At 52.6% G+C, this 134,293-nt stretch overlaps 4 protein-coding genes, 1 long non-coding RNA gene and 1 pseudogene across 33 annotated transcripts; 5 read left to right on the top strand and 1 right to left on the bottom strand.

Annotated features, from left to right (window-relative positions):
• The first annotated feature begins 13,277 nt into the window (after positions 1-13,277).
• PLEKHM2 (pleckstrin homology and RUN domain containing M2) lies at positions 13,278-66,168 on the top strand. Of its 4 annotated transcripts, none has more exons than XM_063659342.1 (20): positions 13,278-13,289; positions 47,648-47,754; positions 48,118-48,227; positions 49,314-49,413; positions 49,959-50,046; positions 51,155-51,341; positions 52,732-52,791; positions 56,694-56,922; positions 58,386-59,204; positions 59,465-59,534; positions 59,653-59,743; positions 60,055-60,119; positions 60,488-60,576; positions 61,184-61,316; positions 61,922-62,112; positions 62,582-62,647; positions 63,279-63,438; positions 63,766-63,945; positions 64,028-64,144; positions 65,198-66,168. In XM_063659342.1, the coding sequence occupies exons 6-20, from the start codon at positions 51,185-51,187 to the stop codon at positions 65,333-65,335; spliced, it is 2,565 nt and encodes an 854-aa protein (XP_063515412.1). In that variant the 5' UTR covers positions 13,278-13,289; positions 47,648-47,754; positions 48,118-48,227; positions 49,314-49,413; positions 49,959-50,046; positions 51,155-51,184; the 3' UTR covers positions 65,336-66,168. The 4 variants fall into 4 exon arrangements, 3 of the variants coding, with proteins under 3 accessions (XP_063515412.1, XP_054293185.1, XP_054293196.1); XM_054437210.2 differs by lacking the exon at positions 13,278-13,289 and adding an exon at positions 15,747-16,043; XM_054437221.2 differs by lacking the exons at positions 13,278-13,289; positions 52,732-52,791 and adding an exon at positions 15,747-16,043.
• A 147-nt stretch (positions 66,169-66,315) lies between these two features.
• Positions 66,316-72,811, top strand: SLC25A34 (solute carrier family 25 member 34). 2 transcript variants are annotated; one of them, XR_008492118.2, is made up of 6 exons: positions 66,316-68,324; positions 69,393-69,458; positions 69,557-69,709; positions 70,056-70,190; positions 70,457-70,547; positions 70,657-70,793. XR_008492118.2 is itself a non-coding variant. In XM_063659349.1 (5 exons), the coding sequence occupies exons 1-5, from the start codon at positions 67,947-67,949 to the stop codon at positions 70,837-70,839; spliced, it is 915 nt and encodes a 304-aa protein (XP_063515419.1). In that variant the 5' UTR covers positions 66,316-67,946; the 3' UTR covers positions 70,840-72,811. The 2 variants fall into 2 exon arrangements, 1 of the variants encoding a protein (XP_063515419.1); XM_063659349.1 differs by lacking the exon at positions 70,457-70,547 and having other exon boundaries at positions 70,657-72,811.
• A 799-nt stretch (positions 72,812-73,610) lies between these two features.
• TMEM82 (transmembrane protein 82) lies at positions 73,611-79,492 on the top strand. Its single transcript, XM_054503322.2, has 6 exons — positions 73,611-74,079; positions 74,267-74,339; positions 74,452-74,626; positions 75,597-76,017; positions 78,375-78,562; positions 79,055-79,492. The coding sequence occupies exons 1-6, from the start codon at positions 73,992-73,994 to the stop codon at positions 79,139-79,141; spliced, it is 1,032 nt and encodes a 343-aa protein (XP_054359297.1). The 5' UTR covers positions 73,611-73,991; the 3' UTR covers positions 79,142-79,492.
• Positions 79,493-87,563: 8,071 nt separating this feature from the next.
• Positions 87,564-90,200, bottom strand: LOC134738910 (uncharacterized). Its single transcript, XR_010125189.1, has 3 exons — positions 90,069-90,200; positions 89,530-89,677; positions 87,564-88,074 (listed from the first exon to the last, which is right to left on the bottom strand). It is a non-coding gene; the product is annotated as an uncharacterized LOC134738910 (long non-coding RNA).
• Positions 89,029-118,139, top strand: FBLIM1 (filamin binding LIM protein 1). 25 transcript variants are annotated; one of them, XM_063659304.1, is made up of 10 exons: positions 89,029-89,412; positions 89,543-89,698; positions 95,896-96,085; positions 96,364-96,633; positions 98,825-99,018; positions 99,978-100,080; positions 101,840-102,009; positions 106,047-106,225; positions 109,509-109,626; positions 116,051-118,139. In XM_063659304.1, exons 4-10 carry the CDS (start codon positions 96,384-96,386, stop codon positions 116,162-116,164), a joined length of 1,128 nt encoding a protein of 375 aa, XP_063515374.1. In that variant the 5' UTR covers positions 89,029-89,412; positions 89,543-89,698; positions 95,896-96,085; positions 96,364-96,383; the 3' UTR covers positions 116,165-118,139. The 25 variants fall into 25 exon arrangements, 8 of the variants coding, with proteins under 8 accessions (XP_063515374.1, XP_063515370.1, XP_063515367.1 ...); XM_063659300.1 differs by having other exon boundaries at positions 89,304-89,412; positions 95,896-95,947; XM_063659297.1 differs by having other exon boundaries at positions 89,343-89,412; positions 95,893-95,947.
• LOC129007806 (large ribosomal subunit protein uL11-like) lies at positions 117,292-124,765 on the top strand (annotated as a pseudogene).
• Positions 124,766-134,293: the final 9,528 nt, after the last annotated feature.

The raw sequence follows: 134,293 nt of genomic DNA, 5'->3' as shown, positions 1-134,293 counted from the left end.
TTGCTTGAACCCGGGAGTCAGAGGTTGCAGTGAGCCGAGATGGTGCCACTGCACTCCAGCCTGGTGACAGAGTGAGACTCCATCTCAAAAAACAAAAAAAAAAATCATGCTGAACAGACATTGTGAAAGAGTTTATTAAAAATTCTGATTGCCTGGTTTGGAAGGAACTCCCTTGTCCATTGTCCATAGCCCCACCTGAGTAGGCACTGAGTCTGTTCTTGGGAGTTGGCGTGGCCTTCTTAGCTAGCTTACTGCTTGGTGCAAGTCTAGGGACTCGAGGGTTGTCTAAAGCCTTGCAAAAGAGTCAGTGGCTTTTAAAACCTGAGTGTGGTTAATTTGGGAAAACAATTTACTTGGTAGACTTCTGATTATTCACTTGCAGCCGTTTCTGCATGCCAGTAACCACACTAGCAATTCTTGGCTCTACACAGTTCTGAAGTCTGATTAATTTTGCTTCTCACTTCTAGTTCATTCTCAGTGACACCTGCCTTGACTTCATCTGAAGTATATTTGAATGGGAAGATCCCAATAGATGATTTTTGCTGCAGGGCTGAGTCTTACTGGGCCTTGGTATTCAAAGCCTGTTTCAAACTTAGCTCTTATCTGGGATCTAGAAGGAAATTTTTCTTTTTTTTTTTTTTTTTTTTTTTTCGAGACCGAGTCTCACTCTGTCGTCCAGGCTGGAGTGCGGTGGCGCAATCTCGGCTCACTGCAAGCTCTGCCTCCTGGGTTCACGCCATTCTCCTGCCTCAGCCTCCTGAGTAGCTGGGACTACAGGCGCCTGCCACAACACCCGGCTAATTTTTTGTATTTTTAGTAGAGACGGGGTTTCACCGTGTTAGCCAGGATGGTCTCGATCTCCTGACCTCGTGATCCGCCCGCCTCGGCCTCCCAAAGTGCTGGGATTACAGGGGTGAGCCACTGCACCCGGCCAGGAAATTCATTTTTTACAACCGTCAAGGCCCCAGGTATTTTGACTCACTCTTCATTTTTGCTTATAACCAGTCAATTCTTTCCTACATTTAAGGTTGTTTTGTCTAGTAGAGACGGGGGTTTCACCATGTTGGCCAGGCTGGTCTCAAACTCCTGACCTCAAGTGATCCTCCCGCCTCGGCCTCCCAAAGTGCTAGGATTATAAGCATGAGTCACTGCACCCAGCCAGGTCTTTATTGTAATGCTTGTAACAGCACACTGACGTGAGTTTTCAACTCTTCTCTTAGGCTAGAGATTCAGGCTATGTAGTTAATACAGCCAACCATCCAAGTTGCCACAGGAGGCAGTTTTTCCAGATGTTTTGCCCTCCGAATAACATAGGTCTCCACTTTTCCAGCCTCCCAGATCAGTTTCCTTCTTGACCACCAAACCAGTGTTATAATAGATTTTTGTGATAAGCATCCCATTTCAGTACCAATATCTGTACTGGTTAAGGTTGTCTAACTACTGCAACAAACCATCCCCAAATGTCTGTAGCTTAACACCATAAAACTTTTTTTCTCCTTCACTAACATTCCAATGCGGGTTCAAGTCAGTCAGGTGGGAATGGGGTAGGAGGGCTCTTCTCCAAGTTCATTGAGGAACCGGGCTTCCAGCAGCTCTGTCATGTTCATGCAGCTCTCGGGGTTGCTCTGGCCTTCAGCATTCCATCGGAATAGGATGGAAATGAGGAGAGACAAGCTTGAGGGGTTTTTATGGGCCACACCTGCAAATGGTATATATCACTTCTCACACAAAATCAGCAAAAAGTCTCCTGGCCACACCTAGTTGAAGGAGAAGCAGAAATGCAGACTAGCTGATGTTCGATAAGAAGAGATCAGCTGACTCTGTTTTTACCTAAGAGAGAAAGAATATCAACTTTCTAACGTTGGGCCAGGGAGTAGAGTCTTCTCAACTCTCAGTTATATACTCACATATTGAAACCCATATTTCTTTTTTTTTTTTTAGATGGAGTCGCTCTGTCGCCCAGGCTGGAGTGCAGTGGCGCAATCTCCGCTCACTGCAACCTCTGCCTCCCCTCCCAGGTTCAAGCGAATCTCCTGCCTCTGCCTCCCGAGTAGCTGGGATTACAGGTGCCCACCACCACGCCCGGCTAATTTTTGTATTTTTAGTAGAGACAAAGGGTTTCACGATGTTGGTCGGGCTGGTCTCGAACTCCTGACCTTGTGGTCCACCCAGCTTAGCCTCTCAAAGTGCTGGGATTACAGACACGAGCCACCGCGCTCATGCAGAGACCCATAATTCTGAACTGTTTTGAGGTGGTTTCCTTATTGTTGAGTTTCAAGACAACTTTCCTATCCTAAAGCTTTCTTTTCTTTTCTTTTCTTTTTTTTTTTTTTTTGAGACGGAGTCTTGCTCTGTCACCCAGGCTGGAGTGCAGTGATGCGATCTTGGCTCACTGCAACCTCGGTCTCCCGGGTCCAAGCGATTCTCCTGCCTCAGCCTCCCAAGCAGCTGGGACTACAGGCACACGCCACCACACCCAGCTAATTTGTGTATTTTTAGTAGAGACAAGGTTTCACCACATTGACCAGGCTAGTCTCGAACTCCCGACCTCATGATCCACCCGCCTCAGCCTCCCAAAGTGCTGGTATTACAGGCATGAGCTACCGCACCCAGCCTATCCTAAAGCTTTCTAAATGATGTGTCTGTGCTTAAAGTGATTAAAAATTAACCATTTTCAGACTTAGGGTATCAACCAGTGTAGAGTCATTACTTTCTGTATAGATTTGTGCCATGGGGCCTTTATTTGAGAGGATTTCTATGTACACAGACAAGGTAGTTTAAACAGGGAGTAGCTTAGACAAATCTCACCTTGTTCTGCTACTCTTCTCACCTGTCTAAAAAGAATTATGAGAACAAAGGCTATTACTAGTTGGAGGTAAGAAATAATTATTCTGTCATTCAGATCTCAATCTTTTGATATTCAGTTCCATTTGAAATGAGATGTCTAGTACTTCACAGAGCTCTTATTTACAGTCCAATTATAGTAGGAACTGTGAGACATTAGTTATTAGTGGAAAGAATTAGTGGTCCTTGGCACAGAGAAAGGGGAATTCGCTGCATCTTTATTTTTAAAAAGACTAAAAGTATCAAGGGAGTAAATGTATTCGGGGTTTTATGGCAGAAGTCTGTATCTACAGCTTGGGGGAGGAAAAATCTAAGAAAAAAGAAGTGGGGCCGGGCACAGTTGCTCACACCTGTAATCTCAGCACTTTGGGAGGCCGAGGCAGGAGGATCTGATCACTTCAGCCCAGGGGTTCAAGGCTGCAGTGAGCTATGATGGTGTCACTGCACTCCAGCCTGGGTGACAGAGAGATACCGTCTCTCACCTCACAAAAACAGAAAAAAAGGCCGGGCATGGTGGCTCACGCCTGTAATCCCAGAACTGTGGGAGGCCGAGGCGGGCAGATCACCTGAGGTCAGGAGTTCAAGAACAGCCTGGCTAACATGGTGAAACCTTGTCTCTACTAAAAATACAAAAATTGGCTGGACACGGTGGCTTATGTCTGTAATCCTAGCACTTTGAAAGGTCGAGTTGGGTGGATCACGAGGTCAGGAGCTTGAGACCAACCTGGCCAACATGGTGAAACCCCGTCTCTACTGAAAATACAAAAATTAGCCAGGCAGTGTGGCAGGCGCCTGTAATCCCAGCTACGGGGGAGGCTAAGGCAGGAGAATCACTGAACCCGGGAGGTGGAGGTTGTGGAGGTTGCAGTGAGCTAAGACTGCGCCATTGCACTCTAGCCTGGGTGACAGAGTGAGACTCTGTCTCAAAAAAAAAAAATTCTCCAAATAAATGCTTCAGGATTTTTTTTCTTTTTTCTTTTTTCTTTTTTAGACAGAGCCTTGCCTTGTCGCTGTAGTGCAGTGGTGCAATCTTGGCTCACTGCAACCTGCACATCCCAGGTTCAAGAGATTCTCATGCTTCAGCCTCCCGAGTAGCTGGGACTACAGGTGCGCACCACCATGCCTGGCTAATTTTCTTTTTTTTTTCGAGACCGAGTTTTGCTCTTGTTGCCCAGGCTGAAGTGCAATGGCGTGATCTCGACTCACTGCCACCTCCTCCTCCCGGGTTCAGGCGATTCTCCTGCCTCAGCCTCCTGAGTAACTGGGATTACAGGCGTCCACCCCACCCAGCTCATTTTTTGTATTTTTAGTAGAGACAGAGTTTTACCATGTTGGTCAGGCTGGTCTCAAACTCCTGAACTCAGATGATCCACCTGCCCTGGCCTCCGAAAGTGCTGGGATTACAGGCATGAGCTACCATGCCTGGCCTAATTTTTTGTGTTTTTAGTAGAGGCGGCATTTTGCCATGTTGCCCAGGCTGGTTTCAAACTCCTGCTTCAGGATCTTGATCCCACTTGTTTAAAATTTCCCTTGAAAGCTCTGCTCTTGTCTGCAGCTGACCTGGGCTCAACTGTTTTGCCACCAGCAAGTGGACCGTTTGCTCAGCTTTAATTTTTTAATCAGAATTCTGTAAGCTGAACCAATTGGGATGTGTGTGGTGTTGGCTGTTGTTTCTGCTGCTAACCGTCAGTCCTCTTCAGTTGGGGCACAAAAAAGATGAATTTTTTCTCACAGATTGCTGTGAATGGTCTGCTGCTGCAGGCTTCTCCTTCCACATTGTGTTGTCTGTTATTTTGGTTGGTTGTTTTGAGACAGCCTCACTCTGTCACCCAGGCTGGAGTGCAGCGGTGCAGTCACCGCTCACTGAAGCCTCGACCTCCTAAGCTCAAGTAATCCTCCCACTTCAGCCTCCCCAGTAGCTACAACTAGAGGTATGCACCACCACACCCGGATAATTTTTTTTTGAGATGGAGTTTTGCTCTTGTTGCCCAGGCTGGAGTACAATGGCGTGATCTCGGCTCACTGCAACCTCCACCTCCTGGGTTCAAGTGATTCTCCTGCCTCAGCCTTCTGAGTAGCTGGAATTACAGGCATGTGCCACCACACCTGGCTAATTTTGTATTTTTAGTAGAGACGGGGTTTCTCCATGTTGATCAGGCTGGTCTCGAACTCCTGACCTCAGGTGATCCACCTTCCCCAGCCTCCCAAAGTGCTGGAATTACAGGCGTGAGCCACTGCACCCAGCCCTGGCTAATTTATTTTTAATTTTTCCTTGGGACAGGGTCTCATTATGTTGCCCAGGCTGCTCAAACAATCCTCCTGCCTCAGCCTCCCAAAGTGCTGGGATTAGAGGTGTGAGCCACCATGCCCGGCCTAGTCTCTTCTTAAAATGAATTATCCATTTGTAAACTGCTGATTTCTTTGGGGCATTGACCCCATACACTTTTTGTAAAGCATCAGTGATTTCACCATTCTTCCACCCAAGCTTCACCAGACGTTTGATGTTTGTTCTTGCTTCAGCTTTAGCAGAATTCACGTTGCTCCTATAGGGGCTATTTTCTTTTTATTCTTTTTTCTTTTCTTTTTTTTTTTTTTTTGAGATGGAGTGCAGTGGCGCGATCTCGGCTCACTACAACCTCCACTTCCTGGGTTCAAGCAATTCTCCTGCTTCAGCCTCCTGAGTAGCTGGGACTACAGGCGTGTGCCCCCACGCCCACTAATTTTTTGTATTTTTAGTAGAGACAGGGTTTCACCATGTTAACCAGGATGGTTTCGACCTCCTGACCTTGTGATCTGCCCTCCTCGGCTTCCCAAAGTGCTGGGATTACAGGCATGAGCCACCACACCCGGCCAGGGGCTTTTTTCAAATTGATGTCTTACCCTTAGTTCCTCAATCTGGATTGTGTTTGAACATGTTATGACAAGTTAGTATTTTGGTGCAAAAGAACATTAAAAGCCATGCATATAGTTTTTATATAATATACTTTCCCACAAACTTTTTGAAGTTCTTCCATACATTTAAAAGTAAAAATACAAGGGAACAGAATAAATGTTCAAGAAAAGAACATCATTCTAAATCTCTCAAAATATGTAGCAAGCAGAACATATTGTCATCTTATATAAAAACGCCAAATTGTCACGAGACACTGCTTCCTTGTTTAGAGCTGTTAGTGTTCTAATGGGATTAACCAACTACCAAGCCTTATCTGTGGAACCAGTGTAGCTTGGTTCCTTCTAGAACATTACCAAAAGCCAACATTTTCCCTGTTTGACCCCAGATATGTGAAAGTGAAGTGCCCTGAGCCGGAAATATTTCATCACCCCCAACCTGCTCCGCTCACAGTCTTCCCCTGAGAAGTAAATGGCTGCTTCATCCTTCCAGTTGCTTGCTTTAAAACCTTGACACTGGCTGGGCGTGGAGGCTCACCCCTGTAATCCCAGCGCTTTAGGAGGCCGAGGCAGGTGGGTCACCTGTGGTCAGGAGTTTGAGATCAGCCTGGCTAACATGGTGAAACCCTGTTTCTACTAAAAATACAAAAAATTAGCCAGGCGTGGTGGTGGGCACCTGTAATCCCAGGTACTCAGGAGGCTGAGGCAGGAGAATCGCTTGAACCCGGGAGGCGGAGGTTGCGGTGAACCAAGATCACGCCATTGCACTCCAGCTTGGGCAAAAAGAGCTAAACTCCATCTCAAAATAAATAAATAAATAATAAAACTTCGACCCCTCTCTTCACACCCTACCTATATCCAACCATTCCAGAATCCTATCAACTGTACTTCAAAATATATTCGATATCTGATCATTTTTGGAACCCTGGTCCCAGGCACCATTTCTTCTGCCTGAATTATTGCAACAGGTCTCCCTGCTCCTGCCCTTGTCTACCTGACTACCTACCTACCCCCCTACTCTGCCTGTCTGCCTCCCTACCTGCCTGTCTGCCTATCTACCTACCTACCTATCTGCCTGCCTACCTACCTACCTACCTACAGACCTATCTGACTACCTACCTATATGCCTACCTATATACCGACCTACCTGCCTACATACCTATCTGCCTTCCTGCCTACCTGCCTGCCTGCCTACCTACTTACCTACCTACCTACCTTCCTACCTACCTGCCTTCCTGCCTACCTACCTGTCTTGTCCACTCTTAGCACAACAGCAGCATAATTGTGTTGAATCAGATCAGGCCTCTCCTCCAAACCCTTCAGTGGGTTCCTATCTCACTCAAAGTAAAAGCTGATGTCCTTATAATGTCTCCGAGGCCCCTGTGGCTCTCTCTCCTTCACTTCCTGCTTGCCTACCTACCTGCCTGCCTGCCTGCCTACCTACCTACCAGTCTACCTACTTACCTTCCTCCATACCTACATGCCTACCTATCTACATATATATCTACCTGCCTGCCTGCCTACCTACCTACCTGCCTACCTACATGCCTATCTACATACCTACCTGTGTACATACCTATCTGTCTGCCTGCCTGCCTACCTATCCACCTACCTGTCTATCTGCCTGCCTGCCTGCCTACCTATCCACCTACCTGTCTGCCTGCCTGCCTGTCTTCCTACCTGTCTATCTGCCTGCCTACCTATCCACCTACCTGTCTATCTGCCTGCCTGCCTGTCTACCTATCCACCTACCTGTCTATCTGCCTTCCTGCCTGTCTTCCTACCTGCCTATCTGCCTGTCTGCCTACCTACCTACATACCTATCTGCCTACCTACCTACCTGCCTACCTACCCACTTGCCTTCCTGCCTACCTACCTGCCTTGTCCACTCTTAGCACAACAGCCGGTATAATTGTGTTGAATCAGATCAGGCCTCTCCTCCAAACTCTTCAGTGGGTTCCTATCTCACTCAAAGTAAAAGCTGAAGTCCTTATAACGCCTCCAAGGCCCCAGTGGCTCTCTCTCCCTCACTTCCTGCTTTCCCACCCTTCAGCTCTGAGCCACCCTGGCCTCATTGGCCTTGAGTACCCCATGCCTGCTCCCATGTCAGGGCCTTGGCATTTGCTATTTCCTTAGCCTGGAATGCTGTTTCCCCAGAGACCTTCCTGGCTTTCTCTCTCACTTCTTTCAAGTCTTTACTCAAATAAAATATTTGGTAAACATAAATATAAATAAATTTGGTAAATATAAATTTGGTAAATATAAATATAAATTAGACCTTTATACAAGGTCTCGCTCTGTCACCCAGGCTGAAGTACTGTGCGATCACGGCTCCCTGCAGCCTCAAACTCCTGGACTCAAGCGATCCTCCCACCTCAGCCTCCTGAGGAGCTGGAACTACATGTCCACACCTCCCAGAGTGTGGGGATTACAGGTGTAATTGATAAATATTTGATAACTTACTTAGGTAAAATAGAGAAGACCTCGCCAAAGTTATACTAGGTGACAGTATAACACCTTAGTGATATCACCTTAGTGAGGCCTACTTTATTTAAAATTGTAGCTGCCCCTCCCCACCCCACATCACTTCCCTTCTACATTTTTCTCCTTTGCATTGACCACTACCTAACATACTCTGTGTTTCACTTACGTATATTGTTTGTTTTCTTTCTCTGCTATTAGAATGTAAGCTCCATGAGGGTAGGGATTGATGTCTGTCCTCAATGCCATACCCTCAGTGTCTAGAATTGTGCCTAGTGCAGAGGAGCCACTTGACAGAGCAGGAGCACCGTCGTCTTGGACAAACACCACCATTTTAAGTTCCAGCTCCCTTTCAAACCTCATGCATCTTAAGGAAATCACTTCTCTTCTAAAGACAAGCAGCCAGAAAGAGCAGTCAGTAAACACAGATAAGACAGCTCAGGCACAGAAGGAGGGAGAAAGTCTCGGGTAACCACCCAACTTCACACTCATACAATGAGCCCCAGTAAAACAGTGGGCCCCAAAGCACATTCCTTTCCCTCTAGGTGCACTAAGATAAGGAAGCTAAAAGCAGACTCAGGGGGTGGGGGGATGCCTCAGCTGCAGGAAGATGTATGGGAACAGACACACAACTCTCCCTCCCAGGTAAGCAAGACAAAGAGACACAGAAACATTCCAAGCCTGTGATAAGCTCTCCCGCCCTGAACTCTTAAATATTCATAGTCTATAAGAGAAAAGGCTCCTGACCTAAGTTGGCCAGAAGCCCCTCTCAGGTTTATACTCCAAAATAAGCCCATGTTTGACTGTTAAGCCACTTTTCATGTTTCTTTCTTCAACTCTTACACCACTCAGATATGTTTTGAAAGAACAAATCCAGGAACACCATTTTGCTGCCTCAGTTTCCTGATTTCAAAGGCCCTGAGAGGCTGCCATAAGTGGGGTGAGATAGCTAGTGGCAGAAGTGTGCCTGAAACCGAGACAGGTCAGTGAGGCCAGCTGGGAGATTCTAGCCCCAGTGACCGCTGATGCTGAGTTTAATGTAGATTTAAGGCAGATTACATTCAGGGGGGTTAGTATGCTTGCAGACTTCTATGTGAGGTAGGTTTTTTTTTTTTTTTAGATAGCATCTCACTCTATTGCCCAGGTTGGAGGGCTAGAGTACAGTGGCACAATCATAGCTCACGGTAACCTTGAAACTCCTCGGCTCAAGCCATCCTCTCACAGCAGCCTCCTGAGTAGCTAGGACTAGAGGTGCATACCGGCACACCCAGCTAATTTTTAAAAATTTCTTAGAGACAGGATCTTGCTTTGTTGGCCCAGGGTGGACTTGAACTCCTGACCTCAAGCAATGTTCCTGCCTCAGCCTCCCAAAGTACTGGGATTATAAGTGTGAGCCACTGCACCTGGCCCCAGTGAAGTAGTACTTTTTATTATACCCACATATAAGACTAATTTGGGACATTGGCAAACAGTATCTCCCTGCTAATAGTTGTACAGACTTTGATCATAGTACCTCTAGTACCTCACCCATTATCTTCCTAGGATGGAAAGGCTCAAATCAGGTGTATTAGGCCATTCTTTCATTGCTATAAAGAAATACCTGAGACTGGGTAATTTATTTTTATTTTTTTGAGATGGAGTCTTGCTCTGTCACCCAGGGTGGAGTGCAGTGGTGTGATCTTGGCTCACTGCAACCTCCACCTCCCGGGTTCAAGCGATTCTCCTGCCCCAGCCTCCCAAGTAGCTGGGACTACAGGCATGTACCACCACGCCTGTCTAATTTTTGTATTTTTAGTAGATACAGGGTTTTACCATGTTGGCCATGCTGGTCTCGAATGCCTGACCTCAAGTGGTCCACCCCGCCTTGACCTCCCAAAGTGCTGGGATTACAGGTGTGAGCCACCGTGCTCAGTGAGACTGTGTAATTTATAAGGAAAAGAGGTTTAATTGGCTCATGATTCTGCAGGCTGCACAAGCATGGGCCAACATTGCTCAGCTTCTGGGGAGGCCTCAGGGAGCTTTTACTCATGGCAGAAGGTGAAGCAGGAGCAGGCATATCACATGACAAAAGCAAGAGCAAGAGAGAGAGAGTGGTGGGGAGGTGCCACACACTTTTACATGACTACATCTTGCAAGAATTCACTCACTGTTTCGAGGACAGCACCAAGAGGATGGTGCTCAACCATTCCTGAGAACTCCACCCCCATGATCCAGTCACCTCCCATCAGGCCCCACCTCCAACACTGAGGATTCCTTTTATTTATTTATTTATTTATTTATTTATTTTGAGACAGGTCTCGCTCTGCACCCAGGCTGGAATGCAGTGGCGTGATCTCAGCTCACTGCAACCTCTGCCTCCTGGGTTCAAGCGATTCTCCTGCCTCAGCCTCCGGTGTAGCTGGGATTAAGGCACGTGCACCACCACACCCGGCTAATTTTTGTATTGTTAGTAGAGATGGGGTTTCACCATGTTGGCCAGGCTGGTCTCGAACTCCTGACCTCAAGTGATCTGCTTGCCTTGGCCTCCCAAAGTGCTGGGATTATAGGAATGAGCCACCGTGCCTGGCCTAAGGATTACATTTTGACATGAGATTTGAAACAAATATCCAAACTGTATCATCAGGTGTAAAGAGAAGCAACCTTACATTTGTCCTTAGTTCTCTCTTTTTTATTTTTTGTCACCCAGGCTGGGGTCTTGAACTCCTGACCTCAGGCAATCCACCCACCTCGGCATCCCAAAGTGCTGGGATTACAAGCGTGAGCCACTGCACCCAGTCTCTTTTGTCCTTTAACTTCCATGGCCAGCTAAAAACTTTATCTGCATTTTAATTAAGTTAAAAATTAATCAGAAAAAAAGAAATTAATCAGAAAAAAAGAAACTGTAGCATAGCCCTTTCTATGCTACAGCTCAAGGCAGCTGTTCTAGGTTGATGGACAGCTCTCTTCCATGCAGTGATTCAGGGAACTAGGGTGTCTATATTTTATACGTCTGACATCCCCTTAGCTTCATCCCACTGGTAGAAGAAGAAACAGCATGGAAGAGGAAATTTGCGTAGAATCCCAGCCTAGGAATGGATCACATTTCTGTTCATGTTCTATTTGAGAGGATTTGATCATATAGCTGTGCCTGTTGCAAAGGAGGCTGGGAAATGTAGTGTAGCACTCTGCCTGGCTACAACCCTATTACTGTGTAAAGAGAGAAGATTTTGTTTTTTTCTTGTTTGGCTTTTGTTTTGAGACAGGGTCTTGCACTGTTGCCTAGGTTGGAGTGCAGTGGTGCAAACATGGCTCACTGCAGCCTCAACCTCCCATGTAGCTGGGATCACAGGAACACATCACCATGCCTGGCTAATTTTTGGATTTTTTGTAGAGATGGGGGTCTCACTTTGTTGCCCAGGCTGGTCTTGAACTCCTGGGCTCGAGTGATCGTCCCACCTTGGGCTCCCAAAGTGCTGGGATTACAGGCGTGAGCCATCACACGCAGCCAAAGAGAGCAGATTTGGGTGAATAGCTAGAGGCCCTCGGATGCGAACAGACCAGCATGCTTGAGAAACTAAGGTTGGTGGGGCTGGCACACACCAGCGGAGAGCTGGAGATGAGTCAGGGAGGCAGGCTGGATCAGATCAGCCTTGGAAGCCAGAGAAAAGAGTATGGACTGTATTCTAAATGCTATGACAGTAGGCGGAGGCCGCAGTCAGCTGAGAACACGCCACTGCACTCTAGCCTGGGTGACAGAGCGAGACTCTGTCTCAAAAAACAACAGGCTGGGCGCGGTGGCTCACACCTGTAATCCCAGCACTTTAGGAGGCCGAGGCAGGTGGATCATGAGGTCAAGAGCTCAAGACCAGCCTGGCCAAGATGGTGAAACCTCATCTCTACTAAAAATACAAAAATTAGCCAGGTGCAGTGGCAGGAACCTGTAATCCCAGCTACTTGGGAGACTGAGGCAGGAGAATCGCTTGAACCCGGAGGGGGGCGGAGGTTGCAGTGAGCCGAGATCGAGCCACTGCACTCCAGCCTGGGCGACAGAGTAAAACTCCATCTCAAACAACAACAACAACAACAACAAATAAGAATAGAATTATTTTCCCTGGGTCACTGATTTGGAAATTAAGGCAAAGTGACTTGCCTGAGGCCCTAGCATGAGTCAGTTGAGGCTTTTGATTCTTGTTGCTTTTTGACTCAGAGTCCCATGCACTTCTCATGTGATCAGAAAAGTCTTGTGCAATAAATGAATGAGCTTCAATTTCCAGCTTAAGTGACTCCCAATAACAAGATAAATAAGTATCTTGTGTTTTTCAGAGTCGCCCTTGTTTTTTTTTTTTTTTGGTTTGCTTTTTGGGGTTTTTTAAGAGATGAAGTCTCGCTCTGTCACCCAGGCTGGAGTGCAGCCACATGAGCTCAAGAGATCCTCCCTCTTCAGCCTCCGAAGCAGCTGAGGCTATAGAGGCGCACCACCATGCCCGGCTCACCCTGTGTTTGACACGCAGAATGGATTCCATATTTGAACTCTGGACAAGGAGCAATTAGCTGCACATCAATGCACATTTGGCCTCTCCCTCTTTCCTGCAAGAAGTCTTGTTAGATAACAATGTCTGTTTACCAGCTCACATACCTATGCAAACCTCAGGAATTTGGTAGACAGTGAGACCTTACATTCCTCTGAATGTTATAAAATGCTGAATGTGACCATCTCCCAATACATGCAGATGAAAACAATATGGCAGAAATGCCACCACCTTCTTACGTCACAGACCAAGTGGACACTCCAGGCATACAGCCAAGGAATAAAAATACCCACTGAGTGTACCATGTGCCCAAGCCATGATCAGCCATTCCTAGGGAGGAGGTGCCCAGCAGAACACAGTACTCAGCAGAAGATGGCCTGCTATTCAACAGCAGAAAAGAATCCCAAAGCTTGTTGGGTCAACTTTGGGGGACTGCATTTTCATGAACCAGAGCTGCATCCAGCAGGGTGGGGCCTGTACGCACCCTAGCTAGGATGGAGTGGGAAGGAAGTGCGCAATTGGACTAGTCATTCACTCCAGCTGACTCTGACTCCACAAACACCTTTGGTAAGTAGGAGGCTATTTCTACTCATAGATACCTGGCTATTTATTTCCTCATTCCAAGTAATGTGTCCTCTGTCCTCAACCTTTTCTCTACCTATCCAGTGACTGGAGTCTCAACCCTCATCTGTTCTTATTCTGCTCTCTGAAGATGAGAGGTAGATAACAACTCCAAAGAGGCTGTTATCTCTTACTTTCCTGAACTCAGTACAAATAAGAAAACGCCCTGGGCTGGACATGATGGCTCGTGCCCGTAATCCCAGTCCTTTGGGAGGCTGAGGTAAGAGGATGGCCTGAGCTCAGGAGTTCAAGACCAGCCTGGGTAACAGAGCGAGGCCCTGTCTCTACAAAAAATAAAATTCGCTGGGCATGGTAGCACACACCTGTAGTCTCAGCTACTGGGGAGGCTGACGTGGGAGGATCCCCGAGGGAGTTCAAGCTACAGTGAGCTACGATCACACCCACCACTGCACTCCAGCCTGGGTGACAGAGTGAGACCCTGTCTTTAAAAAATAATTTAAGGCCAAGGCGGGCAGATCACCTGAGGTCAGGAGTTCAAGACCAGCCTAGCCAACATGGCAAGCCCCGTCTCTACTAAAAATACAAAAAATTAGCCGGGCGTGGTGGCGGGCGCCTGTAATCTCAGCTACTGGGGAGGCTGAGACAGGAGAATCACTTGAACCTGGGAGGAGGAAGTTGCAGTGAGCCGAAATTGTGCCACCACACTCCGGCCTGGGCGAGAGCGAGACTCTGCCTCAAAAAAAAAAAAAAATTAGCTGGGCGTGGTGGCACGTGTGCCTGTAGTCCCAGCTACTTGGGAGGCTGAGGCAGGAGAATCGCTTAAAGCTGGGAAGCGGAGGTTGCAGTGAGCAGAGATCGCACCACTGCATTCCAGCCTGGGGAACAGAGCAAGGCTCTATCTCAAAAAAAAAAAAGTACCACTATTTTGGGTCTCTCCTTGGGAAACTAAGGGGCTGGGGAGCGACCTTTGGAGGCTTGTGGGGTCCCTCTGAGATAAGCAATTAATCAGTATTTCAGATGCTAAGGGGACTTCAGGGATGGGGTAGCCTGAGCAGAGAAGAGGGAAGACCAGGGAGCCAGAGTTGAGAATTGGGGTGTCTGAGAATAAAAAGGAGGGACTAATCGATGTGTCAGGATATATTTATTTGGGAACTTGAGGGAAGAGAGCCAGGTAGGAGACTGAGACCTCTAAGTGCAGGGGCTTTAGGAGATGGTGGATTTGAGGAGGGTGTGTGGGAACAGAGTTGTTATGGTGGGTTTCAGGGGCCGAGGGAGTTGAGGCCCTCGGGATACATGGGGCTGAAGAAGAAGGATAAGGATAAGGAGTGGGAACGGGGCGTTGGGGCTGAAGGTGAGGAGGGTGTGTTTTGGGGGTGGGGAGGAGCACCAGGGACCTCAAATGTAGGACTGGGCCTTGAGGGTGAGGCACTGAGGAGGGGAGAGGCTGGGGAGGGCCAGGGGGCCAGCGAGAGTCTAGGGCTGGGGGCTGGAGTCTAGGCTGACCCGGTGGGGGTGCTGGGTCCTCCAGGCTGCCAAAGCCAGGGGGCCTGGGTCTGTGCATTGAGGGGATGGCTGGGCTAAGGAAGGGGAGGAAGATAAGTGGGGCTTGCGGGCTGAGAGGGTCTTGGGGTCCCTGGCCAGAGTTAGTGGGGTGCACTGGGGTCTCCGAGGAGGGGTCTGTGGACTAAAGAGGGCCGGCGAGAGGGGGCCCAGGGTCTGTGGGTGTCTCGAGTCTCTGAGGAGGGCCGGGGTCTCAGGGTCTGTGGGGGTCTCTGGCCTGTGGGGTCGGAGTCTCCAGAGTCCTTGGGGCCTGTGGGAGTCTCTGGGGTTTTGAGGGGGGATCCTGTGGGCTGAGGAAGGCTGTGGGGAGGGTCTCGGGGTCTCTGGGGAGGGCCAGTGCCTCGGGGTCTTTGGGGGTCTCTGAGGAGGGCTGGGGGCCCAGGGTCTGTGGGGGTCCCCAGCAGGTGGGGTTGGGGTCTCCGGAGTCCCTGGAGTCTGAGGGTGTCTCTGAGGTCCCAGAGGGGAGTCTATGGCCTGAGGAGGGCTGAGGGGGAGGGTCTCCAGGGTCTCTGAGGAGGGCCGGTGTCCCGGGCAGGCGGGGTCGAGGTCTCCGGAGTCCCTGGGGTCTGAGGGTGTCTCTGGGGTCCCTGAAGGAATCTGTGGGCTGAGGAGGGCTTGGGGAGGGTCTGTGAGGAGCCCCAAGGTCCCCGGCAGGCGGGGTCGAGGTCTCTGGAGTCCCTGGGGTCTGAGGGTGTCTCTGGGGTCCCAGGGAGAGTCTGTGGCTTGAGGAGGGCTGGGGGCGGGTCTCGGGGTCTCTGGGGAGGGCCGCGGCCAAGTGTCTCTGCGGGTCTCCGGGTCCCTGGGTCCCCGGAGTCCCCAGGCGCAGGCGGGCCCTGGCGCCGCCCCGCCTGACATCAGTTCCTGCCGCCGCCGCCGCCGCGGCGCACAGCCCGCGGCCTCCTTCCCCGCCGGCCGCGCTCCGGAGCCGCCGGCCCGCGGTGGAGCGAGGGCCCGGGCGAGGCGAGGGCCGGGCGGCGGGCGCCGGGCCCCGCGGCCGGCACGACGGAGCCCCCGTACGGCCGGCGGCAGCGGTTGGCGGCGGCCCCCGGCCCCCGGCGCGGGAAGCGGCGGCGGGGCGGCGGCGGCGGCGGCGGCGGGGGCGGCGACGGTGGCAGCGCCATGGAGCCGGGGGAGGTGAAGGACCGGATCCTGGAGAACATCTCGCTGTCGGTGAAGAAGGTGAGCGCGGCCTCCCTCCCGGCCGGGACCCCTTCCTCGCCGCGCCCCCCACGCCCTCCGGCGGCGCTCGCCCAGGCCGGCGACCCTCCTGCCGCCGGGACTCGGGCCCCCCGCCCTTCCCCTCCGCGACCCGGGGGGCGACGAGCCCCGGGCCGGTAGACGGGAAGCGGCGCGGCTCACGTGAGCGCCGCGGCCTCGGAGCTATTTTTAAAGAACAAAGTTGAGGTCAGCATCCTCGGAGCTTCCCCAAACCTGGCCCGGGGCCCTGCCCTTCCGGAGAGGGGTCAGCGACCCTCCGGTCCCCCACTGGGGCAGCGGCGACCCCGGGAGCTCCTGAAGGAGCCCCATGCAGCCTCCTGCGGAATCCGCTGCATCCCCGGGTCCCCCCGCCAGGCTGGCGTCGCCCAGGGTCTGGCAGTCAGGGTGGAGGCCAGTGATAAGCAACTTCACTTTCCCAGGGCCTGGGTCCCGGCGACATTGCCTCCGCTCCTGGGAACTCCCCTGAATAATCTTGCTCAAGGATGGTAGCTTTGAAGAGGTTCACTAGGGGCTTTGATTATAAGAACCTGAAGTACATGGGGATTGCATTTTGGATGCTGATCCGGGGAACCGGGTGACACCACAGACACCTTGCTGTGGGGCTTGCCGCAGTAAACATCACTGTCCCAATTCCAGGTAGAAATGAGTACATACCTGTCAAGGGCATGTATTTGTGATGAAGTTGGCATATCCGCAAAAGGGTCCCGTGCTAGAAGGTAGAATCCATATTCTGACATTTTTGGGCTGGATGTAAAAATAAAATAATAATAATAATTTTAAAAGAATCCATATTCACTGAAAACCTAAATGGCCAAATCAGAATGGATTTCTCTCTCCCTCTCTGTGTGTGTGTGTGTTTGTGTAATTTGAATTCCTGGCTCACCAAATAGTCTCAGAAACTGAAAAAAAAAAAAGAAAGAAAAAAGAGAAAGAAAATGGCTTGGGTGAGGGACTCAGCAGCTTATTTTACTTGAAGAAGCAAAATGAACAGAATTAATTAGATCAACCATCATATTTAAATAATTGTCTGTTTTCCCACTTAGATTCCTCAAAAGCAACACAGGCAAGCTATTTTACCTTTCATAAAGATAAATGTGACTTAAAAAGAAAATAGATTCTCGAATTGCCCTTGCTGAAAACGTTCCTCTAAAAGCACAACTAAAATAACATTGCAGAGATCCAACAAGAGTTTTACGTAGTTTTACTGAGCTTTCCTAATGTAACCGGGTATGGTTTTTGCTTACTCAAGGAGGGCAGGATGAGCAAATACTTTGTTGAGAAGTAGTATATCTTTCCTAATGCAAGAGAAAGGAACACAGGTGACCTTTCTAATCTAATCAGGGCTGATTGTGGCTTCAGGTAGGCCCGGCATTTGTCTTTGGATTTCAAACAAATGAATGGAGAAGTCCGTGATGGAGAGGCGGTAGACATGGGGCACCCTGTCACATGTATAAGCATGAGTCTTTTGAAGGCAGAGATTCACTCTGTAAATCAGGCTGTCACTTATGAGAGTTAGGTGTGTTTGTTAAGATGCATATAATTGTAGGTGTTTGGACAATGACACTTTATTGAGCTGGAACGCACCCCAGAAAATGTCACACACTAGAAACTGCAAACCCATTCCTGGGTGTATCACAACCAAAGCCATGGCCAGCATCATCGTTAGGAGCATGGATTCTGGAGTCCAGCTGCCTGATTGAATCCCCACCCTGCCAAATTAATAACCCTGTAACCTTGGTCAGGCTTGTTAACCTCTCCATGCCCCAGTTTCTTCATCTGTAAAGCAGGGATAAAATTAGGGTTGTTGTGAAGTGTTTTGTTGTTGTTTGTTTTTGAGACAGAGTCTTGCTCTGTTGACTGGGCTGGAGGGCAGTGGCGTGATCTCGGCTCACTGCAACCTCCACCTCCCAGGTTCAAGCAATTTTCCTGCCTCGGTCTCCCGAGTAGCTGGGATTACAGGTGTGCGCCACCACACCCGGCTAATTTTTGGGGTTTTTTTTGTTTGTTTGTTTGTTTGTTTTGAGATGGAGTCTCGATCTGTCGCCCAGGCTAGAATGCAGTAGCCCGATCCCGGCTCACTGCAAGCTCCGCCTCATGGGTTCACACCATTCTCCTGCCTCAGCCTCCTGAGTGGCTGGGACTACAGGCGCCCGCCACCACGCCCATCTAATTTTTTGTATTTTTAGTAGAGACGGGGTTTCACCATGTTAACCAGGATGGTCTCAATCTCCTGACCTCGTGATCCGCCCGCTTCGGCCTCCCAAAGTGCTGGGATTATAGGCGTGAGCCACCGCGCCCGGCGTCTAATTTTTGTATTTTTAGTGGAGATGGGGTTTCACCATGTTGGCCAGGCTGGTCTTGAACTCCTGACCTCAGGTGATCTGCCTGCCTCGGCCTCCCAAAGTGCTGGGATTACAGGCGTAGTGAAGTTTTAATAAACATATGTAGAGTGTTTAGCAATGGATCCTGACCCAGTCTTAACTGGTAGATTTTTTCTTTGTGGAAGAGCCCATTCCTCAATTTTACAAGGCTTGAAGATGGCTCAAGTGCCTCACCACCTAAAGGTCATTCTACAACACCATTTGTTCTTGGTAGCCACTTCCTCTGTGCGTTTGTTTGAGAAAACTGCGATATGATTCTTGCATCATAAATTACATTTGGTTTTCTGAATCAGAGTGTCTGCTTTACTAGGAACCTGTTAGTTTGGCTACAGCAGTAGACATTGAGGACAGCAGTCTTGGGGTCAGATTTGTCCTTGAATGCCAGTCTCACCTAAATGTGTTATATAACACCTTGAGAGTTGCTTTGCCTTTTTTCTTGCATCCTACCACCAGTAAATGGTCTTACTGGTCATTTTATAAGGATTTTACATGAAGAAAATGAGATGCGTATTTCTGCAAGGAAAGATCCATTGTGTATTTCTATATTTGCAGAGTATTTTAGAACTTTTTATGAAAATGAAGCATGCCTACAGAAAAGTGCACAGGTCCTGAGCGCCTGTAATCCCAGCACTTTGGGAGGCCAAGGCAGGCAGATCACTTGAGGTCAGGAGTTCAAGACCAGCCTGGCCAACATGGTGAAACCCCATCTCCACTAAAAATACAAAAATTAGACGCCGGGTGCAGTGGCTCACGCCTGTAATCCCAGCACTTTGGGAGGCCGAAGCGGGCGGATCACGAGGTCAGGAGATTGAGACCATCCTGGTTAACATGGTGAAACCCCGTCTCTACTAGAAATACGAAAAATTAGCTGGGCGTGGTGACGGGCGCCTGTAGCCCCAGCTACTCGGGAGGCTGAGGCAGGAGAATGGTGCGACCCGTGAGGTAGAGCTTGCAGTGAGCCGAGATCGGGCCACTGCATTCCATTAAGTGGACAGCTTAATGAGTTCTCACAAGTGAAAACACCCGCGTATCCAGCACCCTGACCAAGAAACAGAACATGACCATTATCCCAGAAGGCCCCTCTTTCCCCCTCCCAGAAACTACACCCTCAAAGCAACCACTATCCCCAAGGAGTATTGTTGAGTTCAGCTATTTTCATACTTAGATTTTGTGATGGTGAATACCCATTATAACACTAGACAGGTGAAATAGCTGTTAATCCATCTTAATCCAAGGCAACCTGTGGTCTGATATGGACACATCATAATTCCTGAGGGTTAGAGAGAACTGGAGAGTTTAATAATTAACATGATTAAATGAAAATGGTAACAATAGGCCAGGCATGGTGGCTCACGCCTGTAATCCCAGCACCTTGGGAGGCCAAGGTGGATGGATAACTTGAGGCCAGAAGTTCGAGACCAGCCTGGCCAACATGGTGTTGGCCCATCTCTACCAAAAATACAGAAATTAGCCAGGTGTGATGGCACGTGCCTGTAGTCCCAGCTACTTGGGAGGCTGAGGCAGGGAAGCGCTTGAACCTGGGAGGTGGAGGTTGCAGTGAACTGAGATCGCGCCACTGCACTCCAGCGTGGGTGACAGAGGGAGACTCTGTCTCAAAAAAAAAAAAGGAAATGATAACAATAGAAAGCAAATTCAATTAATATTCAATTCTAGAAACAGAGCTAGTAGCAGAAACATCTCAGATGCTGCCAATAAAGCCTGTGGTTGCCGATTTGTTAATAGTTAAAGAGAAATGTCCAAGTCAACGACAGCTTTGGCATTTTTGAATCAGCATGTGGTTCTACTAAATAACATCATCTCCAGGGGAGGGAAGGCAGGCAGTGATTTTCCCAAGTTCTGTTTTTGAGGAGCAGGTGTGTCTGCTGCATATGCCTGCAGAATGAGCAAAGACTATATGCCATAAGAAGCAACCTCCTGGCCAGGCACGGTGGCTCATGCCTGTAATCCCAGCACTTTGGGAGGCCGAGGTGGGCAGATCATCTGAGGTCAGGAGTTCGAGACCAGCTTGACCAACATGGAAAAACCCCATCTCTATTAAAAATACAAAATTAGCTAGGCATGGTGGCGCATACCTGTAATCCCAGCTACTTGGGAGGCTGAGGCAGGAGAATCACTTAAACCCGGGAGGCGGAGGTTGCGGTGAGCTGAGATCACGCCATTGCACTCCAGCCTGGGCAACAAGAGCGAAAACCCATCTCAAAAAAAAAAAAAAAGAAAAGAAAAGAAAAAAAGAAATACTGGTAGAGTTCAGAGAAAGAGAAGAAGCAGGCATTCAAGACAGAAGAAACAGCCTAGGCATCCCCAAGGAAGTGGGGCCCTCCAGATGGTCTTCCGAGGACAGGCATGACCTGTCTTAAGACAAGTCATGCAAGATGCGGCTGGAAAGTGCTTTCTGTGGAAGCCATGTAGCCTAGCGGACACAAACGCAGGCTTCAGAGGTATGCAGACTTGGGCCTGGGTTTGTAACTGACCATCTCGATCCTGGCAGACGACTGGACCACTGTTCGCATCAGCAGTGAGAACCTACTACTAATGTTATAATGATAATTCAATTCTATGAGAGAACACACTTACAGCACTTAGCACAATACCTTGCTTAGAGTCAGGCCTAAATAAAAGCCACCATTACTACTTGCAAACGTCTCCGTGGACTCTGCAGATCACCCTTGTGCAGTCTTCAGTGAGTGTTGTTTTTCTTTCTTTTTTTTTTTTGAGACGGAATTTTGCTCTTGTTGCCCAGGCTGGAGTGCAGTAGCACGATCTTAGCTGACTGCAACCTCCGCCTCCCAAGTTCAAGTGATTCTCGAGCCCCAGCCTCCCGAGTAGCTGGGATTACAGGCATGAGCCACTATGCCTGGCTAATTTTGCATTTTTAGTAGAGACGGGGTTTCGCCATGTTGGCCAGGCTGGTCTCAAACTCCCTACCTCAGATGATCCGCCTGCCTCAGCCTCCCAAAGTGCTGGGATTACAGGCGTGAGCCACCATGCCCAGCCGAGGTTTTTTTTTTTTTTTTTTTTGAGACAGTCTTGCTCTGTCACCCAGACTGGAGTGCAGCGGCGTGATATTAGGCTCACTGCAACCCCCTCCTGCCAGGTTCAAGCAATTCTTGTGCCTCAACCTCCCAAGTAGCTGGGATTACAGGCATAGACCACCACGCCCTGCTAATTTTTGTATTTTTAGTAGAGACAGGGTTTCACCATGTTGGCCAGGTTGGTCTCGAACTCCTGGTTTCCAGTGATACACCCACCTTGGCCTCCCAAACTACAGTCGTGAGCCACTGCCTCTGGCTTCAGTGAGAGTCTTATACTACACTGCTCTGTTTCTTCAAGCTCTAACTTTTTCTTAAAAGGCCACATGGTAAATATTTTCAGGCCATATAGTCTTTGTTGAAACTGCTCAAAAGCAACCAAATGTGTATGAGTGTGGCTTTGTTCTAATAAAACTTTATTTAGAAAACTTTATTTACCAAAATAGGTAGCAGGCTGGATTTAGCCCACAGGCAGTAGTTCACATATGATGCATGTGTTCATATGAAAAAGTCCTTGCCAAGGTAGGCCAGGGATTACTTCCAGAGAAGTTGGCGCAACCAGTCCTGTAGTTAACCAAATCTCTATTGTAGCTGTGTTTTTGCACATTATATTAGGCTTGTGGAGTGAACATGGACACTTGTAAATCCCATCATGTGTCCCTGTATTCAGTTATTCAAAACTATTTAGCGAGCACCTTCCCTAGAACCTCACCATCATAGGCCCTAGGAAGGTTCTTATGAACAGGCAGATGAGTATCTGCCCTCATGGAGCTGACATTCTAGAAGAAAAAGAAGGTGATAAATTCGTAGACAAATACAGAGATGATTTCAGATCATGGTAAGCATTATGAAGTCATTAAAGCAATGTGATAAAGAATTGGCAGGGAGGTTTGCTTTGAGACCATCAGGGAAGATTCCCTAAGGCAATGACATTGCATCCTGCAAGGGACACCGAGTAGGATAAGAGAATGAAAAATGATTCTTTTTGTGTGTGTGTTTGTTTGAGACAGGGTTTCACTCTGGCCCAGGCTGGAGTACAGTGGCACCATCATGGCTCACTGTAGCCTTCGACTCCTGGGATCAAGCGATTCTCTCGCCTCAGCCACCTGAGTAGCTGGGACTACAGATGTATGCCACCACGTCCAGCAGTTTTTAATTTTTTAGTGTGGAGACAGGGTCTCACTATGTTGCCCAGGCTGGTCTCGAACTCCTGAGCTCAGGTGATCCTCCCACCTCGGCCTGCGTAAGTGCTAGGATTATAGGCATGAGCCACTGCACTTGGCCATAAAATTATTCTAAGAAAATAAGTAGTTGTTTTTAAGAACACACAAATAGCTCAGAAGTATATAAAATGAAAAGTAATTGCCCCTGTTCTCCTACCCTTTAAAGGGGATAAATGAATTGTAATAGGGTAACCATCGCTCAGTTCCTGGGTCCTGACAACCTTCTCTCGCCTCAGTCTCCCACCCACTTCGGTTTGGGCAGACAGTGCCCCACCGGCATCGGCTCTGAGTGAAGTTCTATTTCTGGCCAGGCACACTGCCTTGAGCAGGAGTCTCCCAGTCCCCATTCAGGATCGGGATTTACTGGCGCTGGTGAACGAGCCACAGCTGTTGTTCAGCCCAGCCTGTCTGTGCGGTTGAAAAGGCTGCCTTGTGTGGTGAACTTTTTCTCATTTTTCTACTCCCGAGATAGGTTAGATCTGCAAGTACAAAAAAATTAGCTGGGGGCGGGGAGGCGAGGCGGTGGGTATAGTGGCTCACAACTATAATCCCAGCACTTTGGGGGGCTGAGGTGGGAGGATCACTTGAGTCCAGGAATTCAAGACCAGCCTATGCAACATAATGAGACCCTGTGTCTACAAAAATAAAAATAAAAAATTAGGTGGACATGGTGGCACATGCCTATAGTCCCATCTACTCAGGAGACTGAGGCAGGAGGGTCACTTGAGCCCAGAAGTTCGAGGCTGCAGTGAGCCAGGATCATGCCATTACACTCCAGCCTGGGTGACAGAGTGAGACCCTGTCTCGGGGGGAAAAAAAAAATAGCTGGGGTAGCTCATTCCTGGAGAGGGACTGGTAGGTAGATAGATGTAAAAATTGTATTGACTATTTGGTTTACATCAATAGTTTTGTTTCTCTGTGGCTTTACAGAAAAACTCGTAAGAGTTTTAAATGTTCTCAAAATCCCTAAGGACCTGAGTCACCAGGACAAAGATTTACATAAAATAGTATCTACACACACATGTTACAAACTGAAGTGTTAAGGGTCAGTGTGCCTTCTCCCTGCTCCTCTTCCTCCGCTTCCTAAATTCTCAGTAGCTATTTCCCTTCTTCTTTCCTCTCTCCCAGAGTAGAGGCTGTCTGGTGAGGGCGGGGAGGGACCTGAAGGTCCCTAACCCAGAAACCATGTTGTGCACAGAGGGATCCTGACCCCGTGAGTAACTCCACCCAGGCTCAGAAGTAGATACTAGTGGAGAAGTGATAACCGCTTTTTCTGAGCCCTGCCCATTCACTTTTTTCGTTTTTTGGTTTTTTTGTAGAGACCGGGTCTCCCTGTGTTGCTAAGGCTGGTCTTGAACTCCTGGCCTCAAGCCTTCCTCTCACCCTAGCCTCCCAAAGTGTGGGGGTTACAGGTGCAAGCCACTGTGTCCATGCCCCATTCACTTTTTCTTTTTTTAATGGAGTTTTGCTCTTGTTACTCAGGCTGGAGCACGGTTGGCACGATCTCGGCTCACTGCAACCTCCTTCTCCCTGGTTCAAGTGATTCTCCTGCCTCAGCCTCCCAAGTAGCTGGGATTATAGGCATGCACCACCATGCCCAGATAATTTTGTATTTTTAGTAGAGATGGGGTTTCACCATGTTGGTCAGGCTGGTCTTGAACTCCTGACCTCAAGTGATTCACTTGCCTCGGCCTCCCAAAGTGCTGGGATTACAGGCGTGAGCCACTGCACCTAGCCACACTTTTTTTTTGGAGACAACGTCTCTCTCCATTGCCCAGGCTGGAGGGCAGTGGCGCGATCTTGGCTCACTGCCACCTCCACCTCCTGGGTTCAAGCGATTCTCCTGCCTCAGCCTCCTGTGTAGCTGGGATTACAGGTGCCCACCACCACACCTGGCTAATTTTTGTATTTTTAGTAGAGATGGGGTTTCACCATGTTGGCCAGGCTGGTCTTGAACTCCTGGCCTCAAGTGATCCCCCTGCCTTGGCCTCCCAAAGTGCTGGGATTACAGGCATGAGCCACCTCACCCGGACCCATGCCCGTTCGCTTTTAAGATGTGGTTCTCCTTTTACGAAGTGCTTCTCTGACATCAGGTTTCTGTTGGAAACCTCGTGACACTGTGTGGTCCTTTCCGTCCCATCACAGAACAGCCTGGGCTTGCTCTCTACATAGCTTGGCTGTGGCTTAGGCCTATCCAGATTGAAAGGCCCTGTGTGATGATTTGAGGCCAGGCAGAAACTCACTGGGGTTTAACAGAAACAGGTCGTCATCTGGCAGCAACAGGCTGTTCAGACGGGGCTGACTGTCTGTGGTCACTCTGCCATCATGACTAACAGTCCGGAGCTTCAGATGGAGCAGTGGCCTCCCTCAGAACTCATCCAGCTGGAGCCCAGTGTGAAAAGAAATTCCAAGCAAAACTAAAATTCTGCTGCCAGCTGACGCAAATGTTAGGTCTGGAAACGTTGAATAAGAGGCAGAGTGGTCCACACAAGCCTTAATGTGGAAAGGCAAGAGCTGGTGTTCAGTTCATGACAGTTGTGGGGAGAAGAACGTTGGCATTTGCAGGGATTGTGGGGCTCCTGGCTGGGTCATTCCTATCTCAGGAGTCTCCAGTGCCCATCTCAGGCATCAGGATTCACCACAATGGCAGGAGTGCTGCTGGAGCTGGCAGTGCCCTTCTGTCCAAGGGAAGCAATAGAGCTTTTCTCATGACAGAAAGCTCTCCGGGTTGCCACCTCTGCTGATAAAACAGGTTTCTTGGCCAGGTGTGGTGGCTCATGCCTGTAATCCCAGCACTTTGGGAGACCCAGGCGGGCCGATCACAAGGTCAGGAGTTTGAGACCAGCCTGGCCAACGTGGTGAAACCCCGTCTCTACTAAAAATACAAAAATTAACTGGGCATGGTGGCGTATGCATGTAATCCCATCTCAGGAGGCTGAGGCAGGAGAATCTCTTGAACCCAGGAGGTGGAGGTTGCAGTGAGCCAAGATTGCGCTACTGCACTCTAGCCTGAGCGACAGAGTGAGACTTCATCTCAAAAAAAACACAAAAAACAAACAAACAAACAGGTTTCTTCTCAGCCTGGGATCTGGGAACTGCCATGCAACAGAGAATAAACAACTCTGGGCCCCGAGCTCTCCTCCTTGAGAGTCTAAACCAGGCAGCAGGGCCGGTTGGTTTGGGTGAAGTCTCCTTTCCAGCCCTGTCCTCCTTGGTGTTGCTCATTCAAGGTGTAAATGTCCTAGAACTTCCATTTGAGGCAGGTGAATAAGGATGATTTCTGGGAGAGTCCTTTCTGTGGGAGATTAAAGTTTAGGCCATTGATCTATCAGTGATTGAAACCATCCAGCGTCCTGAGAGCTTCTCCTGACCTCTTGCCAGTGAAGCAGGTGGCCCTCTAAACAGATATTCTCCTCCATGCTGTGTATTTTGTTTTGTTTTTTGTTTTTTTGAGACAGAGTCTCACTCTGTTGCCCAGGCTAGAGGGCAGTGGCGTGATCTCTGCTCACTGCAACCTTCACCTCCCGGGGTCAAGTGATTCTCCTGCCTCAGCCTCCCAAGTAGCTGGGATTACAGGCAGGCACCACCACGTTGGGCTAGTTTTTGTATTTTTAGTAGAGATGGGGTTTCATCATATTGGCCAGGCTGGTCTTGAACTCCTGACCTCAAGTGATCCACCTGCCTTGGCTTCCCAAAGTCCTGGGCTTACAGGCATGAGCCACTGCACCTGGCCTCGTGCTGTGTACTTGTAATTTATCTTTTCCTCCTTTGCCTGTAAGTGTCTACAAACATTGCACAAATACATAAGGAAGAAGGTATTAGTTTCTTATAATTCCCTTCCTCCCCAGATAACTGTATTTAACAGTTGGAACTAACAGATTCTGAAAAACCCAATATTATGCGAGTACAAGGAAGGAACTGATGCATGCTTGAAATACACAAAAATCTCCAAACTTAATTTTTGAGGGTAATCAACCTTCATTGTTGACACTTTTGCTCCGAGTTGTGTTTGGTATTCACAGATTGCTGGGGCAGGAGAGTCCTGGACATGTCGAGAGGAAGGGGAGAAAGAAAACCACCTGAATCCTTAATGTTTAGTTTATTCGGCACCTGTTACATGCCAGGCCCTGCAGTTGGCATGTTTACGTGTGTTTCCTGGGTCAGTGGCCCATGATGTCGGGGCACTTTGGGTTTTTTGGGGTTTTTTTGGACAGAGTTTTGCTCTGTCACCAGGCTGGAGTGCAGTGGTGCCATCTCAGCTCTGTGCAGCCTCTGCCTCCCAGGTTCAAACAATTCTCCTGCCTCAGCCTCCCAAGTAGCTGGGATTACAGATGCCCATCACCACGCCTGGCTAATTTTTGTATTTTTGGTAGTGATGGGGTTTCACCATGTTGGCCAGGCTGGTCTCCAACTCAGGTGATCTGCCCGCCTTGGCCTCCCAAAGTGCTGGGATTACAGGTGTGAGCCACCGCACCCGGCCTTGGGGTTTGTTTTTTGAGACAGGGTCTCGCTCTGTCACCCAGGGTGGAGTGCAGTGGTGTGATCTCAGCTCACTGCAGCCTCGACCTCCTGGGATCAAGTAATCCTCCTACCTCAGCCCTCCTGAATAGCTGGTACTACAGGTGTGCACCACCACGTCCAACTAATTTTTTCTATTTTTTTTTTTTTTTTTGTAGAGATGGAGTTTTGCCATGTTGCCTAGGCTGCTCTGAAACTCCTGGGCTCGAGCTATTCTCCACCTTGGCTTCCCAAAGTGCTGGGATTACAGGCATGAGCCACCACACCCACCCAATGCCTGTTTAACACATGAGGGAATGGAGTTTAGAGAAGTAAACCGCCAGAGGTTATTAAGCTCACAAGGAGCAGGGCTGGGATTCGAACCATTTTCTGGCTCTTGCTCTTTCCATTTCTCTGACCCTTTTCCTTCTCCATGGTGTTGGTCTTGAAGTAACAGACAACACGTCCCCAGGGGTCAGTCTGGGGGCCAGTCCTCCATAAAGCCATCTAACAAATATTTGTTTTTATTGTTTTGTTTTGAGACGGAGTTTTGCTCTTCTTGCCCAGGCTTAGAGTACAGTGGCGCAATCTTGGCTCACTGCAACCTCCGCCTCCTGGGTTCAAGCAATTCTCCTGTCTCAGCCTCCCGAGTAGCTGGGATTATAGGTGCCCGCCACCACGCCCGGCTAATTTTTGTATTTTTAGTAGAGACGGGGTTTCATCATATTGGTCAGGCTGGTCTTGAACTCCTGACCTCAGGTGATCCACCCACCCCGGCCTCCCAAAGTGTTGGGATTACAGGCGTGAGCCACCGCACCTGGGCACAAATATTTGTTGAGTGAGTATTATGTGCTGAGCACTCTTCTAGTCATAGGAATCAACAGTGAGCAAATCCTACCAAGCTCCTTCCCCCGTAGGGCAGATATTCTGGAAGAGGAGACAGACATCAAACAAATTGCAGTGGGATAGGTGTACACCCCAAGTCCTCCCTAATGTCCTTTACTATCCACTATGGATTTGTAATCCAGGAAGCTCCATCATGCTTTCTAGCCTTGTATTTACGTTTTCAGCCTGTAGAATATCTGACTGTATTGCACGGGCCTTGGAATGGCAGCAGGGGTCCCCGCAGGATCCCCCAGCCTAACATTGTGATTTAGACAGTGACAGGGTGAGCATTTCTCTCGGCCATACTTGGGTTGTCTGGGTGGGGGAGGCACTCATGAGGTGGTGTTGTAGGCACAGGAGAGGAAAAGGGAAGTAAAAGATGAACATGCCAGCTGAAGCTTCTGTGCTTTGAAAGCCTGGTTAAAACGAGGCTTTGAAAAACTCCCTTTTCCTCCGCCAGTGCCACACACAACACTGAGCGTGCAGAGCTCAGAAAACCGAGCTCAGGGTCTCTGCCAGCTCCTGCTTCCGTCCCAGCAGTAGAAGAATGGAGTAGAATCGTGTGCACTCTGTTTTTCAGGCCATTGACTGGCTTCTAGGTCTCTGGTGTTCACTGAGGGGCCCCTTGGCAGAACCTCTTAGCAGTTTTCTCCCCACCTTAAGAGGAGTCCTCGGTCCCTCCATAAGAAGTCAATCCCTGTGCTGAGTTCTGAGCCAGAGGAATCATAGTACCTTGAGGCTTGCACACTCCCCTTCCAGGAAGAGGAAGCATTTAGCTGCTTTTGGAAACCATGTTCTGTCGATTATGCTAGAGATCTGTGCCCAAGTAGGCTAGCCACTTTCAGCTGTCATTTTTCCTACACCACAAAGAAAGCACAGAAAAATGAAATCCACAGAAAAATGAAATGCACAGATAATTCAAGTACCTGCTTTTTTCCAGCTTTCCCCCTGCATGTCTTTCTTTTTATTGAGACAGGGTCTCACTCTGTCACCCAGACTGGGATGCAGTAGTGCAATCGCAGCTACCGCAGCCTCTGCCTACCAAGTAGCTGGGACTACAGGTGTATGCCACCATGCCCAGCTAATTTTTTTTTTTTTTGTACATTTAGTAGAGACAGGGTCTCGCCATGTTGCCCAGGCTGGTCACCCCCTGCATATCTTTCAATAGAGCTGCCAGTAAAGCAGAGAGCCTACCAACTCTCCAGCAGAAGGACTAATGAGCAGTAATTTCGGAGGTGGGCAAAGAAACTTGTGCAATTGGCTGCTGTATTTAGTGGCAAATGAATGGTTAAGAAGCATTGATTTCACCAAACTTGCTTAAAGATCGATGCAGTCCCATGGTGGATAAACCCTTTATGACAGCTCTACACATTGGGGGACTTTACCAGACCCAGGATGCCACCCAGTCTGGGCACACGCCCTTCCTGGCTAGGGGCATTGACTGCCCTTCTAAGACATCGCTGAAGGACAGCATTTTTCTTTTTAATATTATTTTTATTTTTTATTTTTAGAGACAGGGTCTTGCTCTGTCACCTAGGCTGCAGTACACAACCATAACTCCCTGCAGCCTCAAGCTCCTGGGCTAAAGCAATCCTCCCGCCTCATCATCCCAAGTAGTTGAGACTATAGGTGCGTGCCACCAGGCCTGGCTAATTTTTTAGTATTTTGTAGGGACAGGGGTCTTGCTATGTTGCCCTGGCTGGTCTTGAACTCCTGGGCTCAAGCGAACTTCTTGCCTTGGGCTCCCAAAGTGCTGGGATTATAGGTGTGAGCCACCACTCCCGGCCAACAGCATTTTTCTTTTTCTTTCTTTCTTCTTTCTTTCTTTTTCTCTCTTTCTTTCTTTCTTTTTTTTTTTTTTTTTTTTTGACATAGTCTTGCTCTGATGTCCAGGCTGGAGTGCAATGGTGCAATCTTGGCTCACTGTAACCTCTGCCTCCTGGGTTCAAGCGATTCTCCTGTCTCAGCCTCCCAAGTAGCTGGGATTACAGGTGTGCACCACCACACCTGGCTAATTTTTTGTAGATTTAGTAGAGACGGGGTTTCACCATGTTAGCCAGGCTGGTCTCAAACTCCTAACCTCAGGTGATCCACCCACCTCAGCCTCTCAGAGTGCTGGGATTATAGGTGTGAGCCGCTGTGCCTGGCCAACATTTTTTTTTTTTTTAAACATTTTTCATATAGAGCAACTAGCCTCATTGTTTTTGAATTGCAAGATCTCTGATTGGTTCTTATGCAGGGGTGATTTCTGGGCTTTCTTGCTCTATAATTCACTATAATTTGATTGCCATTGAGAATGAAATATTTTCCAGGCTATGGTGCAATGGAACCTCAGGTGAAGGATTTTAAAATTAGGAGAGTAGGCTTGACACAGTGGCTCATGCCTGTAATCCCAGGATTTTAGGAGGCCAAGGCAGGAGGATCACTTGAGCCTAGGAGTTTGAGACCAGCCTGGGCAATATAGTGAGACCCCATCTCTATTATTTTATTGTTATTATTATTTTATACTTTAATTTCTAGGGTACATGTGCACAATGTGCAGGTTTGTTACGTAGGTGTACATGTGCCATGTTGGTTTGCTGCACCCATTAACTCGTCATTTACATTAGGTATTTCTCCTAATGCTATCCCTCCCCTCCCCCCACCCCACGACGGGCCCCGGTGTGTGATGTTCCCCGCCCTGTGTCCAAGTGTTCTCATTGTTCAGTTCCCACCTATGAATGAGAACATGCAGTGTTTGGTTTTCTGTCCTTGTGATAGTTTGCTCAGAATGATGGCTTCCAGCTTCATCCATGTCCCTGCAAAGGACATGAACTCATCCTTTTTTGTGGCTGCATACTATTCCATGGTGTATATATGCCACATTTTCTTAATCCAGTCTATCATTGATGGACATTTGGGTTGGTTCCAAGTCTTTGCTATTGTGAATAATGCCACAATAAACATCCGTGTGCATGTGTCTTTACCACATCTCTATTATTAAAATAAATAAATAGGAGAGTGGGCCGGGTATGGTGATGAGGTGGGAGGATCGCTTGAGCCCAGGAGTTCAAGACCGGCCTGGGCAATATAGTGAGACCCCATCTCTATTATTATATTACAAAAATATATTAATCTAGGAGAGTAGGCTGGGCGTGGTGGTGTGCGCCTATAGTCCCAGCTACATGGAAGGCTGAGGTGGAAGGATTGCTTGAGCCCAAGAGTTCGAGACTGTAGTGCACTATGATTGTGCCTGTGATGAGCCACTGCACTCCAGCTTGGGCAACACAGTGAGCCCCCATCTCAAAAAAAAAAACAACAAAAATAAAATTAGCAGTGTACATCAGAAGCATTGCGGTTCCCTGGGGCTGGTGAAGTGGCAGACACCCAGCAGCTGAAGCCTCTGTTGACATCTCATGTTGTCTAGGAGGGAAGCAACTGGGACATTCCTGACGTGGTCCCCTAAATCCTGCAGAGCCCTGTCGCTGAAGCCCTGGGGATGGCCCATGGTCCCTGCTGCTCTGCCCTCCTCAGTTTTTTGTTTTTTTTTAAATTTTATTTTTAGAGACAGGGTCTCACTCTGTCAACCAGGCTGGGATGAGCACTTCTGGGTGGTGACAGCTGATGTCCCGACTGCTTTATCTCCAGGTGGGATGAAGCAGAAGGAGCTCCAGAAGTAGCTACCCCTGTGCGTGAGCACACCTGGCCAAGACTCTGCAGTACAGTGGTAGGACGATGGCCAAAGCTAGGGTGTGCAGGAAGTGCCCCTGTCTCCCTGGGCTCTGGTCTCCCTGCCTATAAAGTGAGGGTTGTGGCTAAGTGATTATTTTTCTGATTTTCATTACATTCAGTAGTCAGTTTCATTCACTGATAACTTCTCCCTCTCCTTAACTCCAACTCCCTTCACACACCCTTCTGCACAGGGCAGGACATTCTTACTGAATGGGAGGCCCCAGGAAACTCTGCTTCCTAACCAAATGGTTTCTAAGGGCTCTTCTGCTCTTTGATAATTAAATTCCTCAGCCCTGGCCAGCACCCAGCCTTGTCTTAGATCGCAGGGGAGAGTCTCTACAGAAGTGCTGCTGGCAGTGGTGATTTATTCCTTGGATCACATGAAAATGGGGTTTACTAGCCGGGCGTGGTGGCTCACGCCTGTAATCCCAGCACTTTGGGAGGCCGAGGCAGGTGGGTCATGAGGTCAGGAGTTCAGGACCATCCTGGCCAAGATGGTGAAAACCTGTCTCTACTAAAAATACAAAACAATTAGCCATGCTGGTGGCGGGCGCCTGTAATCCTAGCTACTCAGGAGGCTGAGGCAGGAGAATCACTCGAACCCAGGAGGCGGAGGTTGCAGTGAGCTGAGATCATGCCATTGCAATCCAGCCTGGGCAACAAGAGCGAAACTCTGTCTCAAAAAAAAAAAAAAAAAAAAAGTCGGGGGGGATATGTTATTAACTGGGCGTGGTGGCTCACGCCTGTAATCCCAGCACTTGGGGAGGCCGAGGTAGGTGGATCATCTGAGGTCAGGAGTTCGAGACCAGCCTGACCAATATGGTGAAACCCCATCTCTACTAAAAATACAAAAAATTAGCCGGGCATGGTGGCGGGTGCCTGTAATCCCAACTACTCGGGAAGCTAAGGCAGGAGAATTGGCTGAACCTGGGAGGCGGAGGTTGCAGTGAGCCAAGATCTTGCCATTGCATTCCAGCCTGGGCAACAAGAGCACAACTCCATCTCGAAAAAAGAAAAAAGAAAAAAAAAAGGTATTATTAGTCTTAGGAAGCTTGGCTAAGACTTAAAATACCCCAGCTGGCCGGGCACGGTGGCTCACGCCTGTAATGCCAGCACTTTGGGAGGCCGAGACGGGTGGATCACGAGGTCAGGAGATCGTGACCATCCTGGCTAACACAGTGAAACCCCGTCTCTACTAAAAATACAAAAAAATTAGCTGGACGTGGTGGCGGGCGCCTGTAGTCCCAGCTGCTCAGGAGGCTGAGGCAGGAGAATGGCGTGAACCCGGGAGGCAGAGCTTGCAGTGAGCCGAGATCGCGCCATTGCACTCCAGCCTGGGCGACAGAGCGAGACTCCGTCTCAAAAAAAAAAAAAGACCCCAGCCTGCCTGCCTCACTTGTTTGTTTATTTTCTGCTCCCTGTGTCTTTCTGAGGGGATGGGTGGTGAGCACTGGCCCTTCCCTTACATTCAGAAGAGGCTGTGCCTGAAGCTGGAGCAAACTGCTGCTGATGCAAGCTCAGGGGGGGGCGGTTGTTATGGTGGCCTCCCTGAAGGGACATTCAGTAGTTGCAACCACATGGCCCTTCTGCAGCTGTCACTGATACGGACGGGTCCCCCAAAGGTAAATGACAGCAGGTAGCTTGAGCTCCACCTTTCCTCTGGGGATCTGCCTTGTAAGGGAGGAATGTCTGTGAGACCAGAGGGGCAGTTCGCCCAACCAGTGACCATGCTGTGAGTAGAATTCCCAGACGCAAGGTGGGCAGTGGCATGTCACTTTCCATGGGACACGTCCTCACCCACCTTGTACCTACAGCATCGCCATGTGAGGGGCAGCCTCCAGGACTCAGTGGGCCAAGAGGGCCCCTGCAGTGCAGTCTGGCTTGGAGGTTGAGATGAGCTTATTTAGCTATGGCCATCGTGGATGTAATCCTTAAAAGAGGTGATTGGAGGTGAGGTGGGTGGTAATCCACCATTCTTCAGGTGGGTTTTTTTTTTTTTTTTTTTTTTGAGATGTAGCCTTGCTCTGTCGCCCAGGCTGGAGTGCAGTGGCACAATCTCAGCTCACTGTAACCTCCGCCTCCCAGGTTCAAGCAATTCTTTTGCCTCAGCCTCCCAAGTAGCTGGGATTACAGGCATGTGCACCACCATGCCCAGCTAATTTTTGTATTTTTAGTAGAGATGGGGTTTCATCATATTGGTCATGCTGGTCTCGAACCCCTGACCTCAAGTGATCGCTCCGCCTTGGCCTCCCAAAGTGCTGGGATTACAGGCATAAGCCACCGTGCCCAGCCTTTTTTTTTTTTTTTTTTTTTTTTTTGAGGCAGGGTCTCACTCTATTGCCCAGGCTGGAGTACAGACGTGTGATCATGGCACATTGCAGCCTCCAGCTCCTGGGCTCAAGCGATCCTCCTGCCTTAGCCTTCCGAGTAGCTGGGACTACAGGCATGCACCACCATGCCCAGCTAACTTTAAAAAAAAAAAAAAAGTTGTTAGAGACAGGGTCTTGCTATATTGCCCAGCTGGTCTCAAACTCCTGGCTTCAAGCAATACTCCCGCTGACTCAGCCTCCCAAAGTGCTGGAATTACAGACATGAGCCACAGCGCCCAGCCCTCAGGTGGGGTCTGTTCTGCTTTTGGATTTCCACCTCCTAGACCTGTCCTGCTGAGGCTCTTCCAAACACTGTTGTGTAAATAACGTTTGGTCTCCATGGAGCCCACAGGGAGGCTGCTGTTACCTGGCGGCCTTCTCCCTGGGCATCACAGGAGAGTCGTACCCACCAGGCCGGGCCGGGCAAGGTTTCTTAGGTATCCTTAGGTCTGTCTGCAGTGGCTGAGCAGGGGTGGGGCAGGCGCAGTGGTGGAGCCCCACGGTGGCCAGGCAATTAAACAGGCACGCTTACAGCCATCTGTCCAGCCTCTCCTGATGTTGTTGGAGCAGGGGTTTTTATCCTGCTCTGTAAATAGGGAAGTGTGACCCCCTGCTCCCCTAGTATAGCCTGCGAGTTGACAGCAGAGTTAGAATCCAGATCGCCCCTCTTTTGGGCTGGGCAGGGTTGCAGCCTCTTTTTGACCTCGTCTGACGAGGAAGAAAGGAAGGATGTCACTTGGAACTGTCTTATGTTCATTTGGCTGTTTATCATCTTTCACAGCCACCTTTGAGTTAATTATTAGAGACCAATCTGGAAGGATTTCTTCGTATCAACCATAGTACTAGAAATTGTTTTGTGGGTGTATGAAGATCAGAGAGAGACGGGACAGAGAAGGCTGGGCTGTGGCAGCTCAGAGCAGAGAGTGGGGCTCACCCTGATTAAAATTCTCTGAGTCAGGCATTTCTTGGCTTGTTGGAGTGTACCACCCACACTTCCCCGAAGCAGTCTTGTGACGCCCAGCCTTCCCAGAGCGCCTGGGAGCCCCGTGCTCCTGGCTTTGGGAGAGTCTGGGATGAGCTGAGCCAGCTCTTCCCGGCCCTGGTGCCTGAGCACAACCGAAAAATCAGCAGCAGGGACAGGAGAGCAGCTGAGCAGGTCTAGAGTGTGGTCTGGGAACATACCTTTGAGACAGAGGCCTCAGAGTCCGTGGACCTTAGGGAACCACCGTGTTAAAAAAATTACCTTAAATCTGAATCTCTGTCTTCATTCTCAGCCGACCTTGCTTACTTTTGAATTTTCTTCTGATGACAACTTTTTCATCCCCCCAGCCCGGAGCATGCTGGCCCACCTGCTTGTGGACTCTCCTTTGTGGCCAGAGGGGTCCCATCCTGTCTTTCCTGGGCAAGGACATTATTTCTTTACTCTACTCTGGTTTTCCTGCCCGACTCCCTCCGTCCCTCCCTCCCTTCCTTCCTTCCTTCCTCTTCATCTCTCTTCTTCCACTTCCCTCACCCCCTCTTCTGACCCAAAATAGGCAGAATGGCATACCGAAGCCGCATGTTCAGCTCTTATCATCACCGGACAGTCTATACCACCAGCCCTCTATTATTTTGAAACAGATTTCCAGACATCCATAAATATTTCAGTACGTATTGTTAAAAAATGAGGATTCTTTTCTCACATGACCCAATATTACAAAAAATTCACAATAACTTTTCCTCAATATCATCAAATATTTGCTGTTTCGAGTTCCAGCTGCCTCATCACTGTCATGTTTAAATGCCTCATTTGCTGATGCGGGATCCACGCAAGCTCCTGCCCTCTGTGATGAGCGCCCATCAGGCTGCTGCCCCTGCCCCTGCCCCTGTGCCCATGTGCTTTCCTCAGGGTCCCAGCACCTCCCTTTTAGGCCCCTGCTGCCATGACCCTGGCGACTGACCACACCTGCCCTTGGGAAACTTTCCTCACTTGGCTTCTGGAGCACACACTGCCCACGTTTTCTGCCCACCTCACTGGCTGTGCCTTCGTGGTCTAAGACAGTGATCCTAGCCCGGGCCAGGCATCAGGATTACCTGGAGTGTTGCAGTGCTGCTTCCTGTGCCCTGACTCCAGAGTTTCTGATGTCATTGGTCTGGAAAGGGGCCTGGGCATTGTTGGGCTGCGTGGGTGAGGACCCCTGGTCTAACGTAGCCCTGGCGGCTCAGTACTCAGACGTTCCTCCTGCTGCACACTCACGGCTTTCAGTGGCTGGCGGCGCCCACCTCCCCCTGAACTTCAGATCCATTTCCACAGCTGTGTCCTTGATGTCTCCACGTAGATATCTTTTTTTTTTTTTTTTTTTTTTCCTGAGATGGGGTCTCACTCTATCACCTAGTTGGAGTGCGGTGGTGCAATCTTGGCTCACTGCAACCTCTAACTCCCAGACTCAAGCGATTCTCCTACTTCAGCCTCCCAAGTAGCTGGGACTACAGGTGTATTGTGCCATCATGTCCAACTAATTTTTTGTATTTTTGCTGGAGGTAGGGTTTTGCCATGTTGCCCAGGCTGGTCTCGAACTCCTGAGCTCAGGCGATCCACCCACCTCGCCTCCCAAAGCGCTGGGATTACAGGCGTGAGCCACTGTGCCCGGCCTCCACATAGATGTCGGATAGGTGTTCTGAACTTATGCCAGAGCTGAACTCCACCGATCCAGAAACGGCTGCTGTTCACCTGCTCAGACCATACCTCAGAACTGTTGCTGGCTCCTCCCTTTCCCTCATGCCCCACATTTAATCCATTGCTAAATCCCTGCGGCTCTGCCTTCAGACCCTGCATCTGACCCCTTCTCCTGTCCTCTACACTGTAGCCAGCTCCCAGCCCCCATTTTCCCATTGTCGGGGCTGCTAGCCTCCTAACCAACCTCTGCCTCCACCCTGGCCTTTCACAGTCTGTCTACTCACCATACAGAAACTATGGCAAGGCCGGATATGGTGGCTCACGCCTGTAATACCAGCACTTTGGGAGGCCGAGGTGGGTGGATTGCTTGACCCAGGAGTTCAAGACCAATCTGGGCAACATGATGAGACCCCATCTCTACAAAAAATAGAAAAACTAGCCTGCTGTGGTGTCGCATGCCTGCAGTCCCAGCTACTCGGGAGGCTGAAGTGGGAGGATCGATTGAGGCAGAGGCTGCAGTGAGCCAAGATCGCGCCATTGCACTCCAGCCTGGGTGACAGAGCAAGACCTTGTCTCAAAAAACAAGCAAGAAGCTTCGTAATAGTGACATCGGGTTATGTACTTCCCCGTTCTCAACCTGCCAACAGCTTCCCATCAAACTGGTAATGAAACACAAAGCCCCTTGCACGGCCTGTGTGGCTGTGCATGATCCGGCCCTCAGCTGCATTCTTGACCTCATCTCATGCTGCTCACCCCCTCACTCCCTGAGCGCCAGCCACACCAGGCTCCTCACTGTTGCCCCTGCTGTTCCTCTAACCGGAATCCTTTCCCCCCGGATGCCACAATAGCCATTTCCTCAGGGAGATCTTCTTGGCTCCTTATTTGTTTGTTTCTTTGTTTGTTTGTTTTTATTATTATTTTTTGAGTTGGAGTTTTGCTCTTGTTACCCAGGCTGGAGTGCAGTGGCATGATCTCGGCTCACTGCAACCTCTGCCTCCCAGGTTCAAGCGATTCTCCTGCCTCAGCCTCCTGAGTAGCTGGGCAGGTATGCGCCACCGTGCCCGGCTAATTTTTTGTATTTTAAATAGAGACAGGGTTTCACCACGTTGGTCAGGCTGGTCTCGAACTCTTAACCTCAGGTGATCCACCTGCCTCAGCCTCCCAAAGTGCTGGCATTACAGGCGTGAGCCACTGTGCCCGGCTTCTGTATTTATTTTTTTCCCTCCGGGGGCTCCGTATTTATAACAGATTTCCACACCCTGCTTCATTTTTTTTATAGCACTTACTACTCCCTGATGCTATATTATATATTTGCACTAATTTATCTCTGCCACCGTGTCTGATATGTACATAGCAGGTGCTCAGTAACTGTGTGTTGAAATATGTGACCCTTCACGGCTTGAGTCTCCCCTTCTGGCCACTGCTGAACTGAGCTTTGAGCAAGAGGCAGCTCCTCAGCCGAGCCTATCACAAGTGTGCATTCCTTGCCACCTCTGCTCCAGGCTCCAGACCGAGGGCCAGCATGCTTCTTCTGTAAAGAGCCAGGTGCTAAATAGTTCAGGCTGTACAGGCCATGTGGTCTCTGAGAGAGACTCCGTCTCAAAAAAAAAAAAAAAAAAAAAAGAGTGCTTAAAGTGTAGGCTTTGGGCTGGGTGCCATGGCTCATACCTGTAATCCCTAGAATTTGAGAGGCTGAGGCAGGAGGATCACTTGAGCGCAGGAGTTTAAGACCAGCCTAGACAACATAGCCTAGACAACATAGCAAAACTCCATCTCTACAAAAAAATACCACACACACACAAAAAAAAATTAGCCAGGTGTGGTGGTACATACCTGTAGTCTCAGCTATTTGGGAGGCTGAGCTGGGAGGATCACCTGAGCCTGGTAGGTTGAGGCTGCAGTGAGCTGTGATTGCACTACTGCACTCCAGCCTGTGCAACAAAGTGAGACCTGTTTCTAAAAACACTGCTCCACTTGCCATCATAGCACAAAAGCAGCCACAGGTGACACGTGAGCTGATGGGAGTGGCTGTGTTCCAATAAAACTTTACACACAAAACTTGGAGGTGGTCCCCTAGCCACCCTGCCCTAGACTCCCACGAATTCTGAGATTTTCTGCCTTTCCCCAAAATCCACATGAACAGAAAGGAAACACTCAGAACCACTTGGCAGTCTGATCAGCAGGATGAACTTCTTCCCAGAAGTGGGGAAAGCCCCTCCTGGAGCAGCTGCAGCTTTTTTTTAAAACTGAACAAGACACATCCTCACTCGGGAGATGCCAGTGTGGGGCCAAAGGACGGAGAGCATACCAGCAAGAGCTGTTGGTAGAGAAGCCACCCTGGCCACTCTCCTTGGTCTGTCTTCCAAGAAGCAGAAGTGGAGAAGACTCTGAGCTCATGTGTACCATGGGCTTTTAGTTCTCATAGTTTATATTTATATTTACATTTTTTTGAGATGGAGTCTCGCTCTTGTCATCTAGGCTGGAGTGCAGTGATGCAATCTCAGGTCACTGTGACCTCCACCCCCTAGGTTCAAGTGATTCTCCTGCCTCAGCCTCCCGAGTAGCTGAGATTACAGGCACCCACCACTATTCCCAGCTAATTTTTGTATTTTTAGTAGAGATGGGGTTTCACTGTGTTGGCCTGGCTGGTCTTGAACTCCTGACCTCAAGTGATCTGCCTGCCTCGCCCTCCTAAAGTGCTGGGATTACCAGCATGAGTCACTGCACCTGGCCAGTTCTCATGATTTAAAAGAGCGGGAACTGCATTTTTCTTTTTCTTTTTTTTTTAATGGAGTCTCGCTCTGTCGCCAGGCTGGAGTGCAGTGGCACATTCTCAGCTCACTGCAACCTCCACCTCCCAGGTTCAAGCAATTCTTCTGCCTCAGCCTCCCGAGTAGCTGGGACTACAGGTGCACACCACCACGCCCAGCTAATTTTTGTATTTTTAGTAGAGATGGGGTTTCACCATGTTGGCCAGAATGGTCTCGATCTCTTGACCTCGTGATCCACCTGCCTCGGCCTCCCAAAGTGCTGGGATTACAGGCGTGAGCCATCACGCCTGGCCCGGAACGGCATTTTTCTTTCTTGGGTTCCCCTAAAACGTATTAGGAGGGGATTTAAATAGAGTCTAACTTTACAAAAAATTTTTTAAAATAGAGATGGGGTCTTGCTATATTGCCCAGGCTGGTCTCAAACTCCTGGCCTCTAATGATCCTCCTTCATTGGCCTCCCAAAGAGCTGGAATTATACTCGTGAGCCACCATGCCTGGCTAGAGTCTAACATTTTACATACATTATTCATTCAGGGACCTCCAACCCAGGTTTGATGAAAAGACCTGGGTTTAAAATCTGTCTCTGCCCCTTACTAGCTCTGTGACCTACTTACGGGGTTGCGGTGGTGATTACATTACGTTTGAAAAGTGTGTCATCGTCATCATAGCTGCTAACATTTGTTAAGTGTTTATGATGTATCATGTACTTGATAAACACAGTGTAAGCATTATGAACCCTCATGGCAACCTATAGGGAGGGTCCTATTACTAAGCCCATTTTACAGACAAGAAAAACGAGTTTCGAGAGGTTAGGTAACTTGCCCAAGGTCATACAGTGAATGAGTAGCAGAGTCAGCATTCAAACCAAGTTGTCCGACTCCAGAATCCACACTCTTAACAGCTCTGCCACTGTCCTGATGCACAGAGTGTGCACTCAATAAATTACAGCCCTAATTGTAGTGGGTTATTAGCTCTACCAGCAGGTATTGAGTGCAACCAAAGAGTAATTTGGCATAAAAGATGAGGATTGTGCTTCCAGGCTGGGTTATATTTGTTATACTCACCCCATTAATTCTGTTCTGGGGTCCTTATTTCTTCGATGTTTGCTTTCCTTCCACTTCTGTTCTTTCAGAGCCTTCTGATCTTACTGGAGCGGGAGGGAGGTGGTTACCAGCTGTGGCCTCATTACAGCTAAGAGAGTGCCACTGCTGTTTGTTTACCTTTATGTGCTTTGCTGCCCAGCTCCCAAAGTCTTTAAATAGCCACATGTGGCTAGTGACTACTGTATTGGACAGCTCAGGTCTAAATAGTCGTTTTATAACCCATTTTGCAGATGAGAAAAAATGAGGGTTAGAGAGTTAAGTGATCTGCCAAAGGTGCCCACCTCTGTAGTCGCAGAGCAACACTTTGGACCCGGGTTTCCTGCCTACAGAGCCTTCTTTCTCCACCACCGTGGCATATACACTCTTTGTACTGTACTTTTTGCAGAAATTGTTTCAAGGCACAGATTGCTTCCTAACTCATAATACCATGTGTAGATATGCAAGCCACCTTGAAGTAAATGGGCAGGACATACCTAAAGAAAGCTATAAAAATTACCAAAGGATGTAAAAGAAGACCTGAATAAATGGGGAAAAGACTCCATGTTCCTGGATAGGAAGACTCAATATTGCAATATTATTTCCTCCTCCAAATGATCTCTGGATTCAGTATAATTCTAGTACAAGCCGGGCGCGGTGGCTCATGCCTGTAATCCTAGCACTTTGGAGGCCGAGATGGGCAGATCACGAGGTTAGGAGATCGAGACCATCCTGGCTAACACAGTGAAACCCCATCTCCACTTAAAAAAATACAAAAAATTAGCCGGGCATGGTGGCGGGCTCCTGTAGTCCCAGCTACTCAGGAGGCTGAGGCAGGAGAATGGCGTGAACCCAGGAGGCGGAGCTTGCAGTGAGCTGAGATCGCGCCACTGCACTCCAGCCTGGGCGACAGAGCGAGACTCCATCTCAGAAACAAAAAAAAAAAAAAAAAAAAAAAAATATTCTAGTACAAATCCAGAAGAAAATTGTAGTGAAATTTGATTAAAATAATGTACTAGAACAGCCAAAACAGTTTTGTTGTTGTTGTTGTTGTTGTTTGAAACGGAGTCTCACTGGGCTGCCCAGGTTGGAGTGCAGTGGCATGATCTCGGCTCACTGCAACCTCCACCTCCCAAGTTCAAGCAATTCTCCTGCCTCAGCCTCCCGAGTAGCTGGGATTACAGGCATAGGCCACCATGCCTGGCTAATTTTTGTATTTTTTTTTAGTACAGACAGAGTTTTACCATGTTGGCCAGGCTGGTCTCGAACTCCTGACCTCAGGTGATCCGCCTGCTTTGGCCTCCCAAAGTGCTGGGATTACAGGTGTAAGCCACTGCACCCAGCTACCAAAACAGTTTTGAAAAAGAATGTTGAGGGGGCTGGGGTGGACTTGTTCTGCCCATACCAAAATGCTGAATAAAGTGAAAATTTTAAATGGAGGACCAGCACAGGAATATATAATAGGCCAACAACAAGTAGTTTTAAAAGGGGCATATTACATCACAAATCAGCCAGGCATAGTGGCATGCATTTGTAGTTCCAGCTACCCAGCAGGCTGAGGTGAGAGGATTAGGAAGAGCTGGACCATTAATTAACATTAATAAATACGAGGGCTGGGTGCTGTGGCTCACGCCTGTAATCCCAACACTTTGGGAGGCCAAGGCAAGCAGATCACCTAAGGTCTGGAGTTTGAGACCAGCCTGGCCAACACGGTAAAACTGGATCCTTACCTCATGCCATATATAAAGCTGGATCCTTACCTCATGCCATATATAAAGATCTAAACATAAGGGAAGCTGGCCGGGCATGATGGCTCACCCCTGTAATCCTAGCATTTTGGGAGGCCAAGGCAGGAGGATCCCTTGAGCCCAGGAGTTCGAGACCAGCCTGGGCAACATAGGGAGACCCTGTCTCTATCAAAATAAAAATAAAATAAATAAAAACATAAGGGGACCAAAAACCAGCAGTGAAAAAACAAAAAAGATCTAAACATAAAAACCAAAACCAAATTGTCCTAAAACTAAAAGAAAAAAGGCACTTTTGTGGCCAACCATGGTGGCTCATGCCTGTAATCCCCACACTTTGGGAGGCTGAGGTGGGCAGATCTCTTGAGCTCAGGAGTTTGAGACCAGTCTGGCCAACACGGCAAAGCCCCATCTCTACTAAAAAATACAAAAATTAGCCAGGCGTGGTCGAAGGTGCCTGTGATCCAAGCTACTTGGGAGGCTGAGGCAGGAGAATCACCTGAACCTGGGAGGCGCAGGTTACAGTGAGCCGAGATTGTGCCAGTGCACTCCAGCCTGGGCAACAGAGCGAGGCTCCATCTCAAAAAAAAAAAAAAAAAAGAAAGAAAGAAAGAAAAAAGGCACTTTTGTAATCTTATACTGGGAAAAATGGGAAACTATAAAGGAAAAGACTGGCAGATATGACTGCATCAAAATTAAAAATTTCTCAATAGGGCAACAAAATGACAAGCAAAGTTTAAAGGTCAATTGATAATGGGGGGAAAATAATACATAACAACACATTAGGTTAAATCCTTAAAGAGCTGCAACATGGCTGGGCGCGGTGGCTCACGCCTGTAATCCCAGCACTTTGGGAGGCTGAGGCGGGTGGGTCATCTGAGGTTGGGAGTTCAAGGACCAGCCTGACCAACATGGAGAAACCCCGTCTCTACTAAAAATACAAAATGAGCTGGGCGTGGAGGCACATGCCTGTAAATCCCAGCTACTCGGGAGGCTGAGGCAGGAGAATCGCTTGAACCCCGGAGGTGCAGGTTGCAGTGAGCGGAGATCATGCCACTGCACTCCAGCCTGGGCAACAAGAGCAAGACTGTCTCCAAAAAAAAAAGAGCTGCAACAAATAACAACAAAAACACAAGCAGCCAGTGGAAGATTGGGCAAAGGCTGTGAATACTTAGTTCCTAGAAGAAGAGAAACACGTGGCTAATAAGGATGTTCCACTGTGCTTTTAATCAGAGAAGTACAATTTAAAACAGGTACTATTTTTCACCAAATGGACTGGAAAAAATTAGACTAATTATATCCAGTGTTGGCCAGCATGGTGGGAGTGTAAATCAGTCAGACATTCTAGACGGGCAGGTGGCAGGACCCAGGCAGATTGGGAATGTGTTTGTCCCTTGGCTCAGCAGTTCCCCTTGCAAGCACTCGCCACACAGAAGCATCCACACAGGACCGCTCGATGGTCACTGCAATATTATGTGCGATGTCCAGGAACTGGATATGATATCCATATTTAACAGTGGTTGAAGTATGGTACATCATAATTACATGGAAATATACACAGATATACCTTAAAGGCAAAGCAAGTTTCAGAACGAATATAGCACGATCTTATTTTCCTTTTTTTTTTTTTTTCTGAGACAAGTTCTTGCTCCAGGCTGGAGTGCAATGGTGCCATTACAGCTCACTGTAACCTTGAACTCCTGGGCTCAAGGGATACCTCCCCCTGACCCCTGACCCAGCCTCCCAAGTAGGTGAGACTATAGGTGCATGCCACCATGCCCAGCTAATTTATTTTTATTTTTATTTTTCACCCCGGCTGGAGTGCAGTGGTGCAATCTCGGCTCACTGCAACCTCCACCTCCTGGGGTCAAGCGATTCTCCTGCCTCAGCCTCCCAAGTAGCTGGGATTACAGGAATGTGCCACCACACCCAGCTAATTTTTGTATTTTTAGTAGAGACGGGTTTCACCATGTTAGCCAGGCTGGTCTCAAACTCCTGACCTCAACTGATTTGCCCGCCTTGGCCTCCCAAAGTGCTGGGATTATAGGTGTGAGCCACCACGCCTGGCTAATTTTTAATTTTTTGTTTGTTTGTTTTTGTAGACACAGCGTTTTGCTATGTTGCTGAGGCTAGTCTCAAATTCCTGGCCTCAAATGATCCTCCTGCCTCCGGCCTCCCAAAGTGTTGAGATTACAGGCATGAGCCACCACTCCTGGCATTCCTTTTTTTCTTGTTTCTTTCTTTCTTTTTTTTTTTTTTTTTCTTTTTTTCTTAGGTTTGTATATACAGGAAAAGAGTTGGGGGGATACGTGCACACCAAGCTGTTGACAATAGTAAATGGGAGCAAGGGGGCCTTTATTCTTTATACACACCTCTGTGTTGCTTCCATTTTTACAATGAGCAAATGTTTTCAGAATAATTTTTCTTTAAAGGTATCTTAGCTGAGAAAGGAGTCTGAGTTCCAGCCCTGGGTCCGTCACTTAACTAAAAACCATATTGAGGGACTTAACCTCGTCTCTGTAAATATACACATATACACATTCTTTTCCATGTGGGAATTATAATTCAAGAGAATGAATAATATTCTGGTTTTTTGTTTTTTGTTTTTGAGAAGGAGTCTTGCTCTGTTGCCCAGGCTGGAGTGCAGTGGTACGATCTCGGCTCACTGCAAGCTCTGCCTCCCGGGTTCATGCCATTCTCCTGCCTCAGTCTCCCGAATAGCTGGGACTACAGGCGCCCACCACCACGCCCAGCTAATTTTTTGCATTTTGTTTAGTAGAGATGGGGTTTCACCATGTTAGCCAGGATGGTCTCGATCTCCTGACCGTGTGATCCACCTGCCTCGGCCTCCCAAAGTGGTGGGATTACAGGCGTGAGCCACCGCGGCCCAGCCCTGTTTTTTTGTTTTGTTTTGTTTTGTTTTTGAGACAGAGTCTCACTCTGCTGCCCAGGCTGGAGTGCAGTGGCACAATCTCAGCTCACTGCAACCTCTGCTCCCTGGGTTCAAGCAATTCTCCTTCCTCAGCCTCCTGAGTAGCTGAGATTACAGGTGCCTGCCACCACACCCAGCTAATTTTTGTATTTTAGTAGAGAATGAGGTTTCACCATCTTGGCCAGGCTGGTCTTGAACTCCTGACCTCGTGATCCACCCGCCTTGGCTTCCCAAAGTGCTGGGATTACAGGTGTGAGCCACCACACCCGGCCCTGTTTTGGTTTTTTAATGAGAACATTGCACTAGATCTCTAAGGATGCTTCCAGCTGTAACATCTGTCTATAGGCTCTCCGATCTCAGATTTACTCAGATTTTGAAATTGAAAAAAAAAAAAAAAAAAAAAGCTCTACCCCAGTGTGGTCGTACTTAATACTGAAGTGTGCAATAATGTTTCCAGCTGTTGCTGAGAGGGATTGTGCAGTTTTTGCAGGCTTATGGCTCTTTCTTTCAGCTCTAGAAATCTTTCCTTCTGGTGCTCTGATTTGCCTGCCTCTGGGAGGAAGGGAAGGGAAGACCCTGCAGGACTGAGGTTTGTCCTGGCTGACAGGCCTGCCAGGCTTGTTCCCGGCTGCAGGGAAGAGAGGCTGTTTTTGTTGTGGGAGCTGAACTGTTGGCCTCTCTCTAGGAGCACATGCTTGTTGGTGTGGTTGATGTATCTTGCCTGCCGTGGCCGTCTCTACCACTGCTTCCAGAAAACACTTGAGAATACGTTTGTCCCAAGAGCTTAAACCTGAGATCAGGATCAGGCATCTGTGCTCTTTTCTTGTGTTCCACTCCCTTCTGGCCATTGGAAAGGCAGTAGCAGAACAGGATATGGCTAACATGAACTTGGAGAGACTTTTCTCCTAGAGCTGTGCTTGAAAGGGGCCCTCTCTCTATAACTGCGGTTACAGTGAACTCAGTCCAATATCTGGGCTTTCTTGTCCTTAAGTAGGCTGATGGAGCTGCCCTTGCCCTCCCCAGCCTGGTGGGGTTTGCACAGTGCTGCAGTTCATCTCACCTACTGTCCAAATCTCCTTTTATCAGCCCAGTCCAGGAACAGTGCTGTCCTTCTTGGTGTAGGGCTTAACATGAGCCTTGCATGCACCTAGATCCATATCCAGCATTGCAGGCAATTCTAGTGTTCCATGTCAAGAAGGCTGGTGGGGCAGGTGCCCCAGTCCATCGGCCCTTAGTGTATGCAGAGGGTAGCTCCAAGTGGGGCCACTGTGATATGAAGGAGGATTGTTTGAATTCAGGAGATTGAGGCTGCAGCGAGCTGTGATCACACCACTGCACTCCAGCCTGCATGACAGAGTGAGACCCTGTCTCAAAACAAACAGGCCGGGCACAGTGGCTCACGCCTGTAATCCCAGCACTTTGGGAGGCCAAAGTGGGTGGATCACCTGAGGTCAGGAACTTGAGACCAGCCTGGCCAACATGGCGAAACCTCGTCTCTATTAAAGATAAAAAATTAGCTGGGCATGGTGGTGGGCACCTGTAATCCCAGCTACTTGGGAGGCTGAGGCAGGAGAATCACTTGAACCCAGGAGGCGGAGGCTGCAGTGAGCTGAGATCATGCCACTGCACGCCAGCCTGGGCAACAGAACAAGACTTTGTCTCAATAAAACAAACAAGCAACAACCAAAAAGAAAAGAAAAAAGATACTTTTCTAATATATGACTGGGAAAAATGGGAAACTATAAAGGAAAAGATGGACAGATTTGACTGCCTAAAAATTAAAAATTTCTCAATAGGGCAAAAAAATAACATAAGCAAAGTTTAAAGGTCTGTTGACAATGGGAGGAAAATACGTCTAGTGCTCTCTGTATCAATGCCCCAACTCTGGGTTTGTGTGGCATTGATCTAGACAGCACTATACATAGTGCCCCTGAAGTTGTGCCGTGCTGTGGCCCTGGCCTGAAGCTTGCCACCACTTGAGACCTATGCATGGACTGTGGATCTCTCCAGCCTCAAGTTGTCACTGTGCGGACTGCTGACTGGGTGCCTCTTGGGGACTGGGCTGTAAAGATACAGCTGCTGCCTGCTGGAACCTCCAGTGCCAGAGCAGCAGCTGGGACAGGGGTGGTTTGAGGTAGACGTCTCTGTTGGTCATTGTGGATACACCATTTGACTGATTTTTTTTAGCTACCTTCTTGATTCCAGAACTTTTGTAGCCCTCCTCTTAATCTATTTCTGATTTGGAGGGTTTTTTTTTTTCTTTCAGTTGCAGAGCTATTTTGCGGCATGTGAGGATGAGACCCCTGCCATCCGGAACCATGACAAGGTCCTACAGCGTCTGTGTGAGCACCTGGACCACGCCCTGCTGTACGGGTAAGGTGGAGGAAGTTTCCAAAGACGACAGAGCACAACCCAGGCCATGAGTAGCCTCCACAGAGAAACCCTTAGCTTCTCTGCCTTTTCTTTCTTCTCTCCCCTTGGCAGAAAGGGATTTGTGCCACTCAAGTGGGCCACAGTCTCTCTGTAGTTACCCCAGTAAATCATCTCTGGGCAGACATAAATGATGGAGGGAGGATTCGCCACAAATGACATGATGGTGTGAAGGTGTGCTGGGTGCCTGGGAGACCTGCTAGGGATCCATCACTTCCTGCCTTGCGCTCACTGCTGGACCAGCCGACTGCAGCTTCCCAGGGTGGCCCCATGCAGGTCACAGCAGCTCCTGTCCTGTTTTCTCAGACTGCAAGACCTCTCCTCTGGCTACTGGGTGCTCGTGGTGCATTTCACTCGGAGAGAGGCCATCAAGCAGATCGAGGTGCTGCAGCACGTGGCCACCAACCTGGGGCGCAGTGAGTAGTCACAAGGAGACGCTGGGGAAGGGACCAGCTCCACCTTCTCTGTGGGTAGCTTGGGGCTGTGTCCCAGGTTTACCCTCAGGGTCAGCCCTGGGAGGCGAATTACCTGGTGGTATCCAGTAGCAGTGGGGAGTTAAAATGCCAGCACCAGGCCAGGCATGGTGGCTCACACCTGTAATCCCAGCGTTTTGGGAGACTGAGGAGGGAGGATGGCTTGAGTTTAGGCCAGGAGTTTAGACCAGCCTGGGCAACACAGTGAGACCCCATCTCTACAAAAATTTAAATATTAGGTGGATGTCTTGGTACATACCTATAGTCCCAGCTACTCAGGGGCTGAGGTGGGAGGATGGCTCGAGCCCAGGAGTTTGAGGCTGCAGTGAAGCATGACCACAGCATTGCACTCCAGCCTGGAAGAAAGAGTGAGACCCCATCTCTAAAGATTTAGGAAAATGGCCGGGATTACAGTGGCTCATGCCTGTAATCCCAACACTTTGGGAGGGTAAGGCAGGAGGATCCCTTGAGCCCAGGAATTTAAGGCTATAGTGAGCTATGATCACACCACTGTACTCCAGCCTGGGGTGACAGAGTCTCTGTCGCAAAAAATAAAATAATAGTAATAAAAAATAAATTTATAAAATGCCAGCCCCCTCCATGAGGCCTCTTTTCTCCCTGCATATGATGGTTTTTTGGCGCAGCAGTGATGGGGGGAAGGAGGGCGAGCTGCCAGCGAGAGCTGGACTCCTATGGAATCCCAGCCTGAGCACGTGCTATGGAGTCTGGTTTCTCTCCCTGAGCTGGGATCTCTGTTAGCCTACAGGATCAGTGCAGGGTCCTGGCGTTTCTTGACCTATCTGAAGTGTGCAGTCTGCCCTCTTTATCAGAATTTCCTGGCCAGCTACATGCTGAGGTCTGACTAGGAAAATAAAGCACTCAGGGGTTATGGTACCCCACCAAGTGCAAAGGCCGCTGAAGCGCCTGGTCCCCTTACCTGCTCTTTCTTTCCTTTCTGCCCTTGCTTGGCAAATAAAAGCCAGCACTCTGACAGGCCTTCCTGCCGGTTACTCCTGTCTTTGTTTGCAGGCCGTGCCTGGCTGTACTTGGCCCTCAACGAGAACTCCTTGGAGAGCTACCTGCGGTTGTTCCAGGAGAACCTGGGTCTGCTGCATAAGTACTACGTCAAGTGAGTGTCTGGGACGGTCTGTCTCCCCTAGCCTCAGAGCTCCCCGTCAGCTACCTCCCAAAGGCTCTTGTCATGCAGACAGCACAGTGTGCCACATCAGTGATGCCAGAGAGCCATTAGAACCTTGCCGGTAGCTGGGTGGCCTTCACTGGGAGCACCGGTGTCCCATCTGGGCTCCTGGGTACAGTCTGGGTCTCTGCTGCTCCCTGGTCCTCCTCCCAGGCTTCAGACCTGACCAGTGCCCAAGCTTTGGCTCAGCCTTTGCTAGGGTTGCTGCAGGAACAGAGTGTGTACAGCAGCTGCTGAGAGCCTGACAAGCCTTGTGCTCGTCCATCTCTGAAGACACTGGCAGGACAGTGCAGTGTGGCTGCTAACCCAGTAGGAGATCGCTGAGAGGGTGGTGGGCAACAGCTATATCAAGCTGGGTGCTGTCCAAGGTGGGGGACATCACGTGTCAAATTACAACACAGCTGGCATGTTGGTAAGGTTAGGCCAGGCTGGTAAACAGACCCAGAGGCACCATCGTGGCTTCTTGTGTCTTGCAGGAATGCCCTGGTCTGCAGCCACGATCACCTGACGCTCTTCCTGACCTTGGTGTCCGGGCTAGAGTTCATTCGTTTCGAGCTGGATCTGGTGAGACACCAGGGCTCTCGCTGCTTGTGGGAAGCAGAGGAGGGGGCGGGCTGCGGGCAGGGTGGGCGGTGGCTTCATTTTCAGGTCTTGTTGAGGGAGCTTGTTGAGTATGACTGGGCTTGAGCAAAGCTTGTTTTTTCGGGCGAGGGAAAGGTTTCAGGGTCCGTTGAATTGAGTGAGAAGAGAAGTGATGGCAAGAATTCCTGGTTCAGGTGACTTTTTCCTATCTCCCTAGCCAACTTGGAGAAAAGCCACATTGCCTGGAGTATCTTAGCTAAGATAGCCCAGAAGAACTGGCCTTCATGTTTAGGATGTGAAGAGTTAGAAGGACAAGGCAGATTCAGCCTGGTGCTTCTGGGGTTCTGAAAAGTGTCATCAGTTCCATGACAAGCCTTCAGTCACCCTCTTCAAGTTCTCAAGCTTCTCTCCCCATCACACCCTGTACAAACGGGATGCTGGCCCACATGGAGCCAAAGAGGCTCCCAGGCATCTCTTGGACTGGGCTCAAAATGGATGCAGCTGCCCTGTCCTAATCAAATGACCTTCCTTGGGCCAGGTGCAGTGGCTCACACCTGTAATCCCAGCACTTTGGGAGGCTGAGGTGGGTGGATCACCTGAGGTCAGGAGTTCAAGACCAGCCTGGCCAACATGGCGAAACCTCGTCTCTACTAAAAAAAATACAAAAGTTAGCGGGGTGTGGTGGTGGGTGCCTATAATCCCAGCTACTTGGGAGGCTGAGGCAGGAGAATCGCTTGAACCAGGGAGGTGAAAGTTGCAGTGAGCCGAGATCACGTCATTGCACTCCAGCCAGGGCAACAGAGTGAGACTCTGTCTCAAAAAAAAAAAAAAGAGAGAGAGATAGCGGGGGCATCAAAGGGTGTAGCTTGAGTTCTGACAGCTCTGTCTTCCATCAGCCTGAAGTCCACAGTTTTAAAAGCCAATACTATTCACATTGTTCTTCTTAGCAGCTTTTCTTTGAATTTACTACTTTAAGCCATTGATTTCCCAAAGAGGCACATCTGTGTCTCCCAGGCCTGGATCTTGCTGTCTGCAGAAGGCCGCTACACGAGGCCTCCCACCAAACGGGCCTCCTCTACTCTCTCCTCAGGATGCCCCTTACCTAGACCTGGCCCCCTACATGCCCGACTACTACAAACCTCAGTACCTGCTGGACTTTGAAGACCGCCTTCCCAGCTCGGTCCACGGCTCAGACAGTCTGTCCCTCAACTCCTTCAACTCCGTCACCTCCACCAACCTGGAGTGGGATGACAGTGCGATTGCCCCATCTAGTGAGGGTGAGTGGCCCTAAGGCAGAAAGGCTAAGCCCCTGTTGTGAAACAGACTTGAGCTGCTTAAGCCTGGCTGGGTGATGTCTTTCTTGGCTAGTTTTGGTCTGGTGGCTGAAATTTGCAATTAAACAGCGCTGTCCATTTCCCAGATCTTCATCTCCTCAGAGTCCCTGTGGTGGCTAAAAAGTGGATTCTGGGCACAAAAAGCTGAAATTATATATATATATATTTTTTAAGGTTAGACCCTTTTCCAGAAGGTTCTAGTCACATGCCTGTGGCAGTTTTCTAAGCAAGGAAGGTTTAGCAGTGGGACCTGGAAACCTTGTCACAGGGTTGAGTGTTGCCTGTTCTGGGGAGCTTGTCTGACCCCACATTCTTTGCAGAAAGAGGTTAAGCAACCCCTAGAAGAAGAGAGAACCAGGCAGATCTGAAGCGCAGGGAAACCTTGCCACTGTGTCCTGTGTGTCCGTCCGATTTCTCTGAGTTCCTCCTGCGCTCACTGATGTGTTTGGGATGGTCGCACCCTTTGCATCAGGGACCGAGGAAGAAGCTGCAGGTCATTTTGTTGTCTTGACCCAGTGATTTACTGGAACAGCCTGGTTTCTTTCAAACCTTAGGCCCTGGTGTTCATGGATAAAACTGGCCATTTTCCCCTCTTTATCTCCTGTGGGAGACCAGAGCCTTTCATTTACTTCACCCCACCACCTCACCTCCAGGGAAGGGGATCCCAGCCCCAGTTCAGCCCTTGGGCACCCTAGAATTGCCTCAGCATTGAGACCTTGACCTTCCCCTTTCTTATTTCTGCTGTACCACGGGTTGTATGTCCCAGGAAGGGAGGTCCCTCTCAAACTTGCTGTTAGCAAGACCTGCATTGCTGACCGTGCAAGCTGAAGAAGGCGGCTCAGTCTCCTTAGGTTGGGCCCATGGGCTACCTTAGAGGAGTCGGAGGGGTGGGCCTTGCCGGAAGAGCCAGAGCAAGGACGGATCCATGGATGGAGGTGTCCCCTCAGCAATTTGGAGATTGTGCAACTGCAGCCGCCAGGGCAGCGTCTCCTTGCCCTGCTAGGGTACGGAGGGAAGGCATGCAAGAGGTAGAAAACAGAGCTAGGCACAGGCAGCCAGGCTTCTCTCTGCCAGAACCAGCTTCTGGGTGTGGAAAGGGGTCGCCCTGACAGGTCTTTCCAGCTGGTTGGAGGCTCCTGGGCCAGCGCCTGAGCTGAGAGGCCGTCAGGGCCCTAGTAAGTTTCCCCAAGGTTGTTGGATACAATGTAGAAAGTTGAAGTTTTCCTCTCCTATTTCCTCCCCATGTCTCCCACCCCATTTCCCCTCCCCTCCCTCCAGTCGTCCTTCCACTGCCTGTGTTTCTAATCTTCAGTTTTGTCCCTCGTTTTTGTAGATTATGATTTTGGAGATGTGTTTCCAGCAGTGCCGTCTGTACCCAGCACAGACTGGGAAGGTGGGCCAGAGTCCGCTGTTACCCTCTTTTCCTGTTTTGCAATGTTTCCATGCCAAGCTTGCTGCATGTATCAAATCAGCCCCTTATTATTTATAATAATGTCCATAATCATAATAAAGCCAAGTTTGGTGTTCTAATAGATGGAATTCTGCAGTGGGAAAACTCAACCTCTAGCCATAGGCAAATCCCTTCTCCCAGTGCAGGGCTCCTGCCTTTGCGCAGTGGCCTTTCGGAGTCACTAAGTGGCTGCATTTCGGGGGATACAGGATCGCTCTTCCTGATTCCAGTGCCAGCTGATGCTCTCGGGGTGTGTAGGGCCTGACCCAGTGAACCAAGACTTGTTCTGGAAAACCATGCCTTTAAACATGCGGGTTGTAAGCTCCTGCGGGTCAGATGAGCATCAAGGAGAAAGAGCTTGATTCTTTCAGTCTGTTCCTAATGGCTTCCTCTTGGGTGTTTTGGAGTGGTTGAGGTCCAAGTCAGGGAACTGCCCAGGTACAGCTGAAACTTCCTACAGACAGAATCTCTTTGAAGCTTTAAAGCAGATTAAAAGGAACTCTGCCAGCCCTCCCACCCTGTCTGCTGGGCAGTAGCAGTGCCTGGGCATTTTTCTGCCTGAAATTCCACTTCATAAATTCACAAAGCTATTCCCAGGTTGCCACGATTACTCAAAGCAAAGGCTATGTTGCCAATAAGGTGAATGTTTCCCCCTTAAATCTGAGGCCATAGCAGATCCCTGTTATTTTACTTTATGTTATTTTACTTTTTGAGACAGAGTCTCGCTCTGTTGCTCAGGCTGGAGTGCAGTGGTGTGATAATGGCTTACTGTAACCTCCACCTCCCGGGTTCAAGCGATTCTTCTGCTCAGCCTCCCAAGTAGCTGGGATTACAGGTGTGTGCCACCACGCCCGGCTAATTTTTGTATTTTTAGTAGAGACGGGGTTTTGCCATGTTGGCCAGGCTGGTCTCGAACTCCTGACCTCAGGTGATCCACCCCACCTCATCCTCTCAAAGTGTGGGATTACAGGCATGAACCACTGCACCTGGTCCAAATCCCTGTTATTAAAGAGCCTCCTACCCTCTGGGCCACTTCCAGCCTGGAACAGGGGAGGTGAGGGAACCTGGCCTCTGAACAGGGGAGGTGAGAACTGCCACACCCTGAGGATGAGGGGCACGTGGCTCTCCCCGCATTATTAGAGACGTGATCGCTGAGTAATGGGTGACAGGTGATCCGTTCCCAAATAATGTGAGTATGAAATACCTTAACTCTGTGGGAAATAACATGTGGCACTGGGAAAAATAAACTATGACACTTGGCCAAGAGCAGCATTGAAGGGTCCCCTGTTTGAGTTAAATTAGCTTGGATTCCAGAATTCCATCATAACGTCATGTACCCTCTCAGCCTCTTTTCTTGCAGCACACATGCTGGGTATTGTTTTTTTTTCCCTCCAATTCTAACAACTAACCTCCCTCCTGACATGCCTGTTGCAGTCACTTGACAAGCAGGGCCTGACCTTCCTCTACAGCCTTTCAGAGCTCCCTGCGGCCTGAGAACTAACAGCCCAGTTGCACTGCTTGCCTCAGGGCAGGGTGAGATTTCTGGAGTTCCTGGAGCAGGATTCCTGAGCTCACTCTGGCAGCTCACCCGGGGAGGCTCTGTCTTCTTGGACCTGGAGGAGGGCAGGACTTGGGGCAGCTCCAAACTCTGAGCCTGGGGTGGCCTTCCCCTGGTCTTCGGCTTATTTACAGAACTGGTGGGCATCCGGGCCTTGACACCACATCTCATGATCTGCCCACTCACCTCTCAGGGCTCCTCTTGGCTGCAGCTGCGTGTGCTGAGGAGAATCACAGGGGCCGGAGCAAGAACACATGGGCTTGGCAGGAGCCTGCTTTGGGACCGAGAGACACGGTTTTCTGTATCTTAGAACTCAGGCTCTGGGATCCCAGGAAATCTGGAAAAAGTCCCCGATGTTGCTGGTCTTTTCTGGCAGAGCTACTCATTGCCTTTAGCCTCCTCTTTTGTCCTTATATTAAAAGACAGCAGACTTTAAAAAAAAAAAAAAAAAAAGGGGCCAGGCTCACACCTGTAATCCCAGCACTTTGAGAGGCTGAGGCTGGAGGATCGCCTGAGCCCAGGACTTTGAGCCTGGGCAACACAGGGGGACCCCGTCTCTACTAAAAATATAAAAATTAGCCAGGCATGGTGGTGCACGCCTATAGTCCCAGCTACTCTGTGGGCTGAGGCAGGGCAGGAGGATTGCTTGAACCCAGGAGGTCAAGGCTATAGTGAGCTGTGATTGCGCCACTGCACTCCAGTCTGAGCGACAGAGCGAGACCCTGTCTCAAAAAAAAAAAAAAAAAAAGGACGGTGTGCTGCATCAGCAGACAGCTGCCCTGTGGCTTCCAAGAGGCACTAAGTTGACAGCTGGTTGGGCCCCCAGTGGGGCTGTGGGGTGCATGTTTGCCTCTTTTCTTCCGGGCAGACAGTGGCCAGCAAGATGAGCACTGGCCGGCAAATAGAGCATGACCAGCCATGGCTCTTGCCATTGACCCTCACCCAGGCGGTTTCACCAGCTGGGCCTCAGCTCTCTGCTTGGGTGGCTCCCATCTGCCACTGGCCATATGGGCTGTGTGCTTCACCTGCGCATGCTCCCTCTCCTGCCCTGTTCCAGTAACCAGGGGCAGATGGCTGGGTGGGGCGGGATGTCTAAGCCAGCTCCCCTCTCGGGGGCCGTGTCAGGGTATGACTCAGAAAGGACCAATCAGTGAGCTGATGCTTGAATGAAATGGAGTTCTTGGCCAGGCGCGGTGGCTAACTCCTGTAATCCCAACACTTTGGGAGGCCGAGGCGGGCAGATCACGAGGTCAGGAGATCGAGACCATCCTGGCCAACATGGTGAAACCCCAGCTCTACTAAAAATACAAAAATTAGCTGGGATGGTGGCGCATGCCTGTAATCCTAGCTACTTGGGAGGCTAAGGCAGGAGAATCACTTGAACCCGGGAGTCGGAGGTTGCAGTGAACCGGGCTCGCGCCACTGCACTCTAGTTTGGCGACAGAGAGAGACTCCGTCTCAAAAAAAAAAAATGGAGTTCTCAGCACCACCCTTGCAGGGGCGCCTGGTCCTGCCCCCGAGGAGTATGTAGGGTCAGGGGTGCTGGGGAGAAGCAGCCTGGGGGGTGGCCTCTCGGACCCCTGTCTTTGCCCCTTTGCACCTTGTTCTCATTGCCCTGCTCTGTCATCTTGTCTCTACTGTGTGCTCTGGGCATCTCCCTCTGCCCCGTGGTTCCCACCCCTTGGGCTCCCATCCTGTCCTCCCAGCCTCTGCCCCCACTCTGCACCTCTCACTTTCTCTGCTGTCTTCCTCCATTCTTCTCCCTTTGTGTTCCTTTTACCTCTGCAAGGGACCCTTCAGAGGACTTTGGGCACCTCTCAGCCCTACAAGTGGGGTATGGGGCTAACGGGGCTGCTGGGTACCCCTGTAGCGTCCTGGCAGGAAGGCTCTGAGGGTAACCTAAGAGGCATGCAGCCTGGCTCCTCTCTAGGGCTCCCAGCCACCCATGGAGGCCTCGAAGTCACCATCCCTATGGGACTTAAGCCTGGAGCTTGAGCCTGGAGGCTGCTTCACCGCGGGGGCCCTTAACACAAACTCAGCCAAATTGTTGTGCGCTCTGGAGGGCCCCCAGGGGTGGTGGAGATGGTGTTCCCTCCAAGTTGCTCCTAAAGTACAAAATCCCATGTCCTGTTAGGTTGTGGCTTCTACTCGAAATAGGGCCACCCCGGTCAGGTTTCCCTGGGAGGAACTGGTCAGTCTGCCTGCCTCCTGGGCTAACGCATGCTCTGGGGGTTGGGGACCCCAGGGGGTGCCTGACAGGGTGTCTCCTGCTTCCTTGTCCTCCCAGATGGAGACCTCACAGACACAGTCAGCGGTCCCCGCTCCACAGCCTCCGACCTGACCAGCAGCAAGGCCTCCACCAGGAGCCCCACCCAGCGCCAGAACCCCTTCAACGAGGAGCCGGCAGAGACTGTGTCCTCCTCTGACACCACCCCCGTGCACACCACCTGTCAGGAGAAGGAGGAGGCCCAGGACCTGGACCCGCCAGATGCCTACACGGAGCTCGAGGTCATCAGGTCAGCAGGGAGGGGCCCAGAAAGGAGCTGAGGTCCTGGGGTCCAACCTGTCCACTCCCAGCATCAGCTGTTCATCCAGGGCAGACCGGGACACCCCCTGAGGGCAGTTGCATGCCTGCCTGGAAACCCTTCCCACCTCTAGGAGGTTCTTTGAGCAAGAGGAAGTGGAGGCCTGTCCTAGTCAGCTTGGCTGCTGGAACAAAGCACCGCAGACGGGGAGCTTCCACAACAGACATCCTTTCTCACAGCTCTGGAGCCATAGTCCGAGGTCAGGGTGCCGGTGTGGCCAGACTCTGATGAGGGATTCACAGATGTCCCTCTTCTCGCTGTGTCGTGGCGGGGAGCAGAGAGAGCTCTCTAGGGTCCCTTTTATGAGGGCGCTGATCTCATTCCTGAGGATCCCACCCTCAGGACCTCATCACCTCCCACCCCCTGATACCATCACATCGGGAGTTAGGATTTCAACACAGGAATTTGGAGGGGACACACACATTCACTCCATTGTAGGGCTCAAGCCCTTGGAAGCAGGTGGCACAGGCAGCAACCGTGGCTGGTCTGGGGCCATGTCCAGGCTGCCAGGGCATTTGCTGGGTCTGCCTAAGATCAGAAAGCACCTTCAGGCTGGACTTCTTCCCAAGGGAGTTCTTGGAAGTTAAGATACAATTTCTGAGATTCATTGAAAGAAAAGTATCTTTGTTATACGGGCAGGACATGGAAAGGAAGGATGTGGTGGGTGGCCAGCAGGGACTGTCAACCAGAGCCTCCCCGGCTCCCTGACCTCCCCGACCCCCTCTTGAAACTTCACACTGACTAAGAGGAAAAGCCCTGTGTGCGTGTCAGACTGCCCAGGCTTGCTGGCCTGAGGCGGGGGATTGCTCCCCAGTGACTGGAGCCAGGAGGCCATCCCATGGGCTGGTTCCAGTCCACAGCAGCTTCATGCTCAGACCTGAGGTCCCTTAGCGAAGCCCGCTCCAGCCAACCTGGAACCAGAGTGGGACCCGAAGCATGAGCCCAGAAAGCGCTGAGTACTTTCTGGGTGATTCCTCCATGACGATAGCTAAGGGAAATGAGGTCAGCTCAGGATCCACATCCGAAGGGGGGCTGAGTGGAGGGGGCATTGCCTGACCAGCCATGGCCTGTTTTTCTTTCCTAGAGTGCAGCTAGCTCAGCTGTTCCATTAGGAGGAATTCAGAAGACTCACTCTGGGGTTTCTCTGGCTGCAGCCATCTGTGCCCAGCCCATGCTACCCCCACCCTGTGTCTGCCAGCAAAGGGGATACCTCGGGGCCCGAGCCACTGTTGTCCTCTGACCTAGTGCCTCCACCCAGCACTGCCTAGGACCACTGATGTGCTAGCTGTGCCCTCAGAGGTTACATGGCCAGCACTGCCACCGTGACCCAGCCTGGTTTTCCTCAGCACTGGACTACTCAGGTATTAACTCTCTCCCCATCATTACTGTCTCAGGGTCACCAAGAAGAAGAAAATTGGCAAGAAGAAAAAGAGCAGATCAGATGAGGAGGCAAGTCCACTCCACCCCGCCTGCAGCCAGAAGAAATGTGCCAAGCAGGGGGACGGTGACAGCCGCAACGATAGCCCAAGCCTTGGGCGGGACTCGCCAGACACTACACTTGCCTCCCCCCAGGAGGAGGGAGAGGGGCCAAGCAGCACCACGGAGAGCAGCGAGCGCTCCGAGCCGGGCCTGCTGATCCCCGAGATGAAGGACACCTCCATGGAGCGCTTGGGGCAGCCCCTGAGCAAGGTTATCGACCAGCTCAATGGGCAGCTGGACCCCAGCACCTGGTGCTCCCGTGCTGAGCCCCCATACCAGTCCTTTCGGACCGGCTCTCCCGGGGATGCCCCGGAGAGGCCGCCGCTTTGCGACTTTAGTGAGGGGCTTTCAGCCCCAATGGACTTCTACCGCTTTACCGTCGAGAGTCCAAGCACTGTTACATCAGGTGGCGGCCACCATGACCCTGCAGGGCTTGGCCAACCGCTGCATGTTCCTAGTAGCCCTGAGGCTGCTGGCCAAGAAGAAGAGGGAGGAGGAGGAGAGGGACAGACGCCTGGGCCCCTAGAGGATACCACGAGGGAGGCTCAGGAGCTGGAGGCCCACCTGTCCCTGGTCAGGGAGGGGCCTGTGTCTGAGCCAGAGCCTGGGACCCAGGAGGTTCTCTGCCAGCTCAAGCGAGACCAACCCAGCCCGTGTCTGAGTAGCGCTGAGGATTCTGGGGTGGATGAGGGACAGGGGAGCCCTTCGGAGATGGTCCATTCCTCGGAGTTCAGGTAACAAGACTGCGGCTGGCATGGGACTCTCCCAGCCCTTGAAGCTGGGGACACTGCGCCTCTGACCTCCAGATAAATTAAGCACTAGGAAGACCCAGCCTGAGTGAAAAGGGGTGTGGGCCTCCCTCCCTAACTTTGGCTCCTAGTGGGAGGCGGAGGCACTACCCCCTGGCTCTGGGGGGGGGTGTGGCCTCTCTCACCCCTGCCCGCCTGACACCTCGCCCTCCTGACACCTCGCCCTCCTGACTTGGCCCTTACAGAGTAGACAACAATCACCTGCTCCTGCTAATGATCCACGTGTTCAGAGAAAACGAAGAGCAGCTGTTCAAAGTAAGTCCTAGGAACTCAGGAGTGAGCAAGAGACGGCAAGGGTGAGGCGGGATGGGCCACCGCCCCCGCTGGAGCAGCAGGAGCCACCTGCCTGACCCTTGTCTGCTTCGGCCCCCAGATGATCCGGATGAGCACTGGGCACATGGAGGGCAACCTGCAGCTGCTGTACGTGCTGCTCACAGACTGCTATGTCTACCTGCTCCGGAAAGGTGCCCGCCGCCCCCGGGCAGACAGCGGGTTGTGGACGAGGCTGACTCTCAGCCACTTTTCCCCAGTCCCCTTGCCCTCTGAGTGCCTCCCGGCTGCCTGGCATGCAGTGATGGAAAGGCACCCCAAGGAAGGTGTTGCCAGCAGCCCTGAGACGTGAGCCTGGGGCTCCCTCTGTGAGCACTCCACGCCATTCTCCTATTGCAGGGCAAGGAGAGGCCCCCTAAGAGAGGGGGCTATGTCTAAGAAAATGGGGCAGGGGGAGGGAATAGAGGCCTGTGGGGATAATAGGCCTTGGGGTCTCCTCTCTCAGGGGCCACAGAGAAGCCATACCTGGTGGAAGAGGCCGTTTCTTACAATGAACTTGACTATGTGTCGGTGAGTCCAGGCTCCGCAGTTGCGCGCCTGCTGTAGGTACAGGGCTTCTCAAGCCACTTACCCATAGAACTGCAGGGCGAGGCATGGCCCCTTACTCACCTCCCGGGGTTGGGCACCAACTTAACTCTCAGAGAGGCTTCTGTACACAATGCTAGGGGTAAGAACCAAGCTTGAGGTCGCCTCTTCCCGTGCTAGACTTCTGACTGTCCCTCCCTCACTCATGCCAGCCCCTGGCCTCTGGGGCTTTACTTGGTGGCGGCCCAGGGTGTGCTTCTTCCTCCCCAGCAAGCACTCAGCCTGGCCACGCTGCCTCCTCCACCAGGCAGCAGCTAAGCCCCAAGTGCATGTCAGGGTGTGGTTTCTGGCAGGTTGGCCTTGACCAGCAGACGGTGAAGCTGGTGTGCACCAACCGCAGGAAGCAGTTTCTGCTGGACACGGCTGATGTGGCGCTGGCTGAGTGAGTGGCAACCCCGCCCCTCTGGAAGGATTGGAGAGTCCGCAGCTGCCCATAGGTGTGGGTGGCCTGGGGGTTGGGGGTGGGAGTGGGAAGTGGGAGATCCAGGAGGGGAAACCAGATGCATTCCCTCTGGAACCTGCATCTGCTCAGAGAGGCAGGCAAGTAGACGACAATCATAGGACTCATGTGGTCAGCCCAGGTGACCTCAGCCCCTGGCGACTCTTGGGGGTGCTGGCATGAGTTGTCGGACAGGAAGGCAGGCAGAGAGCCATGCTGCTGGGCCAGGCGTGCCCTTGAACGTTTGCATCCTTGTCGTGGCTCAAGGTCCCACTCATTCAAGTCGTGCCCACCCTCTTTGTCTGTCTTCCCTCACTGTCAAAATCCAAGGCCCCTTGGCCATTGAGAACAATCAGGCCTGTTCCAGTTGTCATTTTGATGACCTTGGACCTGCGTCATTGCCGCACCTGCCGCCCTGGTCACTGGGTCTAGCCAGATCCCTCCCCCAAGTTTCTGTGACCCCTCCAGGCCAGGAGCGCTCAAGACTAAGCCCTGTCCAGTTGAGGCCCTGTTCCTAGGCCTCTAACCACAAACCTCACTCCCTGTGCAGGTTCTTTTTGGCTTCTTTGAAGTCAGCCATGATCAAAGGCTGTCGAGAACCTCCCTACCCCAGCATCCTGACAGATGCCACCATGGAGAAGCTGGCACTGGCCAAATTTGTGGCCCAAGAATCGAAGTGTGAGGTAAGAACCTGGGGAGGAAGCTGAGTGCAGCCCCTGAGATAGCAGAGCAGCAGCCGCCTTGGCGTGAGCGTTAAGGGATGCACATAGATGTCTTTGCCATTTCACAATTGCCTACCTGGCTGGGCGGGGAGGGGCGGGGCAGGGCGGGGCGGGGCTTTCCCACCCTGGAAGGGAGGAAGGTCATGTCCACCTTCCTCCTTGGGGTGTGTCCTAAGGTTAAAACACCCTTGCTCGGCAGGTCACAGTGGCTCACGCCTGTAATCCCAGCACTTTGGGAGGCCAAGGCAGGCAGATCACCTGAGGTCAGGAGTTCGATACCAGCCTCGCCAACATGGCGAAACCCCGTCTCTACTGAAAATACAAAAATTAGCCGGGCGTGGTGGTGGGCGCCTGTAATCCCAGCTACTTGGGAGGCTGAGGCAGGAGACTTGCTTGAACCTGGGAGATGGAGGTTGCAGTGACTGGAGATCACACCACTGCACTCCAGCCTGGGCGACAGAGCGAGACTCCATCTCAAAAAGAAAAAAAAAGGCCCAGTCCGGGCTCAGCCACCTGCCTGGCCCAGGCCTTACTTGCTTTGTCCCCCATGCCCATCCCCACATCAGGCATCTGCTGTCACCGTGCGCTTCTACGGCCTTGTGCACTGGGAGGACCCCACAGACGAGTCCCTGGGCCCCACACCCTGCCACTGCTCACCCCCCGAGGGTACCATCACCAAAGAAGGCATGCTGCACTACAAGGCGGGCACCTCCTACCTGGGCAAGGAACACTGGAAGACGTGCTTCGTGGTGCTCAGGTGGGAGCCCTGGCAGCTCTGGGCCTGGGGCTTGGGCCCTGGGGTGGCTGGGCTGTCAGGTCCCCAGTGGGGATCTCTCTGCAGCAGGTCACTAAGGGAGCAGCCTGAGGAGAGGACGCTTCCCTTCCCTACAAGAGCTTGGAGTTGACTTAGGTCAGGCTGTTAGAGCTTCTCTGTAGAGCCAGTCATCTTTGGGGCCCCAGGAATCCCTGAGTGCCTCAGGGGAGGATGCAGGCTTGGTCCCCCGATGAACCTTGAGCTGCGCCCCAGGTCTGCTGAGGTGGCCACGTTCCCTGCTGAGCCCCCAGGCCCTTCTTCACCCTCCCTTCCGTAGATGACAGCCCTCGGCGTCCTTTGCCTCAGGTTCATGGCCACAGCATATGCGTGGGAGGGGAACCCTGGGACCCGGGCTCCGCCTTGCCCCAGTTCCTGGGACAGGCCTCACTTGCCCTGTGTTGTACCCCTGCAGCAATGGGATCCTCTACCAGTACCCAGACCGCACCGATGTCATCCCTCTGCTCTCGGTGAACATGGGGTGAGTGTCCCGGGAGAAGCGGGTGTATCCTGGGGCCCAGAGCTGCCGTCTCCCTGGTTCGAGATGGCTGCCCCTGTTGGCAGTTCAGCCTCACCCTCAGCCCCACCCCATCCAGCGGCCGTGACAGGTGGCCTGGGGCTTCCGCGCTCTGAGGGCTGCAAGGAGCCCACAGGAGGGGAGGAGGGAGGCAGCAAGGAGCTCCTGGCTTAGAACAGATCCAGTCTGATGGAGGAGGCAGGCCCTTCCCCAGAAGCTCCCGGCCTGATGGGAGATGGACGTTCGGGTATTTGGGAGGAACAGCGGGCCTTCACGAGGAAGCATGTGTGAATGAATGCGGCCGATTCTCAGAGGGCCAGAGGGACAGCTGATTCCCAGCCCCGCCTAGCCATGCTTGGGTATCTAGAGGATCTCGGATACCCTGGAGGTGAAAGGCATTACACAGAAAGCTGGTGGGTGGGGCTCCCAGACCTCTCCTGGGAGCTGGAGGGGCCTGGAGAACCCTCTGGTATCCTCCAGCCTCCAGGACGGTGGGGCAGACCCTGTGCCGCACACCCTGCACCAACCCTGGGGGCTGCCGCCCCATGCTGCCCTTGCCTCCTCGCTCCCGTTTCACCCTCCTCCTCTGGCCCAGGGGGGAGCAGTGCGGTGGCTGCCGGAGAGCCAACACCACGGATCGGCCCCACGCCTTCCAGGTCATTCTCTCCGACCGGCCCTGCCTGGAGCTGAGTGCTGAGAGCGAGGCCGAGATGGCAGAGTGGATGCAGCATCTCTGCCAGGCTGTGTCCAAAGGGGTGAGCTTTGCCTGCCCCCACCGCTCACCTGGCTTGCCTGCCCCCACCGCTCACCTGGCTTGCCTGACCCACCCAGACCCCCAGGGTCCCATCCCTAAACCCATAGTCACAGAGCAACCTGAGGGCCAAGATGGACCTCCAGGGGGCAGCCCAGGAATGGACCCTGGAGCTCAGGGGCATCACCCCCATCCCCACCTCTGCTCTCAGTCCCTGGAGGGAGATCCCTGGAGGGAGAGCAGAAGGGCTGGCTGGTCCCCTGGAGTGGGGAGTTCTGGTGCAGACCAGCCCTGGAGGCCCCAGCCTGCCCCTCCCCTGCCCCGCTGCCAGGTCATCCCCCAGGGCGTAGCTCCCAGCCCCTGCATCCCCTGCTGCCTGGTCCTCACGGATGACCGCCTCTTCACGTGCCATGAGGATTGCCAGACCAGCTTCTTCCGCTCTTTGGGCACAGCCAAGCTGGGTGACATCAGTGCCGTCTCCACCGAGCCGGGCAAGGAGTACTGCGTCTTGGTGAGCTGGGGATGGGGGCGGGGCTGCAGGGCCTGCAGAAGGAAAGCTCTGGCTGCTCACCCGGGGGCCTGGCTCTCCCTAGGAGTTCTCCCAGGACAGCCAGCAGCTCCTCCCGCCCTGGGTCATCTACCTGAGCTGCACTTCTGAACTGGACCGATTGCTGTCTGCACTGAACTCTGGGTGGAAAACCATCTATCAGGTACCCAGCTGCCCAGGAAACCCATTAGCCAGGGACCCTGTGGAGTGGGAGCCACTCCCCGGGGAGAGGACCCCCTGCTGCTCCCAGGACCTGGCCCTGCCTCTAGGGACCTGGGCACAGCCATGTACCAGGGCGCTCCTGCCTCAGCCCCGGGGGTGCCTGCTGCTCTTGAAACAAACCCAGGAGAGTCCTCACTGTCCTTGCCGTCTCTTGCTGCGCACAAGCCTGCCAGGCTGGGGAGCCGGAGGCCCTCAAGCCACTCATCATTGCTGCCTCAAGGGCCTGGGAGGGAAGGGGTGGGCCCTGGGAGGTGGGTGTGGGACTCCAGCCCCGGTGGTTCTGCCTCTGGTTTGGACTGGGCCTTGGGTGATTGAGGGTGGCCTGGCAGGAGAGAGCTGTCTGGGGGCAGAGGCCAAGGTGAGCATGTTGGTGCCGGCCCCAGACTGAGCAGACACACCTGACAGGCACAAAAACTTAGAACCAAAGGGACAAAACCCTGACTCCCAGTGAGTCTGAGGCCAAAGCTGAAAACAGAACCCAAGAAGCTTAATTCCTGACCTCAGTTCCAACCAATTGTGGTGGACCTCCAGCTGTGCTCAGATGGGGAGCACAAGATTGGCAGTACCCTCTTCCTTGCCCTCCAGGCTTAGCGCCAGTGTGGGAGCGTGCTCATGAGAGCACGCTCAAGTGGGTTTTGAGCACATGCTACGCTCTAGCCCCGTGGAAGCCTGGACTAGCCAGAGGCAGAGAACAGCTCAGGACAGCCCACCTCCCTGCAGAGCCAAACAGAGTGCAGCGCCTGCCTCTCTGGGCCATCCTGAGAGCTGGGGCCTTCCCAGGAAAGAGGGGGCTCAGGGGGAACCACCCCATCCTCAGCTCAAGCCCCTGGAAGAGTGGGAGAAACTAGCAGCATGGAAGCTGTTCCCAGGGAGAGATGGGAGGGCCTGACAGGGGCTCTGTGGCCAAGGCAGGGGCAGGCCTGGTGCCCACAAGCCCTGAAGACTCCTGTGGCCCTCAGTGGCCCTCATCTGTTCTCTGCACACCCCAACACAGGTGGACCTCCCCCACACGGCGATCCAGGAAGCCTCCAACAAGAAGAAATTCGAGGATGCCTTGAGCCTCATCCACAGCGCCTGGCAGCGGAGCGACAGTCTCTGCCGCGGCCGAGCCTCCCGAGACCCCTGGTGCTGAGGCAGAGCTGGTTGGCGTCCCTGGAGGGCAGGAAAGGAAGGCACGCCAGCCGGCAGGCACACTGTCATGGCTGTTGTCATGCTGTCGGGAGCCTACAGCCCACCCCTGCCCCGGGCGGCAGAACCACCGAGTGTGGCTTAAGACAGGGTTCCTCCACTCCAGGGATCCAGGTCAGGTGCCCGGCACCCCTGGGCATCCTGCCCGACAGGTAGCGAATGGAGGTCGCTGGGGGCAGAGGGTCTGAGCCCTGTGGGCTCTGCGGATGCACGCCCTCCTCCCGGGCCTCTGCCTCAGTCTGCAGAATCTCTGCCGAGTGGCACTGAGAACACCATCCATCTAAGGAAGAATGAAAGAACCAGGAGGGCGGGAGCCTCCTCTTCCTCTCCTGGGTTGGGGGCTGGGGCCCTGAGTGCCCAGCCATCCTCGTTCGTGTTTGAACACTCTCCTGGCCACGTGGGGAAGCGGGAACACGGGGTGTCTGCGCATGCTTCCTCCTCTTAGCTCCATCACTGCGCACATAGCTGCCTGCCTCGCCAGATGCAGGGGGGTAGGCAGCCCTCCCTGGCTGCCAGGAGGCTCTGCATGCCCACAGTCCTGCCCTGTCTCTCCCCTCAACCCGGCAGTGCCTGTAACACAGAGGAGCAAAGGGGGTGGATGGGGGGCTTGGAGAAGGGCGGAGCCCACCAGCCTGGCATCCATGTTGACATCTTCTGACTGTCCCCTGCTTGGCTGGAGCCGGGCCCTTCCCTAGAGCTTCGTCAAGAGCCTCCTGGGGAACGGGTCAGGTGGTTTGGGTTTTGTTTTTTAAAATAAAATAGACACGTTATATTGCCGAGGCTTGTCACTGGCCCTTTTTGAGCAGGGTAGGGGAAGGGAGCTCTCCAAATCCCTTGGGCCCTTTTCTGCAAATCTTCCTCCATCATCTGCCCTGTGTGTCTGCATGACACACGGGACATGCAGAACCAGATCAGCCACAGCTGCCTGGTGGACTCACTGTCTGCAGACCCTCAGGCCCTGGGAGTTTCTCGGGCTGACCTTTGCCCTCTGTCCTGTTCTGTTTGCTGCAGCCACCAGCTCAAGCCCCAGGGCACGTCTGCGCTGCCGCCCACCATCTGCAGCCCACCCCGGGGCAGGGCGCTCCTGCCTCCACAGCCCCGGGGGTGAGTGCCCAAACCCAGGAGAATCCAAGCTGTCCTCACCGCCTCTTGCTGCGTCGTCCCCTCCAGGGCTGGCCAGAGGGTGACAACCCTGCCAGGCCGGGAGCCTGAGGCCCTCAAGCCACTCAGCATTGCTGCCTCAAGGGCCTGGGAGGGAAGGGGTGGGCCCTGGGAGGTGGGTGTGGGACTCCAACCTGGGTGGTTCTGCCTCTAGATTGGACTGGGCCTTGGGTGATTGAGGGTGGCCTGGCAGGAGAGAGCTGTCTAGGGGCAGAGGCCAAGGTGGGCATGTTGGTACCGGCCCCAGCCTGAGCAGACACACCTGACAGCTGGCCCAGGTGGCGTTCTCTTCTCAGCAGGCACAAAGGGCATCCCAGGGCCGCTCTGTCCCACTGGCTGCCTGGCCATTCCTTCAGGGAGCAGCAGAGCCTCCTGCCCAGCCCAGGAGGAGCTCCCCCAGCAGGAGGGCAGGCCTGGCAGCAAGTCCTTACCAGCCAAGGTCACTCCTCAAGTCCTACTCACCCAGGCGCCCTGAACTCCTGGGAGCAGCGAGGGGGGCATAGGAGCCAGAGGCAGTGGGGGTGGGGGCGAGCAGGCGATGCGGGTGCCTTTATTGGGTGCAGCACTGACCTAGGCACACTCTTCTCATTGCCAGTCCTCCACAGAACCTTCTAGAGTGGATGTCAGTATCTCCATTTTATAAATGAGAGAAACTGAAGCTCTGAGAGGAAGTGACTTGCCCAGGGGTCGCACATAAGAGCCACATCTGGGACTCCAATCAGCTCCCCAGGGCTCCAGAGCCCTTCTCTACTTCTGACCCTGCTGAGCTGGGCCTATAGACGGTGGGAGCCAGACTGGAAGACTGAGTCCTGGAAAGGGGGAGTCAGTCACCAGGGACCCATCAGGGGCAGGGTGGGGCAGGGGTGGAGTTGGCCGTGTACCCCATGCCAGGGACCTCCCAGTCACTTGCCCCCTGCCCAGGGCTCTGCCAAAGCTGGACAGGCTAAGCCAGAGGCAAGGCAGGGGTGCCAGCCCTTTGCCCAGGGCCAGAGGGAGGCCAGGAGGAGGTGCCCGGGCTGGTTGGCACCTTCTCCCTATCCACGCTCTCCCTCCAGTCCCAAGTGACCTTTCCCCCAGATCCCAGGGTCCAGGCCCGCCCTCGGCTGGCAGGTGTGGGCACAGAGGCAGCTGGGATTGGTCACAGCTGGCGGAGGCGTGTCCCAGGCTCCGGCAGACCGCTGGAGCAGCTGAGCAGAGCAGGTGGACTGCTGAGATAGACCAGGGACTCCAGGCAGCCACAGGCCTGTCAGACCAGGACCCTTACCCTCTAGACATGGCCTCGGGCCCCTGCAAACCCCAGCCCCGTAGCCCTGCGAGGTTACAGACAGCCTAAACGCCACCACCACAGGGCCTGTGCCCTGACCCGGGCACAGAAGGCCACTGGCCCGGAGGCCATGGAGACGGTGCCCCCAGCAGTGGACCTGGTGCTGGGTGCTTCTGCCTGCTGCCTGGCCTGTGTCTTCACCAACCCCCTGGAGGTGGTGAAGACGCGGCTGCAGCTGCAGGGGGAACTGCAGGCCCGGGGCACCTACCCACGGCCCTACCAGGGCTTCATAGCCTCTGTCGCTGCTGTGGCCCGAGCAGACGGGCTGTGGGGTCTGCAGAAGGGGCTGGCTGCCGGCCTTCTGTACCAAGGCCTCATGAACGGCGTTCGTTTCTACTGCTACAGCCTGGCGTGCCAGGCTGGCCTCGCGCAGCAACCAGGTGGCACCGTGGTTGCGGGAGCCGTGGCGGGGGCACTGGGAGCCTTCGTGGGGAGCCCTGCTTACCTGGTGAGTGGCTTGTCTCCATCCTCCAGCATCCCGTGACCCAGCTCCCGCAGGGGCCCTGTAGCCTCCAAAGGCTGGGCTCAGTGGACCTGGGTGGGGTGGGGCTGCCGGGGTGGGGCTGCTCCCTGGAACATCCTAGCCCAGGCCTGGAATCTGCCCCTTAGCCCAGGGCACCAGGGCCTTGCTCTGATCCATGCTCCCCTGGGGACCCTGCCCCACTGGTCCTGAGCCAGGGGAGGGGCAGAGGGCGGCAGATGTGCTGGCTCAAATCCTGGCTTGGTTACTTCTCTTCCCGCGTGGCCTCGTGTACGATAAGAATAAAAGCTCCCCTTGAGGACCTCCTCCTCGTGTGCACTCTGCAGCGTCGCCTCAGGGCCACCCAAAACAAATAAAAAATAAAAAAATGTTTTGAAGAAAGCTACCCTTGGCTGGGTGCAGTGGCTCACGCCTGTAATCCCAGCACTTTGGGAGGCCGAGGCAGGCAGATCACCTGAGGTCAGGAGTTTGAGACCAGCCTGGTCAACATGGTGAAACCCTGTCTCTACTAAAAAGTACAAAAATTAGCCAGGCGTGGTGATGCATGCCTGTAATCCCAGCTACCGAGGAGGCTGCGGCAGGAGAATCGCTTGAGCCGGGTTGGCAGAGGTTGCAGTGAGCCGAGATCATGGCACTGCACTTCAGCCTGGGCAACAGAGCAAGACTCTGCCTCAAAAAAAAAAAAAAAGAAAGAAAGAAAGAAAAAAGCTCCCCTTGAGCAAAGGCTCGCCTTGTCCTTGGCTGGTGCTGGAGAGTCACTTTCTCACTTAATCCTCAGAGCAGCTTTCCAACCGCGACAGAATTGAGGTCCAGTGAAGGTTAAGTCACTTGCTCCAAGTCACACTGAGATGCAAAACCCAGGCCAACCCCAGAGCTGCACCTCAACCCTATTTCACCTGAACCCTAAGCTTCAGGCTCGGAACCGTGGAGCTCTGAGTTTCAGGGGCACGGGGGCAGGGGGCCCTCAACACACACAGCTCATCCTGGCTCTCCCAGGCTCCATCCCCACACCCCGTGTCCTCTCTGCTCCCATAGATCAAAACGCAGCTGCAAGCCCAGACAGTGGCCGCCATGGCCGTGGGACACCAGCACAATCACCAGGTGAGGCCTGCCACTGTCAGAGCTCCCTGGGGGCATGGATTGGGCATGCTCCCAGCCTAGGCAGGGGTGGCTAGTGACCCCGTGCCCTCTCCCCACAGACTGTCCTGGGTGCCTTGGAGACCATCTGGCGGCAGCAAGGGCTGCTGGGGCTGTGGCAGGGCGTTGGTGGGGCTGTGCCCCGAGTCATGGTGGGCTCAGCTGCCCAGCTGGCCACCTTCGCCTCTGCCAAGGCCTGGGTGCAGAAGCAACAGGTGAGGAGCTGGGGACACCTGTGCCTACCCACAGAGACACACGGGACTGAGGGGGGCCATCTGCCTCCTTCCACACGGGGAAGACCAGGGGGTGGCAACATGGGGCCCTGCCTCTGCCCTCAGAGTCATGACTCCGGCCCTTGGTACCAGCAGGAGTGGGGGGTCAGCAGTGAACCCCAAAGCTGAGAAGGAGCTCAGGGTGGCAGAGCTGGGGCATGGCTGGAGGGGCCTCATCTGTTCCCCTTTCTGCAGCCCTTTTAGCCCCTGTGTGGTAGGAGGCAAGGAGGGCACCACGTGGGTGGGTACAGGGCAGTTGCAGGGGTCAGCACCTGTGCCATCCCCACAGTGGCTCCCGGAGGACAGCTGGCTGGTGGCCCTGGCTGGGGGCATGATCAGCAGCATAGCCGTGGTTGTCGTCATGACCCCCTTCGATGTGGTCAGCACGCGGCTATACAATCAGCCGGTGGACAGAGCTGGCAGGGTGAGCAGGGGCGGGTCTGGGGGAGGACGTGGGGAGCTGGGAGCACCCTCCCCAACACACACACACACACGCACAGCCAGAGACACGCAGACACAGGCCATGCATGCAAACACATTAACTGGGCTTGTTTGCTGAGCCCCCGGGTCCCAGGCACAGGCTAAACACTTTCACATCTGGATTTTATTCCATCCTTATAATCACATTCATCTTCCTGATGAGGAAACTGAGGCTCAGACAGATCAACTGACTTGCACGAGTTCCCCCAGCTGGTAAGGGAAGGAGCCAGAACTGGAATCCAGGCCTGATCCCACAGTCTTCCCATGGCACCGCAGCCTCACAGATGTGCCCAATACAAAGGTGCTGTCCATAGGGTGTGTGGGGGTGAAACTGACCTGTGTGCCAAGATGTGGTGCCAGCCAGGGCCTCATGGCCCCCGTAGTAACACTCACCCCATGTCTTTCCCCAGGGCCAGCTCTATGGGGGCCTCACCGACTGCATGGTGAAGATTTGGCGGCAGGAGGGCCCCCTGGCACTCTACAAGGGCCTGGGCCCCGCCTACCTGCGCCTGGGCCCCCACACCATCCTCAGCATGCTCTTCTGGGACGAGCTTCGGAAACTGGCTGGGCGGGCCCAGCACCAGGGCACCTAGACAGCGGCCCTCACCCCCACGTCCTTGGCCGGAAGTGAGGGCCTGCTCCAGCACAACTGGCTGTCCCAGAGCGGGCCATGGGCCCAGGCCCTGCCAGAGGCCCCGGGAGAATGTGGACAGCTCTGGTCCACCCAGCCCCTTGGCGCACCCAGGGCCAGAGCATCCACTTCAAGTTACCACCCATTCTGTCTTCCAGAGAGTTCTCTTCCTTCTCTGTACCGTGTACTGGGTCACCACATCCCAGAGCCTTACTCAGTCACAGCAACCGCTGTGGGCACGCACACGGCATAGGCCCAGTAACTTACATACATCAGCTCACTTAGGCCTCAGACAGCAGCACGAGGCAGGCACTTTTACCTCTTTTACCATTAGAAAGCCAAGGCTGAGTGTGGTGATGGGCTTTGAGCACAGCCACACAATTTTGAAGTGGCAGAGCCAGGACTGGAGCTTAGCCCTGCTCACCCCGGACCTATGTGCTTGACAAGTGCGTGACTGTGACAGGCCCGTGGGCCCGGACTGCCCGTAGGGGTTACTGTGCCATGGCAAAGGCTGGGGTGCACCAGGAGGCTGTGGCGTCGTCACCTGCCTTATTTGCTGGGGAAGCTGTAGCAAAGAACCACAGACTGGGCGACTTAGACAATAGAAATGTATGTTCTCACAGTTGTGGAGGCTGGATGCTGGAGACCAAGGTGTCAGTGGGCTGGTTTCTTCTGAGGCCTCTGTCCATGGCTTGCAGATGCGGCCTCCTCTCTGTGTCTGCACATGGTGGTCCCTCGATGTGCGTGTGGGTCCTGATCTCCTCCTTTTATAAGGACACAAATCATGTTGGCTTAGGGCCCACCCTCATGACCCCACTTTAATTTTTTTTTTTTTTTTTTTTTGAGATGAAGTCTTGCTCTGTCACCCAAGCTGGAGTGCAGTGGCGCGATCTCGGTTCACTGCAACCTTGGCCTCCTGGGTTCAAGCGATTCTCCTGCCCCAGCCTCCCAAGTAGCTGGGACTACAGGCGCCTGCCACCACACCCGGCTAATTTTTGTATCTTTAGTAGAGACGGGGTTTCGCCATGTTGGCCAGACTGGTCTCGAACTCCTGACCTCAAGTGATCCACTGGCCTCAGCCTCCCAAAGTGCTGGGATTACAGGCATGAGCCACCTCACTTGGCCCAATTTTAACTTAATTATCTCTGTAAAGAGCTTATCTCCATATACAGTCACATCCTAAGCTACTAGGGGGTAGGACTTCAACATGCACATCTGCAGGGGCTGCAGTTCAGCCAACATCATCTTTTTTTTTTTTTTTTTTTTTTTTGAGATGGAGTCTCGCTTTGTTGCCCAGGCTGGAGTGCGGTGGTGCAATCTCGGCTCACCACAACCTCCACCTCCCAGGTTCAAGTGATTCTCCTGCCTCAGCCTCCCGAGTTGCTGGGACTATAGGCGTGCGCCACCACGCCCAGCTAATTTTGTATTTTTAGTAGAGACAGGCTTTCACTATGTTGGCCAGGCTGGTCTCGAACTCCTGACCTTGCCGCCCGCCTCGGCCTCCCAAAATGCTGGGATTACAGGCGTGAGCCACCGTGCCTGGCCTCAGCCAACATCATCTAAGGGCTCTCACGGAGGCCTCCCAGCTGCCCGCCCTGTGGGCATTCGCACATATCCTGACAAGCCTGAAAGAAGCTCCGGGTGCCCATTGTTCAGATGAGGGGACTGAGGCCCAGGAAAGGGAAGCAATGTGGCAGGGCCAGCAGCAGACCCTGGGCCTTTCTCTAGACTGAGCACCACTCCCCATGGGTGTGCTCTCAATGCCGCACCGACCTTCACACTGCAGAGATGGACACCAACTCCCTGGCAGGGGCAGGACTGCTGCCGAGCAGCCCCACCTGCACTCCCAGCCACACCTCAAGTCTGTAAGGGCTGCTCCCAGGAACACCTGCTACTGCACACTCCAAACCAATAAAGTTTTATATTTTGTTTACTTCAACGACCCCCCTCTGTGGCGAATCTCAGTCTCCCGCATCCCTGACCTCCTACCTTCTGCTCCCTCTGCCCTTTCTGTTTGTGAAAGCAGGATGGGAGCCGTGGTCCACCTGTTCAGCCCCGCCCTGCTGGACCCAGGTGAGGCCTGCCACCTAGTGGACCCAGGGAGGAGCATCAGGAAGGGCGGCCCCGGCCTGTGGGAGGAGAAGGCTCAGGCAGGCTGGGGCTGCGGAAGATTCCACGCCGAGTCAGAGCCGGAGGCTTTGGGAAGCTGGAACCAGACATTACAAAAAGCAGGCAGAGCTGACCTCCTGGCTGTGGGGGAAGAGAGCCCCAGACTTCAGGCTGAGAGGGCACAGCTGATCTCTGGCTATGGGGGGATAGAGTCCCTACTCTCAGACCCTGGGCTGAAGGGTCAGAGCCCACACTTCAGTCTGCAAGAGGACAGGACCCACACCTAAGGCTGGGCAGGACAGATGGAGCCTGGGACTTCGAGGGGGCATTGGGCAGTCCAAGCCCTCAAGGAAGATTGCTCTTTTTTTTTTTTTTTTTTTTTTTTTTTTTTTTGAGACAGAGTCTTGCTTTGTTGCCCAGGCTGGAGTGCAATGGCGTGATCTCAGCTCACTGCAACCTCCGCCTCCTGGGTTCAAGCCATTCTCCTGCCTCAGCCTCCCGAGTAGCTGGGATTACAGGTGCCTGCCACCACGCCCGGCTAATTTTTTGTATTTTTAGTAGAGACGGTTTTACCATATTGGTCAGGCTGGTCTCGAACTCCTGACCTTGTGATCTACCTTCCTTGGCCTCCCAAAGTGCTGGGATTACAGGTGTAAGCCACTGCGCCTGGCCTCCCTCAAGGAAGATTTCAAGTAAAGTGAACGCCAGACTTTAGCAGGGACAGAGACCAGAGACCAGCCCAGAGACACCTGTCCCTTCACCCCACACTGCCCAAATGGAGAGCCCGGGCAGCAGCTGGCTCCAGGCGCCCCGTGTGCCTGGAGCTGGGACCTTGCCCTTCTGGGCCTCGAAGGGTTAACACCCCTGGCTCTCCTCCCCTCCCCTCCCCTGGGCCTTTGACCCCTCCCAGCCTCTCTCCCTCCCTCCACTGACACCTTTGCCCAGTGACGTTGGTCTGTCCCTGTGTAGACCTGGCCAGAGGCTGGGGCTCCTTCCGGGGCTGCCATGTTCTCTCTTCCATCCCTCCCCTCCTGGTTCCCCGGCCTCCCCTCCCTCGAGTGGGGCTCTAGCCTCCTCGACTCCCTCCTGCAAGGTGAGCACCTCGCCCCATTCCTGCCTTGGCCCCGCCCCTTTCCAGCTCTTCGCAGTGCAGGGTGGACGCCACCCACCTGGTCTCCCGACACCCCTGCCCCTTGGCCGCCCCCTCTGACCCTACCAACGAAGCTTGCTCTCCTAACACCCCTGCACGCTGCCTCGCTGCCTCCCTCCCGCCCCCTCAGGCCTGATTGGGGCCCTTGGAGTCTTGGTCCTGAATAGCCTCCTGAAAGTTTACTTCTTCGTGGGCTGTGCCAAGTGAGTGCCCACCTCATCCCCCCAGGGAATGTGGCTGGGGGCACGGGGACCCCCACCAGGGGTGGAGGGTGGCAGTTCTACACCCCTGCCCACACCCGTTCTGCCCCCACAGTGACCCGCAGCGGCAGCCCGAAAAGGAGCGGCTTCGGGCCCAGTGGGCCTCGCTGGAAACGGTGCACCTCGCAGGGCTGGCCCTGTTTCTGACGGTCGTGGGGTCCCGGGTGGCTGCCCTCGTGGTGCTCGAGTTCTCCCTCCGGGCCGTGTCCACGCTGCTGTCCCTCGGCAAGGTGAGGCCTCCGGGAAGGCAGTGGGTGGATCACTCCCCAGCCCAGGGCCCGGACTCACCCCTGGAATGTGGGCAGCAGGGCCCAGGTCCAGCATCCCAGCCTCTTCGCCATATTTTCCGTAAGACTGAGAACAGAGGCTGCAGGTTGCACCCCTGGGTTTGGTTGCTGAAGCGGCCACACTCACAGTGGATACAGTCCCAGTCCCAAGAAGACAAGAGCAACAGCTTCTGTAGATCCGGCTCCCCAAATGCCAGGCCCTGCGCCAAGTGCGCCACGTGCATCATGTAATCCTCACAGCCACGGGGTAAAGGTTTGCTCTGATTCCCCATTTCACAGATGGGGAAACTAAGGCTCAGAGAGTATGTGGCTTGTCTATGGTCAACAGATAGAGTCAGGCTTGGGACCCAGGTCTCTGAGACTCTGAACCACCACCCTTCAGCTAACAGTGGGCTCCAAGTACTAAGACGTGATTGAAGGCTGGGCGCAGTGGCTCACGCCTGTAATTCCAGCACTTTGGGAGGCCGAGGCAGGCGGATCACCTGAGGTCAGGATTTCCAGACCAGCCTGGCCAACATGGAGAAACCCCATCTCTAAAAACAAAAACAAACAAACAAACAAATTAGCTGGGCATGGTGGCGGGTGCCTGTAATCCCAGCTACTTGGGAGGCTGAGGCAGGAGAATCGCTTGAACCCAGGAGGCAGAGGTTGCAGTGAGTGGAGATCGAGCCACTGTACTCCAGCCTGGGTGACAGAGCAAGACTCTGTCTCAAAAAAAAACAAAAACAAAAACAAAACCCCATATGATTGAAATTAAGGTGAGAGAGATGATCCCCTAGGGCTTCATCTGAAGCCGATGTGGCCCCTTCGGGAACCATCCCCAAGGTCCCTTCAGGCTCTGGCCTCCTGTGACAGGCAGCATCTGTGGTGAGGCAGCCCCCACATCTCGGCCCCTCCTCTGCACTCCCTGCAGGGCTCCCAGGGTGCCGCCGAGAGGCTGCAGCTCTACCTGCTGTGCCAGTACTCGCTGGGCTGCGGGCTGACCTGTGGCCTGAGCTTCCTGCAGGAGGGCGCCCCTCACCGCACGCTGAACCTGCTGCTGAGCCTCGGGCTGGCCACTCTGCTGGGCCTGGGTGCCCGGCGCCTCCACCGCCACGTCTGCCGCCTCTACGAGCTGCACAGCAGCCAGCGCTACTGTGGGGTGTGCCTGGGCCTGCTGGCTGGTGCACACGGCCTCCCCCAGCTGCTGGGCCGTGCCCTGGCCGTGGCCTTTGCCGTGGGTGACCTGGCGGCTGTGGCCCTCATCAACCAGGACTTTCTGACCACCTCGGAGGCCATGCGATTCTGGACACCGCTCACCATCTGCTACACGCTGCTGGTCATCTACATGCAGGGTGAGCGCTGCGGGGCCTGCTCCATTCAATCCATGCACATCCCTCTGTCTGGGCCAGGCTGACAGCCATCAGCCCTCACTCTTGCCATCCCAGAGAGCCTGGTCAGGACAGAGGCTGTGTGGCGGGGGCAGTGCAGAGAAGCAGCATGTAGTGGGCACCCTGAGGGGGTAGTCTTTAGATTGGGCCTTGAAGGATGAGCAGGAGATCCCTAAGAGAACCGAGGCAGGGAAGAGAATCTGGGACAGAGAGAACCGCATGTGCCAATGCCCAGAGGGGAGACAGGGCATGGCAGCGCCAAACAAGCCACAGGAGTCCAGTGTGGCTGTCACCCCAAGGGCACGGGGAAGGGGTGAGGCTGGCCAGGTTCGAAGGGGCCTGTTGGAGAGCCCTCATCAGCCAGGTGAGGAAGTCTGATGAGAGGCTGCTGTCCAAGTTTGTTTGTGTTTTTGTTTTGTTTTGCTTTTCTGTTTTTTGCGACAGGGTTTTGCTTGGTGGCCCAGGCTAGAGTGCAGTGGCGCGATCATGGCTCACTGCAGCCTTGACCTTCTGGGCTCAAGTGATTCTCCCACCTCCGCCTCCCAAGTTGTGGAGATTGCAGACACACACCACTATGCCAGGCTAATTTTATTTTTTGTAGAGAAGGGGTCAGCCAGGCACAGTGGCTCATGCCTGTAATCCCTGCACTTTGAGAGGCTGAGACAGGCAAATCACTTGAGGTCAGGAGTTCAAGACCAGCCTAACCAACATGGTGAAACCCTGCCTGTACTAAAAATACAAAATTAGCCCAGTGTGGTGGTCCGTGCCTGTAATCCAGCTACTCAGGAGGCTGAGGTACAAGAATCGCTTGAACCCAGGAGGTGGAGGTTGCAGTGAGCCAGGATCAAACCACTGCACTCCAGCCTGGGCGACAGAGAGAGATTCTGGAAAGAAAGAAAGAAAGAAAGAGAGAAAAGAGAAAGAGAGAGAGAGAGAAAGAGAGAAAGAGAGAAAGAAAGAGGTCTTGGCTGGGCAGAGTGGCTCACGCCTGTAATCCCAGCACTTTGGGAGGCCGAGGCAGGTGGATCACCTGAGGTCAGGAGTTCGAGATCAGCTTGGCCAACGTGATGAAACCCCCGTCTCTACTAAAAATATAAAAATTAGCCAGGTGTGGTGGCAGGTGCCTGTAATCCCAGCTACTTGGGAGGCTGAGGCAGGAGAATTGCTTGAACCCAGGAGGCGGAGGTTGCAGTGAGCCAAGATCGCACCATTGCACTCCAGTCTGGGCAATAGGGGTGAAACTCCTTCTCAAACAAACAGACAAACAAAAAAGAAGGGTTCTTGCCATGTTGCCCAGGCTGGTCTTGAACTCTTGGGCTCAAGCAATCCACCTGCCTCAGCCTCCTGAAGTGTTGGGATTACAGGCGTGAGCCACTGCGCCCGGCCTACTGCAGGGTTTTTTTTGTTGTTATTTTGTTTTGTTTTGAGATGGAGTCTTGCTCTGTCACTCAGGCTGGAGTGCAGTGGCACGATCGGCTCACTGCAACCTCCAACTCCTGGGTTCAAGCGATTCTCCTGCCTCAGCCTCCCAAGTAGCGGGACTCTGTCTCAAAAAACAAACAAACAAAAAAGAACAGGGCCAGGCATGGTGGCTCATGCCTGTAAACCCAGCACTTTCGGAGGCCGAGGCAGGCAAATCACTTGAGGTCAGGAGTTCAAAACCAGCCTGGCCAACATGGTGAAACCCCATCTCTACTAAAAATACAAAAAATTAGCCGGGTGTGGTGGCAGGTGCCTGTAATCCCAGCTACTCGGGAGGCTGAGGCAGGAGAATCACTTGAACCTGGGAGGCGGAGGTTGCAGTGAGCTGAGATCGTGCCACTGCACTCCAGCCTGGATGACAGAGTAAGACTCTGTCTCAAAAAAAAAAAAAAAAAAAAAAAAAAGAACAGAAGCCGGGAGCCCAGCAAGGAGGCTTCTTGGAAAGAGGAAGTTGGTTGGGCCCAGGTGGGTCCACGGGAGTGGCAAGAGGTACTCAGCTGGGAATGTGCTTGGCAGAAGGAATTGCCGGGCTAACTGAGGGACTAGAGGCGGGTGTGCGGCAAAGAAAGGAGTCAGACCGATTCCTGCCACTGCGAGGCTGCGAGGCTGTGGGGCTCTGGCCTGGACCCGTTGGAGGCTTGTGGGCTGGGCAGTGAGTCCTGGAGGCAGAGCACCTGGTACTCTGCAGATACTCAGAGCAGGGGTGGGGACCAGAAGGATGTGATGGGAGGAGGGCTGCACGGGAGGGGAAAGCTCGTCCCGTGGAGGGTGGGTCAGGGAGCCGGGAGGTCCAGTCCGGAGTGTGGGGTCAGACGGTGACAGGCACCCGCATCCCACAGAGGAGCAGCGGCAGCACCCCGGCTTGCAGAGCCAGGTGCAGACAGTGCTGGTGCGCATGGGCGGCCTCTTCGTGCTGCTGCTGACCGTGGGTCGCTGGCTGGACCTGCTGGGCATCCTCGTCTCCCTGCTGGGCGAGCTCTGGTGTCTGGTGGGCGTCCGCACCCTGCTTGACCTCTGCCAGATACAGGTAGGCACCCCCATCCCACGTGTCCCCCAGACAATGAACCCTGCTTCAAACAGCCCAGGAGCCTCAAGAGGCTCAAGTTTAAGAAGAGCCGGCTGGGCACGGTCGCTCACACCTGTAATCCCAAATACTCTAGAGACTGAGACCTGAGAATCACTTGAACCCGGGAGGTAGAGGTTGCAGTGAGCCAAGATTGTGCCACTGCACTCCAGTCTGGGCAACAGAGTGAGACTCTATCTCCAAAAAAAAAAAAAAGACAGAGCCAGGGTGACCTCCCTTGGGGGTCGGGGGCAGAGAGAGCTGGAATCACCTCTCCCACCCTCTGTCACCAGGCCAGGGCTGTCCTCCAGGTGACTAGCACCCCCCACCCTGTCCACAGCCCTCTCCAGCAACAACCCAGAGGCCCAAGGGGGAGGAAGTGCCCGCGTCACTGGAGGCCCGAGGCCCCCGGGGGATGGGTGAATGGGTGGTGTCATTCTCAATGCTTTTCCTCAGGATTTTCCATCTCAGAGGCCTCCGGTGTCAACATCAAGCCAGCCCCTGCCCTCGGCACCCCAGTCCCAGAGTTCGGCCCCCTCCTGACCTGCCTCAGGAAGGATCTGGAGTCTGTCTCAAGCCCACCAGCCTGACCTTCGAGGTCTTGACCCCACGGCAATGCCTGGAGGCAGAGTGGCAGAGCTGGCCCCCTGCCTGGAGCTCAGCGCAGGCCCTGGGAGCCCCGAGAAGGGAAGGCAGGATTTGGGGATAGGAGCCTCTGGAGAGGGGACACCTGGGGACCCCTGGTTGAACCCTCTTTTTCTCGGGGTGGGCAATGATGCAGCCTCTCAGACCTGCCTTCCTGGGCAGGGGTGGGGGGTGCATCCTCAGGAGGGCTCCCGCTTTACTGGTCGCCCTTCCCTTCTCCATGAACAATAAAGATGATGACTTTCTCAACCTGTGCTTAGAATCACGAACACACAGAGGCCAGGCGTGGTGGCTCATGCCTGTAATCCCAATACTTTAGGAGGCTAAGGTGGGCGGATCACCTGAGGTCAGGAGTTCAAGACCAGCCTGGCCAAGATGGCGAAACCCTGTCTCTACTAAAAATACAAAAATTAGCCGGGCATGGTGGCTCATGCCTATAATCCCAGCTACTGAGGAGACTGAGGCAGGAGAACTGCTTGAACCTGGGAGGCGGAGGTTGCAGTGAGCCGAGATTCGTGCCACTGCACTCCAGCCTGGTTGACAGAGCAAGACTCTGTCTCAGAAAAAAAACGACAACAAAGAATAATCACAAACACAGAGAGCGGGAAAGAGGCTTTTCTGAGGCCGCACAGCTCTTCTGGCAGGTCATGGGATATGTGCCTCAGGCTGGCCTGGCTGGGTCCCCTGGGGGACACGGCTCCTTGCAGACTGAGCAAAACCATTCTGGGTAGAGAACTGGGTAGAGTGGTGGCGGGGGCATGTAGTACCGTAGTGCCGAGGTGGCTGATGAGGTGAGGGGACGGGGGGGATGGACACTTGGTCTGGCACCCACCTGCAGTCTTGGGTGGATAGTGGCCATGTCCTGTCCCATCCCAGGCTGGGAAACAGCTGAAGGACGCACAATGCTGACCACGCCTCTGCTGGGTGCTCTGTGGTCCCCAGCCCCAACCCTGACTTCTCGAAGGCCATTGGCATCCTTCCCATCTCAGCCCGTTGAGGGCCCAGCTCAGGAAGGCCAAAGGGTTGGGTACCAGCTCCTCTGCCTACCCTCTGTGTGACCTTAGACAAGCCACTGCCCCTCTCTGAGCCTGGCAGAAGAATTACCACTGCATGCTGGGTGCCTGCCACGTGCCAGGTACTTTCACTGTTTCATTTCATTTTGACATCAGCCCCAGGAGGCAGGCACTGTTATCCATTTTTACAGAGTCAGAAACTGAGGCTCAGAGAAATTAAGTGACTTGCTCAAGGGCACACAGGCATTAAGTAGCAAAGCTAGGATTTGAATTCAGGTGGCCTGGCCCCCAGAGCTCAAGTGCTTTGAATGCTCCCTGCTACCCTCTTCTTGTTGAAAATCTGGGGCCAGGGAAACTAACAGAGATGAGAAATATGGCACGTCCATTACCGACAGGCTCTGGAATGTGGTTCCAGCCACCTTGGTGCAAGGGAGCCCAGCCCCAGCCCCCAGGGCCCTTTGGTTCCATGGGGATCCAGGGCTGCAACTCAGGGCCCTTTCCTAGGGGAAGCCCCACAGGGCAAAGCAGCCTCCCAGCCGGTGGTCTTTCTGGAGGGATTCGAGAGGCATGGGGGTGGCCCGGAAGGAGGCATTAGGGAGGAGGGGAGGCCTGGAGAGGACACCTTGAGGATTCCAGGCTCTGATGGGTCCCTCCCTCTCGACAAAGGCACCACACTCGCCCGAAGACTGCTGCTTGGGAGCAGGCGGGGGTGGCCCAAGGATCCTTCTCGCTCTATGCTCAGCGCACCTGGGATACAGAGCAGGCTGCACCCAAGGCAGGGCTGGGTGGTTTCAGCTCATTCCCCCAAGAATGGCCACCCCTTGGACAGCTCCAGCAGCACCCTTTGAACCGTGCTCCTAGCCCTACCACCAGGACAGGCCTCTCATCCCAGGGTGTGGTCGCTGGGATTGGGAAAATGCCTACGGAATCCCCTCCCCCAATGTAGGACCCAGTCCACCCCGCCTGGGAATGTGCTCTGTTCCCTCCAGGCAGGAAATGCGCCCCAGTCTGGGAGGAAATGGCTCAGTTAGGTGGGCACAGGGCCAGCCCCTTGCCGGACCCAGACTGGGCTCTGGGTTCCAAGCGGGGGCCAGTGTTTTTGCTGGAACGTGCTTCAGCCTCTGGATCCCTGGCACAGCCTGGGCCCCATTAGGGACAGGGCCAGGAGGGCACTGGACTCAGCAGTCCTTTCCTTTTTATGGGCACAGGGATTGTTTTCCAAACAAAAATCAGGACATGTGGGCTGGAATAGCATTCTTTTCTTATCGAAATATTTTCATGAAAAGACTGACAAGGGCATAAAATGAGCTCACTCTAAATGAGGCATTTAGCAAATCTCCACACCAAATGGAGAAAAATAGGCCTGAAGTCCAGCAGGCATAGGACAATCCAAATTGTATGGTCTGGGCAAAGCATGAGGCTGGGACCAGTTCCCCAAGGGGACCCTTAGAGCCTGACCCCTGGGGCCTGACCACCAGGACCAAGGTTCTAGGGTCAGGGCAACATCGTGCTGAAGAGGTGGGGCACCAGTGTCCTCAGGCCCCACATAAAGTGGGTAGTGACCCCTGGGGCAGCTGGGATTGGGGTAAGCTGGCCTCCCCATCCTGAGTCCCCTACTTCTGGCTTTTCTGAGCTCTGGCATTTTCTTTCTGAGGACTTGAATTTCTTCACCCGTTCATTCATTCAGTAAGTCATCACTGAGTACCTGCGTGGAGCCAGGCATTAGGCTGGCATTGAGGATGCTGAGAGGAGTAAGCGAGGTTCCTCTCCACAAAGTGCTGCAAAGAAAAGTAAAGCCGGAGGTCAGGCACGGTGGTTCACGCCTGTAATCCCAGCACTTTGGGAGGCCGAGGCGGGCAGATCACCTGAGGTCAGGAGTTTGAGACCACCCTGACCAACATGGAGAAACACTGTGTTTACTAAAAATACAAAATTAGCCGGGCGTGGTGGCGCATGCCTGTAATCCCAGCTACTCAGGAGGCAGAGGCAGGAGAATCACTTGAACCCGGGAGGCAGAGGTTGTAGTGAGTCGAGATTGTCCCACTCCACTCCAGCCCGGGCAACAGAGTGAGACTCTGTCTCAAAACAAACTAACAAACAAAGAAAAGTAAAGCCGGGTCAGGGGACAGAGTGACGGGGGGCAGGAGTGAGAGAATGTGTATTTGTTATCTACAGCTGCGTCACAAATTACCCCCCAAATTTGAAGAGTTTAAAACAACAGACATTGATCATCTTGCTCTTTCTGTGGGTCAGGGATCTGGGTGCTGCTGAGCCGGGTCCTGTGTCTCAGGGCTGCTGTCAAGGTGTCAGCGAGGCTGTGGTGTCGTCTTAAGGCCCAGGGCCTCCCTTCTTCCTTGCCACATCGGCCTCCTGCAGGGCAGCCCTACAACGCAGCCGTTGGCTTTCCTCAGAGCCGACCAGGGAGAGGGGTGGAGGACAAGCGAGCCCACGCTTTGTGACTCAATGCTGAAAGTGACATCCTATTGTTTTGGCCACAATCTATCATTGAGGAGAGGTCCCCAGGTCCCACCTACCCGAGGGGAGGGCATGGATCCCAGGAGGTGGGGAACCTGGGGGCATCTCAGAAGCTGCCATCCGCGGAGGGCTCCTGTGAGGAAGGGGCATTGGAGCAGAGACCTGAACAGAGTGAGGGGGCAAACAAGCAAACAGTGGAGGGAAGAACTTCCTAGGCAAGAAGACAGCTCAGCAAGGGCCTTGTGGCAGGAACAGGCCGAGGCGTTTAGGAAGGTGGTAGAGCAGGGCACAGTGGCTCACGCCTGTAATCCCAGCACCTTGGGAGGCTGAGGTGGGTGGATCACGAGGTCAGGAATTCAAGACCAGCCTGGCCAAGATGGTGAAACCCCGTCTCTACTAAAGATACAAAAATTAGCCAGGCGCGATGGCGAGTGCCTGTAATCCCAGCTACTCTGGAGGCTGAGGCCAGAGAACTGCTTGAACCCAGGAGGCTGAGGCAGAGAATTGCTTGAATACGGGAGGCGGAGGTTGCAGTGAGCCCAGATCGCACCACTGCACTCCAGCCTGGGTGACAGAGCCAGACTCTGTCTCAAAAAAAAAAAAAAAAAAAAAAAGGAAGGTGGTAGAGAGGGTGGAGCGGCTGGGCCTGGAGCCCTGGGCGAGGCTCTGGACTGCGTTGCCCTGAGGGGAGCCAGCGAAGGGTTTTGCACAAGGACATGATGGAAGCTGACATATACCTTGAGAGGAGTCCTCTCGTGGCTGTTTTCAGAATAGTTTGGAAGCATCTGTAATAGCCCAGGTGAGAAGACAGGCGTTCCCAGGCCAACGGGGTGGTATTGAAGCCCAGGTGGGTTTCAAGGCTCTGGAGTGGACTGAGGGACTGGGGAGGGGTCAGCGCTGCTGCAGCAGAGGGGGTGAGGGGTGCAGTGGTGGGAGATGCTGTCTCAGGGGTGGGTTGGGGCGGGATCACACAGGGCCAGGGTGAGGGGCTTGGCATTGTCCCGGAGAGCAGCGGGGAGCCACAGAGGGCTGTGCACAGAAGGGCGTTAGACGCTGCTTTAGTGAAGTGTTCTGGCTACTGTGAGAAGAGGGGATTGTAAAGAATAAGAGTGAGGCATATGGGCCAGGTGTAGTGGCTCACGCCTGTAATCCCAACACTTTGGGAGGCCGAGACAGGAGGATTTCATGAACCCAGGAGTTTGAGGCCAGTCTGGGCAACATAGTGAGACCTCATCTCTACAAATAATAAAAAAAATTACACTTTGGGAGGCTGAGGCAGGTAGATCGCGAGGTCAGGAGTACGAGACCATCCTGGCTAACACGGTGAAACCCCGTCTCTACTAAAAATACAAAAACAAAATTAGCCAGGCGTGGTGGTGGGCACCTGTAGTCCCAGCTACTCAGGAGGCTGGGGCAGGAGAATGGCGTGAACCTGGGAGGTGGAGCTTGCAGTGAGCTGAGATGAGCTGAGATTGTGCCACTGCACTCCAGCCTGGGCAACAGAGCAAGACTCCGTCTCAAAAAAAAAAAAAAAAAATACAAAAAATTAGCTGGGCGTGGTGGCGGGCGCCTGTAGTCCCAGCCACTCGGGAGGCTGAGGCAGGAGAATGGCGTGAACCCGGGAGGCGGAGCTTGCAGTGAGCCGAGATGGCGCCACTGCACTCCAGCCTGGGCGACAGAGCGACACTCTGTCTCAAAAAATAAAATAAAAGGAGCAAGGCAGATCCAATTTTAAGGACTCCCTTTAGGAAAAATAATACAGAATTCGTATGAAAGTGACTATTTTTTTGGGTGGGGGGGAGAACAGAGTCTCACTGTGTCGCCCAGGCTGGAGTGCAATGGCATGATCTTGGCTCACTGCAACCTCCGCCTCCTGAGTTCAAGCGATTCTCCTGCCTCAGCCTACTGAGTACCTGGGATTACAGGCACACACCACCACGACCGGATAATTTTTGTATTTTTAGTAGAGACGGGGTTTCACCATGTTGGCCAGGCTGGTCTCGAACTCCTGACATCAGGTGATCTGCCTGCCTCAGCTTCCCAAAGTGCTGGGATTACAGGCCTGAGCCACTGTGACTGGCCAAAAGTGACTAGTTAGAACAAGGAGAAAAAGCACAACAAATGACTGGAGACTTGGAGATTTGGGTCCTTCTTCTGATGTCTCCCTGGACAGTTTGCTAGGCGTTCTTCATGGACATGCCTCCTGAGTGAAACCAGCTTCCCTCCTTGTCTAGAACACTCTGTAACTCCCAGCAACTCCCAGCCTTCACAGGGGCCCGTGGAAGTGAGGCCATGAGGATAAGTTTTATTAACTTCACAATAAGCCCACCTCTGGCTAAGAGAGAAGAGGGCGAGACCCACAGGGGCAATGGCAGGTTCCAGGCCACATTGTGCTTTAGTAAGGAGGAGGCTCAGGGCTTGAGGGTGCGGAGATAGATCAGCAAGGGCGGATGTTGGGATAGATGCTGCTGGGAGTGGAGGGTCCCAGTGGGATGGGGGCTCAAGGAGGGGGCTGGGATCAGTGAGGGTTTGGGGCTAGCTCAAGGACCCTCCCAAATAAGGGGCAGAAGGGCCCTGACTGGCAAGGCCTAGGGCGAGGAGGGGCCCCCTCAGTCGGCTGAGCCTCAGGCCCCTCCTTGGCCTCTCCCACACTTCTCAGCCCCTCACCCTGGAGCCTGTGCTGATTTGCTGAGTGGACGGTCTGGCCGTGGGAACCAGCACGCCTGGTCAGAGCCAGTTCAGGCCCCTAAACCAGAGCGGGATTAACGCAGAGACAATATTGTCACAGCCAGGTCTTGGGAAGCTGGGCTCTGCCTGGGTGAGGCAGTGGGACACAGGATTGGAGCCTGAGAGCGGACACCATGTGGCTCTAGCTGTGGCCTGGTCGATTGCCACTTGGCCTTTTTTCCTTTTTTCTTTTTTTGGCGGAGTCTTGCTCTGTTGTCCAGGCTGGAGTGTACTGGCACGATCTCAGCTCACTGCAACCTCCGCCTCCCAGGTTCAAGCAATTCTCCTGCCTTAGCCTCCTGAGTACCTGGGATTACAGGCGCCTGCCACCACGCCCGGCTAATCTTTGTATTTTTAGTAGAGACAGGGTTTTGCCATGTTGGCCGGGCTGGTCTCAAACTCCTGACCTCAAATGATCCGCCCGCCTCGGCCTCCCAAAGTGCTGTGATTATAGGCGTGAGCCACTGCACCCAGCCTCATGACTGACTATTTATTTAGAACAAGGAGAAAAAGCACAACAAATAACTGCAGAAATACAATTTTAACTGGTTTAAGAAAAAGTAAGGACCGGGCACGGTGGCTCATGCCTGTAATTCCAGCACTTTGGGAGGCCAAGGCAGGCGGATCACGAGGTCCGGAAATCAAGACCATCCTGGCTAACACAGTGAAACCCCGTCTCTACTAAAAAAAAAAAATACAAAAAAATTAGCCGGGCGTGGTGGCGTGCGCCTGTAGTCCCAGCTGCTGGGGAGGCTGAGGCAGGAGGATGGCGTGAACCTGGGAGGCAGAGGTTGCAGTGAGCCGAGATCGCGCCACTGTACTCCAGCCTGGGTGACAGAGCAAAACTCGGTCTCAAAAAAAAAAAAGAAAAGAAAAGAAAAAAAAGAAAGAAAAGAAAAAAGAAAAAGTAAGGGAGCCCATAGTTGTACTCCAGTCTGGGCGACAGAGCAAGACTGTCTCAAAAGAATAAAAAATAAAAAGAGAAAAAAATGCATTGACTCTGGAGGTCTGGTAGTAGGATTGCAGGCATGGCTGGATCCAGCAGCTGATGAAATCAGTTATCTTTCTTTCTCTATCTCTTTGCTCTGCTGTCCTCTGTGGTGGTCCAAGTGGGGGGCAAAAGTGGTGTCAAGCTTGTATTCTGCCAGCCAACAAGCCCAGAGAGCTGATCTTAGAACTAACAGCCACTATGATTGGCTGGACATGGGTCATGTATACATCTGCAGAGCCAGGGGATATAGGAGTCCCATCTTAACCCCAGGCACTGAGAGTGGAAAAGAGGTTCCCCAAACAGAAACTGAATGATGTTATCAGAATCAGGGAAAGCAGTGCTGGGCTATCAGGAGCCATGGATGTTCCTTGGATTCTCTTGCAGGACAAAGTCACGTCCTTCCCTTCCCTTCAGAACTTTGTCCCTCTTACTAAAACTTCTATCCTTTATGTGGTAGGGAGAGCAAAGGAACTCATCTCTGAACACCTACTGAGCACCAGGTATTTTTACCCACATTTACCCCACCAGATTCTCGCTATGAAGCCACAAGGGACAAACCTGGGTTGGCAACCCCTCGGTTGCATGAGGAAACTGAGGCCCAGAGAGAAGTGATTTGCCCAAGGCTGGCAAATGGCAGAGCTGGAATCACTCCCAGATACTGATGTTACTCACAGCTGTATCTGTGTCCCCATCTGACCCGGCCACCATGGGGGAGCTCCCTTTTCTCTATGCTGCTCTCCCCGCCCTGCCTAGCACAGGGCCCCACACACAGCAGCGCCCAGGAAATAAGCATCGGACTGACCTGACTCCAAGCAGGTAGGGTGGAGGATAGAGGATGGAGGATGGAGGAAGGAGCTGGGAGGCCCAAGGGGCTTCTGAGGCTGTCTGCCAAGACGACCTCTGACCTTTAAAGACCATGTTTTCCCTTCAGCCCCCTTTCCCTGGGAATATTCGTCCCTATTCTCACACTGGCTCCTCCCCATCTCAGCTTAACCCTCACCTCCTCAGAGAGGCTTTCCCACCCCCACCCCACACCCACTCCACCCCCTTTTGTCTCAGACCCCTTGTCCATTCCTTCACAGCACCTTTTACTATTGGTTATTGTTATGTTAATTTGCTTTATGGTTTGCTCTACCCAACCTCCCTGTAAGGTCTGTGGGGACAAGGACTGATCATGTCTGATTTGATCCCGTCGTCGGCTCCTTGACTCATGCATTGCACACAGTAGGTGCCCAGTCAGTGTCTGCTCAGTCAAAGCTCTCCACCGTGGAGGTGCCACCCCCGCCCTGGCAAGCAGACTTGCCCTCAAACCTCTCTTCCACCCCTTCCCTGCCACTCAGGGTCTCAGCTGCCACCATCCTAATAGAAGATTGAGCCCCTTGCCTGCTGGGGCCATCTGAGGGAGAAGAAAGCCGTTGTGAGCCTGGCAGGGAGGGCGGAGGGCAGCAGAGCCTCTGAGCTGGCAGACAAAGGGCGTGTGTTCTCGTCCAGCGCACTTCCTGGGTTTCCGTTGCAGGAAGTTTGGCACCTGCCGATCGGTGACATCGACACCTGGGCTGCTGCAGACCAGGACGAACCCCTCCATCCGGGAGCAGTGGTGGTGGTGGAACAGGTGGCCTGGGGTGCTGGAGGCAGGTAAGCAGAGGCAGTTGGACCCCTCATTCCCCTTGGACTGTCCCAGAGCAAATGTGGGAAGCCTGGGTCCTAGACTAAGCCAGTGTGACCTGGAACAAGGCCCCAGATCAACTCTTCGTTGCCTCACTATCCCACCTGGGGGTGCAACAGGTGGTTCAGGGGCTGTCATGGAGGTGAGGGCAGGCAGCTCCACCTTTATCTCTTAAATAAACTTCTGGGTCACTAAGCACTTGCAAAGGGGTTCTACAGCCAAAAGCACCTGAAAACCCCCAGATTGCACCTTCCTCCTTTGAGTCCTTCCCGTCTCTGGCGTTCAGTGTTTCCCTCCTGGCGGAGGGTATGGGGAAGTCTCCTCCAAAGGGTGCTGCAAAACTGGAGTTTTGGGGGGCAGGGGCAGGATATCACTGCCAAGCCAGGAATGAGCCGAGCAGGGACTCAGACAGCCTTGAGTCCCAGCCTCGCCCTGCTGCACAGAGCTCTAAGCATCTCCAAGCCCCAGCTTCTGAATCTGTAAAGGGTGGCCGTGATACCTGTTCTTGAGACAAGCAGAGCTGTGTGCCCAGGGACACAGCGGCTCTAGTCTGAATCTGGCTCTGCCATTTGCCCCTAGTGTGGCCTTGAGCCTCTGGGGGCCTCAGTGTCCTTGACTGTGAACAGGAATCATCAGCCCTGGTGCCCAGGGCTCTTGTGGGATTAGGATGGGGATGAGGATGGGTACCAGCACCTAGAAAGCCCCTATCAATGGCAGCTTCTGGGACTGCTGCTGTTACTGCAGCTTGGCTGTGAGGATCAAATGGGAAAAGGAGCGACAAGAGGGATGGGAGGGGCGATGATCAGTGGGTGAGGGCGGAGGCAGCCTCCTCCGACCCTCATAAATCAGCCTTCCCCAGAAACAGCCCCAGAGCCACCCTGGAGGGGTGACTGTAGCTGAGGGGTGGCAGGACGGGCCAGATCCTGTCTGGCTGCCCCGCAGATGGCGCTGAGTCCAGCGCTCCTCCAGCCTCAGCCACTGTGGCTTTAATCAAAAGAACAATCTGTTTGCCTCTGAATCAGACCCAGATTCCTTTCCCCACAATGTCCCTGAGGCCTCCAGGGACCCAGGCAGTCCATCCCGGCCCCATCCCGGGCCCCAGAGTCCCGGCTCTTCCTCCCATCCCGCTCCCCTCCTAACTGCTCCAGCTGGAAGGGGGAGGGTCACTGGATGTGGAGGGAGGGGTTCAGCCACAGGGCCAGCCCGGCCCTGCCTTCCAGAGCTCCTGGAGCGGCCTGTCCCCCGGGACACCGGGACCCACCTGCAGAGGGCTTACGGCTCAGGAGAGCAGAACAAGGTGACCTGCTCCACTGGGGGTCTCTGAGACCCCCACCCTCAGGGACACTCCCGGAAAAAGCCCCCAACCCAGCATATATTAACCACTATTAATTACAGTCCTGGCTGTGACTGTCACCTTTTATCCTCAGGCCAACCTGGAGAGGTAGGCAGTGGCTACCTCCACTTTACAGATGAAGACACTGAGGCTCAGGAGGTGGCGTGACTGCTCCGGGTCTCACGCTTAGTGAACGGCCGCAGAACCCTGGTCGGTTTGACGCAAGACCCTGCCGGATCCCAGAGCCAAAGTAAGCGCTCACCTCCGCCGGACAGGGTAGATGGGGTCGCCAACCCAGGAGAGCGAGGGAAGGGGGAGGGCAGGGACCACTCGGGGTCCATAAAGGACGCGAGGGGGTGGGCAGCGGGGAGGGAAGGAACCCCACCCCGACTCCCCATCCTCCCACCCCCACTCCCCAACCCCCCTATCCCCCCCATCCCCCCATCCTCATTCCCCCCCATTCCCACCCCCGGGCCGGTGCCAAGGGGGAGGGGAGGCGTGGTCCAGGGAACAAAGGGAGGGGGAGGGGGCGGCGCGGGGCGCGGCCGGGCAGGTTGGGGGGCAGGTAGGAGCCGCTTCCGCGGGGCGGGAATCCCGCGCCCCCTCCCCCCGAGCCTCACCTTTTATGGTAAAGCGGCGCGGGGCGGCGGGGCGGAGGGAGCCGAGGGGGCGGGGAGGGCGGACGGGCGGAGGGGACGGGAGGCCCAGCGGCTCCGGGCTCCGCTGGCTCGGGCGTCGGATCGGAGCCGCCGGGGCGCGGGCGGCCCAGGTAAGCGGGCCGGGTGGGTGGGGGTCGCGTCCCTCCGTCCCTGTCCCCGGTGCACACAGGTGACAGCGCAGGCAGCGCTCGGCCGGAGCCTGCTCGGTCCCCAGCCGGGACCCCCGGCGCGGCGCCCCTGGAGGGGCCTGCGGGTGGGGGGTGCGGTCCTCACGCCCTTTGCGTCCCAGTCTCTTGGTCTCTCTCCCGGAGTCGGGGAGTCGGCAGGTCCGGGGCGAGGGCTCAGTGAGGCCGGCGGAGGGCCGAGTCCCAGCCTGGGAGCGGGAGCCGGGGACCCGGCGCGCAGGGCGGAAGCTCCCGCACAAAGGGCCGGAGTCCCGCACATGGATCGAATTAAAGCTCCGGCGGCGCCCCGCGGTGACCCCGGCGGCCGCCCTGCTCGGCTGCCTGCGGAGGGTCCCGCGTTTCCGGAGCCCGGGGGAGCTCCAGGCCCCTTTTCCTCGCCAGGGTCAGGCAAGGGGAGGGACGGGTCCCGGGGCTGCCCCTCTCTGGGCCTCACGCGCCCGTCGGGGGCTGAGAAGGTGTGGAGATGGGCGATACCTAGGTGTGTGCCCTGGGATGATCTTGGCGTCGGCCCCTACCCCTCCCGCCCAAGCCTGAGGACCCCGGGGAGAGGCTGGGGCCGCGCCCAGATTCCTGTTCTTAATGACGCTGTAGGCTCTGTCCGGGTCCTGGAGGCACCCCCAGCTGAGCCCAGCCCCCAGGCTGCTTCTCCCTCTCAGCTGCTGCCTAACCAGCTGTCCTTCTCTTTGCACCTTCCAAGGGCCTAGACCCTGAGTCTTCTTTCCTTATATATCCTCTCGGCCGCCCTAGGGACACACTCATTCTCACTTTATGAAAAAACGAGGCCAGAGAGTTTCGGTGACCTGTTCGAGGTCACCCCGCAGGAAAGAAGTAGGACCGCGTGTGAACCCAGCTCTCTACCTCCTCTGTTTCCCTGGGGTGGGAGAGAGGTTGAGGGAACCCCTCCCCTAAGTTGCAAGGTGGGAGGGATTGGGGCACACCCCGCCACCTCTGCCTTAATTCCGGACCCAAAGGTAGACTGCTTTATCCAGTCATTAAAGAACAAAGCTGGCCGGGCGCGGTGGCTCACGCCTGTAATCCCAGCACTTTGGGAGGCCGAGGCGGGCGGATTACCTGAGGTCAGGAGTTGGAGACCAGCCTGGCCAACATGGTGAAACCCCGTCTCTACTAAAAATACAAAAATTAGCCGGGTGTGGTGGCAGGCGCCTGTAATCCCAGCTACTCGGAGGCTGAGGCACGAGAATCGCTTGAACCCGGGAGGCGGGGATTGCAGTGAGCCGAGATCGCGCCACTGCGCTCCAGCCTGGGCCACAGAACGAGACTGTGTCTCAAAATAAATAAATAAATAACAAAGCTTAAGCCGGGTGTAGTGGCTCACGCCTGTAATCCCAGCACTCTGGGAGGCCAAGGAGGGCGGATCACTTGAGGTCAGGAGTTTGAGACCAGCCTGGTCAACATGGTGAAACCCTGTCTCTACCAAAAATACAAAAATTAGCCAGGGGTGGTGGCGTGCGCCTGTGGTCCCAGCTACTCAGGAGGCTGAGGCAGGACAATCGCTTGAACCTGGGAGGTGGAGGTTTCAGTGAGCTGAGATTGTGCCACTGCACTCCAGCCTCCGCCACAGAGCAAGATTCTGTCTCAAAAAAAAAAAAAAAAAGAACAGAGCTTAGAGGTGGCCCCAGAGGTTTTTTTTTCTGGTTTTTTTGTTGTTGTTGCTTTTGTTTTTTTTTTGTAGGGAATAAGGAGTAGGAAGGAGGACTGTGGGGGTGACCCCCAACCCCCCTGAGCTGCACATCCTCTGCCCCAAGGCTGCAGCCTCTAGCTGGTCTGGGTGGCTGGCTGGATCCCTGCCTCCTTCCTTCCTTTGGACAGGAAATGACTTTCCTTCCCTTTGTTCCCACTTTTCTCCACTTATCTAACTGGATCTGTGATTCCTCTCTGGGGGAGGAAGAGTGGGGGCGGAGGGTCCCCTGGGCACGGCTGACTGGGAGATGGCCCCGGGGAACTTACACACAGCCTGCTCCCAGCTGAATCGCTGGCAGTGGGACCGGAGGGAAGCCGGGGCTCCCTCTGCCGATGGGAGTGACAGGGCTTTGAAACTCCCCAGCTTAGACCCCCTGGGGCCTGAGGTCCCCACAGTCACTGCTTGGGAGGTATAGGGGCTGCCCAGCTGTGAACATCTGGCCTCAGTGCTGGACATTTTCCGAGAAGCCAGGCAGATCCGACTTCCCGGAGGAGTGTAGGAAGGGTCAGCGCTGGGTGGGAGGAGGCAGAGGGCCATCCCGAAGGCCCACAGCAGCCCCTGGGGACCAGCCCGGAACATGCCGACCACAAGATTTCTGGTCTGGATTGGGCCATTCTAAAGTGAGAACAGGCCTGGGAACTTGGGCGACTTTGTGCCACCCAAGGAAGGAAAATTGTGTCTGGGGACACACTTTTGGATGATGTTCCATTAGAATTCTGAGTGCCATGGATGGCCTGGGAAAGTCACTTAACTTCTTGGAACCTCACAGGGTCCATCTGCAAAGTGGGGGCAGGATGGGCATTTCTTGCAGCTAGATTGAGAGGCTGGTGGGTTTTGAGGCACATATAGCACCTGGCACGGGGCCTGGCACAAGACAAGTGCCTTATCAGCGAGTTGTTTGGTATTTCTTTAAATCTCACATGCACTCTGAACATTGTTGACAAAAATAGATTCTTAAACTTATAACAAAGTGTAAAACTAAAGCCCGTGACAGCCAGCCTAAGCATACATACTTCCAGACATCATTTCCAAACCCAGAAGCAAAAGACAGGTACTTTTAAATAAGTTTTGAAGCTCTTTCCTAATATATTGGTTTCTTCCTCAGAATAGATATTTTATTATCAGACTGAGCTATATATTTTAGCCAAACACATAAACCAACTTAAGAGGAATTTAGGAGCACGTGTTATTGTTTTTATTATCATCCATCAGTCGCTGTGAACCCAAAGTGGCCAGTGCACTTTGAGATAAGGAGGGAAGCCTGAAGAGCGAGATAGAAAAGGAGACATTTTTAGCCCTGGGCACAGGCATTGGGTGCCTGGTGAGGACGGGTGTGCTCGCTGGACTCCCAGCTTTCCCACCCGTGGCCCCACCTCAGCCTTGGCCACAGGGACTACTGTCAGCAGGAACTACCTGAGAGATGGGAAATAATGTCCTTCTCCTGACATCAGGCTATCAGGGTGCCAACCATGCTCTCTGATTTATGCTTTTCTTTTTTTTTTTTTTTTTTGAGACAGAGTTTCACTCTGTCACCTCGGCTGGAGTGCAGTGGCGCAATCTCAGCTCACTGCAACCTCGCCTCCCAGGAGTCAAGCGATTCTCTTGCCTCAGCCTCCTAAGTAGCTGGGGACTACAGGTGCATACCACCATGCCTGGCTAATTTTTTTTTTTTTTTTTTTTTTTTTTTTGAGATGGAGTCTTGCTCTGTCACCCAGGCTGGAGTGTGGTGGTGCAATCTCGGCTCACTGCAACCTCCGCCTCCCGGGTTCAAGCAATTCTGTCTCAGCCTCCTGAGTAGCTGAGATAACAGGCGCCCGCCACCATGCCCAGCTAATTTTTTTGTTTTTAGTAGAGGCAGGGTTTCACCATCTTGGCCAGGCTGGTCTTGAACTTACCTCGTGATCCAACTACCTTGCCCTTCCAAAATGCTGAGATTACAGGCATGAGCCTCCACGCCCGGCCAAATTTTTGTATTTTTAGTAGAGACAGTGTTTCACCATGTTGGCCAGGATGGTCTTGAACTCCTTACCTCAAGTGATCGCCCACCTCCCAAAGTGCTGTGATTACGGGCGTGAGCCATCGGGTGGCCAGATCTGGGTTTTGATGCCTGCACTCTGATATCCTCGAGGCACACAAAGAATGCAGACACCGCTGAAGGTCAGACGCATTGATAGTGAGCTTGTGAGCCAGCCTGTCCTGCCCTGGGGCTATCATCGCTTTCGTCCACCCTTGGCAGCAGGAAACCGCCCCTGGAGAGGGCCAGGAATGGGGGGGCGGCGGGGGAGGCCTTGTGGAGGAGGTGATGTTTGAGCTGGGCCTCTAAGAGAAAGCTGAAATTCACCCTGTAGGGGCAGGACAGGAAAACCATAGGAGAAACACTGCAAGGCAAAAGAGAGGACATAGGAAGGGTGAGTGGTCCAGGGGCTCAAAGAGGCTGAGGCTGCCACAGTTGGACTTCATCCTGAGGTGGTGGAGAGCCATACTTTTTTTTTTAGACAGAGTTTCACTCTTGTTGCCCAGGCTAGAGTACAATGGTGCCATCTCACCTCACTGCAACCTCCACCCCCACGGGTTCAAGTGATTCTCCTGCCTCAGCCTCCCAAGTAGCCGGGATTACAGGCGCCCACCAGCACACCCAGCTAATTTTTGTATTTTTAGTAGAGATGGGGTTTCACCATGTTGGCCAGGCTGGTCTCGAACTCCAGACCTCAGGTGATCCACCTGCCTCTGCCTCCCAAAGTGCTGGGACAGTCTCACCCGGGTGCGATGGCTCATGCCTGTAATCCCAGCACTTTGGGAGGCTGAGGTGGGCGGATCACGAGGTCAGGAGATCAAGACCATCCTGGCTAACACAGTGAAACCCCATCTATACTAAAAATACAAAAACAAAATTAGACAGGCGTGGTGGCGGGCGCCTGTAGTCCCAGCTACTCAGGAGGCTGAGGCAGGAGAATGGCATGAACCTGGGAAGTGGAGCTTGCAGTAAGCCAAGATCGTGCCACTGCACTCCAGCCTGGGCAACAGAGCAAGATTCCGTCTCAAAAAAAAAAAAAAAAGACAGAGTCTCGCTCTGTTGCACAGACTGGAGGGCAGTGGTGCAATCTTGGCTCACCACAACCTCGGCCTCCCAGGTTCAAGCGATTCTCCTGCCTCACCCTCCCAAGTAGCTGAGATTACAGGTGCCCACCACCACGCATGGCTAATTTTTGTATTTTTAGTAGAGATGGGGTTTCACCATGTTGGTCAGGGTGGTCTCGAACTCCTGGCCTCAAGTGATCCACCTGCCTCGGCCTCCCAAAATGCTGGGATTACAGCTGTGAGCCACCGTGCCCAGCCCATGGAAGGTTTTCGAATAAAGGAGAAAGAGATTGATGCTCTAGAAAGATCAGGGTTAGGAGGTGAGACCAGAGGCCATGGAGCCTCCCCATCTCTCCCCTTGCCCCCTGCCCAGGCCTGAACCAGGACCTAGGTTTTGGAGATTGGGTGGAATGAGAGATTCCAGCACTAGAAGGCAAGCAAAGAGGGTGCTGGCTCGTGTGCAGGGCTGAGAAAGGGCAGAGCAGAGCAAGGCAGAGCAGAGCAAAGTGGCCAAGAGCATGGGCTCTGGGTTCCAATGCCACCTCACCACCATGTGACCTTGGACAGGTGACTTCTCTCTGAGTCTCGATTTCTTGATGTGTTAGGTGGGTGATGATAGTGCCTGCCCTGCAGCCACCTTGTGAGTGTTTATGAGTTAATGAGCATAACGTGTGGGTGTTTATGAGTTAATGAGTATAACATGCTCAGGGCAGAGCAGGTCTTAGTGAGGGCAGCTCTCACTGCGCCCTGCCCACTCTGCCGCCAGAACCCAGCCCTGACGCCCTGACAGATCCTGATCCGTTCTCTTTCCCTCCCAAAGCAGAGCTGGCCTCAACCTCCAGGACTTCAGCCCTTCCAGGAGAATCTGATCCCAGGTGAGGGAGGTCACTTGGGGTGTGGCCCAGCGGGCAGGCAGGACTCCAGGCTGGGAACTGAAGTCAGCCCTGCTGGGGCTGGGAGCTGAAGCATCTGTTCCTTCCTCGCGGGTATTAGACAAGGAAAAGTGATCATTGGTGAGGGCTGCCCTTTGCTCCCCTAGGTGTGCAGGTTCGGGGGAGAGGCAGTCAGGACTTTTGGGTCTCACCCCTGTGGCCAAGTTCCCTGGTGGGTCCTGTCTTCTCCAGCGGGACACACCTACCTCTTCTCTGGCTGGGCTGGGTGCTGGACTGAGTTGTTGAAATGGTAGGGTGGCTGACCTGTCTTTTTGGGAGGAGGGAGGCTCTCTCCTCTCGGGGGAGGGTGTCTGTGTGTCTGGGTGGCAATCCTGTGCTGTACCCCACTCTGTCCCTAGCCACACCAGGAGCTGAAGCCATGGCCTCAAAGCCTGAGAAGAGGGTGGCATCGTCTGTCTTTATCACCCTGGCACCCCCGCGCCGCGATGTGGCCGTGGCGGAGGAAGTGAGGCAGGCAGTTTGTGAGGCCCGGCGTGGCCGCCCCTGGGAGGCTCCTGCCCCCATGAAGACACCCGAGGCTGGCTTGGAGGGGAGGCCCAGCCCCTGGACACCCCCTGGCAGAGCTGCAGCCACAGTGCCAGCTGCACCTATGCAGCTCTCCAATGGAGGTAAGAGTGGAGGGGACTTTGGGGAAGACCACGTCAGAGGCAGAGGTGGGGAGGAAAGGGCAGGCTCCAGCGTCATTCGTTCATTCATTATTCATCCTGACAAAATTCACACATCAACGGGAAACAAAAAGATGTGCCCCTTCTGGGTGGGCAAGGGAGCCCGGGAAATAGAGGCTAGATGTCAGAATTTCCGGGACATTTTCATGGGTTATTGGGATTATGGGAAGAGGATCTTAGGAGTGTGGGAACAAGATCAAACTTGCCTGGGAAGGGCTGTCCTGTCACTGGTCAGCATGGCTGGCTGGCCATTTCATCTGCCAATTTAATACCCTCAAGCAGAGCACGGGGATCTTGGGGTTCAGTCTCCCTGAAGTGAGATAAGTTTTAGGTGACCAGCTTGGTCATGCGCCTGGTCTAACTGCAGGACACAAAGGCTGGCCCCAGGCGCTGGGGATGCTGCCAGCTGCTTGAAGCCGTCTACACCGAAGGCTGCCATCTGCCGTCTGCCTAGTACTTGTCCTCTCAGAGTCATCCTCGAGCAGGTCCAGGACCCCCTTTCTGCCCACCTGTCCTATGGCCTTAGGTCCCCCTGCTTCTCTCTTGAATTCCTGCCTGCCCATCACAGCCTGTGGGCCCTGCACTGGAAGGCAGGCACTGGGAGAGGCCACAGCACTCTTACTGCCTCTCCAACACCTGGTTCCTGACTCCATGAGCTCATCGGAGCCTGGTTCTCACACTTCCGCTGAGTCAGCAGCAGCATCACCCGGGCCTGTACCAACACAGTCACTGGGTCCGTTCTAGCACAGCCGCCGGCTCCCACCCCAAGTATCTCTGATTCAGCAGATCTGCCGTGGGGCCTGAGAATTTGCATTTCTTTTTTTTTTTTTTTTGAGACAGGGTCTTGTTCTGTCACCCAAGCTGCAGTGCAGTGCAGTGGTGTGCTCACGGCTAACTGTAGCCTCAACCTACCTGGCTCAAGTGATCCTCCCACCTCAGCCTCCCAAGGAGCTGGGACCACAAGCTCTCACCCCCAAGCCCAGCTAATTTGTGTGTGTGTGTGTGTGTGTGTGTGTGTATGTGTGTATATATATATAGAGAGAGAGAGAGAGAGAGAGAGAGAGAGAGACGAAGTGTTGCTCTGTCGCCCAGGTAGGAGTGCAGTGGCGCGATCTCGGCTCACTGCAACCTCTGCTCCCCAGGTTCAAGCAATTCTCCTGCCTCAGCCTCCCAAGTAGCTAGGATTACTGGCACCCACCACCACACCCAGCTAATTTTTGTATTTTTAGTAGAGACAGGGTTTCACCATGGTTGCCAGGCTGGTCTCAAATTCCTGACCTCAGGTGATCGGCCCGCCTCAGCCTCCCAAAGTGCTGGGATTACAGGCGTGAGCCACCGCACCCAGCCTAATTTTTTGTTTTTTTAGATGGAGTTTGGCTTTTGTTGCCCAGGCTGGAGTGCAGTGGCACGATCTCAGCTCACCACAACCTCCGCCTCCTGGGTTCAGGCGAATATCCTGCCTCAGCCTCCCAAGTAGCTGGGATTATAGGCATGCGCCACCATGCCCAGCTAATTTTGTATTTTTAGTAGAGATGGGGTTTCTCTATGTTGGTCAGGCTGGTCTCAAACTTCCAACCTCAGGTGATCTGCCTGCCTCAGCTCCCCCAAAGTGCTGGGATTACAGGCGTGAGCCACTGCGCCCGGCTTTTTTTTTTTTTTTTTTGAGACAGGGAGGGTCTGGCTCTGTCACCCAGGCTGAAGTGCAGTGGTGTGATCTAAGCTCACTGCAGCCTCAACTTTTTGGGCTTAAGTGATCCTCCCACATCAGCCTCCCAAGCAGCTAGGACTATAGGCCTGTGCTGCCATGCCTGGCTACATTTTTTAAATTTTTAGTAGAGTTGAGGTCTCACTATGATGCCCAGGCTGCTCTTGAACTTCTGGGTTCAAGCGAACTGCCTACCTTGGCCTCCCAAAGTGCTGAGATTATAGGCATGAGCTACCATGCCTGGCCTGAGATTAAGTTTCTTGCCTAAGGACACACAGCAAATCAGTGGCAGAGTTAGACATGGAACCCAGGCTGGGGTGACCCCGACCTGAGCCCTCAGCTACCCTCCATATGGCCATGTAGGTAAGTAAAACCTTCCCAGGTCCACCTGGGAGGCTCTGACCAGCCCTCTCTCCTCCCCCATTGCAGGATGCCCACCCCCTCCTCCAGTCCTGGATGGTGAGGATGCGCTTCCTGACCTGGACCTCCTCCCGCCCCCTCCACTGCCCCCTCCGGTGCTTCTGCCTTCTGAAGAGGAGGCTCCTGCTTCAATGGGGGCCTCACTCATTGCAGACTTAGAGCAGCTGCACCTGTCCCCGCCCCTGCCCCCGCCCCCACCGCAGGTACTGCCCCCCCGCTCCCCCGCAATCCCTTGGTCCCCTTGGTTGGGGGATGGGGAGTCTGGGCCTTCTGGGCGTTCAGGGGTTCTAAACCTGGACTTTGTCTGGTGCATTCTTCTGCTCGGGGGCAGTCCCTCTTTGAAGCTCAGAAGTCCCTATTCAGGCAGGTGAAAATTGGTTAAATGTTTCAGGGTCTCTGGAGGGGGCTGCCACCGCCTCCCTGCTGCGCGTGCCGCAGACACCTGCTTCAGCTCTGAGGAAGACGTTTCCCTGAGTCTGACCTAAATCCCTTAGGCTGCATAGGATACCTGGATTTTTGTTTGTTTGTTTGTTTTTGAGATGGAGTCTCGCTGTGTCGCCCAGGCTGGAGTGCAATGGCATGATCTTGGCTCACTGTAGCCTCCACCTCCCAGGTTCAAGCGATTCTCCTGTCACAGTCTCCTGAGTAGCTGGGATTACAGGCACCCGCACCATGCCTGGCTAATTTATTGTACTCTTATAGAGACAGGGTTTCACCATGTTGGTGAGGCTGGTCTCAGACTACTCACCTCAGGTGATCCACACAGCTCGGCCTCCCAAAGTGCTGGAATTACAGGTTTGAGCCACTGCACCTGGCTAGGAACCTGTTTTTTAACCCTGGGCCCTTAACAGAGGCTGTGTAGAAATGGGGGGCGTCACAGGCCAAGGGCTTAGTCCACTTCAGTCCAGCCTCCATGGGGAAGCCTGGTTGCAGGAGAGTCCTTCTAGGTAGGACAAGGAGCAGTGGCTGATTGAGGGACCCCAGTCAGCTGCCACTGTGACCTTCCTGCTGAGAGACTTACGCAGGTCCCTTGCTTCCCTGGGCCTCGGTTTCCTTCTCGGTACAATGCGGCTAATTCTACCTGTTACCACCCAGATGAGGAACAGAGCTGGGAGGGCTGCATGGGGTCCCACTGAATGACTCCCCATCTGCATCCCCACAGGCCCCAGCGGAGAGACCTTCAGTCCAGCCCAGTCCCCTCAGGCCCGTGGAAGAAGAGTTGCCACCTCCCCCAGCAGAACGTGTTGAGAAAGGGGCATCCACAGGTAGGTTCACACGGCTGGGAGGATTCTGGGGTGATCTCATGGGGCCAGCATGGGCTTCCAGGTAGAAACCAGGAGAGTGAGGACCCCCCTTCCCATCCCCACCCCAGCTCACATTACAATGATGGGCTTTGTAGTTCGGCATCCATTTAATTTGTATTGCTTTAGCCTTTTTCCCTTTATACCTAAATTCTATTTAAAATGTTAGTCTGCACAGTTTGCTACGATAGCAAAAATGTCTTGAATTTTTTCTCATTATTTTATTTTCTGAATAGCTAATGCCCTCACACAGTGCAAAATAAACAGCATGAGTGGGGACACAGTAAGAAGCCTGCAACCTGCCCCATCCCCTTACCACCCGGTTTCCTTCCAGATGGGTGTCCTCTGTCATTGAGCTCTTGTGTATCCTGCCAAAGACACTATGCACATATGAGCAAATACAAATATGTGTCCACCCGCTCCCTCCCCCCATTTTTCCATAAGTAGCAAACTAGGCCCTTCTGCTGTTCACTTTCTTTCCTTCGTATATCTCAGAGCTATATATAAAGTGGCTCCTGGCTGGGCGTGGTGGCTCACGCCTATAATCCTAGCATTTTGGGAGGCCAAGGCAGGTGGATCACCTGAGGTCAGGAGTTGGAGATCAGCCTGGCCGACATGGTGAAATGCTGTCTCTACTAAAAATACGAAAATTAGCTGGGCGTGGTGGTGTGTGCCTGTAATCCCAGCTACTCGGGAGGCTGAGGCAGGAGAATCGCTTGAACCCGGGAGGCGGAGGTTGCAGTGAGCTGAGATTGTGCTGCTGCTCTCCAGCCTGGGTGACAGAGTGAGCTTCCGTCTCAAAAAAATAAAAAAATAAATAACATAAATAAACAAAGTGGCTCCTGGCTGGGTGTAGTGGCTCATGCCTGTAATCCCAGCACTTTGGGAGGTCAAGGCAGCCAACAATCCCTTTGTCCTGAAACTGCTGTCCAGAATTCCTTATTTATTTATTTTATTTATTTTTATTTTTATTTTTTTAGACAGAGTCTTGCTCTGTCACCAGGCTGGAGTGCAGTGGCATGATCTCGGCTCACTGCAACCTCCGCCTCCTGGGTTCAAGCGATTCTCCTGCCTCAGCCTCCCGAGCGCTGGGACTACAAGCGCCTGCCACCACGCCCAGCTAATTTTTGTATTTTTAGTAGAGATGGGGTTTCACCATGTTGGCCAGATGGTCTCAATCTCTTGACCTCATGATCCGCCCACCTTGGCCTCCCAAAGTGCTGGGATTACAGGTTATGAGCCACTGCGACGGGCTCTTTTTTTTTTTTTTTTTTTTCCTGAAACAGAGCCTCACTCTGTTACCCAGGCTGGAGTGCAATGGCACAGTCTTGGCTCACTACAACCTCTGCCTCCTAGGTTCAAGTGATTCTCCCGCCTCAGCCCCATGAGTAGCTGGGACTACAGGGGCATGCCACTATGCCCGGCTAATTTTTGTATTTTTAGTAGAGATGGGGTTTCACCATGTTGGCCAGGCTGGTCTTGAACTCCTGGCCTCAAGTGATCTGCTCACCTTGGCCTCCCAAAGTGCTGGCATTACAGGCGTGAGTCACCATGCCTGACTCAGATTCCTTTTTAATGCTCTTCATGACTCTCTGTATTTGTCATTTGAGGAATTTGCAAGGTTTAAGACAGAGCCTCCGGTGCCCTGAGCATGTTCTGGGTGGTGCCTGGGTACAGTCCTCGCAGGCTGGGCTGGTGATGGCCTGTGTCTCCCCTACCCCAGACATCTGTGCCTTCTGCCACAAGACCGTGTCCCCCCGAGAGCTGGCTGTGGAGGCCATGAAGAGGCAGTACCATGCTCAGTGCTTCACGTGCCGCACCTGCCGCCGCCAGCTGGCTGGGCAGAGCTTCTACCAGAAGGATGGGCGACCCCTCTGTGAACCCTGCTACCAGGTAACCCCTGAAGCAGACCTCTGGGTGCCAGGCACTGAGCTGAGCACTTAGAGTATGTTGCACCATTTCATTCCCCACACAATCCTGGGAAGTAGGCACTATTGACCCCTTTCACAGATGAGGAAACTGAGGCTCAGAAAGAAGGAGCCCAGTGAAGGCGATTAGTTTCCTAGGGCTGCCTGTAAGAGATCACCACAACCTTGGTGGCTTCCAGCAATACACGTTTATTCTGTCCCAGTTCTGGAGGTCAGAAGTCCAAAATCAGCTTCACTGGGCCAAAACCAAGGTGGTGTGCTATCTGGAGGCTTGAGGGAGAACCCACATCTCTGCCTTTTGCAGTTTCTTTTTTTCTTCTTCTTCTTCTTTTTTTTTGCGTGGGGGACGGAGTCTCACTCTATCGCCCAGGCTAAGGTGCAGTGGCACGATGTCAGCTCACTGCAACCTCTGCCACCCAGGTTCAAAGGATTCTCCTGCCTCAGCCTCCCAAGTAGCTGGGATTACAGGCACCTGACACCACACCCAGCTAATTTTTATATTTTTGGTAGAGACGGGGTTTCACCATCTTGGCCAGGCTGGTCTTGAACTCCTGACCTCGTGAGCCACCCACCTTGGCCTCCCGAAGTGCTGGGATTACAGGCATGAGCCACTGCACCCAGCCTCTTTTTTTGTTTGTTTGTTTGAGATGGAGGCTCATTCTGTCACCCAGGCTGGAGTGCAGTTGTGCGATCTCGGATCACTGCAACCTCTGCCTCCCGGGTTGAAGCGATTCCTATGTCTCAGCCTCTTGAGTAGCTGGGACTACAGGTGCCTGCCACCACGCCCAACTAATTTTTGTATTTTTAGTAGAGATGGGGTTTCACCACTTTGGCCAGGCTGGTCTCAAACTCCTGACCTCAAGGAATCCACCCCCTCGGCCTCCCAAAGTGCTGGGATTACAGGTGTGAGCCACCGTGCCTGGCCCCTTTTGCAGTTTCTGAAGCTGCATTCTCCTTGACTCCTTCCTCTGTCTTCAAAGCCAGCAGTGTAGCGTCCCACTTCAGCGGCCCTATTGCCACCTCTGTGTCAAGTTACAGGGACACTTGTGATGGCATTTAGGACCCACCTCGATAATCAGGATAATCTCCCCCATCTTAAGATCCTTAGCTCATCCCATCTGAAAACCTCTTTTGCTGGGCAAGGTAACATTTGGGGTCCAGAGATAAGGACCGGATATCTCTGAGGACGTCTCTTAGCTACCACACGAGGTCACTCGAGATGGCCAAGGAGCTGGGATTCTACTCCACACCTGTCTGGTTCTGGAGCCTGTCGTCAGTCTTGCCACTATCTCCCCTAGAGCCACAAGGTTCCAATGTTTGATCTCACGGGAATCTGTGTTGCTTCCGGGTACCAAGTGCAATCTGGGAGAGCCAGCTGGGATGCCAGCATACTGGAATTTCTAACTCTTGGATGGTTTGTGGTGGCATGTTGCGTGTGGTGACCACCCACAGCTGCATCCCCTGGGGATGTGTAGGCCACTCTTTGTGCTTATGAATGAGGAACACCTGGAAATCAGCATTTTGAATCAGTGTCTCAAGTGATTCTCATGCATATAGAAGTTTGAAAACGGCTGATTTGAAGGGTTAGAGTATTTGGAGCTGAGACTCTCCAGAAGAATCCAAACAATCCAATCCCAGGCTCACCACCAGTGAGGTACTGTGGGAGGAGAGAGGAGCCAGGCCCTCCCTGCCGTGTCCCTGTGACCCCATCAACATCATGGGGGAGTGTTCCTCAGGGGTGAGACACCGGGGGAGGAGGGGTGTCCAGCTGGAAGCAGCCAGGAGGAAGACTTGAGCAGTGTGCTGGGGAGAGAAGGGCCGTGCCCGTGAGAGGGAGGGTGGGAGTGGGAGATGCCCCCACATGTGTCCAGGTGGGGTCAAGGTAAAACGCACAGGAGCACAGCCAGGAAAGAGAGACAGCATGTCCAGGAGAAAAGGTGGAAAGGCTAGAGGGAGGCCCACTGCCCTGCCTCGGGAATCTCTTTGTCATTGCTTCTCATTCCAGAAGGAATTTGAGGCAGCTTCTATGAATGCATGTATACCAGCCAGGCGCGGTGGCTCACACCTGCAATCTCAGCACTTTGGGAGGCTGAGGTGGGAGGATTACTTGAGGTCAGGAGTTCGAGACCAGCCTGGGCAACATAGCAAGACTCCATCTCTATTTTAAAATAGCTATTTTTTATTAAATAATATGTTTTTAAAGAGAATGCATATATACCTATAGACCACAACAACATGGGTGCACTGAAAAATTCCATGTGATTCTCCCGCCTCAGCCTCTCAAGTAGCTGGGATTACAGTTGCCCACCACCACGCCCGGCTATTTTTTGTATTTTTAGTAGAGACGGGGGTTTCACCATGTTGGCCAGGCTTGTCTGGAACTCCTGACCTCAGGACATCTGCCTGCCTCAGCCTCCCAAAGTCCAGGGATTACAGGCATAAGCCACCTTGCCTGGCACATTTCTTCTTAAAGGCATCATATAAAATTATATTAACTGGCCAGGTGCCGTGGCTCATGCCAGGCCGAGGCAGGTGGATCACCTGAGGTTAGGAGTTCGAGACCAGCCTGACCAAAATGGAAAAACCCTGTCTCTACTAAAAATACAAAAACTAGCCAGGCATGGTGGTGCGTGCCTGTAATCCCAGCTACTTGGGAGGCTGAGGCAGGAGAATCACTTGAACCCGGGAGGCAGAGGCTGCAGTGAGTCAAGATCACACCACTGCACTCCAGTCTGGAGGACAGAGCAAGACTCCATCTCAAAAAAAAGAAAAAAAGCCTGGGCATGGTGGCTCACGCCTGTAATCCCAGCACTTTGGGAGGCCGAGGCAGGCAGATCACCTGAGGTCAGGAGTTCGAGACCAGCCTGACCAACATGGAGAAACCCCGTCTCTACTAAAAATACAAAAAATTAGCCGGGTGTGGTGGCACATGCCTGTAATCCCAGCTACTCGGGAGGCTGAGGCAGGAGAATTCCTTTAACCTGGGAAACGAGGTTGTGGTGAGCCAAGATTGCGCCATTGCACTTCAGCCTGGGTGACAAGAGCGAAACTCTGTCTCAGAAAAAAAAAAAAAAGGTAGATCTCATGTTAAGTGTTCTTCCCATAATAAAACAATTGTTTAAAGACTGCAATAATACTATGATATGTAAAATAAAGACATCCAAACAGAAGGAAAATCAAAATAGAAAGTAAGACGAGATCAAAGGGAATGTTACTACCCAAAATGTGTGAGGAGGCCAGACACGGTGGCTCACGCCTGTAATCCCAGCACTTTGGGAGGCTAAGGTGGATTGATCACTTGAGATCAGGAGTTCGAAACCAGCCTGGCCAACATGGTGAAACACCGTGTCTACAAAAAATGCAAAAAATTAGCCGGGCGTGATGGTGCGCACCTGTAGTCCCAGCTACTCAGCAGGCTGAGGCATGAGAATCACTTGAACCTCAGGTAGAGGATGCAGTGAGCTGAGATTGGGGCACTGCAATCCAGCCTCAGTAACAGAGTGAGACTCTGTCCCAAAACAAAACAAGAACCAAATAACAACAAAAAAGCCCTATAATGGTTTCTAAACGTGAAATGTGGGATTTGGCTCTGAGCTTCCAAGTGGCCAAATGGAAAAGGGAAAGAATTTCAAGGCTTTTTGTCTGTATGATGAAAGCACCTAATTCTCCTGAGAATTCCTTTTCCTGACCCTGAGGTTTAAGCGAGGTTTCTCCTGTGAGCTCTGTGGACCCTGGCCATAAACATATCCCAGTAACTAGAAATGCAGCCATAGCATCAGGGCATCAGGGCAATATTCCTTGCTGTAAGCCAAGGATGCAAGGCTAAGCTCAATTTGTTATAAGCAATGGTGGAGGTTTTGGGCGATAGTTACAGGTTGTCTGCAGGCCTCTCCTGTACTTCCCAGTTCCTGGGCCCCTGAGGGCAGCCTCTCAGAAGAAGATGACCCTCGTGGGTTGGGGTGGGTGTGTCGTGGATGGCTCTGGCAGTGGCCTCTGTCCCAGGACACACTGGAGAGGTGCGGCAAGTGTGGCGAGGTGGTCCGGGACCACATCATCAGGGCCCTGGGCCAGGCCTTCCACCCCTCCTGCTTCACGTGTGTGACCTGCGCCCGGTGCATTGGGGATGAGAGCTTTGCCCTGGGCAGCCAGAACGAGGTGTACTGCCTGGACGACTTCTACAGGTACGAGAGGGGTTTGTGCACCGGGTGGGGTGCAGGGACAGGGCGAGACCCAAGCAGGACGAAGGAGCTGAGCCTGAGTCCTGGGTGCTGGGCCAGAGTTTCTACTGGTTTATTATAAAGAATATTACAGGGCTGGGCCGGGCGCGGTGGCTCATGCCTGTAATCCCAGCACTTTGGGAGGCCGAGGCGGGTGGATCACGAGGTCAGGAGATCGAGACCATCCTGGCTAACACGGTGAAACCCCGTCTCTACTAAAAATACAAAAAAAAATTAGCTGGGCGCGGTGGCGGGCGCCTGTAGTCCCAGCTACTCGGGAGGCTGAGGCAGGAGAATGGCGTGAACCCGGGAGGCAGAGCTTGCAGTGAGCCGAGATCGCGCTACTGCACTCCAGCCTGGGCGACAGAGTGAGACTCCATCTCAAAAAAAAAAAAAAAAAAAAGAATATTACAGGGCTGGGCGCAGTGGCTCACACCTGTAATCCCAGCACTTTGGGAGGCCAAGGTGGGCAGATCATGAGGTCAGGAGTTTGAGGCCAGCCTGGCCAATATGGTAAAACCCCATCTCTACAAAAAATACAAAAATTAGCTGAGCATGGTGGTGTGTGCCTGTAGTCCCAGCTACTTGGGAGGCTGAGGCAGAAGAATCACTTGAACCCGGGAGGTGGAGTTTGCAGTAAACTGAGATCGCACCACTGCATTCCAGCCTGGGTGACAGAGTAAGACTCTGTCTCAAAAAAAAAAAAAAGGATATTACAGCAATACAGACAGACATGTCAAGAAATGCCTAGGATGAGGTCTAGGGGAAGGGGCAAGGAGCTTCCATGCCCTCCCTCCCCAGGTGTGCCACCCTCCAGGAACCCCTGCATGTTCAGCCACCTGGAAGCTCCCAAACCCTCTTGGGCCTTCTATGGAGACATCATTGGATAGGCTTGACTGACCACCTGGTAGAAATTCGGCTGGAGGAAAAGGGTATGGTGGAAGCTAATAAACTGAGAGGGAAACTCAGCAAGGCTTGTCCAGAGTCATCTTGGTCTCTCTGTATAGCTTTTCTTCCTCCAGGATGGAGGGCAGGATTCTCCCTGGAATGAATGAAGGGCTTATGACTCACAGTGAGATAAGGCAGAGAATTTCTTCATGGCCAGCTCCCGGCAAGAAAGGTGGGAGAAGATTCCTGCCTTGGGGAGAAGAAGGAACAGGCAAAAGGTCAGAGAGAATTCTGTTTTCTAAGGCCTGAAGTGCCCAATATTATAGCAAGTGCTGTGGGAGTTATGAGCCCAGCAGGAACTATAGACAAAGGCATATATAAAAAACACATATGGGGCCGGGCGTGGTGGCTCATGCCTGTAATCTCAGCACCTTGGGAGGCCGAGATGGGCAGATCACGAGGTCAGGAGATCGAGACCATCCTGGCTAACACGGTGAAACCCCATCTCTACAAAAAATACAAAAAAATTAGCCGGGCATGGTGGCGGGCACCTGTAGTCCCAGCTACTCGGGAGGCTGAGGCAGAAGAATGGCATGAACCCGGGAGGCGGAGCTTGCAGTGAGCTGAGATAGCACCACTGCCCTCCAGCCTGGAGACTCCGTCTCAAAAAAAAAAAAAAAAAAACGTATATGACATATATGGCCAGGCTCAGTGGCTCATGCCTGTAATCCCAGCACTTTGGGAGGCTGAGGCAGGCAGATCACCTGAGATCAGGAGTTCCAGACCAGCCTAGCCAACGTGGCAAAACCCCGTCTCTACTGAAAATACAAAACATTAGCCAGGCATGGTGGCTGGCGCCTGTAATCCCTAGCTACTTGGGAGACTGAGGCAGGAGAATCATTTGAACCCAGGAGGCGGAGGTTGTAGTAAGCTGAGATTGTGCCACTGTACTCCAGCCCGAGTGACAGAGCAAAACTCTTTCAAAAAAAAAAAAAATGGCCGGGCATGGTAGCTCACACCTGTAATCCCAGCACTTTGGGAGGCCGAGGTGGGCAGATCACAAGGTCAAAAGATCGAGACCATCCTGGCCAATATGGTGAAACCCCGTCTCGCCTAAAAATAAAAAATTAGCTGGGCATGGTGGTGTGTGTCTGTAGTACCAGTTACTCAGGAGGCTGAGGCAGAAGAATTGCTTGAACCTGGGAGGTGGAGGTCACGGTGAGGCGAGATCGAGCCACTGCACTCCAGCCTGATGACAGAGCAAGACTCCATCTGAAAAAAAAAAAAAAGAAACACACACACATATATAAAACATATCTATATTAAAACATAGGCTGGATGCGGTGGCTCACGCCTGTAATCCCAGCACTTTGGGAGGCCAAGGCAGAGGTTGCAGTAAGCCGAGATCGCACCACTGCACTCCAGCCTGGGCAACAGAGCTAGACTCCATCTCAAACAAAACAAAACAAAAAACTAAAAAATAAATATAATGTCACAGGCAGGTACGATTAAGGGTTCTGTTTTACCACCCAAGGCACACAGCAGCTAAGCACCCAAAGTCTCTCCACAGGTAAGTATTGAAGCTCTTGGTAAGTATGCACATCCCCAAGGACCTGACTTTGGGGCCCTGCTCTGAAAGCCCAGACCTCGGGGTCTGCCCTTGGAGCTGAGTGACACAGTGGGGACACACAGATATCCGTTGGACTCAATTCCTGCCCATGAGTTGCTCACCACTCAAGGGGAGAGACAGTTGTGCCTCTTAAGAAAGAAAGAAGTACTGGCTGGGCGCAATGGCTCACGCCTGTAATCCCAGCACTTTGGGAGGCTAAGGTGGGCAGATCACGAGGTCAGGAGTTCAAGACCAGCCTGACCAACATGGTGAAACCCCGTCTTTACCAAAAATGCAAAAATTAGCTGGGCATGGTGGCGCCTGCCTGTAGTCCCAGCTACTCAGGAGGCTGAGGCAGAGGAATCTCTTGAACCTGGGAGGTGGAGGTCGCAGTGAGCTGAGATTGCGCCATTGCACTCCAGTCTGGGTGACAAGAGCAAAAAAACTCCATCTCAAAAAAAAAAAAGAAGTACTGAAAAAAAAACAAAAAAGACAGATGAGATGGGTCCCAGCCCCACTGAACACAGTTCTCAATTCAGACAATCTCCAGTGATGCTGGGAAACCAGGTCTCATTACACAGGTCTCTCCACCTGCTCCTGCCAAGAAGAAACAGACATCTCTGCAGTCCCATAGCAACAGGACTGAAATTGCTCAGGAGGTGAACACCAGCCAGCCCGAGTTCTGACAGCTAATTAATTTCTGTGGTTGTGGCATGAACGCCTCCCAAGCATGGGTTCCTTTGCTTCTAGGAAATTCGCCCCCGTCTGCAGCATCTGTGAAAATCCCATCATCCCTCGGGATGGGAAAGATGCCTTCAAAATCGAATGCATGGGAAGAAGCTTCCATGAAAATTGCTACAGGTGTGAGGTGAGTGGAGCCCAGGTGGTTTAATAACATTCCATTGCTGCGTGCCAGGCCCTTAGCTGGGTTGCTTGGACATGGGGACAGGTCAGGGTGGGGGCTGTACTCTCAAATTGCTCGTTGTCTAGTAGGAGAAACAAAAGATACTGGAAATACAACTATAGTCTATTATCAACTCTTTGCGTTAATAAGAAACCAGACTCAAGTTGCTTTCTCCAGAGAAGGGAATCTGTTGGCTCATGGTGCTGGGATCACTGATGGTATTGAGTGATGGCATCAGGACTCTCTCCAACTTTTTTTTTTTTTTTTTTTTTTGACACAGTCTTACTGTTGTTGCCAGGCTGGAGTGAAGTGGTGCGATCTCAGCTCACTGCAACCTCCACCTCCAGGGTTCAGCAATTCTCCTGCCTCAGCCTCCTGAGTAGCTAGGATTACCGGCACGCACCACCACACCTGGCTAATGTTTGTATTTTTAGTAGAGACGGGTTTTCACCACGTTGACCAGGCTGGTCTCGAACTCCTGACCTCAGGTGATCCGCCCACCTCCACCTCCCAGAGTGCTGGGATTACAGGCATGAGGCACCGTGCCCGCCTCTTTCCATCTCTTGGCTCTCCCTTCTTTGTGTGTTTGCTTCATTTTCTCTGCCTGTGGGCTGGCCTTCTCTGTGGGGAGGTGAGGCACAGTGCATGGGCCTAGGTGGCCCAGGTTTGCATCTTCCCAGCTTAGAAACCCTAGGGGAAAGAGAGAGCACACCTCCTCCAGGGAAGCCAGACAGTCCCTAGAAGGCCTCTAATCACCCCAGCTAGGGTCACATGCTCATTCAGGGCCAGTCACTGTGGCTGGGGTGCTAGGATTGATAACCCCTGGGGCCAGGGAGGCAGAACCATATAAAAAAAGAGGGGTTGTTACAACTGGAGGAAGGGAGAAGAGGATGCTGGACAGATCCACACCACAGTGCCTTTTCCAGGTGCCGGGCAAGAGAATGTAGAAATCAGCTTTGGGGGCCTGGTGCAGTGGCTCACACCTGCAATCCCAGCATTTTGGGAAGCTGAGATGGGTGGATTACTTGAGCTCAGGAGTTCAAGACCAGCCTGGGCAACATGGTGAAACCCTGTCTTAAAAATAAATAAATAAAAATAAAAAATAAATCAGCTTTGGGATAAAGAAGGCAGTGATGGTCTAACCAGGGTGGAAGAGCCAAAGGCACTCATGTAGGAGGCAATGCTTGACTGGGCCTTGCAGGATGAGTAGGAGTTTGCCAGATATTCACAGAAGGGAGAAGAAGTCCAGAAAGGGGAAAAGAGCTGCAAAAATCCATGGTAACACGAGCAAGCCTGAAGAATCAGAGGAAGTGGAAGCTTCTTTTTCTTTTTTTTTTTTTTGAGATGGGGTTTCACTTGTGTTGCCCAGGCTGGAGTGCAATGGCGTGATCTCAGCTCACTGCAACCTCCACCTCCCAAGTTCAAGCAATTCTTCTGCCTCAGCCTCCCAAGTAATTGGGATTACAGGCATGTGCCACCACGCCCAGCTAATGTTTTGTATTTAGTAGAGATGGGATTTCACCACGTTGGCCAGGCTGGTCTTGAACTCCTGACCTCAAGTGATCCGCCTGCCTCAGCCTCCCAGAGTGCTGCGATTACAGGTGTGAGCCACTGCGCCCGGCCAGAAGTGGAAGTTTGTAGATGTGACTGGAGTGTAGAGGGCTGGGGTTATGGTTAATGATTAGGCCAGAGAGAAGGAAAGGGCTACGGTGCCAGGCTATAGAGAGTCTGGACTTCAGGCTGCAGAGAGGGGTCAGGCTGAGATGGGCGAGCTGATTAGAAGCTGAGGCAGTTGTCCCAGGAAGAAGGGCCCAGGAGTCGTCACATGTGGCTTGGCAATCAGAAGGGTCCTATGCTAGCTTTAAAGTCCTGCTATTGCTGTCTTTAAATTTTTGATTTTTGTTTGTTAGTTTGTTTTTAATAGAGACAGAGACTGGAGTCAGGCTGGAGTGCAGTAGTGTGATCATAGCTCACTGTAGCCTTGAACTTTTGGGCTCAAGCAGTTCTCTCACCTTAGCATCCTGAGTAGCTGGAAGTACAGGTGCGTACCACCACGCCCAGCTAATTTTTTTATTTTTAAAATTTTTGTAGAGATGAGTTCTCTACAAAAATTTGCCCAGGCTGGTCTTGAACTCCTGGGCTCAAGCGATCCTGTCACCTTGGCCTCCCAAAGTGCTGAGATCACACGCGTGAGCCACTACGCACAGCCTGAAATTCTTAATTTTTTTTTTTTTTTTTAGAGACTGAGTCTCACTTTGTTACCCAAGCTGGAGTACAGTGGCGCTATCTCAGCTCGCTGCAACCGCTGCCTCTCAGGTTCAAGCAATTATCTTGCCTCAGCCTCCCGAGTAGCTGGAATGACAGGCTCACACCACCATGCCCGGGTAATTTTTTGTATTTTTAGTAGAGATGAGGTTTTGCCATGTTGGCCAGGCTGGTGTTGAACTCCTGATCTCAAGTGATCTGCCCGCTTTGGCCTCCCAAAGTGCTAGGTGGCGTGAGCCACCACACCCAGCCAAAATCCTTAATTTCTGAACAAGGGGCCCCACATTTTTATTTTGTCCTAGATCCTACAAATTATGTAGTCAGTCCTGCTGAGGAGGGTCAGAAATCCTCTCCCACCCCTTCTACAGCTGGCTCCTTGTCACTGAAGCTTCTGTCTTCTCCGGTGATGGTGACAAGGTGGCAACTTTTATGCGGGGACCTAAGTGGAAAGCCCCAGAGCAGATCTCTTACTCAACCGATGAGTATTTCGAAACACTTATTCACTCCCATTTATTTAAACAGATACTGGAACCCAGAGGCTATTTTCACTGAGGTTATCAAAGGAGCTCGGTAGAGAAGTTGATAAATTGCTGCGTAATTACATTGTCTTTGTTGGTTATAGTTCAAAGTCCTGCTGATAATGCATTTTGAAAGCCCAATGAGGAAGTTTAAGTGCTGTTATCCCCACCGTCGTCCTAATGAGTTCCAGCAGTGACTGGCACCTTCCTGAGCCTGGCCAGGAAGCGAATAAACCGCCCCCCCGTGGTCCTTGATGACTTGGCCAAGGGTGTTGTAGTAAGTCTGCATTTGGACTCCAGCAGTTATGTGTCAGAAGATAAGGCTTCGTGGCCAGGCACAGTGGCTCACGCCAGTGATCCCAGCACTTCGGGAGGCCCAGGCGGATGGATCACTTGCATTCAGGGGTACAAGACCAGCCTGGCCAATGTGGCGAAACCCGGTTTCTACTAAAAATACAAAAATTAGGCCAGGCGCGGTGGCTCACGCCTGTAATCCCAGCACTTTGGGAGGCTGAGGCAGGCGGTCAAGAGATGGAGACCATCCTGGCCAACATGGTGAAACCCCATCTCTACTAAAAATGCAAAAATTACCTGGGTGTGGTGGCGTGTGTCTGTAGTCCCAGCTACTCGGGAGGGTGAGTCAGGAAAATTGCTTGAATCCGGGAGGCAGAGGTTGCAGTGAGCCGAGATTGCACCACTGCACTCCAGACTGGCGACAGAGTGAGACTCCGTCTCAAAAAAATAAAATTAGCTGGGTATGGTTGCGCACGCCTGTAGTCCCAGCTATCTGGGAGGTTGAGGCAGGAGAATTGCTTGAACCTGGAGGCAGAGGTTGCAGTGAGCCTAGATTGTGCCACTGCACTCTAACCCTCTAGCCTGGGCAACAGAGCAAGACTCCGTCTCAAAAAAAAAAAAAGAGGCTCTTGAACCACAGCAGCCTGGAAGGAGTTGAGTGCTGTTACCTAAGAAGAAAAGTGGATTTCCATGCACTGCCCACACCCACATCTCACCATTTCTACTTGCTTTGGGGTCCATATTATTTATGACTATTGCTGGAAAGATAACAATACTTTTATATGTAGGTAGTATTTTTAAATTTATAAAATGCTCTCATTGACATCACCTTGTTTAATCCTAGTGACAGTCTTGTGAGATGGGATTTATTGTCCCCATTTAACATGGGGAAACTGGTGGGGTGTGGTGGCTCACACCTGTGATCCCAGCACTTTGGGAGGCTGAGGCAGGAGGATCACTTGAGCCCAGGAGTTCGAAGCCAGCTTGCGCAGTAAGACCTCATCTTACCATAAATTTTTAAAAATTAGCCAGGCATGGTGGTACCCATCTGTAGTTCCAGCTACTCCGGAGGCTGAGGCAGGAGGATTGCTTGAGCCTGACAGGTGGAGGCTGCAGTGAGCCATGATCATGCCACTGCACTCTAGCCTGGGTGACAGAGCGAGACTCTATCTTAAAAAAAAAAAAAAAAAAAAAAGGATGGGAAACAGGCAAACAGTCTCAGAAAAGTGGTTCCAGCCATGCTTGTGTGGGCTGGGTTCAGCGAGGTTTCAGCCACCGCACAGCTGCCTTGCAGAGGTTGTAAGACTAGGTGGTAGATAAGGTGTTTCTTCCAATTGGTTCTAATTTAGGAGGGGTTTAATGTGGCCCTCCGGCATGTGTTCTTACAATGCCAAACAGGTGGCACAGATGCTGCAGTTGTATAGCCCGTGGTCTACTTGAGAGACTCAAGTGGCCTTGTAGGGAGGAGACACACAGGGGCGCCTCACCCAGCTGGCCATGGAGGAAGGTAGATTACAGACCCTGGTCCCTACTGCATAAGGAGGGCCACCTGTGACCCCAAAGTAGTCCCTATAGGGACTCTTTTTTTTTTTTGAGATGGAGTCTCGCCCTGTCTCCCAGGCTGGAGTGCAGTGGCACGATCTCAGCAACCTCCTCCCGGGTTCAAACAATTCTGTCTCAGCCTCATGAGTAGCTGGGATTACAGGCACCCACCACCACGCCCGGCTAATTTTTATATTTTTCGTAGAGACGGTGTTTCACCATGTTGGCCATGCTGGTCTCAAACTCCTGACCTCATGATCCGCCCGCCTCAGCCTCCCAAAGTGCTGGGCTTACAGGTGTGAGCCACTGCGCCTGGCCCCCTATAAAGGACTCTTTTGTGAGATCAGTGCAGCTTCCAAAGGGTGCCCAGAACGAAGTCTCTGTGCACAAATTGTCCCCTCTGTTATTCTCTAGCATGTGCCTAGGTGAGGTTTCTGGGGCAGAACAGTGACATTGGTAGAGTTTGGGTCCCGAGTCCCTATGTTCCTCATTCTGAAATCCTTTGGTGATTTGAAAAATAGAAAATATTAATGTTTGTGCTGGTGTTGAAGCTGTGTGGGCCGTGGAGTCACAGAAAGGCCGCTGGAGCCAGAGCCTGGAGACCCAGTCTGGTCCCAGCTCCAGAACCAGCTGTGTGACCTGGGGCAGAGCCCACTCCTCCCTGAACCTTGGTATCCCACCTGTGAAATGAAGGGACTGGACTAGATTCAGTCACTCATCAGCAGATACCCATGGCCTGTGCTGGGATGGGGACTTGGCTGTAAACAGGGTTCCTGTCTGGTAGAACTTATGTTCTTTTTTTTTTTTTTTTTTTTTTTGAGACGGAGTCTCGCTCTGTCGCCCAGGCTGGAGTGCAGTGGCGCGATCTCCGCTCACTGCAAGCTCTGCCTGCCTCCCGGGTTCACGCCATTCTCCTGCCTCAGCCTCCCGTGTAGCTGGGACTACAGGCGCCCGCCACCATGCCCAGCTAATTTTTTGTATTTTTAGTAGAGACAGGGTTTCACTGTGTTAGCCAGGATGGCCTCTATCTCCTGACCTTGTGATCCGCCCGCCTCGGCCTCCCAAAGTGCTGGGATTATAGGCGTGAACCACCGTACCCGCCCAGAACTTATGTTCTAAAGGGGTTATTGAGGCCGAGCGCAGTGGCTCACACCTGTAATCCCAGCATGGGAAGCCAAAGTGGGTGGATCACTTGAGGTCAGGAGTTCGAGACCAGCCTGACCAACATGGTAAAACCCTGTCTACTAAAAATACAAAAATTAGCTGGGTGTGGTGGCACACGCCTGTAATCCCAGCTACCTGGGAGGCAGGAGAATCGCTTGAACCCAGGAAGCAGAGGTTGTAGTGAGCCGAGATCGTCCCACTGTACTCCAGCCTGGGCGACAGAGCAAGACTGTCTCAAAATAAATAAATGATAAAAACAAATTTTAAAAAATAATAAAGGGGCTATTAAGGCTCTTCTATCCCCAAGTTTCCCTGAACCCTCAGGGGACTTCCCCAGGTGTCCTTAGTTCTCCTGACGGTGAATGTCTGTCCTCACTGGCGCCTCCACGTGGATAAAAGCCTCCCTGTGTGTCTGTGTCTCATCTTCCCTTATGGAGACCTGGCCCGGGTGTTGGGAGGACAGCAGTGAGCATCCTCCTTCCTCCCACTTAGGGAGGGCATCCACTCATGCAGTTGGTTTATTCGGCAGATGCCAAGTGAGTCCCTCCCCGATGCAGGCAGCGCCCAGGCCCAGGGTGGGTCGGCATGTGTCTTTGTCTCCTCAGGACTGCAGGATCCTCCTGTCTGTCGAGCCCACGGACCAAGGCTGCTACCCCCTGAACAACCGTCTCTTCTGCAAGCCGTGCCACGTGAAGCGGAGTGCTGCGGGGTGCTGCTGAGAGTGCCCATTGGGCAGTGAACAGACCACTAGTCCCGGCTGGGGCCCTTCCCTGACTTGGTTTCCCTTCCTGACCTGCTCTTGCACACTTTCCTTCTGAGCCTCCATGGGGACCAGCCTGCAAGCCGGCCCAGCCTGTCCAGGATACAGTGGGGCTGAGCACCCCCAGGCCTTCCACTCCTCCTCTACCCTCTGGGCACCAGAAGGCTCCTGGACCATGAGCTTCACCCTCAGAATTCCCTGCTGGTCCTGCCCCACTTCCAGGGAAAAGCTGGGGGAGGTTGGACCCCTCTCACTGACTAGCTGTCTGGTAAGGGCGCTGGGACCAGCCTGGCTTGCGGGGTTGAGCTGTTTGAGGAAAAACTCCAAGGTCCCTTAAAAAGTGCTTTTTAGAGGCTGGGTGCGGTGGCTCACGCTTGTAATCCCAGCACTTTGGGAGGCCAAGGTGGGTGGATCACCTGAGGTCAGGAGTACAAGACCAGCCTGGCCAACATGGTGAAACCCTGTCTCTACTAAAAATACAAAAATTAGCCGGGCATGGTAGCAGGTGCCTGTAATCCCAGCTACTGGGGAAAGCTGAGGCAGGAGAATCGCTTCAATCTGGAAGGCAGAGGTTGCAGTGAGATTGCACCATTGCATTCCAGCCTGGGCAACAAGAGGGAAACTCCGTCTCAAAAAAAAAAAAAAAAAAAAAGTGCCTTTTAGGCCGGACGTGGTGGCTCATGCCTGTAATCCCAGCACTTTGGGAGGCCAAGGCAGGCAGATCACTTGAGGTCAGGAGTTTGAGACCAGCCTGGCCAACACGGGAAAACCCCATTTCTACTAAAAATACAAAAATTAGCCTGGATGTGGTGGTGTGTGCCTGTAATCCCAGCTCCTTGGGAGGCTGAGGCAGGAGAATCGCTTGAACCCGGGAGGCAGAGGTTGCAGTGAGCTGAGATGGCACCACTGCACTCCAGCCTGGGAGACACAGCGAGACTGTCTCCAAAAAAAAAAAAGTGCTTTTTGAAAATGTTGAGGCTGAAATGATGGGAACCAACATTCTTTGGATTTAGTGGGGAGCATAATAGCAAACACCTCCCCTTGGTTCGCACATGTACAGGAACGGGACCCAGTGGGGGCACAGCCATGGACTTCCCTGCTCTGGAATGTGTGGTGCCAAAGTGGGGTTGGGGCCCAGGCCCAGGCCCAGGAGGAGAGGGTGGTCCACAGGCACCCCGGGATGTCAGCATCCCCCCATCTGCCTTCTGGCACCTCCTCACGGGTGCTGTGGTGAGTCAGCAGGCATGGGGTGAGAGCCTGTTATATGCTGGGAACAGGGTGCAGGGACTGAGTGTTCCTCCTTCAGCCTTGACTTGGGCCATGCATCCCCTCTCCCCCAAACACAAGCACTTCTCCAGTATGGTGCCAGGACAGGTGTCCCTTCAGTCCCCTGGTTATGACCTCAAGTCCCACTTGGGCCCTGCAGCCCAGCCTGTCTTGTAACCCCTGCGTCCTCAAGACCACACCTGGAAGATTCTTCTTCCCTTTGAAGGAGAGTCATCATTGTTGCTTCATCACTTCTAAGACATTTTGTAGGGCACGGACAAGTTAAACAGAATGTGCTTTCCTCCCTGGGGTCTCACACGCTCTCACGTGTGAGAACCTGTCCCACAGGCTCCCACGAGAATGCCACAGGGGCCGTGCACTGGGCAGGCTTCTCTGTAGAACCCCAGGGGCTTCAGCCCAGACCACAGCGTCTCGCCCTGAGCCTAGAGCAGGGAGTCCCGAACTTCTGCGTTCATGGACCACCTCCACAATTGTTATAACCAAAGGCCTCCTGTTCTGTTATTTCACTTAAATCAACATGCTATTTTGTTTTCACTCACTTCTGACTTTAGCCTCGTGCTGAGCCGTGTATCCATGCAGTCATGTTCATATGCTAGTTATGTTTTTCTTCTTACACATGAAAATAAATGCATAAGTGTTAGAAGCTCTTCCATGTTGTACGTAAGCTCTCACACAGGCAAACGCTGGTGTTTGCTAGTAGCCCTGGGCATCTGCTCGCTGCGGTGGGAGTATCCAAAGAGTGCTGGGGCTCAGCTCAGCAGACGGAGGGGCTCATTTCCTGCCTCATGCCCAGTGCCAGAGACTGGGGCCATCCAACTCACAAGTGTGCTTCTCCTGGACACAGGCCACCACTGATGGGGTTGGCTGCAGGGGCCTCAGTAGGGCTGCCAAATGCTCTAAGAATTAACACTCATGCCAGGCGTGGTGGCCAATGCCTGTAATCCCAGCACTTTGGGAAGCTGAGGTGGGCGAGTCACTTGAGGCCAGGAGTTTCAGACCAGCCTGGCCAACATGGTGAAACACCGCCTCTACTAAAAATACAAAAATTAGCTGGGCATGGTGTTACATGCCTCTAGTCCCAGCTACTCGTGAGGCTGAGGCAGGAGAATCTTGAACCTGGGAGGCAGGGGTTGCAGTGAGCTGAGATCACAACACCGCACTCCAGCCTGGGTGTTAGACTGATTCAAAAAAATAAGAATCAACAGTCAGGCTGGGTGCAGTACCAGCACTTTGGGAGGCCAAGGTGGGTGGATGGCTTGAGCTCAGGAGTTTGAGACCAGCCGTGTCAACATGGTGAAACCCCGTCTCTATGAAAAATGAGCTGGGCACAGTGGTGTGCACCTGTAGTCCCAGCTACCTGGGAGGCTGAGGTAAGAGGATTGCCTGAGCCCAGGAGGTCGAGGCTGCAGTGAGCCATGATTGTGCCACTGCACTCCAGCCTGGGTGACAGAGTGACACCCTGTCTCAAAAATAAACCACTCACCCCCAGAGCATGCTCCCTGCACATAACCAGGATGCTCTCCCTTTTCAAGCTTGCACACTGACCCCTGGGCTCACTTGGTGAGCACAGGCTCAGAGAGAGTTGGTGGCCTGAAAGAGCACTGGCTTGGTGACAGGCCACCCAGATCTCAGACCTATCTCTACTCAATAGCGTGGACAAGTTAGTAACCCTCAGCCTTGATGTTCTCATCTGGAGCAATTTTAAAAATTTTATTTATTGGCTGAGCGTGGTGGCTCACACCTGTAATCCCAGCACTTTGGGAGGCCGAGGCAGGCGGATCACGAGGTCAGGAGTTCAAGACCAGCCCGGTCAACATGGTGAAACCCTGTCTCTACTAAAAATACAAAAATTAGCGAGGCCAGGTGGCAGGCGCCTGTTATCCCAGCTACTTGGGAGGCTGAGGTAGGAGGATCAGTTGAACCTGGGGGGCAGAGGTTGCAGTGAGCCGAGATTGCACCACTGCACTCCAGCCTGGGTGATAGAGTAAGACTCCGTCTCAAAAAAAAAAAAAAATATATATATATATATATATATAAAATTTATTATAAAAATAGAGGCCGGGTGCGGTGGCTCACGCCTGTAATTTTAACACTTTGGGAGGCCAAGGCGGACGGATCACAAGGTCAAGAGGTCAAGACCATCCTGGCCAACATGGTGAAACCCCGACTCTACTAAAAATACAAAAAATTAGCTGGGTGTGTTGGTGCGCACCTGTAATCCCAGGTAGTCAGGAGGCTGAGGCAAGAGAATCACTTAAACCTGAGAGGCAGAGGTTGCAGTGAGCTGAGATTGTGCCATAGCATTCCAGCCTGGTGACTCCGTCTCAAAAAGAAAAAAAAAATAGAGGCTGGGCACGGTGGCACATGCCTGTAATCCCAGCACTTTGGGAGGCCGAGGCGGGTAGATCGCCTGAGGTCAGGAGTTCGTGACCAGCCTGACTAACATGATGAAACCCCATCTCTACTAAATACAAAAAAGTTAGCTGGGCCTGGTGGCACATGCCTGTAATATGAGCTACTTGACAGGCTGGGACAGGAGAATCCCTTGTACTTGGGAGGTGGAGGTTGCAGTGAGCTGAGATCGCGCCATTGCACTCCAGCCTGGGCAACAAGAGCAAAACTCCATCTCAAAATAAATAAATAGAGATGGAGTCCCACTATGTTGCTCAGGCTGGTCTCAAACTCCTGGGCTCAAGCAATGCTCCCACCGTGGCCTCCCAAACAGCTGGGATTACAGGCGTGAGTCACCACGCCCAGCCAAGTTGGAACAGTTCTCATCTATCACGGAGGGTTGCTGTGATAGAAAGGGAAGTATCAGGCTGAGAGATTTCAGCTTAGCTCGTGAGTCACTGGCTTCATCTTGTGAACCCTGAAATTCTCTAGCCGTCACTCCCTCCATGGTCACGTTGATGCCTGTCAATCAGACCACCAGGAACACGCCTGCAGTCAACAAATTTGGGTTTATTATGCTTGCTGTGGCAAGGGAGGCCACACAGCACGGGGAAGCCAGGGCATCTCCAAAAGCGGTGTTAGTGCTAGTATCGGATTTGGAGAAAGATTTAAGGAAGTGTGGGTTTGCTCTGGATGTGTGCTGTCAGAAAGCGGGGTGATTGTATGGTTCAGTGACTCGATCCCTTTATATCTACAGCTGTGATTGGGGGCAACGCAGCAGCGGCTGCAGGGGACATTCTCATTTGTGTGGGTGGCCCTGAGATGCGTGTTCAGGACAGCTGCTGAGTGGTGTTGCTTTTGACTTTAACCTTCTTAGGCCAGGCGCGGTGGCTCACGCTTGTAATCCCAGCACTTCGGGAGGCCGAGGAGGGCGGATCATCTGAGGTTGGGAGTTTGAGACCAGCCTGACCAACATGGAGAAACCCTGTCTCTACAAAAAATACAAAATTAGCCAGGTGTGGTGGCACATGCCTATAATCCCAGCTACTCGGGAGGCTGAGGCAGGAGAATTGCTTGAACCTGGGAGGAGGAGGTTGCAGTGAGCCGAGATCACACCATTGCACTCCAGCCTGGGCAACAAGAGCGAAACTCTGTCACAAAAAAAAACAAACAAAACAAACAACAAAAAAACCATATATATGTGTGTGTGTGTGTATATATGTGTATAGGTGTGTATATATATGTGTATATATGTATGTATATATGTGTGTGTGTGTGTGTGTGTGTATGTATAGCCTTGTTGTAATTCCTCACGTCCTAGCATGCTTCTGTTTGAGTGTATTTGGAGGGGTGTTACCTGGATGAAATTCTAGGAGATGCCTCTGCCTTTCGGGCTGCCCATGTGAAAATCATTCCATAAGGGGATGCTTCTAGGGAGCACTCAATAGTGTGTATTCATCTCCCCCACCCCAACCCTCCCAACCAACCTTCATTCCTCTTTTCATTCCTCTTTTCATCCTTTTCTCTGCTCTCACTTGGAGGGCACCTGCCACGTGTAGGCACAATCAGAACACCCCAGGCAAAGATGATTTCCCTTCCCTTTGGGTACACTCACTGGCAGAGATAAAATATATTCTCTAGATTCAAGGAGATATTTGTGCACCCATGTTCATAGCAGCATTACTCACAATAGCCAAAAGGTGGAAGGAACCAAGTGTCCATGAAAAGAAGAACGGATGACAAGATGTGGTCTCTCCAGACAATGGAAGATTCTTCAGCCTTAAAAAGGATGGCAGGCTGGGTGCGGTGGCTCACATCTGGAATCCCAGCACTTTGGGAGGCTGAGGCAGGTGGATCACTTGAGGTCAGGAGTTCGAGACCAGCCTGGCCAAAATGGTGAAATCTCATCTCCACTAAAAATACAAAAATTAGCTATTAGCCAGCTGTGGTAGCGCACGCCTGTAATCCCAGCTACTCAGGAGGCTGTGGCAGGAGAATCGCTTGAACCCGAGAGGCGGAGGTTGCAGTGAGCTGAGATTGTGCCATTACACTCCAGCCTGGGTGACAGAGTGAGACCTCCGTCTCAAAAAAAAAAAAAAAAAAAAAGGCCACACGTGGTGGCTCATGCCTGTAATCCCAGCACTTTGGGAGGCTGAGGCAGGCGGATCACGAGGTCAGGAGTTCAAGACCAGCCTGGCCAACATGGTAAAACCCCGTCTCTACTAAAAATACAAAAATTAGCCAGGCATGGTGGCACACGCCTGTAATCCCAGCTACTGGGGAGGCTGAGAAAGAAGAATCATTTGAACCCAGGAGGCAGAGGTTGTGATGAGCTGAGATTGTGCCACTGTACTCTAGCCTGGGCAACAAAGCGAGACTCCATCTCAAAAAAAGAAAAAAAAAGGATGGCATTCCGACACATGCCACAATGTGAATACACCTTGACAACATTGTGCTCAGTGAAATAGGCAGACACAAAAGGACAGACACTGTATGATTCCACTTGTATGAGTATCTAGTCAGATTCATAAAGACAACATAGAACAGAGGTTTCCAGGAAGTGGGGGAAAATAGGAATGAGGAGCTTAGCGTTTAATGGGGGCAGAGTTTCAGTTTGGGAAGGAGAATAGCGTTCTGGAGGCCGGGCACAGTGGCTCACGCCTGTAACCCCAGCACTTTGGGAGGCCAAGGCAGGCGAATCGCTGGGGCCCAAGAATTCAAGACCAGCCTGGGCAACATGGCAAAACCCTGTCTCTACAAAAAATTAGCCAGGCATGGTGGCATGCGCCTGTAGTTCCAGCTACTCTAGGGGTTAAGGTAAGAGGGTCATCTGAGCCTGGGAGGTCGAAGTCGCACTCCAGCCTGGGTGACAGAGTGAGACCCTGTCAAAAAAAAAAAAAAAAAAAGCTGGCCAGAGTTCGAGACCAGCCTGGCCAACATGGTGAAACCTTGTCTCTCTAAAAATACAAAAATTAGCCAGGATGGGGCCGGGCGTGGTGGCTCACGCCTGTAATCCCAGCTCTTTGGGAGGCTGAGATGGCGGATCACGAGGTCAGGAGATTGAGACCATCCTGGCTAATAGGGTGAAACCCTGTCTCCACTAAAAATACAAAAAATTAGCCGGGTGTGGTGGCGGGCGCCTGTAGTCCCAGCTACTCTGGAGGCTGAGGCAGGAGAATGGTCTGAACCCAGGAGGCGGAGCTTGCAGTGAGCCCAGATGGCGCCACTGCACTGCAGCCTGGGCGACAGAGCGAGAGTCCGTCTCAAAAATAAAATAAAATAAAATATTAGCCAGGTGAGGTGGCGGGCACCTGTAGTCCCAGCTACTTGGGAGGCTGACGTGGGAGAATCACTTGAACCCAGGAGGCAGAGGTTGTCGTGAGCCAAGATCGCACCGCTGCGCTCCAGCCTGGGTGACAGCGTAAGACTCTGTCTTAAAAAAAGAGAAAAAAATAGTTCTGGAGATGTATGGTGGTGATGGTTGCCCAACATGAATGTACTTAATGCCATGAAACTGTACAGTTAGTTGCGATGGTAAATTTTACATGTATTTTAGCACAATTAAAATATACGTGTATAATACATCTATCTATGCATCTAAACCAGATGCTGCGAGACAGGAAGAGGAGCTGGTGAAAGCATGCAGTGCTGGAAGGGTCCTGAGGGGGACGGTCCCTGCCTAGGGTCCCCTGCGCAGCCTGGGAATGCTGGTCACTGCTGTCTGCAGATGAGCCGGTTGTCCCAGCTGTCCTGGACTCCCAAAAGGGAGGTGTGCACACAACCACTAGAGGGCAGCATGGGCTGGCGAACGGGGAGCCCGGGCATGAAAGATTTCAGGGCTCACCCGGGTCCTCAACTTCTCCAAACTGCAAGAGGGGAAGGGTCATTCCGGCCCACCCACCACGCATGGTTGCAGTGAGGCTGAGAGGAGAGAACAGATTGCAAAACTAGAAAGTGTCCAGCCTGGGCCAGGCACGGTGGCTCACGCCTGTAATCCCAGCACTCTTTGGGAGGCAGAGGCCGGTGGATCACCTGAGGTCAGGAGTTTGAGATCAGCCTGACCAATATGATGAGTCCCTCATCTCTACTAAAAATACAAAAATTAGCCGGGCATGGTGGCGTATGCCTGTCGTCCCAGCTATTCAGGAGGCTGAGACAGGAGAATCGCTTGAACCCGGAAGGCAGAGGTTGCAGTGAGCCACTGCACTCTGGCCTGGGCGATAGAACTAGACTCTCTCTCAGAGAAAGTCTCTGTCTCAAAAAAAAAAAAAAAAAAAGAGAGAGAGAGAAGGAGACCAAGGTGCAACTTTCTTCGGTTGTCCCGAATCCAGGTTCATCCCACACCAGCTGCCTCCACCATGCCGTGAAGTTTGACCCCAGCGAGATCAAAGTCGTATACCTGAGGTGCACTGGAGGTGAAGTCGGTGCCACTTCTGCGCCAGCCCCCAAGATCGGCCCCCTGGGTCTGTCTCCAAAAAAGGTTGGTGATAACGTTGCCAAGGCAATGGGTTACTGGAAGGGCCTGAGGATTACAGTGAAACTGACCATTCAGAACAGACAGGCCCAGATTGAGGTGGTGCCTTCTGCCTCTGCCCTGATCATCAAAGCCCTTAGGGAAGCACTAAGAGACAGAAAGAAACAGAAAAACATTAAACACAGTGGGAATATCACTTTTGATGAGATCGTCAACATTGCTTGACACACGCGGCACCGATCTTTAGCCAGGGAACTCTCTGGAACCATTAAAGAGATCCTGGGGACTGCCCAGTCTGTGGGCTGTAATGTTGATGGCCGCTACCCTCATGACATCATAGATGACATCAACAGTGGTGCTGTGGAATGCCCAGCCAGTTAAGAAGCAGAAAGGAAAATATTTCAATAAAGGATCACTTGACAACTGGTGGAAAAAAAAGAAAAGAAAAAGAAAGAAAGTGTCCAGCCTGGGCAACCTGGAGAAACTCCATCTCTACTAAAAATAGAAAAATTAGGCGGGCGTGGTGGTGAGCACCTGTGGTCCCAGCTACTTGGGAAACTGAGTTGGGAGATTCACCTGAGCCTGGGATGCAGAGGTTGCAGTAAGCTGAGATCGCACCACGCCACTGCACTCCAGCCTGGGCCACAGAGCGAGACCCTCTCTCCAAAACAAAACAAAACAAAAAACTAGAAAGTGAGTGATATGGCTGTGGAATCGCTGCCTCTGTCCTAGAGACACGCCCTTGTGGAGGGAGACCTATGTCAGGAGACTGAATTCTTCATTGGCTCAAACCCCCACCTGCTAGGAGGGGCCCACCTGGAAGTCCCTGTGCTGCTACCCTGCAATTCCATACCTGGGAACCTGGGCGCAGCGAGCACAGAATCAGAGCTGGGACAAAGGACAGCGTGGTGCACTGGGGAGCCCTGAGCCTTTCTGATGGTCACCCTGTCCCCAGAGGCCCCTTTTCCAAGGATACACGGAGGTGTGAACTTCACCCAGCACAGGCCACAGGCCAGCCCCTCCAGGGCAACCCAAGCCCCTCCCTACCCTGCTAGAGAGACAAATGGTGGGAACGGGGAATTGAATGGGGGGATGGGGAGAGGGGAGGAGGCTGAGCTGATGAGGAAGAATTGCAGGGACTGAGGACATTTTCCAAAAAATGTTCTCCTCACTTTAATGTACAGTTTATGTAACAAAATAATCTATGAAGTAGCAATTTTGACATTGCCAAAGAGGAGGAAGCTGCACATCAGAGAGCTGGTATAACTGCACAAGGCCGCACAGCAGGGACAGGATCAAAGCAGGTCCAGTGAAAACTCTATAGTCCTCCACTACAGACCCACTTCAGAAATCCATATTCTAGAATGTTTCAGAACCCATCGTGTAACACAGGTACCAATGTCCAACTGAAAAAATCTTTAATGTCTTGAGCGCTGCATCTTTTTTTTTTTTTTTTTTTGAGACAGAGTCTCACTCTGTTGCCCAGGCTGGAGTACAGTGGTGCAAATACAGGTCACTGAAGCTTTGATGATGTCCTGGGCTCAAGCAGTCCTCCTACCTCAGGCTCCCAAGTAGCTGGGACCCCAAGCATGCACCACCACACCTGACTAATTTTTTAAATTTTTTGTAAAGACGGGGTTTTACCATGTTGCTCAGGCTGGTTTGGAACTCTTGGCCTCAAGCAATCCTCCTGTCTCGGCCTCCCAAGTGCTGGGATTACAGGAGTGAGCCACCGTGCCCAGCTAAGACCTGCATCTTTTTTTTTTTAGAGATGCAGTCTATGTTGCCCAGGCTGGTCTCGAACTCCTGAGCTCAAGTGATCCTCCTGCTTTGGCCTCCCAAAGTGCTAGGATTACACATGTGAGCCACCACGCCAGGCCAAGACCTGCATCTTAAGAGGGGGAGTTTAGACTGCAGGCCTCTTGTTTGCAAGTGACATATAATTTTCCCAATCCATCCAGAAAGGTCCTTGTATCCTGTATGACTCATACTAATTCTCAGAGAGTGAGCATCAGATTAGAGAGACTCTGGAGTATACCCTGCTCATAACCTTCCTTCTGCAGAAAAAAATGTGTGTGATTCAGTGGAAAATAATGCACTATCTACACCCAGCACACCCTTCCTGGTTATCAGATTCTAGCCTTTTATTGTCTTTGAGCGACTTTACAGCTCTGTAAATTGTAGGTAAATGATATATTGCCCTGTCTAGTAGAGGTTCTCCCTCGCTCTCTTGTTGAAAAACCAGTTTTCATTTGCACATTCATTTCAATATTCCTGACCTATGAATGTGACTGTTCTTAGCTGCCCCCCCACCTTTTTTTTTTTTGAGACAGAGTCTCGCTCTCTCACCCAGACTGGAGCAGAGCACAGTGGCATGATCTCGGCTCACTGCAACCTCCTCCTCCCCGGTTTCAGCGATTCTCCTGTTTCAGCCTCCCAAGTAGCTGGGATTACAGGCATGTGCCGTGATGCCCAGCTAATTTTTGTATTTTTAGTAGATACGGGGTTTCGCCATGTTGGCCAGACTGGTCTTGAACTCCTGACCTCAGGCAATCCACCTGCCTCAGCCTCCCAAAGTGCTGGGATTACAGGCGTGAGCCACTGCGCCGGCCCTTAGCTGCCCTTTTGAGTTGGTTATAACATCACCTGGCTCCCTTATGAGTTAAATAAAATGGTTAATACCTATTCATTTTCTATCTGTGTGGGAGTCATGATTTTACCTTCTTTTGAAAATGAAAATGACCTTACAACACTTCCTTCATCAGGTGTTTATGACAGCTCCTTTAGGCCAGAGGAGGTGGTGGGGTCCCTTGCAGGGCATCCCATGAGGTGGAATTAAGAGCAGCTGGCCAGTGGCCTCTGTTCCCCAGAGTGGTCTCTGAATGGGAAGGGAGGGGAGGGGAGGAGGAAGACAAGAGGGAGGGGTTCTGCCCAGTGGATGGGACAAGGTCTTAGCAAGACCTAGATTCTCGGGCTGGGTGAAGTGGCTCATGTCTATAATCCCAGCACTTTGGGAGCCGAGGCAGAAGGATCACTTGAGCCCAGGAGTTCTATTCCAGCCTGGGCAACAGAGCGAGACCCAATCTCTAAACAAAACAAAACAAAACAAAACAAAAGAAAAAACTAGATTCTCTCTCTGGTTAAGCTCCTAGCCAGCTATTTGACCTTGAGACACAATGTCTTTAAGTTTTGAGGGTGAGGAAGGGTGTCAAAAACTGATGTTTATTTCCTGAGCTCTTGTCTGTCTTGTTTGGGGTGAGGCTGGAGAGGTGGGATGATTGACTACGCTGAACAGGAAGCTAGGTTTCAGGAGTTAGGCAGCCTGCCTGGGATGGAGGCTCCTTGATGACGATACTGACAGTAATAACAACAGCAACAGCTACCATTTGGTGGGCATGCATGTGCCCATATGTATTATCTCATTTAGTCCCCACCGCTGCCTGGAAGGAAGGAATGATCTATGATCCCATCGTTCACACAGGGAGACGAAGGCTCAAGGTCACACCACATAGATTCCGGCTCTATATTTAGCCAAGTCCTAAACCCTTTATTCCACTGCCTTAGCCTCCTAGATGTGACAGGGCAATCCCTTGGCCACTGAATTGCTTTTTTCCTCACCTGCAAAACAGAGAGAATTATTACCTTGATCATACATGTAAAGGAATGCAATGGCAGATGACCAAATGTCATGTGGTTTCCTAGGATGGATTCTGGAAAGGAAGAAAGGACATTAGTGGAAAATCTGGTGAAATCCCAATAAAGTCCGGAGTTTGGTGAGTCATGTTGTACCAATGTCAGTTTCCTAGTTTGGACAAATGTGCCTTAGTTGCGTGAGATTTTTTGTTTGTTTTTGTTTTTTTTTTCTGAGACAGTGTCTCGCTCTGTCACCCAGGCTGGAGTGCAGTGGAGTGATCTTGGCTCACTGCAAGCTCCAACTCCCGGGTTCACGCCATTCTCCTGCCTCAGCCTCCTGACTAGCTGGGACTACAGGCGCCTGCCATGAAGCCCGGCTAATGTTTTGTATTTTTAGTAGAGACGAGGTTTCACCGTGGTAGCCAGGATGGTCTCTATCTCCTGACCTTGTGAACTTCCTGCCTCGGCCTCCCAAAGTGCTGGGATTACAGGCGTGAGCCACCGCACCCGGCTGTTGTTTTCTTTCTTTCTTTTTTTTTTTTTTTAAGACGGAGTCTTGCTCTGTCACCAGGCTGGAGTGCAGTGGTGCAATCTTGGCTCACTGCAACCTCCGCCTCCCAGGTTCAAGCAATTCTCCTGCCTCAGCCTCCCAAGTAGCTGGGACTATAGGCACACACCCACCACGCCTGGCTAATTTTTTGTATTTTAGTAGAGACGGGGTTTCACCAGGTTGGTCAGGACGGTCTCGACTCCTGACCTCGTGATCCGCCCACCTTGGCCTCCCAAAGTGCTGGGATTACAGGTGTGAGCCTCCATGCCCAGCCTCAATAAATCTAAAGTTATTTTGAAATCAAAAGTTTCTTATCTAACAAACTAACGGGATAAAGGGGAAAGTCTTTGAGCCTGAGCTCCTGGATGCCTTGCCTCTCACTGATGATGTAAGAACAAGGGGGTGAGAGGAGGCCATCACACACTCTTCTGCTAACAGGAAAGTTGGGCTGAGAGGGGAGTCATGTCTGGACAAGGGGGAGGGGCCCACTGACTGAGAAGAGGGCAGAGAAGAGGAGTGGGGGACCTGACCCAATTTCTATAGCATGTGGGAGACAAGTGCCAAGTAGGAAGAGGATGGTGAGGGGTCTCAGAAAATCAGAGTGACCTTCACCTAGTATGGGTGGTAATTTTTTTCCTTCCCACCTTCATCCTCCTTCTCGCAGAGGTGATCAGATGTTTGCAGGTGCCTGCCTGTGTTTGCAAGTAGGTCTTGGAAGATAAGAGAGGCAGTGAGAGGGGTGGGAAAGCCCTGTTCTAGCAGTCAGGACACCCAGGGCTTGGCCACTAACCAGCTGTGTGAGCTTGGCAGGTCTCACACCCTCTCTGGGTTATGGATTCCTGAGGAATCCATAAACACAGCAAGGATTCCTCAGGAAAACACAATACGGGCCAGGCACGGTGGCTCACGCCTGTAATCCCAGCACTTTGGGAGGCCGAGGCAGGTGGATCACCTAAGGTCTGGAGTTTGAGACCAGCCTGGCCAACATGGTGAAACTCTATCTCTACTAAAAATACAAAAAATTAGGCTGGGCGTGGTGGCTCACACCTGTAATCCCAGCACTTCAAGAGGCCCAGGCAGGCGGATCACCTGAGGTCGGGAGTTCAAGACCAGCCTGACCAATATGGAGAAACCCCATCTCTACTAAAAATATAAAATTAGCCGGGGTGGTGGTGCATGCCTGTATTCCCAGCTACTCGGGAGGTTGAGGCAGGAGAATCGCTTGAACCCGGGAGGCGGAGGTTGCAGTGAGCCGAGATCGCGCCATTGCACTCCAGCCTGGGCAACAAGAGCAAAACTCCGTCTCAAAAAAAAAAAAAAAAAAGTTATGGCCGGGTGCAGTGGCTCATGCCTGTAATCCCAGCACTTTGGGAGGCCAAGGCGGGCAGATCACCTGAGGTCAGGAGTTTGAGACCAGCCTGACCAACATGGAGAAACTCCATCTCTACTAAAAATACAAAATTAGCCGGGCATGGTGGCTCATGCCTGTAATCCCAGCTACTTGGGAGGCTGAGGCAGGAGAACTGCTTGAAACCAGGAGGCGGAGGTTGCGGTGAGCTGAGATCATGCCACTGCACTCCAGCCTGGGCAACAAGAGCAAAACTCCGTCTCAAAAACAAACAAACAAACAAACAAACAAAAAACACAATACGACCCAAGAATCCTGAACTGGTCCTTTACAGTTAGCAGGATCCCAAACTTCAGACCACAGGGAGGGGCTGGCTGAAGCAGGAGAGAAATCCATGAGAGGTTACCCTGAGGGCCCAATCAGAAGACACATGGGGGGTCAGGGAGGGTTAAGAACACTCTCTGGGGCCTGTGAGTCATGGGCCTGGCAGCTTGGGGCTTCCCAGGACTGCTCAGACGGGCTGTGGCATGCAGGGAGCTCAGCCAGAACCTCCCTTGCAAATCTGTACCCTTTCCCCCAGCACCCCCCGCCTTCCAGCACCCCTCTGACCAGCAACCCCTCCTTGTCAGGGTAGAACTCCCAATGGCCCACCCTGAGATGGCTTCAAATCAAGTCCCATGGGCAGAAGGCAAACAATGGCTCCACTCCAGTGTGCCTAGAGATCCCACTTCATTCATTCATTTGTTCATTCATTCACTCATTCTTTAATAAAATACTCATTGACCCCTCCCATCTGCCAGTCACTGCCCTTGGCACAGAGCTCAGTTTAATGGAAAAAGGAGAAAAGAGAACAGTCCGTGCTGGGGAGGCATAGCCAGGAGTCCAGGAGGGCAAGCCATGGAGAAAGTGATGTCAGAGCTGGGCCTAAAGGGTGTGCAGGGGTCAGCCAGGCGAGGCTCTGGGACAAGAGCTATCCAGGCGCTTGCTCTCTGAGCTGGGCACAGTTGAATGTGGCTGAGCATGTGGGAAGTGGCAGGATGAGGGCCAGACTCAGGCAGGAACCAAAGCAGCAAGGCTTCCTAGACTCTGTGCCAGGATTGGGGCTTTTTCCCAGGGTGGCAATAGTGAGAAGGAAGAACCCCAAGCCTGTAGAACCCCAAGCCGGTAGAACCCCAAGCCGGTAGAACCCCAAGCCGGTAGGGCAGATGAACTTGCCATAGAGTCCAACTGCCCATAACCACAGAGGTGGTGGCCGGGGCCCAGAGAGGGTGTGAGACCTGCCAAGCTCACACAGCTGGTTAGTGGCCAAGCCCTGGGTGTCCTGACTGCTAGAACAGGGCTTTCCCACTCCTGTCACTGCCTTTCTTATCTTCCAAGACCTACTTGTAAACACAGGCAGGCACCTACAAACATCTGATCACCTCTGCGAGGAGGATGAAGGTGGGGGAATGAAGATGTGCAGGTGAATCAGGTCAGTGTTGCTCATAGGCTGACCCAGTGCAGATGGTCCCATCAGTGGCAAGGAGGGCAGGATTCTGCATGGGTGAGAGCACTTGCCCTAGGGGGATGCAGTGAGTCACTGGGTGCAAAGTTCACACTCCTCCTTCCTCCCGGCTTTGATCTCAGTTCCCTGGAGGGAGATGCGGCCTGGATTCCTGGAGGTGGGGCCATCTCCTCTCCCTGCCCTGCCCTGTAGGTCCAGACTGGGAGGCCGGCTGTCTCCACTCCTCTCTGAACTCCCACACACATCTTTTCGAGGCCCTAGTAAGTTTCCATGTTGGCCCCACTGGCGGGGTCAGACTTGACCTATCACCTAGGACATTCGCTGCAGGAAGTTGGAGGTTTCCCTCTCCTGCTGAGCTCGGCCATGCGTTTTACTGCCTGGTGCCACATTCTGTTCCCTCCTGTCTCTGGGAGGATGATCAGATCTGGCAGAGAGCCCATGCCTGCCCAACCAGCGGAACAAAATAAATGACCGCAGGGTGGGACTCCGCGGACACCAAGACACCAGGGAACTCTTGGACTGAGGACCAGAGGAAATAACCCCAGTAGCTGCCCCCGAGCAAGGAACTACTACTAATGCTGCCAACAGCCCCAGGAGACAGAAATATTATCACCCTTATTTTATAGAGAGGAGAAAAGAGGGGTGCAAGGGTCATGGGGACAGTGAATGATCCTGACATCCACTAAGGACCCTCTTGAGTTTTGTGTCATGAGTTGAAAGGGAAGCAGCTGGCAAGGTGGTGTGACATTTAGCTGCCCAAGTGCAGGTGCAGATGCGGTGGAGGTGGAGCAGTGGGACTGACCAGTGTTGGGGTTTTGTCAGGACTGCAGGAGGGCGTGGGGGTGGGGCTTGACCATGAACCGTAGGCTGGACAGGAAGGACACGGAGGGCAGGCAGGCTGAGGGACATGCGAAGGGGGCAAGATCCATGGACTGCTGGAGCCGGGGCACTGGAGGAAAGAAATGAGGTGAGGTCAGAGAGGTCAGTCAATAGATATTACAGAGGAGGGGCAGTCACTGGTCACGGGGGACAGATACTGGGGTGGCACTGCTCCTAGGGTGCAAACCCTTGGCACATAGCCTGCACAGAACAGGCCCTCAGAGAGTATTTGTGGAATGAATGAGTGGCTACTTGCGGGCAGTCTGGGGTTGGGTGACTCAAAGGATATTTTACTTTCTTCTCTCTAGCTTTTTTTTTTTTCGAGATGGAGTCTCACTCTATTGCCCAGGCTGGAGTGCAGTGGCGCGATCTTGGCTCACTGCAACTTCTGCCTCCCAGGTTCAAGCGATTCTCCTGTCTCAGCCTCCTGAGTAGCTGTGATTACAGGCACCTATCACTATTCCCACTAATTTTTGTATTTTTAGTAAAGACGGGGCTTCATCATGTTGGCCAGGTTGGTCTCAAACTCCTGACCTCAAGTGATCTGCCCACCTCAGCCTCCCAAAGTGCTGGGATTACAGGTGTGAGCCACCGTGCCTGGCAGCCTGCGTTTTTTTTTTTTTTTTTTTTTTAAATAACAGCTTTACTGAGATATAATTCACACATACAAAATTTGCCCTTTTAAAGCTTTTTTTTTGAGACAGGGTCTCGTTCTGTCACACAGGCTGGAGTGCAATGGTGCGATCATGGCTCACTGCAGCCTTGACCATCTGGGCTCAAGCGATCCTCCAGCCTCAGCCTCTTGAGTAGGCTGGACCATAGACACACACCATCTTGCCTGGATAACTTCTGATTTTTTTTTTTTTTTTTTTTTTTTTGTAGAGATAGGGTCTCACTGTGTTGCTCAGGCTGGTCTTGCACTCCTGGGCTCAAGTGATTCTCCCGTCTCAGCCTCCCAAAGTGCTGGGATTACAAGTGTGAGCCACTGTGCCCAACTCTGATTTTTTTACAGTAAGCACGTGATAAGGGAGGAGACCACCCCTCATATTGTCTTATGCCCAATTTCTGCCTCCAAAGAAAGAAGTAGTAAAAACTAAAAGGCAGAAATGGAATCCACAGGCAGATAGCCCAGCACTGCTCCCTGGGCCTGGAGTTAAAAATCAACCCGGACCTAACTCTTGTGTTATCTATAGATTTCAGACATTGTATGGAAAAGCATCATGAAAATCCCTGTCCTGTTCCGTTCTGTTCTGATTACGGGTGCATGCAGCCCCCAGTTACGTACCCCCTGCTTACTCAATTGATCACGACCCTCTCACGCGGACCCCCTTAGAGTTGTAGGCCCTTAAAAGGGACAGGAGTTGCTCACTCGGGGAGCTTGGTTTTTGGAGATGTGAGTCCGCCGATGCTCCCAGCTGAATAAAGCCCTTTCCTTCTACAACTCGGTGTCTGAGGGGTTCTTGTCTGCGGTTCATCCTGCTACAATGATACTTTTCTAATATGAACCCATATATATTTTTAAAATTCATTTTTCTAAAAAGATAGGCTGAATCCATAAGATAAAAAAATAATGGACCAAAACTTAGAGAAAAGATAACTACTGGCTGGGACCCAGGACTGTGGCCAGTCCTGGGCTGATTTGAGCAAACCACTGTCCTTCCCAGAGCCTTGCCTGTGAGATGGGAGTGGGCAGAAGTGGGCAGGGCAGCAGCTAAGGATTGAGCTGAACAGATGACATCTCAGGCTCTTCCCAGCCTTAACAGCTCAAGATTTTGAGGCAATCTGGATTCCCACACCTGGTGAGAGAAGCAAATTAAGGAAATGACCTGGTCTTTGGAGTTCTTTTCCCTAAGAGGATAAACACCACAATATTGACAGTCCAGGCAACAAGGCCAAATTCAACCCAGAAGAATGTTTTAGGTCACACCATCTCTCATCAATCCCTAATTGAACTGAAGGTATTTAACATTTTATCTGCCTTTTTTTTTTTTTTTTTTTTGAGATGGAGTCTTGCTCTTATTG

The sequence above is a fragment of the Pongo pygmaeus genome, chromosome 1 (genome assembly GCF_028885625.2).
Source record: "Pongo pygmaeus isolate AG05252 chromosome 1, NHGRI_mPonPyg2-v2.0_pri, whole genome shotgun sequence".
Classification (NCBI taxonomy): domain Eukaryota; kingdom Metazoa; phylum Chordata; class Mammalia; order Primates; family Hominidae; genus Pongo; species Pongo pygmaeus.
The sequence above is the reverse complement of the archived record's forward strand: the minus strand, read 5'-3'. Positions and strand labels throughout refer to the sequence as shown.

Excerpts from the sequence above, each read along its gene's own strand:
- SLC25A34 (XM_063659349.1), top strand. The coding sequence starts at position 67,947 with ATGGAGACGGTGCCCCCAGCAGTGGACCTGGTGCTGGGTGCTTCTGCC. Across the intron at positions 68,325-69,392 it reads TGGGGAGCCCTGCTTACCTG|ATCAAAACGCAGCTGCAAGC; the intron begins GTGAGTGGCTTG and ends CTGCTCCCATAG. Across the intron at positions 69,459-69,556 it reads GACACCAGCACAATCACCAG|ACTGTCCTGGGTGCCTTGGA; the intron begins GTGAGGCCTGCC and ends CTCTCCCCACAG.
- FBLIM1 (XM_063659304.1), top strand. The coding sequence starts at position 96,384 with ATGGCCTCAAAGCCTGAGAAGAGGGTGGCATCGTCTGTCTTTATCACC. Across the intron at positions 99,019-99,977 it reads TGCCCCCGCCCCCACCGCAG|GCCCCAGCGGAGAGACCTTC; the intron begins GTACTGCCCCCC and ends GCATCCCCACAG. Across the intron at positions 106,226-109,508 it reads TGCCTGGACGACTTCTACAG|GAAATTCGCCCCCGTCTGCA; the intron begins GTACGAGAGGGG and ends CTTTGCTTCTAG.
- PLEKHM2 (XM_054437210.2), top strand. The coding sequence starts at position 15,984 with ATGGAGCCGGGGGAGGTGAAGGACCGGATCCTGGAGAACATCTCGCTG. Across the intron at positions 61,317-61,921 it reads CCCAAGAATCGAAGTGTGAG|GCATCTGCTGTCACCGTGCG; the intron begins GTAAGAACCTGG and ends TCCCCACATCAG. Across the intron at positions 63,946-64,027 it reads GCAAGGAGTACTGCGTCTTG|GAGTTCTCCCAGGACAGCCA; the intron begins GTGAGCTGGGGA and ends GGCTCTCCCTAG.
- TMEM82 (XM_054503322.2), top strand. The coding sequence starts at position 73,992 with ATGTTCTCTCTTCCATCCCTCCCCTCCTGGTTCCCCGGCCTCCCCTCC. Across the intron at positions 74,340-74,451 it reads TTCTTCGTGGGCTGTGCCAA|TGACCCGCAGCGGCAGCCCG; the intron begins GTGAGTGCCCAC and ends CTGCCCCCACAG. Across the intron at positions 74,627-75,596 it reads CGCTGCTGTCCCTCGGCAAG|GGCTCCCAGGGTGCCGCCGA; the intron begins GTGAGGCCTCCG and ends CACTCCCTGCAG.